Source organism: Pipistrellus kuhlii, unplaced genomic scaffold (assembly GCF_014108245.1).
Source record: "Pipistrellus kuhlii isolate mPipKuh1 unplaced genomic scaffold, mPipKuh1.p scaffold_m20_p_7, whole genome shotgun sequence".
Taxonomy (NCBI): Eukaryota; Metazoa; Chordata; class Mammalia; order Chiroptera; family Vespertilionidae; genus Pipistrellus; species Pipistrellus kuhlii.
In genome coordinates this window covers 46847176-46991354 of record NW_023425573.1, presented here as the reverse complement: position 1 = coordinate 46991354, position 144179 = coordinate 46847176, and the positions used below count along the sequence as shown (strand labels likewise).

General features: G+C 37.7%; 2 protein-coding genes and 2 pseudogenes across 9 annotated transcripts; 2 read left to right on the top strand and 2 right to left on the bottom strand.

The window, feature by feature from the left end:
- Positions 1–50931: 50931 nt before the first annotated feature.
- On the top strand, positions 50932–51745 carry LOC118709301 (annotated as a pseudogene).
- Positions 51746–60224: 8479 nt separating this feature from the next.
- Positions 60225–137833, top strand: TANK (TRAF family member associated NFKB activator). 8 transcript variants are annotated; one of them, XM_036421087.2, is made up of 9 exons: positions 77793–77962; positions 92980–93015; positions 96543–96690; positions 109891–110002; positions 111211–111329; positions 126148–126224; positions 126889–127004; positions 133159–133739; positions 137286–137833. In XM_036421087.2, the coding sequence occupies exons 3-9, from the start codon at positions 96592–96594 to the stop codon at positions 137463–137465; spliced, it is 1284 nt and encodes a 427-aa protein (XP_036276980.1). In that variant the 5' UTR covers positions 77793–77962; positions 92980–93015; positions 96543–96591; the 3' UTR covers positions 137466–137833. The 8 variants fall into 8 exon arrangements, with proteins under 8 accessions (XP_036276981.1, XP_036276980.1, XP_036276979.1 ...); XM_045575771.1 differs by having other exon boundaries at positions 77795–77962; positions 109894–110002; XM_036421088.2 differs by lacking the exons at positions 77793–77962; positions 92980–93015 and adding an exon at positions 60225–60430.
- On the bottom strand, positions 65034–65873 carry LOC118709181 (annotated as a pseudogene).
- Positions 84802–85357, bottom strand: LOC118709183 (ubiquitin-40S ribosomal protein S27a-like). The gene has a single exon (XM_036421097.2). The coding sequence runs from the start codon at positions 85300–85302 to the stop codon at positions 84832–84834; it is 471 nt and encodes a 156-aa protein (XP_036276990.1). The 5' UTR covers positions 85303–85357; the 3' UTR covers positions 84802–84831.
- Positions 137834–144179: the final 6346 nt, after the last annotated feature.

The window sequence follows — 144179 nt, the reverse complement described above, 5'->3', positions numbered from 1 at the left end:
GTAGAACACAAATACTGAAATAATGAAAATTTCATTATTGCTATAATGAAAATTTCACATTATTTGTGTTTTATTGACAGTAATGCCAAATTAGACAATCTGACTTGAGTCATTGTAGTTTGTAAGTAGATTTATGTTAGTTCTAGTTTGGAAAAAAAAATTGCTCTGATGAGACATTAACAACAGGAATTTTCAAATTATTAATGCAATAGATTTGGAAATTAATAAGATATGCATAACTATTCAGAGATTATAATAGAGTCATATGTGATAAATGGTTATTATTATAGAAAATATTACAAAGTGTTTTTAATTTCACCATATGTACAGCCATTGCTTATATTACAAATGTTATCATCTCTTTTTTATCAATATCCTTTATGTGCTTTGTGCATTTTAAGTTTACACCTATGTACAATAAACACTTGGATAATGTAAATTATTTAATACTGCATAATTTCTATAGCCTTGCGCAACTGTTTCAAATATTGCATCAATTTATGAATACTTCTGAAACCATGAACTGGAAGAAGTGAAGCAAGAAAATAGACTCTTGATGCTACTGGGAAACTTCATCATAGAAGAGTCTATTTCATTCATGCTAATTAAGAGGAAGAATTTGACAAGACATTTACATTTTCAACTGATGCAAGCATTCCCACTCCTTACATTACTCCTTGGACTCTGTAGTGTGATCTCCAATATCGATGGTGACTCAACCTACACACCTTCACTTCATTTGAATAGTTGACTTTTCTTTTGAAGACATTAAGCATATTTTAGAGAAGTGCTTCTCTGGGGCCTAAATTGTGTTTATTCGTGAGGATGAGTGTTTAGAATCACCAAGTGGTGGAAGCACCTTTGTTTTTAATGGCCTTACTCTATGTGTAATACACGGTGCCCTCTTTTGTCTGGGCTGAGGGCTATGTTGCTCAGGATCCATTCAGGGATGCCGAGGGACATTTCAAAAGGGATTAAGCCACTTCTGTAAATTCTTCAGGAGAGATTTCACTTTACTTATTCATCATCAATTACTCTTGGTTAGGCTATATAAGAAGAATAAAATAGTAACAGTACTATTTAGCACATGTATTCTTAAGCATCTATACAAGCATTTTACACACATTATCACATTTAATCCGGACAACAACCAAAGTGATAAATAATTTTACTATCCCTCTTCTTACAAATTAGAAAATTGAGACACATAAAGGGTAAGTAACCTGCCTCAGGTGACAGAGCTAGCAAAGCAAAGCTAGTAGTGTTTAAAATAATGAAGCCTGCCTCCACAGCCTTCACTCATAGAACATAAATCAGTCATGACCATTTTGTCCCATGACTTCCTCCTCCTTCTTCAGTTCTTAATTTTAGTTTGCTTTATGATTATTTAAATAATTATCAAAAAAAAGGGCCGAAACCGGTTTGGCTCAATGGATAGAGCATCGGCTTGGGGACTGACAGGACCCAGGTTCGATTCCAGTCAAGGGCGTGTACCTTGGTTGCAGGCACATCCCCAGTAGGGGGTGTGCAAGAGGCAGCTGATCGATGACTCTCTCTCTCATCGATGTTTCTAGCTCTCTATCTCTCTCCCTCTCTGTACAAAATCAATAAAATATATTTTTTAAAAAGGGGGGGGGCATGTAGATAGGCTTGTAGATAGTGTCGATAGTGCTTAGGTTCAAATCCTAGCTCTCTACCATTTACCAACTGCATGAACTTGAAAGTCATACTCTGCAAAGCAGAGATAGTCATAGAATGGACCCTATAGGGTTAGCATAAGGAATAAATAAGTTATTCGGGTAAAGCACTCATAATAGTAGTGCCATGTAAATATTTGCTTTTGTTGGTGTTATATATGGCTTAGGTATTTTCTGAGTTCTCCCAGTAACAATAAAAATAGTACCTTTCAGAGGTTTGTTGACTATTAGATAAGTGGAAATATGGATGGTCCTTAGAACAATACTGTATTTGCTAATTAAATGATGGTCATTATTTATTATTATTATTATATTCGGGGTATTTTCTGAGCCTTCCAACACATGAATTTTTTTTTTCATCTCCTTAACTCTTGAATGAAAATTCAGCTCAATATAACTAATGGGGCCATTGTTTTTTGTGCCCAAAAACATTTTACCAGAATATCGATGGTCCTCATCTCAACCTTTTCTTTTTCGTTCTTCCCCCAGCACTGAGGCATGGGCACACTCCCAGCATTACAGAAACTATTGAGATATTTTGAGACTATTTAAATAGTGAGCAAAAAGAACAAATAAGAGAAAAGAGAGAAGAGAGGGAGAAATAAACATAAGAAAAGAAAGAAGACTAAAAAGAGGGAGGCCTTAGAGAAACTGTAAGGAACGGGATTCCAAACAGTTATTAAGGAATTAACCTGAGGAAGGAAGAGGAGCACATCTACATTTACAACATGAGGCAACAAAAGATTGTAAAAATGCAGAATTTACAGGTTTGTCGATGGACTGGGGAAATTTCTCTATGGCGACCTCAATGTTCCCTACAAAACAGGAAGTGAAATCATCTGCTGGTAATGAGGGTGGAAGTGGGGTTATTTGGGTTTTGAAGAAGAGAATAGAGGAAGTTTTAAACAGTAGTTGTGGAAAAGGGGAGAGATGATGGGCAGTATTGGGGGCCTAAATGATTTTCCTATGGCTCAGCAGATATAGTGTGGCACAACTTGAGCAAAAATTCAGCAGTGTTCAGAAAGATGGCACAGATTTGAATATAGTATTTCAGAAGTTAGAAATTCTGGGATGTGATCATATCGCGGTGCCTCCCGGGAGGAGAGAAGAGGAGAGCGCATTAAAGAGGAACACAAGTAAAGGTCATGGCGTTGAGAACATAAAGAAACAGAGTCCAGGCAGTTGGGTGGGGTACTTGTTTGCTAGGGCTGCTATAACAGAGTGTCACAGGCTGGGTGGCTAAAACAACAGAAATGTATTTCCTCGTTGTTCTGGAGGCTAGAAATCCAAGACCAAGGTGCCAGGAAGATTGATTTCCTTTGAGGCCTCTCCCCTCCACTTGTAGATGGCCATCTTCTCCCTGTGCCTTCACATCATATTTCTTCTGTGCATGTCTGTGTCCTAATCTCCTATTCCTACAAGGACACTGGCCATTGGATTCCCCACCTCAATGATCCCATTTTATTCTTTGCAGACCCTAACTAAGAGTCCTATTCTGAGATACCAGAGGTTAGAACTTCAGTGTATGAATTATGGAAGGACACAGTGCAGCCCATAACAGATAGGTCACCCTGGCCAAGGCTGAAGGCACTCAGAATGAGGGTGAATGAGGGACTAAACGCTTCAGTGATTAAGGCGACTGACTAATCAGCTTTCTGCTGTTTCCTAGAGGCCATGTCTTCTATTTGAGATTCCAGCCTTTTTTTTTTTTTCTTGCAGTATTTTTTCATAGATCCATAATCCATGTTAATGTTTTATTGCAAAAAAAAATGTATTAACTTTTTGTTGCACAGTTAATTTTTGTCTTTTACCAAAAGACAGGCTTTCACAACCCTATCCACTTCAGCATGGATGTGATATTGGCTGTTTAACTGGAGACCAGCTGATGTGAAGGGTTCCTGGCCGTGACCATTATGTGACAATATAAAACTAAAATAGAAGCCTCTTTTAGCCCATGCCTAGATTCTCTGATACACTGAAAATAAAACCCAGCTAATTCACAAACAAACACACACACACACACACACACACACACACACACTGCTAGAACTGTTAGAATTTTCCAATTTTCTTCTCTTCTTAGTCATTATAAAAATAATGCCCATCGTTTATTGAACAGAGCAGTGTACCAGGCCCTCTGCTTTGAGCTCTACATTCATTATCTCATTTAACACTTATAGCAATCCCAGATGATGAAATTGATTAAAAGGTTAAATAACCTACCCAGAATCACCATCTGATAAGTCTGTCTTGTTTTCAAGTACTGTGCTCAACAACAATGCTTTATTTATGGGGACCAAGTCTCCCCAGACACCTGGCTTACCACCATCCCATTTCCTGCCAGGATGTTTATAAATCGATGTAGAAAGTGGGAATAAAGGAAAGAGTATGCTTCACGGAGTATTTAGGCTTTTCCTTTTTCCCCCAATTGTTTTAAACCCTAGATCGATTCACCAGGGGTCAATAGAGAAATACACAGAATTTTTTCTTACCTTCTTTCAGCTTAGCTAGCCTGTTCTATTTCAGGAGGCAAGGATTAGTTAGGTCACAAATTGTTTTCTCAATCTACCTTTATTTGGTTTGTGGTAATGGGTAAATTCTTCACAGGTTTTAGCAATAGATTATCTGTCAGTTTCAGTTTTCAGCATGAGGTAATGTGAGGTTTTGCCTTTTTTGAATGTTTCATAGTGTGAGATGGAGAGAAACTGAATCTAGGGCTAATATTTTCATGCCATTTTATCATAGAATTTTTACCCTTTGCGATTTTGGAGGTTTTTAAAACCTCTTTCTTTATTAAACATTCTACCATCCCAAAAAATCATTGACAATCTGGTACAGTGGTGCCTCGCATAAAGAACGCCTCGCACAGCGAACGCTGCACACAACAAACTTCATTTCATGATTCATACAACGAACTTCGTTTCACACAATGAAGTCGCCCGAGCTTCCACGACCGCTTTGCCCGAGCTTCCACGACTGCTTCGCCCGAGCTTCCACGATCGCTGCCGATGTATTGCATCCTTCCGCGCAGGCACTGCAGACAGTCGTTAGTCACTGCGCTTAACTTAAACACGTATCGCAGCAATCGTTCTTCATTACTAATTAAATCACGCACGTATCACGGCAGTCGTCCTTTTAAGTTAAACTCAATATTTTTTTTATATCGTGGCTTCTAAAAAAAGCAGGAAGGTGATTTCTGTTGAAATGAAACAGGACAATGCTCAAAGGGAAGCGTCATCTGATAACGAGGAACAACAATCAAACAATCAACCAATCCCAACTGCTGACATCAAGAACATCCTGGTCAAATGGAAAGCAGTTCAGGAGTTTACCAATGCCCACTATCCGGATTCAGCTGAAGCAAACAGGATCAACGATCTTTACTCCGATACTCTTGTCCGTTATTTCCGGCAGATGTTGGAGAAAAGAGAAAAACAAATGACTTTGGACAGGTTTTTCATGAAACCATCGGCCAAAAAGCAGAAAATGGATGAAGATGTGCAAGATTCGGTAGACTCTACTTAGTCTGTCTTAAAATTGAAAAAATGTGTGTGTTTTTTTTAAAAAATTATGTTTTTAGATGTATCTAAATAAAAATAATAACAAAAAATTTATCTTTTTTTATGTCATCTTAGCATATTTTAGGCTACAGAACGAATTATTTTTTTTAACATGTATTGTTATGGGAAAACGCGTTTCACATAACGAACTTTTCGCATAACAAACTTGCTCCTGGAACGAATTAAGTTCGTTGTGTGAGGCACCACTGTATTTGAAGATGCTGAGCTAATGCTGGGAGGGATGTTCATGTTAAAACATAAGAATTTACTTATTCACAAATTAAGTAGGTTTTTCCTCTTTGTAGACACTTTAAACTTTGAGAATTGGGGATGGAAGAATTCAGGCAGACTACAGAGGACTATTTCCTGCTATGGAAATTTGCCTTCACAACACCCTATCTGTTTGACTTGGGCTCAAGTTAATAGTCAAAATCATGAAACATAAAAAACTTCACCCATCTCCAAATTTACTTTGTTTTAAGGAAGATCAGAATAACTAACAGCACAGGACACAATGACAGTATGGTAGAGGTCTCATGACTCTCAGGCACAGCTTCCAGTGTCCCAGACCTTGAGATTTGCATGGACATGATGACAAATGTAGTTGAGTGAACACACACACACACACACACACACACACACACACACTGAGCTAGAGGAAGGCACCAGTTCTGAGGCACCTTCAGCTGTTACACCTCATCCAGACCCCTCAGGGGTTCAGGACTCATGCCCGTTCTCTAGTACAGCTGCATCTCATCAATACAGGTTACTTGTTACTTGATAAATAACTCAGGCATTTATCTGAGGTGCTTGGCTGGCATGTTGTCAGATTTTCTTTATTTTGGATCTGGCATAGGGAAACTTCTAATGAATTCCATTGAGTTGTGCTGCAAGAAGGATAGATTGAGGAGGACGAGACTGGGTGGTGAGCTCACAACTTGATATACAGATGATGTATTATAGAATTGTACACCTGGAAATTATGTATGTCACCCCAATGAATTTAATATTTTAGAAGACCAAGAGGCAAAGCCTCAAGTACCCTGATGCTACCAAGACTAGAACCCTATGTGAATCCTTTCTTTGAAACTTCCATGCTAACTATAAAAGCAGGTTTCCTCTCCCCCAAGTTCACTAACTTTACAGGGAGTACTTTTTATTTTTCAAAAGACAGGTGCACCTTTAAAAAAAATAAAAAAAATAAATAAATAAAAACAGGTAAAAGAATAATTTCAATTTCTGAAAGTCCTTTTTCTTTTATAAAATTAATAAACAAATATTGGTTCTCTAACCCAAAACATCTTTCATCCTAATCAGCGTTCTATCAGATAAACATCCAGAAAAGCAGTAATTAAATTAAGGTTTGAGGGAATCCAATTGATCAGAAAACCCTATAAAAAATCAGATACACGCATTCATTTATAACTAATTTCTGCTGTTTCTCTACTCTTACACAAAGAAAGATATTTCCTAGAATGTAGATACTTTTATTTCTATATGTATGTACCATATTTGGTTATGTGCAAGGAACATTATATTGTTTAGTCCATAAAGCATATAATAGCTTTCTTTTATATCTTCTTATCTTCAACCATCTGTTACAGTTATTTATCCTACATATATATAGTAAAAGTTATGCATATATATATTTTAAATGTAATATATATGTATATGTACATATACATATATATTACATTTAAAATAATTATTGGAGAAAACTTTATTATGCCTTTAAAATTTTATTATTTTGACACAATTTATTGCTAAATAAATAAACTTTTAATTTGAGCTAAGAAAACTAATTGGTATCAGATACTAAAAGTTCCTGTAAGTTGTTGAAAGTGTTAGTTCTGGGATGGCATTTTTATATTTTTGTTACTGAATTGCCTTTGAGACAAACTGCACCAGAAAACAGGTGATAAACCTCCAGGAGAAAATGCTGTAGCCACAGACTACTGTTGATAAATAGATTTTGAATTAATTAGTTCTGCATAATTATGTGAGTTATCAAACCTCTTAAACCAAATACAACTAGTCTTATATTGCTTTATATTAAATAAAAGAAAAATTATTGTTTATATTGTACCTCTTTTTAAGTACAGTTTAATTTCTTAAAACAATGGTAGAAATTTTGGCATATTAAATTTTAGTTTTAGATTTATAAAATGGAATAAGAAGGGATTCACTTTTTATAAGTAGTTATCATTAGTGACAGAACTGGGACTCAAAGTGCACTACTATTTCTGCCTCATACTTCATGGAAATCATATTTTGTTACCAGAAAATAAGAAAGTGAACATCTTAAGAAAAATAACCTGACAACTAAAGGACAGTGCTCTCTCTAGATGCTTTTAAGAATCTTGCCCACATTTCTGCAATAGAAACAACAACAACAAAAATTTAGAGGAAAATACTTAAAAGTAATTAAGCAGAAAAAAAAACTATAAATATTTCTGACATAAAAGAAGCCTCAATAAATGGAGATATAATACATGGAAAAAAACATAAAGATGTTCAATGTCATAGAGATATTAATTATTATCAAATTAGTATATGCATTTAATACAATTTAATAAAAAATAGAGTTTTTAGAATTTTGGTCAAGTTTTAAAGAAATTATCTAGGATAAAAACATAAGGATTTGAATGAGGTAATTTGTTCTATTAGAAATTGACATTCTATAAAGTAAAAGCATAACATACAAATCGACCGAATGGCTGAACAGTGGAACGACCATATGGATGACTATCCGGAACCACACTACGACACCCACTGGTGCCAAGCCAGCCAAGGGGGGTGCAGTGCGATTGGTTGGCCCCACCATCCCCATGATCGTCCCACAACCAATGGGCTGCAGTGGGTGAGTGGGTAGGGCCTCCCTCTGCAAGGGAAGCCGGTACCAGCAGCCAGCGGAAGGAAGGCCTACTCTTATATGAATCTTGTGCATTGGACATCTAGTATATTATAAACTATAATACTTTTTTTAAAGTGATACTGACTAATGGTGAGAATAGGCAGAAAAATCAATGAAGCAAATTAGATGGCCCAAAAACAGATTAGCATAAGTTAAAATTTACCCTAAGTACCTAATATAAGCTTTGTATCCCAAAAAATATGTTTTAACATTTCTTTAAATAGCAAAAATCTTAAGAAACCCCTAACATAACCTGCCAAAGAGAGTAATTAAACAATGATGGCACATTTATCTGGGAGATGGAGGATTATATAATCCTTTAAAAGGACAGTTTTGACAAATAAATAATTGCATGGGGAAACATTCATGAAAAATTAAATGAAAAACATGATTCAAGGTTAAGTGTATAGTTATATATTTTATATGACCATATAATAAATATAAATAAATATGTATTCATTTATATTATATATATTTAATTTTTAAAAGATTTAAAGGAAACACATTAATGTATTAAACTTAGCTGTGTATAACAAAATATATGTTATGTTTTACTTTTATTTTTATATTTGTTTGTATTTTTCAAATTTCCTGCAATTGTTGGCATCTAGAAAACTTATTCTACCTCTACCTCAATAAAAAATGAGACACATAAAATATTTGAAAAGCTATTTTATTATATTTTGTTTTCATACTTAGGTTATGGCTTATCCAACTCTGTTGATAATAACTACTGCAACTTAAAGTGCAAAGTCTGGTTTCTCTATTGCCACATAACCCCCCAAAATCAAATGCTATGTTTTCATTTGGATACAACATCAACTACCACACAATCCAACAAGAGCATATAAATAAGATACATGTAACTGTAAGGCAATAATAATTTGCTATTTCAGATCTGACCATTATATAATTATATTAAGTCCAATGTTAAAATTCTCAGTAAAACAAAGCCTACTTCTTTATATCAGTATTATTCTCGGTAGAACAAGAACTATTTATAATTCATCTTTGAGTCATTTCATATGTTTTGGCTGCAATAATAGAGATTCCTAACTCAGATTTATTTGAGCAATGAGAAAATGTATTATCCCACATATGAAGTCTATGGCTCAGTTATGCCAAAAGAAGTCCAAGAGGCAGCCAATTATCCAGAAATTAGAGGATAATTTAAGTTCGTGGTGTAAGCAACCAAATGGTGACTGGTACTTTACACCGAGATGGGGAACTCAGAGGGTAAAAACAAGTAAGAGGGAAGATTGAGTTTAGTTTGAGACATAAGTGCTTATGGGACATCTAAGTGGTAATGTGCAATAGATAATACTGCATGGTTAGGCTTTTTATTATTGTAACCAATATTGTTTAATTACTATTAAATATATCCATGATAATTTCATCAAATAATATTAGTAACTGCCAGATTACCCAGGCTTTTTTCTTTCTTTCTTTCTTTCTTTCTTTCTTTCTTTCTTTCTTTCTTTCTTTCTTTCTTTCTAGCTCTGACATGATTTGAGTGATACGATGAGAAAAAGTCATAGCAAATGTTTTACATGCTGACAATTTAAACTAATAAGTATTTTTAGATGTTGTGTAAGAAAAAAAGAGTTCTGGGCTAAAAATGATGCTGACATTTAAAGACTCTCTGTAAACTTCGGAAATGTGTAGCCTTAGACACCAAGGCTAGTAGCTCAGAAATAATGCTGAGCATCTAAACTGAATGCTTTTCTAACTTTGTTTTCTGTTCTGGGCTCAGATGTCTTCTCTACCCATGCACTTTTAGGATGTTAAAGAGATACACATATTGGGTTCAAACCTGTATTTCTGGCACATCTGTCCTTTACAATAAAATTTTTTGTCACTTATTCAAATCTCTCTGGATGGCAGAAAGCCCATTTTAGGCAAATATTCCTCTGTCTAAAGAACAAAGAACATAGATTTAAATCTTTTTGAAGGTTTGTCTAAACTACACTGAGTGGCCAGATTATTATGATCTCTGAACACATAATAATCTGAACTATGAACATAGCATAGTGATGTCCTCCAAGTAAATTTTTCTCTTTTTGACAACCTAGTATCCTTCTACAAGCAGATTTAGAAGCCCAGACAGAGCTGAACTTGGAAGTAGTGGGATGATCAGCCATATAGGGGATGTGATATGGATAAAGCCACAAATCTCCACTTCACCTCATTTATTTCACCATTAAAGCCTTACTTATTTCATCTTTAATAAAAATAAGCCTAGGAGAAAATTCATAACTATGGCCTTCAAGAGTCTTGGCCTCTATTGGGACTAGGAAACCTGGGTCCATTTAAACTCACCTATAATGGTAGCCAGTGATATAAAAATAACACCAAAATCCCTCAGAAATTATTACATGGCAATGTCTATAAACTTCTAAGAGGATTTGATAGTACACCAAAAATCACTTGATTCCATTTCTTGCTTTTTTTCTACATTATCACCCGTGGGCAACCAAAAGTCTTTTCCAGCCATTATTATTCTTGCCAGATTTTCAAAGCTTTTAGCTCATCCATAGTCAAATCATAAGAGGCAATATATCTGTTGAACAAAATATTTCAGTTATGTTTGGTTGACAGATTTTTTAATAAGTAATTTTTCTAGAAAAAGAAAAGCAGAGCATTAACAACACACACAAAAATAATTCAAATGATTCAATGAACTATCAAGTAATCTTACAGATAATAGAGTGCCATAGCTATCTTTGGTTCCTAAGAATCTCTGCTTTGCCCATCATTTACTTATGGTAAGCAAGGAGATATGCAATCACCAAGTGTCTTGTGACTCCAGTGAGAGAACATAGGATTACAGCAAGAGTTTGAGGTAAAGAGCAGTCAAACATCATCATGGGGAGCCTCACCAGACTGGACCACAGAGAGAACTAGACCCAGAGTTGTTACTAAATCTCAAACATGCATTACTCAACTCTTAAATCTTGGTAATCATTGAACCACCAAATACTAGCCCAAGTTAAAAACAACTTTTATAGGCGATTCTTTCTCTCTCTTTTTAAGTTTTTTTTTTTTTTTTTTTTTTGTGTGTGTGTGTGTGTGTGTGTGTGTGTTTATTATTGATTTCAGAGAGGAAGGGAGAGAGAGATAAAAAACATCAATGATGAGAGAAAATCATTAATGGGCTGCCTCCCGCATGTCCCGCACTGAGGATCAAGTCCATAACCCAGGCATGTGTCCTGACCAGGAATTGAACCATGACTTCCTAGTTCATAGGTCAATACTCAACCACTGAGCCATGCCAGCCTGGCAAAAACCTTTTTTTTTTTTTTTTTTTACCTTCTTGGAGAAGATAATATTCAATGTTTTTACCTACATAGATTCAGTGAAGGTTTTAACAGTAGGTTTCAACTTTAGCTACCCATTAGAATCACCTGGAAAACCTTTATATCTCTCAAACCTGTTCCGCACTCCTAACCAGTTCATCAACATTTCTAACAGTAGGACCCAGGCATCAGTATTTTTAGAGCTCACCAGTTGATTCTAAGATAGTATGTAGCTGAGACCCACTGATAAAAGATTTACCTCAAGTAATTATGCTATGCATTTAAGCTTATTGTATTTTTTTGATTAATATAGATCCAGAAATTATGGGAATAATTAATGCCGTGGCTTCCCACACCCAAACTACTTTTTGTCTCTTACCTTTGTCATCAGCTGTGTTGTTTTTCATATCCCAACCTAAATCCTCAATCTCCTGCTTGGGACTCCTGAGGTTATCCCTGCCTGACACACCTTATAATAATCTCTTTTGTCTTTTCCTCAGCCTACTTCCAAACTACCTAGCTCAGAATTCCTGAGCGGGCCAGAATGACCTCTGCCTTTGAGATGCCTAAGTCAGTTTAGGTGGATGGATATGAAATCTTAAGGGCTATTTAGATCTATGAAGCCTTTGGAAAAGCCTAGAACACGGCAGCTTCTAGGAATGATAGGGGAAAAGGGAGGGGATGAGAAAGAATCTCTAAACTCTCCTTAATTTTCACCCTCTATTCCTTGATCTGGACAGTTTACATTTTCTCTATATCTTATATATCTTAAATAAGGTGTCATAAGAATACAGCTTCAAAGCTCTAGAATGATTCCCTTGGCAAAAGACAAGCACCCACTCAACCTCTCCACTTAGTTACTTATGCTCTCTTCTTGGGTGTACATAGGTGTCACTGTGCCAAAAAAAAATGGTATAATTGAATTATCTTGTTAGAATTTTTCTCGTGACCATATTATAAATATTCACTATGATTGATTTCTGTAAAATTGGCCTTCCAAACTCAAGGCCGGAATTTTTAAATGTTCTGGGTTATTTTTTAACTCAGAATGACTACATTTACACCCACACATTTAGGAAGTAGATAAATGTTGTTTGTGTGCTGCAATTGTGGTAAGCCTATTAAATATAATGATTTTCAAGCAACGTTTTCATGTGCAATTTCAGAAATGAGACCATATACAAACATACCTTTCTTAATGAGTTATGGCAAAGCAGGTCATTTTAAAATTGGGTTTAGCCCTGTCTCTTTATCTAAGAAAATAAGAATCTTCTCAGCAAAAATCTGTTTTGCTTAACAAATAGCTTCAGTTTCCTCGGAAAGTCACTGAACCCAGATTTGTAATTCAAACACGGCAGTTTTCTAATTGTCTGGCCTTTGCTTTTCCTAGCTTTGTTTGCAGGCTGAGGTTGCTGCAATCATGTCACCTCCCTTCATCCTTTAGCTCTATACGTTGAACATACTCTAATTCATCTGACAATAAAAGGCAAGTTACTCCAGTTTCTGACAATTTACCTATTATCTCTCTGTGTTAGATTTCATTATCTCTGGGACTGCATTGTGCTTCTATGATTATGGCTTAATAAAATTGCAGCTCAGTTCAGATCTCAACAATATGGAAATAGGTTTACAGGGTTTGTTTACAAGTAAGGAGGCCATATGCTCCTCTAAGGAAAAAAAATATATATATATGCTAATTACCAAGAAAGAAATGAGATTAAAAAAACATAGAATTGCTGCAGATCTACTAAGTAAACAAGCGAGATACTTTCTGTGCAATGGGAATAAATACGGTGAATCCGCCCTCTTGTGTTTTCTTGTTTTGTTGAATGTTAAAGAGCAAGAAAAGCCTTTTTCTAGTGGTTATGTAGTATTGACATATTTCATATTTGAAGGCCAAATCACCTCACATCCTTGTTTTGATCCTGGTAAAGTTAAACAAAAGTAAGATATTGAATCTAAAAGTCTGTGTAAAGAACAGCTTGAACTGAGTAATTACAAATGGCCAAATCAAAGTATGTTTTTCTCCCCTACTTTGTGCTACTTGAACTTGCTGTTCTTTGAGGTTTTGGTCCACACTAGAACTAGTTGCTGAGGGAAAATGTGAAGTTCAACCAACGACTGGTCTGCAAAATAGCTGCTAGTGTTTGAACTCAGCTCTTTAGGTGTTTTTATTGTTGTTTTGTTTTTTCTTTCCTTCACCTGGTTTGGGATTATAGGCAAGGCTTTGTTTTAGAGGAGAAGGGGGGGGAAAAATAAGCTACACAGCTTTTTTACTCAACAGCACAGTGGCAGAAAATTCTGCACAGAGAGCTATGGCTTCAAGCAGTTTTCCTCCGTGCTTATATGCACTAACCACGTGTCTCTCTTCAAATGCAGTTCTCCACACAAAACTTCCTCCAGAAGAAAACTCAGGCACTTCACTGGCAGTTTATAAGAAGGACCAGCTCTCAGCAATTTTGTAAAGTGGACACATAAGCACGTTGGTTTTGTCCTATTTATGCCCAGAGAGAGGATATAACACACACCACACTTTATATCTCCAACTAGAGGGTGGGTGAGTGATGGCTGGAACAAATATTGTCTTCCTGTTTGCAGATTCAACAACAGCATATGGGGTCTCCTGCATGGAAATTTTCAGTGATAACGTAAAAATAAAATACGAAAGTGGATAACTGGCAGAAGCAAGACTTGGTTTTGTATGGGAACAGAGTGCAGCCTTAAGTGCTGTCACGAGGTTATTTCTCAACGCCATCCTAAATTGGGGCAGAGAATCCGAGGTTCTGGGCTACTTTGTCTTTACTCTGCCCAGACTACTGAGACCACCAAACCATCCGTTTGCTGGTGAGATAATAAGACAAAGCAAACGTGACCTTCAGCAAGTCCATGTCATCATTCTTGATAATGCTCAAGTCTGGCTGGGTTTTGTGAGTGGGAGTCACTCCCCAAGAAATTCTCTGTCCCAGTAGCCAATGAAGTGGCTTTGTGAGTGTCCCTTTTACACATGAAAAATGTGGCAGAAACCTAGATGTTCAAGGGAGATTTGATGCTCACTACTTCTTTAAGGATAAGACCCATGTATTTTAGATGTATACCACAGAGCCTGGACATCATAGGTGTTCAAAGTTTTCAAAGAATGAACTAATTAATGATTGAGTGAACTCACTGTTGTGGCTTTTTCTCTTCTGATCTTGGGTATGATGAGTGCCAGCAGCATTACAAGAGTCTCAAGAGAGGACACTGGGCAGCCCTGGTTCCACTTTTTTTTTTTTTTTTTTTTTTTTTTTTTTTTTTTTCCAATTTGGATGCCTAATGCCTCAAAAAATGATGTGGCGTTTTCTGTAAAGTAAAATGTATACCCATTCCATGGCCCAGCAATTTTACTCCTAAGTATTCATCCAAGATAAATGAAAACATGTATGCACAAAAACACTTGTACTCGAATATTCATAGCAGTTTTGTGCAAAATGTTTATTTAAAACAGCCAAAAACTCGCCGGAAACCGGATTGGCTCAGTAGATAGAACGTCGGCCGGTGGACTGAAAGGTCCCAGGTTCGATTCTGGTCAAGGGCATGCACCTTGGTTGCAGGCACATCCCCAGTGGGGGTGTATGCAAGAGGCAGCTGATCAATGATTCTCTCTCATCGATGTTTCTAACTCTCTATCCCTCTCTCTTCCTCTCTGTAAAAAATTAATAAAAAATATTTAAAAAAATAAAGATAAAACAGCCAAAAACTGGAAATAAGCCAAATGTTCATCAACAGGTAAATGGATATACATATTGTGGTAAGATTATTCAAAGGAATACTACTCAGTAATCAAAAGGAGCATACCTCTGTTATATGCAATACAATTCACTTGGTAGAAATGAAATAATAAAGTGTGCACACTGGTTTCTTTTGCTCTACATAATGATTTTGACATATTTCAAGGGATCACTAGAGTCGGTTTGGAACAGACAGGACAGCTATCTGTGTACATCTCTTCCCAAATCTACACTCAGTATTGTCATATTAGTAGTTCAAAATTGCAATGGGGGCAGAATCTTGTAAAGAAAATTGACAAATGCTATGTAAACCTGGGTTGGTTTTTGTTTTTGTTTTTTAAGAACCAGAAAAAAACTAACTTTTTATTTCAATCTTTTTTAAGTAAAAAAGAAAAATGATTCAGAAGTCCTGAAATCTTCCCACTAGCTCATCCTCTGACCATCTCTGAACATACAGCACCTCACTTGGGAACCAGTGAGAACTAAAGTACTCTTAGGTGCCTTTGCATGTAGACTTACAGTGTATACAAACTCAGCTCAGCCAAGCTGCCCATTGGAATGAGTGCCTGGTCTACAACACCATGCTCCCAAAGACACCGAAAAACCTAGAGACACAGGTGCTTCAGACACTAGTTCCTATTTGTATGAGCCAGTCCCCTCTAGAAGCAGCGTTTGTGTTATGCCATTGGGACTAGCATCTTGGTGGCAAAGGCAATCATCGTCCCGCTGCTTTGCCTTATCAGCTTTCACTTTGACTTCTTCTTACCTTGGTGCTCAAATCCGTGATTCCATAACTTCAACCAGACACACACTCTATGCCCAGACTTGGTGCTTACCCTAGCCATCAGTCCTTTGTTTCTGGAGTTTGGCTCTCAATAGACAGCTGTTACTTATCTCACACCAGGTATCCACCTGTGAAGAGAGCTTTCTTTTTCTCTTGAGATATTCATTCAATAAATCATGTAATGAGGCACAGTACAACTTTCTACACTATTGCTCTAAATAATAACAAAAACTTCCATTTGTATGATTCCTAAGGCATTGTTTTTTATTAATAATCAGTAGTAAAAATGTCACTTCACCGCTTACAGAATGCTTTAATATTTATCTCTTTCAGCCCTCAGAGCAACCCAGAAAAATAAGTTTTATTATTATTAGTATTATTATTAGTATTATTAGTATTATTATCACTTAACAAATGAGAAAACTGAGGCTGGAAAAAACCACACCCTCTCAGAATCATTTAACCAGTAAGAGGTAGTTCTGTGAGCAAGGCACTCAATATACTTTCCTCCTACTTATCATGTATCTGATCTTGAATAATGTATGGTAGCTTTGGCCTTGTGACTTTAAAGTATCCCCTGGGCTTAAAGGCACTGGAATAATTAAGATCACCTGATGACAGGAAACATACATTGCTATGTCTAAACTTTATTGAAATGGAAATGTGGAGAGGTGGTGGACACATTCCTTGTTCCTTTACTCAACATTTTTTATTATAAAAATAATGTATATGTATCATTATAAATTTTATAGAACTTTCTACTTCAGTTCTCTTCTGTGCATTCTTTCAGAAAATGTATTGTCAGATATAAGCGTATATGTAAGAAGGCTGTGTCACTGGCCATCTTCTCAAAAATACATGTACAGGGCTTTTCCTTTCTGACTCCCTATGTCCTTCTGGACATCATTTGCACTACAGCTCTAGGAGGGAGGAAACCACAGGAAGCAATCAGATGGGGCTGGACAAAGTATCAGGTAACAGCTAGGGGCAGGACTGCTGAGCAATTCACAGGCCATGTGCAGGCAGCAACCCATGCAAGACCCTCACCAGAACGATAATACAGAAGCAGCCAAACAAGTCTTCAGCACATGCTATGGGTGATGTTCTCTGGATGGTGACAGATGGTCTACACTGTCTGGCTCCCACAGGAGTCCTTGCTGCCTGTGACTGACAGTACAGAGCTGTCTGACGATGGTGACTGCTATTCTTTATGATTCCCAAAAGTCCGGCTGTCTCACCTTGAGTCCCACCATCTTATATTAAAGTCCTTTCCACCTACTTTTCTCGAATCTCTACCATCCCTGGTAACTTTCCATAGCTCATTTCCATTGCCTACCTTTATTCTGAGCACATTTCTCTTATCGATTTGTAAACATTCTTTGTATATTAAAGAATTAGTTCCTGCTTTGCCACATTTGCTCAAGCTATTTTTCCCCAGGATTTTTCTCTTAACTTTTTTAATAGTGTGGGCTTTTTCTATTCAGAAGTCTTAAATGTTGTTCAGCAAATGTATGCCTTTTCCTCTATGATTTCTAGATTTTTGTGTCATGCTTAGGAAAGCCTTCCCTGCTCCAAGATTTTTTAATTGCCCATGTTTTTGTCCAGTGGCTTTATAATTTCAGTTTTTACATTCAGTATTTTATTTGCCTGCAATTTATTTTAGCTATGAAATAAGTTAGTAATACAAATTTATACTTTTCAGGTAACTAGCCAGAACCCCAACATTTTTTTAAGAATAATGGATATTTGCTCCTCTAATTTGAAATACCGATATACTAAATTCCTTACACACTTGGGCTCATGTCAGGACTTTCTTTTCTATTCCACTCGTCTGTCTAGTTTCAGAGTTTTTAAATTGCTGTAGCCTTACTACATAATTTTGGCGTGGCTGTTCTCCATTCCCGGCCCCACCCTCATTGTTTCACAATTTGCCTGGTTCTTTCCCTACCCCAACCACAAGATGAACTTTAGTATCATTTTGCATGATGTCTGGCCTCAGGAATGCATCAAAAAATGGAAAATGAGAGGCTAATGCTGCTAGTGAGACCAGTAATTTTCAACCTTCTTCATCTCATGGCACACATAAACTAATTACTAAAATTCTGCAGCACACCAAAAAGTATATTTTTTGCCAAAAAAAAAAAAAAAAAAAAATAGATGTAATTTTGATTCCTTCACACTGGACAGCTATTGCTGTGTTTGCTGTTATCACTTTTTTATTTGGCAATCTAGAACAAAAAGAGGTCAGTGGCCCTGACTAAATAGTCAGGTATTGCATGTTTTAAAAATTCTTTTTTTTTTCTTTTTTTTTTAATTCTTGTAGCACACCCTGTCTGCGATGTAGGCCATAGACTTTCACCTCGGATTTTAATTAGTTTCTTTTATTTTTATGGTTTCTGAAGAATAGCAGGACTAGCTATGTGTTTACTCAAAATTGAACCTGACCAGTTATTCACTGGCTGGTCCAAACATATAATGTAATTGCTCTTCCAATTGCTGGCACGCAAGAAGGCTATATTGAAATCAGCTCTTAGCTGGACTACAGGAGGCAGGTAAGTCTGGGTAAATTGCTTGCGCCATTGCAATGCTGGTGGGAAATACAGTGGGCATGAGAAGGGATAGGCAACGAAGAACACATTTGCCATGTAATTACCATAGAGTTAAGGGAAACTTATGTTCTTCTTACCTCCAACATAAAGAACCAAAGTTACTGCCTTGCTTCCCATAGCGAAGAACAATGGATGGGCCATTCTTATGGATGCAGAATGGTATAAATCAAGTCTGAGTTGCAAAAGTTGCGTAAGTCTGGTGTACAAATTCTAGGACTTGCAACCATGCTAGAAAGTCACCTCATTGAGCCGAAACTGGTTTGGCTCAGTGGATAGAGCGTCGGCCTGTGGACTGAAAGGTCCCAGGTTCGATTCCGGTCAAAGGCATATACCTTGGTTGCGGGGGATGTGCAAGAGGCAGCTGATTGATGTTTCTAACTCTCTATCCCTCTCTCTTCCTCTCTGTAAAATATCAATAAAATATGTGTGTGTGTTTTTTTAAAAGAAAGATAGAAAGTCACCTCATTTCCTGCTAGGTAGTACATATTTACAGTAACCAGAGTAATATAATCTTACTACCAAAACTTCTTCTAGAAAAAAAAGAAGAAAGTATCAAAAAAAGTTTACTTGGAAAACCACATTGAATTTAATTCTGCAAATTGTAATCGAAAGTAAAAAAAAAAAAAAAATGGAGTAGGAGCAAATGACACATCTGTGTAGTGGAAGCAACAATACCTTCCGCAGGCTGTAGGTTTCCTCTGTGACACTGAAGCCTCCAGTCACTGCTGCTGTTTTGAGCTACCAGAACTAAGGCTGCTGCCCCGCCCTGAGTTAAGTTTTACTTAGGTTTTTCTCATCATAGTGAAACCGAAGTTTTAAGTCAAAAGCTTCTATTTTTCTTTTATTCCCTCACACATACAACACTAAACAATATTCAAATAATACCTCACAATTTCCAGGCCTAGATGAAGATGGATACTTTGCAGTCTAAGCCCCCCTGCCTTTGGGGACTGCACTTGGCCTTAGGAATGGCTGCCATTCCTAAGCATTTGACCTCAGACTACAGTCAGGCTCCAAAGTGGTGGGTGGGCAATTGCTTCAAATGGTAAAACATTCTGTCCCCTCTTATCATCACCACTGAAACAGAAATTTGGAGATTGCAGGGGTCTTATGTTACTTAAACCAAGATCCAAAGTGATCTCAATCTCCAATTTCTAGATTTATTTAATACACTGAAAGTTCCACCTTATTCTCTAAGGGAAACACTAGCACATAAACAAGCATACTTTTTGATAGTGAGGGACTTCACATGATCTTTGTACAAACATTACGTGATCACTTCCCTTGCTGCCAAATGTATAATTTATATTTTGGGAAGAGACTCACAGATCCATCTCAGGTACCTCACACTTGTGGTCACAGCTTATGAACCCCAAAACATGTCAGGCCTCTTTAAAATGTACATGCCCTTTGACTATTTTATCCAAAGTACAAAACTACTGTCAAAATAAACAAAAACAATTAAATGTATCAAAAATTCTTTCTAACAAAATTGAAAACAAATAATATCCCCAATAGCTATTTATCCATATGATAAAATATTATGTAAGTAATAAAGAGTCCATTTTTAATAGTTAATGATATAGAGATATGTATAGAAATTAATATAGAATATTACAATATGTACAGAGTTTTTTTTAAATGTATAAAATGTGACTCTCAGTTACACTGGAAATGACATAAAATTCTTCAACCTGCCCCTCCACAGCAACCATTTTAAATAACTCTTCTGTTCAATTCTAGAATGGAAATTGCATTCAACTGCTGACGCTCCTTTAGAGCACAGCTCTCTCCCTCCCTACATACCAAAGTTTCACATCTCTGCTCAGGTCTCCTCTTGGAACATTGCTGTTCCTTCAACCCCCATTTAACCCATTACATCCACACAGACTCAGGCCATACCCACCCACTCGCCCTGATCTCCACCTTGGGAACATCAAGCTGTTATCTTCCCTCGTATAATTAAATTTCAGTGGGACATTTTTGAAGACCTGAAGAAAGCATTTCTGAATAGTTACATCATAGAGATGGAAAGAATAAGAAACTAAACTATTTGGAAGGAATAGGATTCTCCCAGTAACTCTTAAAGCCTGCCATAAGTAACACCTCACTAAAGATAGCTCTGTTTAGGAGAATGTGTACAAAGAGAAATCAATTAAAGCAATTTTTTTTTTAAGTAGGCACCAGTACTCTGGAAATATTAAAAAACTGTAAAATATTTTTTTCTATCTTTTCTCCTCCTTGCCTATCTTTTCATCTGTCCTTCTACCCCTAGAATACTCAATATCAGAACATCACATGGAAGGCAAAAATTATTGTAAAACACACACAAACAAGTATTAGACACATTTACCATTTACCAAGCACAAAACCACCACCTTCACTTTTTCAAGGGAGAAACAATATGGTTCATAATGTGAGATTTTATCCTGTAATTTCCACCAAATGACTTAGTTGAACTAGAAATGTGTATTTATTTAAGCATATTTATCAACATCGCTCTGAATAGGGATACTGACATCCTGTATGACTCGTTTACACCTTCATGAGAATCCAGCCCAGACTGAGGTTTCACTGACCTTTAACATGATAATTTGGTGGGCAGGAAGGAAGTGAGGAGAAAGAATGATAGAAAAAAACATGGTTCTATTTCATTTCTCATTTTACATTAAGGTTCCAAAATGTTTTCTTTTTTTTTCTCACCTACCCATTTTCAAGAATGCTTTACAATCAGTAACTCATTTTCTTCTTCAATTGTTCTCCTGATATTACAGTTCTTTAAAACTTCACAATGTTGTATTTCTTAGCCATTTGCCCCGACATAGTTCTTCTTCCCTTCGCTTTTCTTCTTTCTCCCCTAAGAAACACAGGTAACACTGATTCCTGGCAGCTATTCTGCATCTCTCTTTGCAAAGCATGAGACAAAAATTAGTTAGGTCTGATATATTTCTTGGTCAAATTACCTTGAGATTTTTACTTATAACTACTATTTCATTTATAATATACAAAAATAAGTTTTTATTTATGTCCCCATTTCCAACTTCCATTTCCTGACCTAGACTATCATTTATGAAACACAATAGATAACCAAGACATAGGTAGATTGTTTTTGATTTTTTTTAAAGAAAGAGATGAGGAAGAGAAGGAAGAAGAGAAACTTACTTGAAACATCTAGTAACTCAAGACTTTGTAGAATACTCCAAAGGTTATTAATATGTTTGTAGACATAGTTTTTTTTTAATTGTTTTTTTTTTACTTATTTGAGAGAGGAAAGGAAAGGAAAGATAGAAACATCAATGCTGAAAGAGAATCTTTGATCAGCTGCCTCCTGCACGCCCCACATTGAGGATCAAGTCCACAACCCAATCATGTGCCCTGACCTGGAATCAATCTGTATCATCCTGGTTGATAGGTAGGTGCTCAACCACTGAGACACACCAGGCCAGGCTAGCTTTTTATAATCCATGACCCTTTATACATTCCAGGTCTTATACCTTTTTGACTTTCTTGATTAAAAGTTATTACAAGCCAAAACAGGTTTGGCTCAGTGGTAGAGCGTCGGTCTGCGGACTAAAAGGTCCCGGGTTCGATTCTGGTCAAGGGCATGTACCTTGGTTGCGGGCACATCCCCGGTAGGGGGTGTGCAAGAGGCAGCTGGTCGATGTTTCTCTCTCATCGACGTTTCTAGCTCTCTATCTCTCTCCTTTACTCTCTATAAAAAATCAATAAAAATATATTAAAAATAAATAAATACCGTATTTTTCGGACCATAAGCCGCTCCGGATCATAAGACGCACCAGTTTTTAGAGAAGGGAAATGAAGAAAAAAAGATTCTGAAACAAATAGTGTCCTAAAATATTTTATGTGCATTAAAACCCAACATCACAGTCATAAACACATGTAATCAACCCTGTAAAGTAAACAGCAGCATTTAGAACCATTTTAGAGCCGGGCAAGCACACAGAGACCACACAGAGCCGGGCAAGTAAAAAAACTTTTTTTTTAAAGTATATGTGTAGGCTATATTTGGACCATAAGACGCAGGGACTTTTTCCCCCCACTTCTGGGGGGAAAAAAGTGCGTCTTATGGTCTGAAAAATATGGTAAATAAATAAATAAAATAAAGTTATTATAATGTTTGCATCCATACCAATAAATTTCCTTTATATTTTGTTCTAGGTGACTGTGCTAAAATCATCACTGCTTAGAAAATATTTTTAAAAGATCCTTTCTTTGTTGGAGTCTATTTTTAGCATAGCTTGGCATACTAGGTCACCACCAAGATTTTATTGAACTAGAAACCTTTTCTTTAAAGCAAATGGCACATCAGAATGAAGTGGTTGATGCTAACGAAACATTTTTTGCTTTAATAGCGCCCACTTCCATTGTCTCTCCAAAAGGTGAACAGTTCCCACAGGTTTGAGGACAGCAGAACTACAGAGAGCTGAGACGTGAGATAAGGCTGAACCATTGAAGTGGCGGGCTCCTTCCGAAAGCAGAAAGCATGATTGCTATCTGTTTTGTAATGGAGAAGAAAAGCATTCTTGATGTAAATTTTACAAATCTATGAACTGATAATAAATTATTAACCAGGGCTACTAGTAACAGATTTTCTTTAGAGGTTTTTTTGTTTTGGGGGGTTTTGCTGTTGTTTTGTTGTTATTGTTTTGTTGTTGTTGTTGTGTTGTTGTTGTTAAGGTAAGCTCTATGGAACCATGAATACAGAACATATAGAGAAAAGTTACTTGCTACTGCCATCTGGAAGGTAGACTAGGAAGGTCAAAGACATCACAGGCCTGGAGAAACAGAGACGGGCCAATAATATGAAAAGCTGCTCCTTTTGAGAAAGTTGTTCATTTCCTCAACAACTAGCAATTCTAGAGATTTTTATTAGATGCTTTGTTAATTACTGTTTTAGCAGCATGCCATGAAAGAATGTGAAAAATGCAGAGAGGTCTTGAACAGTGAATTGCAGGGGAAAGTGTCAAATTTAAAAAATAAGTCTGACCTAGCTAGTGTGTCTCAGCAGTTGAGCATCTACCCAGAAACCAAGAGGTCACCGGTTTGATTCCCAGTTAGGGCATATGTACTGGTGGTGGACTGGATTCTCAATGCCAGGCATGCAGGAGGCAGCCAATCAATGATGTTTCTTTCATCATGTTTCTTTATAAAAATAAATCTGAATTGGGAACATAAATGGGATAATCCATTTTGCCATCCAAACTAATTTTACATTATAAAACAAAATTTACATTTGACTCATGTAATAAATTAATATTTATTCATAAATAAATGAAAAATCATATTTTTCCCTTCCTCTCTCAAATAAGTAAAAACCTCTAGAATTGCTGCCCAGATTTGCATGGCCTTACCACAATAAGATTAAGAATATTCTATCATTGTTTATCCTTTGTAATCAGTTATTTATCCTGTGTTAAACAAATATTTTGGGGAAAATACATGGTAACAGGCTCCAAAGTATTTTTTGGATGCTCATCAACAGAAACAGAGAGACAACAGAGCTCAGAACTTGGACAGATAAAATCCAACAGGAAAACCAAAAGAAAACTGACTAGAATTTTAAATCTTTAACAATGAATAGAGTAGTGGGATTGCCAGTTTAAATGCAAACATGATGCTGCAGAAAATAACTTTGGTTTTTTATTCCAAAAAATAAATATATCAACTTGCCTTTCCAAGGAGATACATGTTCCAGGGCAATGTATATATATAGAGAGAGAGAGAGAGAGAGAGAGAAAGAGTGTGTGTGTGTGTGTGTGTGTGTGTGTGTGTGTGTGTGCATGTGTGTATGTATGTGCGTGTGTTATATATAGCCTTTTATGAAAAAAGCAAGAGGGGGAAAAAAGCATGAAGAACATATAACATATGGCATTCCCTATCGCCTCAGCTGGTGTTTGCCATTTCCTGCTTGTAACTTTCTTAATTTTACATCTTCTCCTCAATTTCAATATACCAGACATTTTAATCAGATTTGCAATTTGGCCTTCCCGGTTTCCCCATTTGCTGCTCTTGTTCTTATTAATCTTCTCAGTTATATGTCTAAGTCTATTTGATTCGAAGAAAAACTAATAATTACAATGCCTAAGGTGTCTTCATGAATAATCAGTAATATGCTTATTATGATGTGGCTGTCTGGGTAAGCTATGCTTAGATGCAAGAGGCAATAGCATAAAGACATATTCTAATATTTTAATCAAATTTTATAGGATTGACATACATAATGTTAGAGAGAATAAAAATCAGTGAGGGGCATGCAGGCAACTTATGAAACAGAAGTATGTAACTTCTAGTAGCTCAAGCAACGCCCCTCAAAATCAGGCCTTAGTTTTATTAACTTCTAGCCCTGGCCAAAACTAGGCTACATAATAAAATAGTTCTCTTTGAGAAAGACAGGGCTTCAAAATTGGTTATTTACCCTCAAGCAAATGGGTTGAATATCAGCTGACAAGGATGTCAAGCCATTCTGACCCAGTCCATGGCAAAACCTTCCTCCCCAATTCCAAGGTCATAAGTGAAAGCAAACCAAAACAAAACAAAAGGTGAAAGACATTCCACAGATTCTAAAATAAATGCCTAGTTTTTCTCAACTAGAAATCAGTTTCTGGGAAGTGTTAACAACTCAGGCTGATTCCCATTTCCAAGCTTCTTACTGAAACCCTATAATATTACAGTTCTCAGAGTCCTTGTAGTCTGCTTTAGCAATTAACTCTGCATTTCTAGACACCCCAAGGACCATGGCTGGCAAATGCAAAGAGTAGTAACCCTCCCGAAACACATTCTTTCACACTCTGGAAGCAAGTCCTAAGATCAGACAATATCAGTGAAAGGAATTAACGTGACCAGCCAGGGCTCAGTGTTAACATCTTAGGTGCATGGTTTCCCTGAAGGATCCGGAGCTAATTTCCTATAAGCATACTATGTGCATAGGCATGAATTCCATCACATTTTCTCAGCTTCACTAATCAGGTTGGTGAGTGGGGAGGTGGGACTTCACATTATCCTAAATTTCCCAGCACATGTGATTACAAACTCACCCCAGCCCCTTCCTTTTATACCTCCTCACCTGGTTGTCTAATGGTTACCTTGTCACAGGTGCTTCTCCCCAGGAGAATGATCAGGTTTTAATGAAACTCTTAAAGATACTAGTAGAGGAATCTATAAAATGTGGGAAGATAAGAGGAGCGGGAGATAAGAGGAAAAAAATACACTCCCTATGCAACAAGTTTTGATGTGGTACTATCAATAGTCACTTCCCATTTATTATCTAACTCTTTTTTAAAATATATTTTTATTGATTTCGGAGAGGAAGTGAAAGAGAGAGATAGAAACATCAATGATGAGAGAGATTCATTGACCAGTTGCCTCCTGCACGCCCCCTACTGGGGATCAAGCCAACAACCCAGGCACATGCCCTTAACTGGAATCGAACCTGGGACCCTCCAGTCTGCAGGCCGACACTCTATCCACTGAGTCAAACCAGCTAGGTTTATTATCTAACACTTGATATAAAAAGTTCATAAACCAACCTGTAAGTCCACAGAGAACCAGGACGTAAAACAGTATAGACACACTTCCTCAGTTATAGAAAATAAAACTTTTTGATCATAAGTATCCAGTTTCAAATTTTTAAATGTATTCATAAAAATAGCCTTCATTACCTTATATCAATGTAAAATTAATTTTTTCTACCAAACAAAATCAACAAATTCAAAATTAAAACATCACAGAATCTCATATTTACTACCTTATAGTAAAAAAAAATCCAAAGCTGGCCGCTGCAATTAAGATAGAAGTGTCAGAATGAAATTTTAAGGCAAAAGAATTTTCAAATCTGTAAGTAATTATGTCTAAATAATGATAGGTATAAGAATTTGCATTAACAGCTAAAATAGGCTCTGACCAGTGTGGCTCAGTGGATAGAGCATCCATCGGCCTGCAGACTGAAGGGCCCCAGGTTTGATTCCGGTCCAGGGCATGTGCCTTGGTTGCGGGCACATCCCCAGTATGGGGTGTTCAGGAGGTAGCTGATCTATGTTTCTTTCTCATCAATGTTTCTAACCCTCTATCTTTTTCCCTTTCTCTCTGTAAAAAGTCAATGAAAAAATATATTTTTTTTTAAAGTGAAATAGGCACAAGGATAAAAATCACACAGTTGAGGAAGGCCAAAACAGCTGTCCTCACATAAAATTTAACATTTCTATTCTTGCCTGCATGCCCTACTCTAGCCTACAAAATTCATAGGAATCTAAGACCTAAGGCAATTAGGTACAACCATCTGTAAATCATCCAGGAAATGATTGAAAGTATAGTATCAAAAGACTGACAAGAAGGAAACTTTTATGATGAGAATTTACAGCATTTGGGGGGGGGGGGGGGAGAGAAGCAGTGAAGCCAGATGTCAAAATATGTATTTAGTGACTCATAAAATTTCATTGCCCCAAAGTGAGAAGAAAAAAAAAAAAAACCCACTTGGGCAACATTTGTAGCTGATGCCCCTAAAATATTTCTAACTTTAAAACAATTTTTTACACCTTCTTGAAGTGCTTTGTATTCATTGACATTTCTCTTATTTTACTGAGATTTTCTGATTATTGTACTACAGGATTAGGAGTGGATCCAGGAGCAGAAAATAAAGATAAACTAAATGTCAAGTTCCCCATACTCTGCTTATCCACATTTAGCTCAAATGTGTACCAAATATGGAGTCTAGTCGGATGGGAAAAGCTGCCTAAAATGAGAGAAGGAAATGGATTCATTTAAATCATATTCCTCTCTTCCATCTTTGCAAAAGGCAATCTATAAGACATATCTCTCATATTTAATGTCTTAGCATTGTTTTAAAAACTTCAAAAAGAAAATAGTACTGAGTATTTCACACCAGAGAAACTGAAGAAAATTTCAGACATGAGAAGAATTTCCCCAAATCCCTCAACTCCAGAAGACTTTATACTCGGGTAAAATTACAGACCCAAGAGCCAAAAACGTCCATAGATGTGTTTTGCTACTAGAGTGGCCTGAGTGCCTTTCAAAAGAGCTTCACTCTCCAATTTGACACAATCCCCACCACTACCTATTATATTTCACAGAGACACTGCACACAGCCACCTTACCAATTATCCCTGAATACATTTCAGATTTTGACCCCTGCAAATGAAGATTTATCTTCATACACTCATATAAACTCAATATCTATGGGCCCTTAAAGTCCACCTTCTAAAACAGTCTTTCATTATAATTAGATCCTTCAATACATTTTTGCCTAACTTTTTGCACATCAGAAACAGCAGAAAAAAAATGTCTTACAAATATAGATGCCTAAGCCCCATCTCTGAGCTACTGAATTAAAATATCCAAGGGTGGAAGTGGGGTTGGGGGTAGGGAAGTTCTAAACATCTGTGCAGTTGAATCTGATGAGCAGTTAGGGTTACAAGTTTTTTTCTTTTTTGCATCCAGTAAGAACTCACTGCCTCCCAACATGTTTTTGGGGGGTAACAATGTAAGAAAGTTTTTTCCTCAGGCAAATCTTAGTATTCAAACTAGAGACAGAGAAGTGTTACCTGCCTCTCAGCCCTGGGGTGGTTTGACAGTATATCAGAGAGCCTTGTCAAAACTTGCAGAGATTTGTTATAGAAACTAGTCTTCACTTCTTCCACTTCCTGCCATATGTTTCATTCCCTGCTGTCTCCATTCTGAGAAATTTTTCCATCCCGATATCCATGTGAAAGCAAAAGCTACCTATTCAGGTGTTACAGCTGTCACCAACAATATCCTGGTGATGGATGAAATAGATTTTGCTTCAGGAACTATAAAAAAAAAATGCTGTAGAGAAATGACACGTTATGAAATGATGAAATACAACATCTGGCTCAAAAGTGAGTCATACAGGTGTCATTAACTAGACAAACAGGAACTTTCTTTGTTAAATAGCAAAGTTAAATTTCCAGGCTATTTTAGAATTTCTCTTTAATCAATTCAGTCAAAATAACATGACAGTGGATTTGACCAAATGTTTGACTGAATTAGGTAAAATGGCTGGTTATTATAATACTAGAGGCCTAGTGCACAAAATTTGTGCATGGGCAGAGTCCCTAGGCCTGGCCAGTGATCAGGGCCTTCCTTCCCCCTGCTGCCAGCTAGGGTCTTCCTTTGTTCCACACTGCCAGATGGTGGTCAGTGAATGTTGTAGCAAGCAGTCAAACCCCTAGTCGGTCAAACTTTTGGGACAATTTGCATATTAATCTTTTATTATATAGGATAACGAAAAGTCATCCACATAATTGCCAACTGAAATTTATAGCTGTAGGTCAAAAAATACATAATTATAAAACCAAGTTAAAAGTGTACACACTTATACCTTTCAAATCACTTGCTTACAAATTATTTCTTTGAAATTTTTTTAAAAATCCTTTTGTTAGGTGATAAAGATATCATTGTATTAGCTAGTTATTAATAACTAGAGGCCTGGTGCATGAAATTTATGCACTGGAGAAGTGTCCCTCAGCCCAGCCTGTACCCTCTCCAATCTGAGATCCCTTGGGGGCTGTCCCACTGCAGGGATTGGGCCTAAACTGGCAGTCAGACATTCCTCTCACAATCTGGGACAGCTGGCTCCTAACTGCTCCCATGCTGACCTGATTGACACCTAACCACTCTCCTGCCAGCATGATTGACACCTAACTGCTCCCCTGCTGGCCTTATCACCCCCAACTGCCCTCCCCTGCAGGCCTGGTTGCCCTTAACTGCCCTCCCCTGCCAGCCATCTTGTGACAACATGGGGGTGGCCATCTTGTGATGGCCATCTTATAATGACATGGGGGAGACCATCTTGTGATGATGTGGGGGCAGCCATCTTATGGTCACCTTCTTGTGACAACATGGAAAGCCATCTTGTGATGATGTGGAGGTGGCCATCTTGTGATGACATGGGGGTGACCATCTTGTGGACAACATGGGTGTGTCCATTTTGTGAGGAGAGGGTGTGAGGGTGAATTTGCATATTACCTATTTATTATATAGGATAGGAACCAAAGGGAAGATCAGATAATTATAGGCATGGTCATTTGAGCAACTTCACCAGGAAGCTGCAACTTTGCACACCCCAAGGAATCACCTGCCCATTTCTCATAGATTACTGGGCAAAGGGGTCCAACAAAGAGGAGATGGATGCATGTGTAGTGAAATTGGAGTGACTAGGAAAGGTGCTTGTCAGTGACAACTAGGGGCAGAGATGGCAGGCCAGAATGGGTGGGGCGGGGCTGTTGCAAGCCCACAAAAATCTGTGAACACATAATCCACTAAACAAAGAAATTTGCTCTTGGGACTCTTTTGTTTCTGTTTCGTTGCACTTGCCCAGGTTTCCTCCATAACCATGTGGACCCCACATGCATGGACTGTGAACTACAGTGGGAAACACAAACTATGCTAGCCTGATGCTGTACTGGACTCTGCTCCAACATGGGAAGAAAACTCTGGACACTGGCTCTGATTTTAACTCTGCTGATACCCTGGCTGCACTTCTTCTGTGATTGGGCAAAGGGAAATGGGAATTTGGAAACATAGGGGTTTAATTCCACAGAAATAAAACTTTCTATAATATCTCATTCTCCCTTGCAAGTCTCAGAGAATTCTCTTTGTTGGGATATTGCAAGAATTTCACTCCCAGAAGCAACAGATAGGGATAAGGACCTTTCCCCACCAGTAATAATAATAAACTCATATAATAAATAAAGAAATAGAGGCTTCTGTCAAAGGAGTTACCCAAATTTATTTAATTAGGTAAGAGGTTGCATAAATCCTAGATTCTCTGAAGCTAAAACCATACTCAAATTCTGAGGACTTTTAGGTTTTTAGATTGCAAGAAGTTTAAAAATAAATAAGTAAAGATAGATAAATAGCCAACATAAACCTAACCATAATTCTGAAAACAAATAACTAACCAGGAAGAAATGGAATAAAAAAGAGAATGTGTGAGAAACATCTATCCCTGGATGCCAAGGGGATATGTCAGTTTTCAAACTGAGCCCTAAAGGACTGCTGGTGACATAAACATCTGCAATTGATTCCAAGGCTCCCTGGGAACCAGCTGTCAAAGGCACAGAAACAGAGCAGAGAACAGAAGAATGCCACCACCTTACGATTCTGAAAAAAAACACACAAAAAACTGTATATGCTATGCAGAAGAGATGAGACCCATTTCCCTGTCGGGTAAATCCTAGCTGAGGAATATGGGGCACAGGAACTTAGATGGGAAGAACATGTGAAGTGCAACTAAACAAACTTGTTGAACTTCAGTCATGACAATGCTTTCTGATGGTCAACCATGATAAGGGGTGAAACTGAGGTCCAAGACAGTAAACAAATAACTATGAAAATATAGTTTATTATGTGTTGTTTGATTCTGTCATATTTGGTTCAAAGTTGTCATGTGAAAAGTTAAATATTAATATCTTAAAGTCCTAAATAAGGAAGCCCCTGGATCATTAGTTGACAAGAAGTTGACAGTGAAAACAGTAGGGCCCTAGGGCCCTAGGTATTAAAATATATGAGAGAGAAATTAAATGTGGATAATTCTTTGCCATTTTTATGACATTTTATTAGAACACTGCTATGAAATTGTTAGCAGATTGAAAATTTATTATGGATGTGATTTAATTTTTTTTCACTCTCCAAATATTATTTTCAGTGTTGACTTTAAAGATAGAGGAACTAACTCAAAATGCTATGTAACCCTACACTAATTTTTTTTAAATCTTTATTGTTGAAAGTATTACATATGTCCCTCTTTTTCTCCCCATTGACTCCTTCTAGCCTGCCCCTGCCCCCACCCTAGGCCTTCACCACTCTAATTTCTGCGTCCATGGGTTATGCATATCTATATATATAAAAGCCTAAACAACCATTATAACAAGTCAACTGGTCACTACGATGCACATTAATCCACAATTAACTTCCTGCAGCTGGCCAACTTTCCACAGTCCCTTGCCCTGGCAGGCCAGCCTCCTGTGGTCCTTTCCCCCAGCTGGCCATCCCTGATTAGGACTTGGCAAGGTGATGCCAATTGGCCCCAATTGCTGGCCAGGCCAAGGGATTCCACCTATGCACAAATTCGTGCACCGGGCCTCTAGTATGTATATATGCATACAAGTTCTTTGGTTGATCTCTTCCCACCCACCCATTCACCCCCACCTTCCCTCTGAGATTCCACAGTCTGTTCTGTGCTTCTATGTCTCTGGATTTATTTTTCTCCTCAGTTTATTTTGTTTATTTATTTTTGTTCCTCAGTTTATTTTGTTCATTAGATTCCACATATGAGTGAGATCATATACTTTTCTCTAACTGGCTTATTTCACTTAGCATAATACTCTCCAGGCCTATACTAATTTTTGTTAATGGGATACATATCTGTTCTAGGAAAAGCCAATTTAATTATATACACATATATTTCAACTTAAGAAAAAGCCAATGTAACAAAATTAAAAATACTAAAATAGGAGGGATTATTTGCTTTCATTATATTTATTAGGTACTTATCTTATTTCAGGCCCTATGTTAGATAAGGATGCAAAGATGAGTAATATGAGTAAGACAGGACCCTGCCTTCAAGTGTTTTACTAAAGGCAAAACAATTCAATATTTAAAGAAAGGAAAAACAAAAGTTATTCAGAATATGGTAGAGACACAAACCAATAATCAAAACTCAGATGTTAAGCAACTTTATATTCTACTCTAAGAAATCTAGACTTGTTATTGTAGGCAAGGAGAGCCACTGAAAAGTTTAAACAGTAATTGTCAAAATCATGTTTTTTAAACAGCAACACTCCATAAATGGGACACAGGATAGTTTGAAAGGATCAAGACCAAAAATGGTAAAACTAAATAGAAGACTGTGCAAGGGTTCACATTAAAAAAAATAATGTTATGGGTTTCAACTAGAATCATAGCAGGGACAATGGAAGTTAAGCAGGGTGGGGGTGAGGGGTGGTATATTTTTAAACTGTATAGTTCAAAAATAGTGAAATAGTTAAGATAGATAAAAGAAGAAAGAGGAGGAGGAAGAGGAGGAGAAGAAAGAAGAGGAGTAGGAGAAGGAGGAGGAGGAGGAGGAGAAGAAAGAGGAGGAGGAGGAGGAAATGAGTGCCATAAGGTACCCTATTGAATATCCTTTTCCAAGAACTAGAGAGCAGGGGAGATAAAACCATTAGCAATAGGAGCTTCCTGGCCCAGGAAAGGGGGACTTCTTCCACAGGGTGCGAGGAGATAGATGCCAGCAAAAAAGGGGGAAAAGGGAAATGGGCAAAGGACTGGAATAAATAGACATTTTTCCCAAAAAGTTATGCAAATTACCAACATGCAAATGAAAAGATGTGCAATAGCACTAATCATCAGAGAAATGCAAATCAAGGCCACAATGAGATATCACTTCACAACCATTAGGATGACTACTTTAAAAAAAAGAAAGAACAGAAAAGAATAAGTGTTGGCAAGAATGTGGAGAAATTGGAACTTTTGTGCATTATTGGTCTGATTATAAAATGGTGCAAACCATTATGGAAAACAATCCAGAAGTTCCTCAAAAAATTAAAAATAGAACTACCTATGATCCAGCAACCTTCTTCTGGGTATATATCCAAAAGAATCAAAAGCGGTTTCAAAGAGCCATTTTTACATCCGTGTTCTTAGCAGCACTACCCACAATAGCTAAGACATGGAATCAACCCAAATGTCCAACGCAGATGAATGGATAAACAAAATGTGGATTGTCACACAGTAGCAGATTATCCAGCTGTAAGAAGGAAGGAAATCCTGTCACATACTATGACGAGGATGAACCTTGAGGACATTATGCTAAGTAAAAGAAGCCAGTCACAGAAAGATACTTCCCTTTATGAGAGGTAACTGTAGTTGTCAAATTTATAGAGGCAGAAAGTAGAATGGTGGCTGCTAGATGGTTGGAGACAGGAAAAGGGAGTTGTGGTTTTGTGAGTACATAGTTGCCAATTTGCAAGATGAAAAACATCTGTAGCTCTATTAACACTACTGAACTGTATAGCTCAAAAATAGTGAAATAGTTAAGATAGGTAAAAGAAAGAGGAGGAGGAAGAAGAGGGAAAGGAGGAGGAAGAGGAGGAGGAGGAGGAGGTAAAGAAAAAGAAAGAGGAGGAGGAGAAGGAGGAAGAGGAGGAGAAGGAGGAGGAAGAAGAAGAAGACAGCTTCCACTTCCCCCTTACCTACTCTGGGTTAAGCTTTAATGTGACCTGTGTAGTAGAAATACTCATTGGTTGAGGAGAGCAGTTTCCCAGAGCAGAAATATTTCTCCTGGGCAGGCTATAAACCTCTCAGAGTAGCCCCACTATCACATAGGGCCTTGCAAACCAACAGGGCACCTGAGCAACAGAGGAGAAGCAACTGGGCAAGGTGCCTGACCAGATGGCCTAGATCTGTGGTCGGCAAACTGCGGCTCAAGAGCCACATGCAGCTCTTTGGCCCCTTGAATGTGGCTCTTCCACAAAATACCAGGGCCTGGGCAAGTCTGTTTTGAAGAAGTCTAAGTTTTAAAAATTTGGCTCTCAAAAGAAATTTCAATTGTTGTACTGTTGATATTTGGCTCTGCTGACTAATGAGTTTGCCAACTACTGGCCTAGGAGAATTCCTTTGCCCCAGACCCTGCATGTGTCTGGGGTGGTCACAGAAACTGTTCAGGCTGTCAAGCTTCTAAGATGTTCACCAAGATCATGGGTGAGGAGACTGTAGTGGATCACAGTCAGAACCCAGGTTTTTTCTCACAGAAACTAAGATGAGGGTCAAGTCAACAAAGAAAGGCATTACACCATAATTACATGGGCCAAGGGCATGTCAGCAGCTCGTTCAGTAAGAATCCAGAGTGCGGCATAAGGGCAGACATTCCTCTCCATTGCCAGCATTTCCTCTCACCTACATATTATCTTGAGAAGAAGAAAGGGAAAGAGTAGACACTTGAGAAGGGGAAGAGAAGGGCAAATCCAGATTTTGCAGTGCCCAAAGCTTATACAATTTAAGGACTCATCTTCAGGGGGAAAAATTTTTTTAAAATAGAAAATTGCTAGGGTACCTTCCAGGAACTTTTAAGAGTCACAGGCAAGTTAGGAGCCCTGAAGCAAAAGCTTCCTTCAATTCACCTCTGGGAGGAGGCCCTGGAAACCTGAGTAATTGCCCAAACAGACTGTTTTGAACCTGCAGAAATGAAGGTATATGTGACTGGCATGGCCCGTGTGCTTCACTCTCATTTGGAAATGGGGTCTCCAGAGTACCGTGAAATCAGTTGTAGAAAATAAAGTGAAAATATGAGTCTTGTTGTGTAAATTTCTACCACATGCCACATTTTCTATGTTCAGAGATTCAAAATTCATTTTTTATATTACTCAAAAAGAAATAAGCTGCTGGAAGTCAGATTTGAGTTTTATTGCTATTTAACCCCATGCTTGCCCATAACAATGAGGGATGCAATCCCCTTGCAACTAATAACTGAGGATGATAAGCTCACCAGATATCTATATACCAGGAATAGTTTTTCACTTTTCCTAGCATTATAGTGTAGACAAACTGAGATAAAAGCTACTCTATGTCAGAGGGCTCTCAGAGGATACATGAATTCCTCCCTTTTCCAACTACCAAGCTATGTTTGGCTGGATTTTTTTTAAATATACACTTCAAGCAAAATAACATTTCACAACAGATTGAATGCAGGAGCAGACATGTGAATCCAGCTGTCTTCTATTCAGCCAAAAAAAAAGATGGAGATTTGCAAATATGTAAAACAATGCCACTTTCTTCATTAATTTTTTTGTTTGAAAAATAATTTTTAAATATATATGTGAATGTATATTATAGAATATAAATCATGTTACCTATGTTAACAATAATAAACTCATCACATGTTATTTTTAAATTCATACATTTATTAAGTTAATAAATGTTTAAACTTTGCTAATTACTAATATTAACATAATATTAATATGATCCACATAACCCAAACCTCTTTGGAATCCTCAACAATTGTTAAGAGTGTAAAGGGAGGCTGAGAACCACTGGTCTGTGAAAACCAAAATGTGGATTGTATAGCAAGCTTTATTCCAAAAAAATCCAGAATGAAATATTGTTCTACTTTTATAGCACAGGGGAACCAGTACAGATTAGGGAACACATAACTAACATGTATTATATTAACAGTGTCTTTAGATCTCAGTTTCAATGCCACTTCACTCTCTTAGAAAAGTCTTTTCTGAGCACCTTGTCCAAAGGGACCTCTCCCACTTTCTGTGTGTGTGTGTGCCCATTATATACTATTTCTTTCAGAACACATTATAAAAGTCTCATTATCTTCTTCTTTTTTTTTTTTTTTTTTTTTTTTTTTTTTTGCTTTCTATGTGTTTATTTTCCTGAGTCTCCCACTCTTTTCTTGCGTATTATCTGTCTCTCCCCTGGATTATCAGTTTCTTGAAGGCCTTGGATGTCTTATTCAATGCTCTGTCCCCGACACCTGCATAAAGATCTGACACACAGAACAAGTTTAACTAATATTTGTTGACTGACAGAACAAACTAAAGGCTAACCCCTATTTTGTAAAACTACTGTTTGAAATGCTCTGCTACTTTTTAGATAGCCCCCTATTTTGAAAAAACAACTTTGCTTTCTAGCCTGCTTGAATAATAAGGAAGATAAACTTAGCTGTCTGACCTTGTAGGCCAGAGACTAGATACGCCCATACTCTCATGCCATGCCAGATGTATTTTTTCAATTGGATAGAACTGTGTTGTTTTCAAGGCCACAAGTTCCCATCAAAATAATCACTAAGCACACATAGAGCTGGCTCTTTAATAAAAATAAAATTTCTGCTTGTGGCTCTGCTTAGAATTTGAATTCATTTTTCTCTAAGCCCACTAGTAAATATTAAAATGTGATTCCAAACTCTTTAAGCATTGCTTGATTTTTTCCAGTTTTCTGCAACACTGACATCTATTAAATATTTGCTTCTAGAGTTATACAATAAAAAGAACTGAGAAGTCTGGAGAGCATTTTTTTAAAGAGCATTTTAAAATATGATCCTAGCTCTTCTTTTCTGAAATAGTACATTTTTATTAACTATTAAAGGAACTTCTGTTCTCCTTATACTAGTAGTTTTTTATGTGAAGCAAGGCTTTGTCAACAGCCCAGTCTACGGGAACTTCCAACTAGGAATGTTTCCACTAGTGCAAACCCAGAGGAAACCTGCTGGAGTGCATCTAAGATTGACAGAACTTTGGTGCAGGTTTATCTCTAATCAGACTTACTGCTGCTTTTTGTCTAAATTTGTCCAAATAACAGTAGCCAAGGTTGGACCAACATATCAAAAAGTCCCACACCTAAACACACACACACACACACACACACACACACACACACACACACACATCTGAACTCAGGCTATCATAAACATACTAGAGGACCCGGTGCATGAAAATTCATGCACTGGAGTAGGGGCCCCTCAGCCCAGCCTGCCTCCTCTCACAGTCCAGGAGTCCTCAGGGGCAGGAGGTAACCCAGTGATCAGAGGAAGATGACACCCCCATCACACCTCTGCTGCTGCCACTGCTGGCAGCTCAAGCCTCGGACTGGCCCTGGTTACCTGTGCCTCAGGCCGGCCTTGGGTGGCTGGGCAGCTGCCATCCGAGGCTTAACTACTCCTCAAGCTTGCCCTGGGCGGCTGGGGAGCTAAGGGGACTGAGGGACTCCAGAGGCAGGTGCACAGAGTAGCCAGACCTGCCTGGGGGTGAGCCCAGCCATGCTGCAGGCCTGCCGCCCCCAGCAGGGCTGAGGAGTGTGGGTGCCACCATCTCTGAGGGTGTGGCAGTCAATTAGCATATTCCCTCCTTATTGGCTTGTGGGCACCACCATCTTTGTGAGGGCATGATGGTTAATTAACATATTCCCTCTTTATTAGATAGGATATTTCTATCAAAAGAATAACTTTCTGCTAGAGAAAAGCCTTTAAGTGTTTTCACTTGGGCTAAGGACACCTATTATATTGCAGAGACACATCACTACGAATTTCCTAAGCAGAGGCTCTGATCTTTGCCTGCAGTTGCCTTACAGATAATGCTGGTCAAGTCATTACATTCCATCCTGGTCTGGGTCTGCATGGATCTGAATAGTGTAGCTGCTACAAAGCTATCCCATAGTTAAAACATGTCCTATACCTGCTCTGGCTAACAGCGAGACCTTGCTCAAATCACTAAACCCTGTTCCTATTTGTAAAACACAGATAATAATACCTGTCTGAGACACTCATCCTATCAGGGTGTGTAAAGATAGTGAGATTAGTGATGGTAAGGCTCTTTGTTTGAAAGGTACTATTTAAATCGCAAGGACTATTATTAGGGCTCTCTGCAATTTCTCAGCTAATGGACTGTGCAACAGATGGGGCCCAGAAGATGTTTGATATTATTAATATCTCCCTTGATTTTTTCCCCTCTTTTCACCCTCTTATTTATTGTTTATTAAAATTCTAGCTCTGAACTACATAATAAGAGAGAGAGAAAACACAGAAAGCTTCTGTGTTTGGGATGAATTTGTGAAGATCACCTTATCCAGAAAGTTTAAAATGTATTACTCCTGTCATTTGTAACCGTGTGGAGGCCTCACCAGCAGGAACAACTGACACAGTTGGATTAAGCAGATATAAATGTGTCAGGATTCAATGCAGGCAAGAGAGTGGATGGATTGTGAGTTCTTTTTCCTTCTTTGATAACATTCTTTTTTCAAGTTTGATGTTTGGGAAATAAAAAATTATGGGAAGGAGGAATTTAAAGCCCTACCCATACTAAAAATGTTTGCCTGGGAGGTCTAACATGGACACTTTACTAGGAAACTAAACTAATAGGATGGCATTAACCACTGACCAGAGACACAGCAGTCATTTACAATTCCACAAACGAGGGCCATCAGGAAGACTCAATAATGGGGGCACTGGCCACTCAGAGCCAGGAGAGGAGGGGAGGGGAGAGGGTTAGATCTGGCAGGTGGAGGTGAGACAGTTAGGAATATAAAAGGTTTCATAGACCTGTCATAATCACCATCTCATGCCCAGCAGCCTCCACCGCCAGCCTGCTTCCCTCTTATAATCACCTCTGGCCAAACCAATTCCATTTTTAGTGTGTGTGTTTTAGTCTGCCTTTTCATACAAATTATTTCAACAATTAACTCACGGTCAAGATGCAACTGTAAGCTGAAACATACATCTAAGATTTGAGAGGGAGATGCCTAGTAAGACACTGTATTTGACCCAACGTGGTTTAACCCAGCCACCTAGGCCGCTGCTGCTGCTAACGTATGTCTCCAGTGAGCAGGCCGTGCCAGCAGCAGCTGCTGGGCAGAATAAGAGAGAAAGGAACAGGTTGTGCCTGTTTATTGCTGCTTTGTGTTGTTCCCAAATAAATGGATGCTAATTGAGAGGGAGTGTGGCTTCAGATTCTATGACACCCTGGGTATGTATTAGGAAGTCCTAGGAGAGCTGCTTTAAATTAAAGCTAATGTTAAACTGCTTCATTAGCATTGCTATGGCGAATTTCACTTTTCCCTGTTAGAAGAAGAATGTGCTATGTTACAGTTTTCCTATTGCAAAATACTAAACTATGCGATGGAGGTAAAGAAGTGATTTTGGAACTGAATGACTGGCTGGCAAGAGAGAGCCAGACAGGATGGCATTCTACTAATTAAGATGAGTGGTGTGCTATTCCGATGGGAGGAATACAGAGTGGGACAATGGAATTAAATGCTCAGGATGACACCATTATTTTGGAAACTATTATATATCAGATGGGGCAATTCCCAGTAAAAAATGAGCTAGATACTCTTGAACAGTCTTTGGTAAAAAGCATTAAAGATGCTGAGGACTAAAAATCCTGAATTCCATGTAAATCATTCGTACTTGGTGAGAGAATAATAGAAACAGCAGAGGTGGGAATAGTCTCCACTTTTGCCAAATATCACTGCCAATCAGCACACGGCCGGCTCTGTCTTGGACTTTTTCTAATCTCATCTCTGACACTGGCTTTAGCCTTGTTCCCATTGACACATAAGCTGTGCAGCCTTTGTGCATTCGTTCCAGTTCCTTCCTGGAGTGCCACAGCAAGACCCCCAACCCCTGGGTGGTTTCAGCAGCAGCAGCTGTGGAAGATGGAAGTATCAGATGTGTTGTCTGTGGGCTGGCCATTGCGTAAGGTCCAACCACACCAAAGGGGCCTTCCCAGGTTGATAGAGCAAGAAGCTCCCCAGATAAAAGTAACCCAAACCTTAAAAATGGTTTCCTAAGTGAACTGTCCTGCCCACTGTCTCAGGAGAAACTTTCTGAGCATGCTCACCATTCAGTTTGCCAAAAGGACTATTGTCATCCGAGAATAAAGAGATGATTGTTTGGCTCTCTGATGCAAGTCAAAACACATCTCCTGTTCACAAGAAGCCAGCATGACATGGGTACTGAGCTGGGAGAACAGGTGTGTTTGCACTTGTAGGAAGCAGTAGGGATATGAAAATGACTTAGCAGCTGGTGAAAAAGAAGACTGAAGTTGTGCCAAGAGAAAAGGGTGTCTTTCCCCTAATTATGCAAAAGCCTTAATTTTATTGATCATGGTGTTCTCTTCTTTCTCCATCGAAATAATATGAAGTCTGTGCAACAGCTCATTTGGAAAGTCAAAAACATGGCAAGGGATGCTTATTAAGGGAATGAGGGTCAAAAAAAACCCAACACTCTTTAGTAGATAACCTTGCTATTTTCACAGGGTTTGTGAACCATAGAAGCTTAATTAGAAAAAAAATAAAAATGTAATATCGATAAAATGAGATGCAGTCATTAGAGCTGACAAAAATGGCTTGAAGAGAATGACCTCAGAAAACAAAACCGAGGAAACCTGAAAGTCATTTTTTATTATTATTTGCACTGTTTCTGAATTGTTGGTGTTTATCGCTTCACTCATTTGACAAAATTTTATGAGACATGTATTTAGTGCCAGGCACTGAGCTACACTTTTAGAATACAAAGATGAAAAATGTGTTTTCTGCCTTCTGCAATGGTTCACAATGCGGGGGGGGGGGGGGGGGGGGGGGGGGTGAAAAAATATTTCACCCTAATTCCATCAAGGTGGTTGTTGGGTCAGCTACTTAGCCAGAACTTTATTTCAATTAAGAAGATTAGTGTGACCTTTCACGTCAGGTGCAGATTCCATTTTTAAAAGTTGAATCTTAGTTGAATTCTTCAGATGATTTGTGAGTAACTTAGCAAAAGGTTTTCACTGAGGGCAAGAACCTCACTCACTCATATATGACCATGTGACTCAGAAGGCCCATGTCTCCCCCTTGACTTGCTCTGTGATGCTATAAGTGATCCCACATGAGCATGTAACCCAAATACAGCCACATTTTCTAAATCCAAATAAAGTAAAAGACTACAAACAGCAGAAAATTTTTAAAAATCACCCCCAACATTCACCAAAAAGGAACAACTCTTTGAAAACGTGTTAACAACATCACTGCCCTTTGCTTCTAATCTCTCCAGCTCAAGGAAGCAATGTGTGCCAAGTGACCAAGGAGCTGAGGCAACCTTCCGACACTGCAGCTTGTGGTTGTGAACCAGCATTGCACATCTCTCCACCCTGTCAGAAACGGTATCAGCAGTCCTCAGAGCTGGAAACAGCAGTCACAGTGTGGGGTTCCGTGTCTCACTTTTTCACTGACACAGTGTCAATCATTGTGTGGTCTCGGATATGTTGACTTGCTCACTGTTTGGTAACATGGCAATGACAATGTGTTTTAAATATATGCTGGGAGGACAATTTAAACACTTGACAGAAGTGAGAGTCAAGACAGACCATATTTTCCTTTCTGAATCTAGTATGCAAGAGAATCTGCACATACTGCCAGTGTTTTATTGTCGTTTACATAGTCTTCAAATGTAAAAGTGTTGGCTAAGCAGGCATTTGCTGGATGGTTTTACCTTGAGAGCTCAGTAGAAGGGGAAAACGTTGCCAGTTAAAGAGAACAGAGAGGTCAGGGGCCTAAGGCGCCAACCTCCATGTTTCCTGTTCATTCTGTGGCTCTCCAGATGCGGCACCTTTTTCCTTAAACTCACACTTATCCCCAGGCTACTATCCTGGAACTTACACCCTTACAATGGCCAGTGCAACGCTCTAAAAATGGTCATCCACTTTTATTAGGGGAAAGAATCTAAGGAGAATGTAAGAGAGAAAAGATATAGAACAGTGTGGCAGGATGATTCACTGAGATGTTAAATCATGCTTTATTCTTAAACTAGAGGCCTGATGCATGAAAATTTGTGCACTCGGGGAGGTTCCTCAGCCCAGCCTGTGCCCTCTCACAGTCTGGGACCCCTCAGGGGATGTCCACCTGCCAGTTTAGGCCCACTTCCCAGGAGACCAGGCATAATCTGGCAGTCAGACCTCCCTAAGGCAGCCTGGGAGCCCTTGGGAAAGTGTCAACTGATGGCTTAGGCCCACTTTCTGCAGGGAGCAGGCCTAAGCCATCAGTCAGGCATCCTTAGCACTGCTGAGGAGGCAGGAGAGGCTCCTGCCACCACTGCTGCACTTGCACCGGTCAGCCCAGCTTGTGGCTGAGCAGGGCTCCCCTGGTGGGAGTACACTGACCACCAGGGGGAAGCTCCTGCATTGAGCATCTGCCCCCTGGTGGTCAGTGCACATCATAGCAACCAGTTGTTCCAGTTAGGGCCAATTTGCATTTTACCCTTTTATTATATAGGATTACTTTTCCCTCTTCAGTTCCTTTCCAGGAAAAAGAACCATGCCCTTTTGACTCTGCTGCCCCAGGGGTCCAAATATATTTCTCCTGCCTTTGTTTTCCAAACATTGTGATCATTGAAGATATTATGTTATGAGGATGATGAGAAAAATGTTGGCCTGACAGAGAGAAAGTACGCCTTGTCTGTAAACAGAGTGAGGAGCCTGCAACCTGAACCTTCCTCCCCAGGTTGGGCTTCAGCAGAGATGCCTATGGCTGTGGGGGAGCACAGGAGACTCGGCTGGAAAGTTGGTAAGGAGGAAATTCCGACCTAGGGGAGTTGGCTGAAGGCAACAACCCCTAATTGTTCCTTGACCTTTCCCAACAAGTCTGTGTAGGTGGGGACCCTCCAGTGTTCACCAGAGTCTTTAGGCTTAATCTTTAGACATCCATGCTTAAAGGACACTGCAGACACATGTGTCCTCCCAAGAATGCTTACGCCATTGATTGTCTCTAAAAGTAAACTTTATCTCAAATTGCTGTTACAATAAAAGCCTGAAGAGGCAGGCAAATGAGTTTTCTAGTTCCTATAGCCAAGAAGTCCCTTAGTCCTCTCTGTCACAGCAATCACGTGTGAGAGTAATCATTCATCCATCACTCAGAGTCTGCTGGTAAGCGTTGGCATATGGTCAGGTCACCACAGAAGGAGCGGGGTAGCTGCTTCGAGGGGACTGTGTTTGCTTAGACAAAGAGCCTATCAGTGGTAACCATAATGGACCACCCTGGCTCTTTCCCATGTTCTGGGCAAAATTTAATCCCCTGGAAGGAAGGAACGGCAAGATTTGGGTTTCCTACCACTTTAGTAACTTACAGAAAATAAAGTAATATGATATTTCATATATATATATATATATATATATATATATATATTATTGATTTTTTTAAAGAGAAGAAGGGAGAAGGATAGGGAGTTAGAAACATCGATGAGAGACAAACATCAATCAGCTGCCTCCTGCACACCCCCAAATGGTCAAGTGCCCGCAACCAAGGTGCATGCCCTTGACTGGAATCGAATGTGGGACCCTTCAGTCCGCAGACCAATGCTCTATCCACTGAGCCAGACCAGCCAGGGCATAATATGATATTTCTTGATCACACAAATATATGACTCCAAATTCAACAATTTCGAATACAAGCAAAGTAGATTAATCACATTTGCTCACAGTTCATTCTGCTAGGTTTCTTTTTCTCCCAGTGAACGTGTGGCTGCTGTTATTTCTTCTTTGGCTACCCTTTGCAGAAAAGTGCTGACTTCTCCAAGAGCCATAAATTATGGTCAGAAGCCCTAGAATCTGTTATTTGGCTTTTTATTCTACTCCATCATTTTTAACTGAATACCATTTTGTAGTTGTCAAGAACTGTTCATTTTATTATATTGACTACGTAGCAAGTTAGCCTGCCACAGTTTCATGGATGTTGGCTGATAACTCTTGGGTTAAAGACAGAGGACTTTATTACTCATGGCACAGCAAGTAGCATATTGTAGTCTGTTCTTCCTTGTCTTCAAGTCCTACACAAATGGACCCATATGGATCCCTGCACATCCAATGGTTTGCATTTCAGGAAAAGTATTTTGAACTTAGGGAACATGAATCTTGTAAACTGGGTAGCATGCCTACCTTTTGCTCTGGAGAGAAATACTATCTCAAAATGGTTTGCTATACTAATCTCCTTAAAAAGACAATCCTGGGCAAAGGACAGTCCATGTGTCTGCTCCCAAGAGAGGCAGAAATGTGAGAAATACATGAAAAATTATCTGTGAGCAGTGCTAAGCCTTCCATAGCACTTATAAAGGCTAAAGAACCATGGCCTCAACCCCCAAAGATCCAATGAAAAAGATCTTTCACCTTTAGCAGGTGTGGGACTGTAAGCAGAGAAATCCACTCTCCAGTGCTTCACTTTCTGTGATTATAAAATAGGAATGAAATCTTCCCACTCACTGCTTATTTTGGGAAATAAAGGGAAAAGAACAGTCTGACAAATGCTTGAGCTCCATGATGGACACTCTAAAATAAAAGACATCATATAAAAAACATACTGGGTTCTAATCACACTTTTATTCTCTGATGTCTTTGGAGGAAGTGTGATAAACAGGGATATTTATTCTGATAGAGATACTGATTTCTTTAAATGACAAATATAAATTTAATTCCTTAGTTTCATCAAACTATAAAGCTGACTAAATATACTTAAATACTCTGTTCTTACTAAAATCACTATTTAGGTTTCTTAAGAATTAAATAAGTTTGCTGTCTTTTGATCATATCACTTTCTAGCTAGAAAAAAAGTATTGATATGTGATTCCACAGTCCTCCTTAGAATGTCTTCCCCTTAACTCTCATCATCATCACACACACACACACACACACACACACACACACACACACACACACAGTTGGCAGGCCTTGCCTCCCTATCTATTGTATCTCCCTGCTAAGGGGTAGCTGATCTCCTCTTCATTCTCCCTGTCTTCACTCCCTCTCTGCTGCCTAGTGAGTTCTGAAATAAAGCCAAAACTAGACTTTATAGTTACAGATACAAGAATCATTAGACTATGCAGGTTGAACTTAAAAGTTAACCTATGCCTTGCTGGCATGTTCAGTGGTTGAGCATCAGCCTATGAACTAGGAGATCAGGGTTCAATTCCTTGTCAGGGCAAATGCCCAGGTTGCAAGCTTGATCCCCAGTGTGGGGTATGCAGGAGGCAACAGATCAATAATTCTCTCTCATCATTCATATTTCTCTCTCCCTCTCTCTGATATCAATAAATATATTGGGGGAGGGGGTAAAAGTTTACTTAAATTCAAATATAAAACCTCCAGCATTTTATGGTTAATTCTACAACAATTGTGCTAAAATATGTCCTAGCCCTAGGCTGGATGGCTCAGTATGTTGGACATATAACTCTTCTCCCTCCCATAATGGCTTAAGAGGCCTGCATCTGCTCACTGTCTTGAGGGATAGTACAAAAATCCTCCCTCCAGAAAGCACCTTCATTTCCCCTTTAGAAACCCATGGGTCATCTGGGCAAACCTAGAATTCATAATAAATTGTGCTTTGCAGTACAAAAGCCACTGATTGACCTGTTAAAACTGGACACATTTGGGGTTTTTTTTTTATTGCAGTTGTTTTTCTTAGAGTTTCAATTCAGGAAGAGAGAATATTTTTCCCTCTGCTTACAAGTTGAAAATGATATCGAGAATCTCAAGATGAAATACTCTTTGAAGAGTGGAAGCAATAAAACAATACAAATAAAAAATCTTATGTCAGGGATGTCATGAAAGGTGTTTTGGGATGGGCCACTGCACAGGGCTCAGGCAAGAGGATGAGTGGCAGCCAATATTCAGCTGGAACTTGGCTCACCAGCTCTGTTCTTTTGTTGATGCAACCCCTAGAAGAGAGTGTCCATTTTTTCATGGGAGAAGAAATCGGTTATATGTTTATTTTTAAAGCTGTTTGATTCCATGATTTTCACCCCATCAAATATTCCTGCCCAGGAAAATATATGAGATGACCTGTGAACACAGAATTGTTCCCTGTATTAGTGCTTATATTTTTCTTACTCTTTTAACTATACTGAGACACAAAGGATCTGGATCAGATGCTTCCAAGTTTACTCCTAATGCTCATTTTTTTTCTGGGCACACAGACTCCTGAACAGAGTTTGACTTGTGCATAAGAGGGAAATCCTCAACTCAAATCCCCATTCAAATAAATTACAGAGAAGCTCAATGATAATGATGCTGGTGTCCCTGAAAATGGCCTAGCTCCTTTAGGATGTGGAGTAAGAGATATAAACCGGTATTCTGTGCCTACCCTAAGTCCCGCCTGTTTATGAGCTTTTAACTTCACATCTAATGTATACAAGTGCCTAAAACAATACCTAGGATAGTAATACCTAATGAATCACAATATTATTAACATGATTATTGGTTTTCTCATCTAAACTCTGAGTGGAGGGGAAATCAGTCAAACATTAAATCGGAGGTGGGGAGATCCCACAGTCATGCCCTGGGTAAGTTTCAGAGCAGTTATACAACTGCATTTTCCGCTTAGCTAACGAACCGTTACCCAGCCTAGCGAATGCTCACATCATGCTTCGAAGTGAAACTGTAACTGTGACAGTCATGTGCCCATACAGCTGCCCTCATCCACCACAAGTCTGTTTTAATCACAAAACCCATCTTACAACTATTGTTAATTTTTAGTCTCTGTTATTAATTTTTAGTCACTGGTGGGTTTTTTGGGGTGTGTGTGTGTGTGTGTGTGTTGTTTTGTGTGTGTGTGTGTGTTGTGGTTTTTTTTGTTTGTTTGTTTTTTTTACAGAATTGCTCATTTTTAACACTTTCTAATCCAACAATTTCAAATCCAACAATTTCGAATCCAACAAAAAATACAGCTTTCTGAGGGGGTTGGGGGAATAATGGGGGGATGAGGACACATATGTAATACCTTAATCAATAAAGAAATTTTAAAAATATAGTTTTCATTTTCATGATTCAACATTGTGTCCATTTGTAGAGTTATTATCAAAAAAGTTTCCCCATGAGCCCAGCCTTCGTGATTCAGTCTTAAATGCACCAAATTATAGAGAAGAGGCAGCCTCAGAATTAACCTTTGAAAACAGCCTGTTTTATTCAGTCACATCAATAATTCAGAAATTCACGGGGGCTCAGAAACCCATAATGTTAACTACTGAGTGGTAAGCCTGAACTACTCTCTAAATTAAGAGTGTTTGAGGCCACAAGTCTTCCCCAGTTCCCCCTGGCTCTACCTCAAATCAAGGCTCAAACATCATGCTTGGACCAATCTGATCCTCCACCTAAATTTACAGACTACCAGGCCACAAACAGCAGCTATAGAATTTAGAGAGAAGCTGGGAATTCGGCTGACATTTGGCTGTGTAGATCCTCAGGGAAAGAAAAAACATATCATAGGATGGGGATAGTCAAAAATTCATCAAAAAAGAGAATGAAGGGAGGTGATGAAAAGTGAAGGGAGCCAGGCCACAGCCCATTCACACCATGTAAAACAGAGCTGTACGCATCTACCTAGCATGTTTCACAGGCAAAACAATTGCTGAATCTTAAAGAAATGATTGTCAGCCATCTTGCATGTGTAGAAATATCTTTATGGCTATAAAGAAACATGATCTAACAGGCCCTCTGCCCTCTGGAGAACACAGCATATGTGTCATACAAAGACCCTAGACCCTGGACACAGACATTCCTGAGATCAAATCCTGATCTGTCATTTATTAAGGTACACATTTAGTCTCTCTGAGCTTGTTTTATCCCCCAAAAAAGATATAATTTACAAGGTAATTGTCAAATTGAAAGGAGAAAACCTAGCTCGGCACAGAATAGGCACGCAGTGAGAGTTAGCTTCTTGCTCCTTATCGTCATAAGAATTTTGCAAACTAGGTGTTAAGGTAATAAAAAGAATCTCCTTGTTTCCAAGATTAGCCTTTTGTGGAGCTGCTCCACTTCCAGACAGTCTAATTAACACCCAGTCTTCACCTTCACCCACACATTCATCAGTTTCAAGAACAGTTAATGGCTAGCAAGAAGTCACAGAACAGATCCAGTCTCCCAGTTCTTAATCCCAGTGGATACTTCTGAGAATCTGTTTGTGACAAAAATATTAAATAAAATTAAAACAAAATATTTTATTTGAAGTTTAAAATATATACAGATCTTCAAATTCATCCTCACTATCATCCTTCAAGGTTCTGACACAATAAAAAGATATTTCTAATTAAATGTTTACTTTAGTTTTTATATTAATTTGTATAGCAGATATTTATGTTGTAGTATAGCTGTTTTGTTTTTAAAATACACACATACACACACACACACACACACACACACACACACACACTATATGTCTTTTTATTTCAGAGAGGAAGGGAGAGAGAAATAGAAACACCAATGATGAGAGAGAATCATTGATTGGCTGCCTCCTGCATGCCTTCACGTTGGGGATGGAGCCTACAACCCCAGCATGTGCCCTGACTGGGAATCGAACTGTGACCTTCTGGTTCATAGGTTGATGTTCAACCACTGAGCCATTCTGGCTGTGCTACAGCTGCTTTTTTATGGAGTGTAAATACTTTTTTTTTTCTCTGCAGATCTTTATTTTAAAGTTCTATAAAGAGATAAAATATTACAGATTTTGCAATGCTGTTTGCACATAACTAGAGAAATTTTTTTAAGTACTGAATCCTCGGACAAACCTCAGACCAATTAAATCAGAATCTCTAGGGTGGTTCCAGGCACTGGAGGGTGTCCAAGACTCCCCAGATGATTTTAATGAGCAGCCTGAGGGAAGTGGGATGGAGTAGACATGACTATTTCTCTCCCCCTTTGTTTATTACACCTCAGAGCCCTGCTCCCCACTGATTAATCTCTAAGTGCCAACTCTTGCCAAGACACTGGTTGGGATTTTGGAAGAGCCACATCATCTCTCCCAGGAAGAAGCCCTGTGAGCTGGCAGTGCCTTTCCAGGCCCAGCCTGGAAGCATTTCTTATGATGCAGCTGTTCCTTGCAACCCTCCAAATGAGTTGGCCTGGCCCAGTGTCGCCCCTGCACTGAGCTTATGCCCCCATCTCATGGTTGTAATAGACTTTGTTCTGTCTGCTAGTCCTCCTGGAGTGGTTTCCTGGAGAGAACTAGAAGCATCTAGGGAACTTACTAAAATGCAGATTCATCAGATTCAGATTGAGAAATGCAAAGGCAGGGCCCTGGTATTCTGCACTTCTAATAATCTAATGCTTTAATCTAATGCACTTCTAATAATCAAATCTGATGCTGCTGATCTGCCAACCACATTTAGGTAGCAAAGTCATAGGTGGTCTTTTTCATCTCTAAGTTCTGAAGCAAGTACAATCCTTTTGTTTCCAGCCTTTTATTTTCTTCTGTGAGACATTCTTTGTTTGGAATATTTGATGCTGGAAATACATCGCACAATGAAAACTTTCCTCATTTGGAAAAGCACAGTCCATTTGATGAAAACTCAGTTTTACATTCAGCTCACAGGAAGCTCCATGGTGAAGAGTGAGAATTCCATATATAAGTAAAATGATAAGTAGCTATACATCTGAAGCAATATGTGTTGAGTATCAAATGAAGGCACAGATCTAAAATGGCAAATACACAACAATCACAAGTATGTCCCATTGTCTTCCCTCTGAAGTCTTTGGCAGATATCAATGACCATTCATAACATTCTTTTATTCCTTTGAGATCATAGTTTGCCTTAGAATCCTTCCCAACACAGAGACCTACCCAATAGCCAATATGGGCATCCCTGATATATTGATATGATGAGAGCTCAGAGAAAGAAACAATTGACTTCAAGTAGGAGCACTTCCCTAAGGGAATTGATTTTGATTTAGCCTGGCGAGACAATGTTCTTTCTTTGTGATGCCAACCTGTCAGTGAAAATAAACTAGAATGTTTTAGTGTTCATACACTTAAAATAACATTAAATATTCATCTTATTTGTAACTATGTAATTATAATGCGTGCTTTACTGATACTTCTCACAAAATCCTTGATTTTCATCTTCCTGACATACGGTATTATTAATACTACAAAACAACAACAATTTCAAATGGTTCCCAGAAGTAGCACTGATATAAAATCCATAGGCAACACTTAAGTTGGGCTCAGCTCCTGCTGCTGGCTTGGAGAACTGCATCTGAAATTTGCTGCCACTTTTGCTCCACAACCTGTTTGCCACCATCCAAAGAACATGCTCCCTTTCTGATTAGGCTATCTGTGTCTTTGTCATTTGGTATATCACTGTATAATGAGTGACTTACATCAGAAATTCAAAAATATTTGCTGAGGAAGTGAACTGGCTCTTCTGAAACCAGGTTGAAAACTAGTATCTGCTAAATCATCCTGCCACATAACCTGTTTTTTGTGTCCTGTGCTGTAGACACCCAGCTGTCCCTGAAAGGCCAGTTTCCATTTCCGTGTGTTACACTTCAGCTTCCCTCTTCTACCTGCTGTTCCCTATTGGCTTATCTAAGCCAACCAGTGCTAATCCAATCTCCTATCTATTGAGGAAATGCTAGGCACTAGTCAAAAAAATTTTCCTTTTTTTCAGTTATTGTAGAACATGAGTCACTGATTTCCCCCTAGTTGCCATACACTGTTTTACACTGTATGAGCTACATTAATGAATCCATTTATGAGCAGCCCATACAGTGTAATTACGTAGAAAAGGAACAAGTTTCTGAGTATGTCAGAATTTAATTCTGCCACCATTTTTAGGAAGTTGTGGTAGCTTTGAAAAGAAGGCAACGCTATGTTTCCTCCATGTTTCAAAAGTGACTTCAACAAAGGTAAAGATTAAAATAAGAAAAGACTTTGTAGTTAAAGATGCATTAACTTTTGAAATCTTCATCAATCATAGAGAATTGGAAGCAGTCGCAGAATCCTTCCTTCTGAGTCATGACAATGGGACAAATCTTAGCAAATTCAAGGCCACAGACACCAGAACTCAACAAGGGAGAATCAGAAATCCAGACAGATGGCAAATTCAGGGTTGGAAGTATGAGCATTGAAATCGAGAGTAAAACTGCCATGCTTCTTTCTACAACAGGTATGGGTCACGCTCTCACTGTCTCTCTTTCTGCCATCATCTAGGTTCTGCATCTCCCCCACAAAGAACCCAGGGAAACCACAGATATCATCCCTGTTACAGAGCAGGAGCTGCCATAGCCCCAGGCTGAGACAGAGTCTGGAACAGAATCGGACCATGATGAATCAGTACCAGAACTCAAGGAACATCACACGGGCAACCACACAAGTCCAGCTGGCAGCAGCTGCTGAAATTGATGAACAACAAGTCAGTAAAGCAAAGAGAGCCAGAGTGGAAAGAAGGCAACATAAACTGGGTCCTAACAGGTTTCAGAGGTTACTAGGGTCACTATCTAGAAATCTAATATCCTCTTTAAAATCACAAAACCAGATGTCTACACATGCCCTGTTTCAGAGACCTACATAATTTGAGGGGGAAGCCAAAATGTAAGATTCATCTCAGCAAACTCAGCTAACAGCTGCTGAGAAATTCAAAGTTCAAGGTGAAGCTGTCACAACACTCAAGAAAACACACAGACTCCAACTATACAGGAGGAAGGGGTTGATTAAACAGATGTGGAAGTTAAAGACATAGAGTTGGTCAATGTCACAAGCAAATGTGTTGAAAGCAAAGGCAGTCCAAGCCCTGAGGAACAACAATGACATTGTAAATATAACCATCTAAAAATGAGGAGTGTGTGTGTGTGTGTGTGTGTGTGTGTGTGTAAAGTAGGGGTGTCGAACTCAATCAGAAGGGGCCAAAATCTAAAATCCAGCCTAAATCGCTGGCCGAATGGTTTACTGAACAGTCATAAACTGTCATTGTGATGGAAACGCAGCGGAGTGCAGTGATGACAGCGCGGTGAGGGCCACATTGCAAGGCCTGGCGGGACGGATTTGGCCCGAGGGCCTTGTGTTTGACACACGTGGTGTAAAGAGTAACTGCAGCCCGTCAGCCCATCTGTGGTAGCTCAATGGTTGAGTGTTGAATCGGGAAGTCATGGTTGAATTCCTGTTTGGGGCACATGACCTATTTGCAGGCTCAATCCTCAGTGCAGGGTGTGCAGGAGGCAGCTGATCCATGATTCTCTTTCATCATTGATGTTTCTATCTCTCTCTCCCTCTCCCTTCCTCTCTGAAATCAATAAAAATATTTTTTTAAAAGAGTAACTGCAGCTTGGTTTGAAATTTGTACTCTAACATTAATACACGTATGGCTTCTTGTGGGATGAAGAAAAAAAAAAGAAATCAAGAACAAAGCAGAAATAGCACAGAAACACAGGCTGTTGGAGTTTGGTGATCATGCCAAAATTAGCACTACAGTAAATCAGAACTAAGTCTTTATTTGAGGAGCATGGACACAAAAGACTCAAGATAAGTGATTGCTAAATGAAGTGCTTTAATTCAGAGTTTCTGGGAAAGAAGGCTAAAGAGAACTTAAATCTATTTCTCGGAAATCTCTTCCTTTGTCATCTCCAGCCTACAAAATAACTCCCATTTGCTCTGTCTATCATTTGCCTGTCTAAAGAAACCACCTGGAAAGAATGATTAAAGTCTCTGAGACTAATTCTACACACCAAACTGGTCCAACCATATTGACTGAAGCAATACCTTGAGAAAACAAGTCCATAAATTAAGTCGTATAATTCTGTCTATAGATAAAGCCTGGATCTAAATGTGCTTAAATTGTCTCAAAGGTGAAATTACTGATATATATATATAACATTATAAATAGACTTGTTCCGGTTGCCTCTGATTTTCATCTGAAGACTCAGAGTAAGGAACAGTTAAGAGCTTAAATTATCCATAAATTTGCTCTCAAGAGTGACCCAAAAAAGTAATCCAGAAACTCAATCCGGAGAGAGTAATCAAAGCAGATGGCATTTTTCTCTATCCATTTCATTGTAGAATTTGGGAGAATATTTGCAAGCATATAATGCATCCAGCCAGGTGAGAGGGAGAGGGAGCCTGGATGTGTCCACTGACATTGGTTGGGTAGAAACTCAAGCAATAGGCTGGCCAGGACCTGCCTTTGAAGACAGAACAAGGAAACGGGTTTGTTGCAGAAGTAGCCCACACTTCTACAACTGAGCAGAGAGATGTCACAGGTTTCCTGGTGGACACGAGAGGAGAGAATCAGGTCTAAGTCAAGGTCCCAAAACAAAGAGTCTGTGTAGGATATACTGTTGAAGCGGAGGCTGATGGGCAATAGTAAGAAATCAGAGATTACATTGTTCATGCCAGGGACAAGTCAAATGACTCACAAACAATTGGGATTAGGGCTACACCGAGGACTTCTAAGTCAGATTAACACTCCAGCAATAGATCTTCTGTCCCATACCTCTCCTTCATTCTCACAATCTCGCACCCATGTCTGGAAGACACAGAGTTTCTCTCTGCTGGTCCTGAAGGTCCTGGTTTTCTGGAAAGAGCAATAGTCATCTGGGCATCTTGTTAAAATGCAGATTCATCAGATTCAGGTTGAGAAATGCAGAGGCAGGGCCTGATAATCTGCATTTCTGATTGTGCTGACCTGCCAACCACACTGAGGCAGCAAAGTCATAGTTGGTATCACAGTGAGACAGAAATTGAGGACTATCAGAGTAAATCAGAAGAGTGAAGAGGCCTACCATTCCTTCTTAATGCCCCTTCCCTCACTGTAGATTCTGAGTCCAAGTCAGGCCCAAGTCGGGGGGAAAAAATTAGTACTTATTTAGATGGAACAAGGCTTTTTAAATTGGCAATAAAAGGAATTAAGTTGCTTTCTGTTTGTCCCATGCCAAGTTCAGTTTGTATAATGTTGTGGGCTAAATTGTGTTCCACTAAAAATCTTCTTTTTCCTGTCTAGGCAGCTTTCTAACTAGTCGCCACTCCACTCTAGTTAATTTCATTCAAAGTTACAAACTCAGGCTCCATGAAAAATTTTCCCACTTTTAGAGGAAACTCAGGTCATGGGCCTAAACTAAAAAGTGATTTTTCCACTCATCCTGATTATTATAATTTCTCTTCTTAAGGAAGACTGTGTCATGTGGTAGAAAAGGCATGGGCTTCAGAGTTAGATAGGCCACAATTCAAATCCTGGTTCCGCATCAGAAGCGGTGTGATCCTTCTCTCCTGTTTTCTCGCCTATAGAATGAGAATTCAACCTACTTCCTGGAGTGGTTGAGATGATTCAGTAAGGTGATGTTTTTATATGCAACATCTAGCATGGTGCCTGACATGATAAAGTTCCTTGATAAATATGTCTCTTTATCTTCTTTATTCGTTTAATTTCTCCTTCTAGTTTTCCAGCAATAGTTGTATAAATTCACATTATGATTTCACAGAGATAGTGAATAAAAATATACCAGAGAGTAAAAAACAATAACAAAAAATTTACATAGCCTCACCATGTGCTCAGCGTTTTATGTTTTACATACAGTAATTCATTCATTCTATGCTCAAACTACCATAAGAGGTAGGCAAAGAACTATTCAAGAATGGAGTCAGGATTTGGAATGTAGGCAAAATGGCTCCACCATATGTGTGTCTAACCTTCTGATAGAGTGCCTCTTACCACAGAGGTGATGTTAATTCCTGCGATGTGCTACAAAGTGCTTGGCTCTATGGCACCCTCTACCCAGAGGTGATTAACCTAGAACAACTGATAAATAAATGGATGACATAGGAAATACTAGTGGATGTCCCTAGAAAGGTTATTTTCCATTCAAATAGTATTTTAAAATATGAAACCCAGTGAAAAGGAATGAGACGGCATTTCCCCAGGAATCAGAAAAAGTTCTCCAATCACACCCCACTCAGCTTCCAAACCTTAACAGCATCCTCAAATTGTAAAGCCAGAGCTGATTGAGTATTATGGAGGTAGGCTCTCTAATGCCAGTGGAAATTTCTCAACACCATTAATCAGCTACTTGATATTGAGAAAATCTCTTTGATTCCTGCACTTCTAACACTGCTTCAATTTCCCCCCTCAAACAATCGCTTGTGATTTTACTTGAAACCCATGTTTATTGAATCTCTCATCATGTCTCTGGCGTTCCCCAAATATTATAAAATTAAAAGGAAACTTAACTGGGAAGCCAAAGAATTAAGAACAGAAGGAATCTTGAAATTTCTCTGTGAGCTTCAGCTACTCAGTCTTCCCAACCTCCCCCTGTAGTCAAGCTAATCGGTTTTCAAAGGTCAAGTCTTTTTGGAAGTCTGACTTATTAAAGCCACAGGTAAACTCAGACTTTATGGATTATCTTTCCTGTCTCTCCCTCTTTTTTCTTCTCTCTAATTCCTCTCTCGCTATTATTGCTATCCATAAGCTCTCGTGTTTTGGTTTTTTTTTTATCTCCTCAGTTACAGAGAATTAAAAGTATGAGCTATTAATCCTATTAACATTAGAAACTGAATCAGAACTAAATTACTGTATTGTGTGTTCTCACATAGAAAATTATTGATTACCTTAAGCATCTCACAGCCATTGCAATTTCATGAATTTGTAAATCCAAAAGAAATATGTTTTAAGTAATGCAAATTTGTCTTCCAACCATTTGTAAATTCTGGATCTCTATGAAGGAGCCAAGTAATTTCTATTTTCTTTATTCTAATATCTGAACCACTTTTCTGGGTTTCTCAATATAGAAAGAAAATGTCTGTGAGACTCCTTCTTTTGGATGGTGGTCCTCATTAACCTTAGATAGGAGGAACCTCAGCACATAGATCAAAATAAAAGGGCCATTTGGCAATAAACTAAATGCATTGCTACGCTGACCACTAAAACAGAAAGAGGAATGTGAAGTACCTTAAGCAGACCTTTCTAAGGAGAGGTGCCGTCACTCCCTGATGAAATTCTGTCAACTCATAGTAAAGTTTTATGGAGCCTTAGATAGCTCACCTGGTACCCTGAAGAAAGTATCATGGATTTTTTTTTTATGAGACTTACTAAGCTATACATAACAGATTGGAAAGGAAAAGTTGAAGGATAAGTAAATCTGCAGAAACAAATTGTGCGCTGTCATCATCCTTAACTAATGGCATTGACTCTGCTCCAAGGCTGCCCGGTTTTCCTAAATTGGCATTTGAGAAACAAAAGCAAGTCTAGTTCCCTTTTCCATTTCTCAACAAAGGTTCCACTTCTGTAGCACTCGCCTTTTCTCTTCCCATCCTCTTGCTGTCTCCAATTATGTTATCTTTACATGCCCATCCTAATACCAAACGGGTGGATATTGAACAGGCATGAGAGATGGCACACTCTCAGTTCATTAACTTCTTGTTAGGTTGGAAGCTTTCAAAATTGGGCATAAGAAGGAATAAAAAGTGGTCAGGTAAACATTTGAGTTTCTTTTCACCTCTTCTAAAATTCCATGCTACCAGTGAATAAGGGACTCTATGTTTGATAAAGCGCACTATAGTGAACATCCCAGCTGCACTACAGTAAAGTTGTCGAGAGTATAGATTCTGGAGACAAATAGCTGGGCTCCACTTACTAGCTACATGTACTTGGTTAATTAACTTCTTTATACCTCCGTTTTATTTCTATAAAAGAGCACCTTCCTTATAGGGTACTTTTAAGGACTAAATGAAGAAGTACATGGGAAGTACTTAGAATCATGCCAGGACCAGAGTAAATGCCATATTAGTCATTATGATCTCGAGTGAGATGTTAATGCCCTTTCAACATTCCCAAGAAGTGGTCCTTTATCTTATGTTTGATTTTCCCCAAGAACAGAGAACTCATTATCTCCCAGAGTGACTTGCTATTATTTTTACTGTTGGAATGTTGATCTCTCTGTAATGAGAGATCAAGATTTTCCTTTTAGCTCCTACTTACTAGTCTGAGGACCGTGTGGGAGTGATATAAAAAAAGATAACTGATATTTGAATTGATCTTTTTTCTCATTTTCTCTAAGTTAAACATCCTTCATTCCTACAATCACACACATATATTATAGATAAGTATTTAATAACTAGTTTGTCCATGGTTTTCTTAAAGAGGAGTACCCAGAAAGAGGGTCTGAAAGCACAGTTTCCCTCATCCTAGAAGAACTTCTAAGACTGGAGTGTCTTAGTTAATTGTGGAATTTTTTTAACATCCTCATAACATTACCTCATGTAAAACTCTTAAGTCATTTTTGTATGACTGCTACTGAATTGCATTTCATCATCACCTTTCTGGGCTAGTGCAATTTTTTCCTGTATTTTTGTAGGATGGTGGATGTTGTGGCATGGTTGTAGAATGATGTAGGGCAAGCCTGTCAAACTCAAAGGCTTACACAAGCCAAATAAATAAGGCATGTCTCTGTAACTATTTTTTTCATCAGTTTATTTTGTTCATTAGATTCCACATTTGAGTACTCACAGATTTGTTTACCTCTAAAGGTTAAAAAGCAAACTAGCCAAAACCGGTTTGGCTCAATGGATAGAGCGTCGGCCTGCGGACTGAAAGGTCCCGGGTTTGATTCCGGTCAAGGGCATGTACCTTGGTTGCGGGTACATCCCCAGTAGGGGGTGTGCAAGAGGCAGCTGATCAGTGCTTCTCTCTCATCGATGTTTCTAACTCTCTGTCCCTCTCTCTTCCTCTCTATAAAAAATCAATAAAATTTTTTTTAAAATTTTTTAAAAAGCAAACTAAGGTTTTTAGAAAAACTTTACTTATAAAGTTATAGAAAAGAGTAAATGCCCCAAGGTTAGCCTAAAAAAAAATCATAGTGAACTTACTGAGACTATGGGGAAAAGAATCAAACTTTAACCCTAAATCCTTTTTGCTTGTTCAGTTCCTGGATGTCCGTGCTTCTCTAGCTGAGAACTGCCTCTCCCCACACACGGCACCTTGCACATATCTCTGGCTCTGAATCCCTGCCAGCAGTTAAGAGCCCTGGGTGTCTTGCCCTCCACTGTCCCTAGGTAACACTTTGCTTTCCAGGAATTCTTAGGGAGGCCTTTCTCCCAGACCTCCCTGAGAATCCTGTGGCTCACGGTAGTGATCTCTTCATCTTTTGATTAGCAACCCCTTGGCCATTCACCTCAGCTCAAATGGGGACCTGACTTTTTCCTTCCTTCCTCTCATTTGGGCTTCAAGTCCCCTCTTACTCTAGTCATTTGTACCCTAACCCTTGCCGATTGTGGCTTCGTGCCAGTTTGCTCCTTTCTCCCCTACAGGAATCTGCATTTCTATCTGCCCAGGTGACTCTGAGAGGGGAAAAAGGAGGGGGAGGGAATAGAAAAAGGAAACACAAGAAACAAAAAAGATAAAAAGTTCCATCTGCCTCCCATGTTTTGCCAAGAGCAGAATTCCATTCACTCAGACAGAATTTCCTCAAAAAGATCTCTAACTATAGCTTCTCTGTCTTGGCCTCAGGACCCTCTTTCAAGCAGTGCCCCTCCAGGCTGAGGCCAAATCGTCAGGACTGGCACTTCCGCTGAAGCTTGGGCATCAGCCAAGCTAACAGGCCAAAGCGAATAGAAGAGGAAAGGGGCACAGATGGAGAAATCAAAGGGGCATTTCCCAGTTAAGACGTCACCACAGTTGTTGTTTTTTTTGTTTGTTTTTTGGGGGTTTTTTTTAAAGTCTTGTTTTTAAGATCCTGTTCATGCTGGGACCGGTTTGGCTCAGTGGATAGAGCGTCGGCCTGGGGACTGAAAGGTCCTGGGTTCGATTCCGGTCAAGGGCATGTACCTTGGTTGTGGGCACATCCCCAGTAGGGGGTGTGCAAGAGGCAGCTGATCGATGATTCTCTCTCATCGATGTTTCTAACTCTCTATCCCTCTCTGTTCCTCTCTGTGAAAAATCAATAAAATATATTTAAAATAAATAAATAAATAAATAAATAAGATCCTGTTCATTCAAAATGTAAATTCTTGAGAAGCATACTTTCCTTCCACTAGTGGCTTACTTTTTTCTTTTTCTACATTTGCAGTATTAGTTGGGTTTTATTTTTCCATTGCATACAAGAAAGCTTAACGTTTGATATCAGTAAGGTAGTTATTATTACACTAGGCACTGAAGGAAAATAATTGTTCATTCTATCTCAGATGAGTAAATGGAACTTGTTAAATCATAAGCCTATTCATCATTTTAGATACTTTCAAAATTATTTCCTTTTTATAGAATAATTTCATCATGAGTAGAAATATCTCAGGCATATTTAACATCTATTTTAACAGAGGGCGGTGTTTTCAAATGGACAGGTCACTAGACTGAGAATCAGAAGTTCTAAATTCTAACTCTTTTACTGATGGAGGAACTTTGGGTAAGGTCTCAGACTCCTTATCTGAAAAATATGGGAACTGAACCAGGAGACTTAGTCTTTTTGTGGTTACAGTCTTTTTCCTACTAATAACTTGAGATGCTGACAGTATAGGACTGTAAAAAGAAAAAACACACACTCGGATTCAAAAGATTCAGATTTTCATCTGAGTTTTGCCTCTGACTTTCTTTGTGACTTTGAGGATTTATCCTTTCCTGTTTCCTCATCTGAATGAAAAGGAAATAGAACAGATGGTGTCTAAGAATGTTTCCAGCTCTAAAATTTTACAACAAAGAAAAACGTCAATGCTGCCTTCCATGTGCATATTTTACTCCAAATAGCCCGAGAAGCTGGAGCATACACCCATGCTCCTTAGTTCCCAAGGAAAAAAGCTGTCATAAGAGCCTCTTTACTTCCCTTTTCTTCTAAGTACCTGAGGTCAGGCTCTGGAATCCAGCGTAAACATTATTATTACTAGGCTTCATCCAACTGAATGACCTGTTGACCATAAAGCAAAGATAACTAGTCTTTGCCTTCTGCTTATAAATATACTACTTAGGAGGGAGAGTGACTTCTTAAAAGCTAAAAATAAAACAACAAAAAACAAAACAACAAAAAACACTGTCAAATAAACTTATTTTTTTTAATTTTCTTACATGAAAATTTGCTTAAACCTAAAATATTTGTGTTTATAATTTCTGGATTTTTCTTAAAATGCACTAACTATTCAAGTAAAGTGTCTGCTTCAAAAGGAAGTCAGAGCTACAGTCACGGGTGGTTTACAGAACAATTTCTGGTAGTCTTTGCTTCATTTCAATATGTTGCCATGATTGGCCGTTGATAGCTACAAATAAGGAAGTTTTCAAGTCAGGGGATTTCTCAGTGGAAGTTCCCAGTTCAACACAAGGGAGAGCTCAGGGAGGTTTGGGCAGCATTCTAGAGCCTGTGTGCAAAGCTTTCAGACTCTGTAACTGCCCACATCTTAAAAGAGGAGTAGTCTGTGAAGGAAGACTTGTAATCTGAAGAAGAGGTGAGCAAAAATTTCTGTAGTTCCTATTGATTCGCAACCTAAGCAAGGTGGCCAGGATGTCTTAAACTGAAGTGTGGCTGACTTATTCCCCTCTTGCTTCTGCTAAGTGAGTAAATTATGACATGATTCAATAATGCCTTTGTATTTATTGTCATCCTTAGAAATTTGGTGTTTACAAAATAGGGTCCTTAGTTAAAACTAGAGGAAAAATTAAAATACTGTGATTTTTTTTTTTTTTTACATTTTCCCCAACTATTAAAATAGAATTTGTATCTATTTGAAATGATTTTTTTTTTTCGTTTATATCTGGAACATACATCCTCTCTGAGTGGTTTTATAACAATGTAAGACTTAAGAGATATGTAATTAACATAAATTAAGTTGCAAATATCTTAGTAGGTCGAAAAGTACACTAATATTGTTTATAGTCATGCTTCCTTTGGGTTAAAATTTTAAAGATCAATTCGGTCTCATCCAGTGGATTTATTCAAACATTAACTAAAGTTTATATTTCTCCATTTTCTAAGAAATATATTTAATGAATATATCTTTACAATAAAATATTAACCTCATGGAAAATTTTCCATTTCCTTTCTTAAAACATTTAAACTTACATAATTAGAGTAATCCAGTCTTCTTCTATTACTAATTGATCTTTATGTTCATAAACAAAGATGAATACTAAAGATTGTATAGCATTTTTAATGATAACCCTAGGAAATGTTGGTAGTTCAAAAAGATTAAACATCAAGAATCATTATCACTATTGTTATATTAATAGCTGCCATTTATTGTCTCCTGGAGGAAAACAATCACAAGATCTTCCAGCTCAGGGCAGAACAAGGGCTTAAACATGATCTCATATCACTTTTTCCATGGCTCTCTGTTTCCACTGCCCTGCCTTCTTACTACATTAAAACAATATTGTGAGATGTCTTATCTGAACCGCAAAATGATGGGCGAGAAAAGAAGACGACCTAGCCAAGGGGCCAGAGCAGCCAAGTCATTCACTGGAGCTCAGGAGTTATTTCCAGGTCTTCCTTCTCTTCACTCGTTCACTCCATTGCCTCACTCCCTCCAGGGTGGACTATTTATTACCTGTTCACAGGCCCACACAGGTGTCTGTCTCCATGCAGGAGGGATGTGGGCTGTACATCAAGTCCATCCTGACTGAGGTTCCTGCTTAGCAATTGACCAGGCCCTAAAGGAATGTTCAGTTACTTCTTTTAAGCACTTGTGACAATAAAAGAGATGGCCAACTGGAAGATTTAAAACAAATCTGTTAAATTCCTCCCAAAGAGTTCTGGTTGGAATTTCATAAAACATACACTTATTCAATGGAAAGAATCATCCTTGCAGTGGAAAACTTGCCTGTCTGCAAACACTCTTTCTCTCCGTGTACTTAAGGCCTCTGGAAACACATAGGGTTTTTGTTTATAGTAAACTGCATTTCAGCATGTTTTATTTTCTCAGAGTGGGATGGTGATTTTAAAAAGTTCTTGATTTCGTAATTTTATCTTGCATTTAGCCATTATATTGATCCTTTATTCTAAATTATTTTAGGTAATTTACATGTGATGTCTAGGTAAAAAATATATAATTTTGTATCCTTTTTTTCTTCTTCTCACCACATTGTCCAGAATTTCTAGAACAGTGTTTAATAACAGAAGAGATAGCAGCCACCCTTGTCTCGTTCTGATCTCAGTGGGAATTTCCCTAGTGGTTAACATTAAGAATGACGTTGGCTATTGGTTTGAAGTAAATAAGCTTGTTATAAAAACCAAATAACTACCAAATACACTTCTAACCCAAGTTTGCTAAAGGTGTATTAAGACTTCATGTAAAACCATATTCAACATCTTTTTTATATCATTAGAGACAACTATATAGTTTTCTATATAGTTTTAAACTATGTAGTACTATGCTGTTACACTATACAATAATTTCATTTTTTTTAAATTCTGTGATATCAAAAATCATGGCCCCAGTATAAAGGTAGATTTATCGTTATAAAGTATATATATATGTTTGCTCTGGTTAAAATAATAAATTGATCAAAACAAATCAAACCTACACATTTCCTCATTTTCTCTTCAATCCACATGGCTTAGACTCTCTCCCCTATTATTTTGGCTTCACAATTTAGTTCACAACTCAAATTAACAGAAAAGAATGGAAGCAATGTGGCACAGCCGAAGAGCCCTCTCCCAGCAGAGCAACCAGATACTCAAACAAAGCAGCTGTCCCTGCGTTTTGTGCAAAAAGCTTTCTCCCTGTTATGACAGCGCTAGTAGCAGACCACAATTCAGTTACAACCGACAGTGGTATGCAAAAAGTGTCCAAATTCACTGATCTTACACCAATAAGAAATGTCTGTAATTTACTGAGAAATTTTACTTTCATATTCTTAAATGAAATCAGACTGTATTTTTTATTTTCTGATAAAAATAAAAAAAATACCAGTTTACCATGCTCTCAAAAAGTTTAATGGGCTTTATTTGCTTTTTGAAATGTTTAAAGAGCAAACCTAAACACTTTTTATCCTTGGCACCCACTTTTGGTTGTTTTGTTCATGTGATTTTTTTTTAATCAAATTTTTCAAATGTATTAGCATACATGATATTCTCCTGTACTTTTAAAAAATCATCTCTATAACTATGTGGATAACCCTTTTTCATTACTTATTTTAACGATTTATGCTTTTTTTCTCACTCTCTCTCTCTCTTTTTTTTTTCTTCCTGATTGGACATGTCAAAGAATTAATCTCCTGGATGTATCACTTTTATGGTTTTCATTTTTTTAATAATTAGTTTTTTTATATTTATTAATATTTTGTAATGGTTTATTTTAGAATATTTTACTTTTCTGTTCTTGAGTTCAATGATTAGATTTTTTCTTCTTTCTTGTTTTGTAATGAAAATATTTAAGGCTAGGAATTTTCTTAAAGTACCATTTTAACTACAACTCACTTTTATGTCACTTTCACATGGCCATTATTTTATGTTTTTTCACTGCAGTTTTATTTCCTTCTTGATCCAAAATTTACTTAGGATAATAAAGGGTTGGTTTTTTTTTTGTTTTTTTTACTTAACAAGCTTGTTAGAATAAATTTAGATTCAGAGAAAAATTGAGCAAACATTACAGAGTTTCCATATACCCCATTGCACACAGTTTTCTCTGTTATTTACATCTTACATTAGTATGGTACATTTGTTACACTTAAGGAACCAATATTGATACATTTTTACTAACTCAATCCATAGTTCATTTAGACTTCCTTAATTTTTCCTTTTTTCCCCTTTTAAAAAAATTGAGGTAAAATTCACATTACATAAAATTATTTTGAATACTATTGTAAATAGAATTATTTCCTTAATTTCATTTTTGGATTGCTCATTGGTGATGCATAAAAACACAACTGAGTTTTGAGTGTTGATCTTATATTCAGCAACTATGATAAAGTCATTTGTCCATTCTTATGAATTCTTTGGGATTTTATATATATATATATATATATATATATATATATATATATATATATATATATATATATATATTTAAGACTAGATGGCTGGTGCACAAAATTCATGCATGGGTAGGATCTCTAGGTCTGGTGGGTGATCAGAGCCAATCAGAGCCTTTCAGCTGCCAGCTTGGGCCTTCATTTGCTCTGTGCCACCTCCTGGTGGTCAATGCATGTCATACCAAGCGATAGAACTCCTGGTTTCCTGGTTGAACTCCTGAGGGGACACTTTGCATATTATCCTTTTATACATATGTATAGATAATATCTGCAAACAGATATTTTCATTTATTCCTTTCTAATTTGGTTGTTTTTTATTTCTTAATCTTGTTTAAATGCTTTGTCTAGAACTTCAGGACAATGTTGAACTGCAGTGGCCTTGTTCCTGGTTTTAAGGGGAAACCCTTCAGTTTTTCACAATTGAGTAATATGTTAGCTATGGAATTCTCATAAATTCTCTTTATCATATTGAGGAAGTTCTCTTCCATTTCTAGTTGTCTGCATCTTTTTATTTAAATCATGAAAGGGTATTGAATTTTGTCAAATGTCTTTTCTGCATCAATAGAGATAATCATGTGTGGTGTTTTATTTTCTTTATTCTATAATGTGGTATGCCACATTAAATGATTTTCTTTTGTTTAACCACCCTTGCATTCCAGGGATAAATCACATTTGGTCATAATGTATGCTATTAGTTTAGTTTACTAGTTTTAGTGGAGAATTTTTGCATCTTTATTTATAAGTGATTTTGATTGTTGTTGGTTTTATCAGCTTGTTAATAGTTATATATTACAGAAGTGAAAAGGCTTAATAATTCATTTACAATTGCAGTCTGTTATACCATTAAATGATACTTGACCTGTTGTATGAAGTAAATGATGCATGATAATTAGTCCTGAAACTGTTCGCAGAAGTTCTATTTCCAAACCAGTGGATTAAAAACACAACTGTGAGTGATACAAAGACATAAAAACTCATATTATGATAAAAATCAATTGCAAAAATAGAGAATTCTCATACCCAGATAATATAAGAACTCAGCAGTTTTCCTCAACTTACACATGATCTCCACACAGAAAATATTAAAGATGTCTTTCAACTTGATGCAACCGTATAAAGCTAAAATAAGATCATTAGATGATCAATGTATCAAAAGTCAACAGAATTTAGAAAGTACATCTAATTCTAAAGTAAGCATAAGTAAAAAAGTCACTTTACAAAGAATTATAACTGCTCTCCATCATCAGAGTCCAAATCGTATTTCTTTCCACGATAGTTTCCTTTTCCAGCTTTGGGAAGTTTGTTCCAAATTTCTTTTGGCTCTGAAATGGTGGCTCCATTAAATTCCCATTGTAATTAAGAATATTATTAATAGGATAACCAAGCCTCCATTCTAAAGTTTCTGTGGTGAAGTCATCTGTATTTTCTAGGCCAGTAAGTCAAACAACATAATCTTGTATTTTTTCATCTTTTACCAATGCCAGTGTGGGAATGATTTTGATCCTCAGTTTCTCAAAAAAGGAAAGGTGCTTTTTTACATACAGCTTCAAAAAACATGGTCTCCAGATGTTTCTTCGACAATATTACCAAGTGAATGTCTAGCATATTACACCTGAATGTGGAGTCTATGTAGAAATGGCAAAGCACTTTTTTACTCTCTCTGACTTCTTGAAAAAAGTATCTCTCACTGGTGATTTCTCTGTATTCCCCAGGTCCTTTTTGAAAGTCATCCTTGTTTCTGCTGTTGAGCTTTTCTTAGTGCCTCAACTCTCTTTTCTTTGAGGTATCCAATTCATCCTCATCCATCTGATCCAGTTTCTGAATTTCAGCATCCAAATGTTCTTTCATTAGTTTGGTAGTCTGAAGTAACTGATTCTCCAGGACTTTTGAAAACATCTCAACAGATGCATTCGCTTCCATTCTTCATAGTTCAGCCTTGCTGGGCTCTCGGCGATACCTGAGAAATGACGGGCTGGTGGCTCCAGAAGAACAGTCCACTCTAGCTTCAGCCTCACAACAAGTGCTAGTGACTATGAACCAGCTGTAGCTTTTACCTCCAGATTGGCTGGGGTCCTTCTATATCATACAGCCTGTGACACTGAAGAAATGAGAAGGGAGAGGAATGTTGGTTTTCAGTTTTCTTTTATTTCAGTGTTTCGTCTGGCTTTGGTATCACAGTAATCCTGGCTTTATAGGATGAGTTAGAAAGTATTTCCTTCTCCTCTATGTTTTTTAAAGAGTTTGAGGACTGGTGTTAATTCTTCTTTACACATTTGATAGAACTTACCAGTTAAAATAACTGGTCCTGGACCTTCTTTCCTTGAAAGTTTTTGATTACTGATTAGATCTCTTTGTTATAAGTATGTTTATATTTTAAAATATATTTTATTGATTTTTCACAGAGAGGAAGGGAGGAGGATAGAGAATTAGAAACATCAATCAGCTGCCACACTGGAGATGTGCCCGCAACCAAGGTACATGCTTTTGAAGGGAATCAAACCTGAGACCTTTCAGTCCATAGGCCAACACTCTATCCACTGAGCCAAACTGGTTTCGGCTATGTTTATATTTCTAGATTCAGTTTTGGTAATTTGTGTGTTTCTGGGAATTTGTACATTACTATTAGGTAATCTAATTTGTTGGCATATAATTACTCATAGTATTCTCTTATTGTCCTTGTTATTTCTGTTTAGTTGGTGGTAATGTCCACACTTTCATTTCTGATTATAATTATTTGTTGTTCTCTCTCCTTTTCTTATAAGACTAGCTAAATATTTTTTGTCAAGTTTTTAAAAACTGATTTTGACTTCATTGACTCTATTGTTTTTTCATTCTCTGTTTCATTTATCTCTGCTCTGATCTCTATTGTTTTTCTTCTGCTAGCCTTGTTTCTTTTTCTAGTTCTTTGGCATGTCAAATGAGATTATTGATTTAAGACTTTTCTCTTTTTAAAAAATGTAGATATTTACAGCTATTAATTTACCTCAGATCACTTCTTTTATTGCCTCCCGTGAGTTTTGGCATGGTGCAATCTATTTCTAAGTAAATCTACTTTTCCTTGTGATATCCTATTGATCCATTGGTTAAGAATGTGTTGTTTAATTTGCACATATCTATGAATTTTCCAGTTTTCCTTATTTTATTGACTTCTAGCTTCATTTCATTTTGATTGGAGAAGATATTTTATATGATTTCAATATTTTTTAATATATTGAGAGTTTTTGTGGCCTAACATTTAATCTATCATGGAGTAGTTTTTATATCCGCTTGAGAAGAATGTTCTACTGTTGTTGAGTAGATTGTTATATATATATATCTATATAATCTGTTACATCCAGTTGTTTATACTATTCTTCAAATCCTCTATTTCCTTTTGAACTTTGTTTTTTCTATCATTTATTAAAAGTGGTATCTCCTTGCCCTAGCCTAGCCGGTTTGGCTCAGTTGATAGAGCATCGACCTGCTGACTGAAGAGTCCCAGGTTTGATTCCCTCCAAGGGCACATGCCTGGGTTGTGGGCTCGATCTGTAGGGGGCGTGCAGGGGGCAGCCAATCAATGATTCTCTCTCATCATTGATGTTTCTCTCTCTCTCTCTCTTCCTCTCTCTTCCTCTCTGAAATCAATAAAGAAGTATATTTAAAAACAATAATAATAAAAGTGATATCTCCAACTATTACTCTCTATTGTCTATTTCTCCCTTCAGTTCTATCAATATTTGCTTCATGTATGTGCAGGGACAGGAGGCGTTTGTTTGATGTGTATATCTGTATAATTGTTTTATCTACTTGATACATGACTTTTATCACTATATAATGCCCTTCTTCATTCTTACCACAGTTTTTTACATAAAAGCTATTTTATCTGATATTAGTATAGCTGCTCCATCTCTCTTTTTGTGACTATTTGCATTGTGAATTTTTTCATGCTTTTACTTTTAACTTATTTATGTCTTGTTATCTAAAGTAAGTCTATAATAGCCGAAACCGGTTTGGCTCAGTGGATAGAGCATCAGCCTACGGACTGAAAGGTCCCAGGTTCGATTCCAGTCAGGGGCATGTACATTGGTTGCAGGCACATCCCCGGTAGGGGGTGTGCAAGAGGCAGCTAGTCGATGTTTCTCTTTCATCGACGTTTCTAGCTCTCTAGCTCTCTCCCTTCCTTTCTGTAAAAAAATCAATAAAATATATTAAAAAAAAAAAAAAAAAAAAAAAAAAGAGCATGCACCTTGGTTGGGGGCACATCCCCAGTGGGGGGTGTGCAAGAGGCAGCTGATCAGTGATTCTCTCTCATGGATGTTTCTTAACTCTCCTGTCCCTCTCTCTTCCTCTCCATAAAAAAAATAAATATTGTAAAATATATTTTTAAAAATAAAGTAAGTCTATTATAAACAACATATAGTTTGATCGTGTTTCATTATCCATGCTGCCAAGCTCTGCCTTTTGGTTTGGGGGGTTAATCTATTTGTATTTAAAGTAATTACTGATAAGGGAGACTTACTTCTGCAATTTTGCTATTTGATTTCTGTATGCCTTACACCATTTTCCTGTTCCTCACTTACTTCCCCTATTACTGCCTTCTTTTGTATTTCTCTTATATATATTTTTATATACCATTTTATTTCATCCTCATTTGTTTTTATATGTTTTAAAGATACTGTCTTAGTGGTTACTATGAGGATTAAAATTAGCAACTTAAATTTATAGCAATCTAATTTTAATACTAACTGAACTTCAATAATATACAAACATTCTACTCATATATGGCTTGATTCCCTCTCTTATGTTATTATAATCACAAATTTTATCTTTATACATTATGTGTTCATTAACACATAATTATTTTTAAGCATTTGTCTTTTAAATTACGTTGGAAATAAAATTGAGTTCAAACAAAAAATACAGTCATGCTGGATTTTATATTTATCTATGTAGTTGTGTGGATTTAAATTATTGTCTAGTAGACTTTTATTTGAGCCTACTTATCATTTCTCATAGGGTAAGTCTACTAACAACTCATTTACCATTATTTTTATCTCAGACTATTTCAATTTCTCCTTACTTTTGAAGAACAGTATTGCCAGAGATAGAATTCATGGTTGAGACTTCTTTTTTCCAGCACTTTAAATATGTCATTCTATTGCTTTCTTTCCCTCATAATTTCAAAGTGAAATTGTTTGTATTCTTACTGAGGATTCTTTGTTCATAATGAGTCATTTCTTTCTTACTACTTTCAAGATTCTTTCATCTTGGGCTCTCAACAGTTTGATTATAAAATACCTAAGTATGAATCTCTTTGTGCTTATCCTACTGTCATTTATTGAGCTTCTTGAATGTGCAGATTCAGTCTTTCATCAAATTGGGAAATTTGGGGCCATTATATCCTCAAAATATTTTTTTCTGTTCCTTTTCTCTCACTACTCCTTCAGAACTTCCATAATGCATGTGTTGGTCCACTGGATGTTGTCTCACATGTCTTTAGGCTCTTTTTTCTTTATTCTTTTTTATAATGCTCCTCCAACTAGATAATTTCCATTGTATCATCATCATATTCGATGGCTCTTCTGCCCTCAAATCGGCAACCAAGCTCTAAGTAAATATTTTATTTCACTTACAGTATTGTTCAGCTCCAAATTTCCATTTTGTTCCTTTTAATAGTTTCTATCTCTTAATATTCTTGTTTTTTCTATTTATCATTTTCCCGATTTTCTTCAGTTCTTTATCCATGGTTTTCTCTAGCTCTTTTGGGCATATTTAAGATAGTTGATTTAAAGAATTTTTTCTTGTAAGTCCAATGTCTAGGTTTTCTCAGGAAGAGCTTTTAAAGACATTTTAAATTATAATTACAACCACTTATTTAAATCAAAAGTAACTACATGTAGAACCACACACTTAAATTACAGAAATTATTTTTATTTAATATTATTGAGTTTCTTCTGTATACCAGGTCCTGTGTATATGTTATCTCATTGTACATACACAGAAACTTTGAGGCAAGTACTACTGTAATCTGCATTTGGCAGATGAAGAAATTGAGACATAAGGCTAATATAGTCATATTGTAAATAAATGGCAAAGCCAACATATGAATGAAACAATTTTAACTCAGAATTCTTACTTATTACCAATATGACTTACCTATCTTAGCTTGAGTTTGGTTTTGCAGGCGAGGGAGAACAATGACCATCTAGGCTTCAGACTGGTGTTTGCACTTATCCTTAATATCATTATAATAACCATCCTAACTTCAACAACATCTAGATGTGCATATTGGAATTTTAAGTGTGGAGCATGTCATAGAGTGGAAAGGACAGTGAAATAGGGATCTACAGCTGAGCCCATAGTTCTAACCTGGAAGGGGAGTCAAGTGAGGTCCTGCTTAGAATCAGTCCAGTTAGCTGAGGCCTAACAGACCAGTAAAACATGAGGAAACATGTTCTGGAATGAGAACAACACATTAGCAAACACTGAAAAAGACAGAGCAGGGAGCTTTTGAAGTATTGAAAAAAGCCCCAAATCAGCAAGAGGAAGAGAGAAGATATGAATCTACAGAAGTAAGAAGAAGCTTCAAGCTTAAAGCCTGGGTTTTATACTAAGGGTGATATGAAATCAGTGAATGGTTTTAGATGATACAGGAACATAACATTTAAAAACTGACAAGAGTAAAAGTGAGGAAAGCTGGGAGAAGGCTGATATGGTAGATGTGAATTGATAGTGGCTTGAACAGGGGTGACAATAGACATAGTGACAATAGGGACACAGAGTGTATGCAGCAAGAAATGTTGCAGAGGAGTTCTGACATGAGTTACCTTATTGGGTGATTGATTAAATGCTGGGAAGTGAGAGTTTTATGTAATGTGAGCAATGTTTTATTTTCTTTCTTCTATTTACATGATAAAAAATGAACATACAATTTTTAATCTACTTGTACTTATTTATCTTTACATTTAAAAAAGCTAAAATAATAGATTCAATTATAGTTAGAGACCCTATCTATCATTTTCTTATTTTCACATGTAAAATATAAAAAGTGAGTCAATAGAAATTTTTATTTCCTGCCAGCTTTTTTTCACCACTTGAGTTTTTGTTGCTATAATTAGGAAGTTTAGAATATGTTATTAAGTTATTATTTATACTTATAGCTTATGTCTTAAAATTATTTTTAATATTCTCATTATATTTGCAACAAGTTTTTACTTAATCCGGTATTTAAGTTATTTCAAATATTTATAAACATTTATTTTATATCAAAATTTCATCTTTGTTTTTTTTAATTTTGATTCCCTTCTTGACCAACTGAGGTATATCTTCAGTTATTTCAGGAAATGAGTGGTATATTTCTGATCCCTGAGGTATCTAAGAATGTCTTTGTTTTCCTTTCCTATATGAATGATAACTTGGGTGGCTATATAGCCTTTGTATAGCTCCCAAGCAACTATAAGTGTTATTCTATTCAGCTTCTGAAGTTTAATAATGAAGATAAAATGACTTTTCTATCTTTTTCTTCCTTTGCAAGTAATTTCCTTTCTGCTTAAATTCTTGTTGATTATTTTTCCGTACTTTAGATGTAGGCAGTCTTCCCTCCCCCCTCTCAAGCCTGGACTAAAGCCTTTCCAATGCGTTTTTGGAGTATCCCACACTTCCCTCTGTTGTAATATTGTAATACCACATCATGTAGCAATTGCCTGCTTCTTTTATGTAGCTCAATCACAAGACACTCCAAATTATTTAGGTAGGAATGTGTCTTGGTCTTCTTTGTATCCCTAACAATTAATGTATGTCAGGTACTCACAAAAAATTTTCTGAATAAATGGATAAATCATTAATATCACATTTTTACCAGGAAAGGTCAAAGTTTGGTCTCCTTTAATATTTTTCAAAGCTTGTTGAGTCTTTTTCCTCTCTGCTTTGGACTAAATTATTACTTCAGATACCTTCTGATATATCTTTGGTTGCTAATTTGTTCCATTTACTCTGATCTCTTCTGAAGAAGTTGGAGCACTGACTTTCCACTATTTCATGCAATGGTTTACAACTATTTGTCCTTTACATTCACATTTTTATGGAGTTTTTTAAGTTTTTACTCTAAATGTTCATTTAATACTCTGCAACACTGATTTCTTCCTGGGTTACATCTAAATAATATTTGAATTTTGCCATTGCATATTCTGTGTCCTTATAGCCTTAACTTATTTGATTTTTTATTTCTCCCTGCCACTTAACTAGATCTCTCCTAATCTTAATCTAATATCTTGTGTTTCATCTCCTGTTTCATAGAAAATGCAAAGCTGAGTCTTTCCGTTTACTTTTTTTTTTTTCTTACAGTGCTCAGCACCTAACTACCTAACAGTTCATTTGCTTATGCTTCTGGTATCATTTTCCAAAGTATTCACTTTCTCAGCATTTTGAGGATTCTCTCCTACTTCATTCCTGCAGCATAATCTTTTAAAAAGGAATACTTTCTCTTGAATTTACTCATTCTAAGCCTCGTGTATCCTTTACTAACACAATGTATGGATTTTCCTTGATTCTCCTTATTATCTGCCTGAAATCTATTAGTTTCTCTGCACAGATCTTGGACTTAGAGACAGTATACATGTACAATTCACAGCTAACTTTTTGGCCTGAAACTGACATTTATTAATTTTGTCACCACAGGTATTGGCTTGTGGCGAGACTCCTCATTCTAATAGCCTATTTTACTATGAAGAGACTAATTCCTAGTTAATCAGAAACAATCACTGGTCTTTTCCTTGGTTGGAACCATATATGGAAAATTTAAACTCCCAGTGAGAGTCAAACACACCGTTCTGTCTGCCCAGCTCCTTTGATATTTTGCTTCACATATCCTTAAATACAGAGCATCATATCTCTCTACTCCCATTGGAACCATGTTGGTATAATCCAAACCATAGCTCCAAAAATGGATAATAGAGAGAAGTGCTAATGAGGGATATTGGGGCAAAGAGCTGTAAAATACCACTTGTCGGTTACACATAGTAGTGGGATTACTGTCAATTCATCCATATGTGCCATGAAGGCAGATAGGTTTGCTGTTGTTTTAAAATATGTTTGTTTGTTTTTTATTGACCTTAGAAAGAGAAGTGAGGAGAAGGGAAGAGAGATAGAAACATTTATTTTCCTTCAGGCCAGCAGATTTGGTTACCTTCAAATAACAAAGTTCATATCCATTTCAACCGCCACAGTTCTTGCAAATTTGGTGGAAAATCCTGTCAAATTTTGTCACCAGGGTCACAGCCACTCTTTTGATGCTTTTTGTGGCTTAGAAAAAAGCACCCCTCTGGGGATGATTCAAGCCCAGGCGGCAAGTGAGCACCTCTGTCAGCTCGGTACCCTGAATAGGGCACAGATTGCTCAGCTATACACCTGGTTGTCAATCCTGCCTCTCATTACTATTATGAGTTCTCATATTTTCCTGATTTTTTCATTTAGTTTAGAGAATCTGAGACACAAACAGCTAGTCCAGATGTCATCTTAAATCAGAAGTCAACCAGATTCTATTAATAGTGATGTTTCACATCTAAGATTTGAGTGAGATCATTGATGCTTACCTGACATTCCAAGTTGTAGTATTTATGCTGGCAGCTTTTCTTGTCCCTGGATTTATATTTAGAACTCACAATAAAATATTAAGTAGTTTTAAAAATAGCTTCTAAAATATTTTTCATAAGCCTGTAATTATCATTTTTATCCCAACCTACCACACAGTACTGCTTGCTAACCTAAGGTATCTATAATACTGTGTTTCCCCGAAAATAAGACATCCCTTGAAAATAAGACCTAGTGCAACTTTGGAAGAAAAAAATTAATATAATACACTGTCTTATTTTCGGGAAAACGGTAATAAAAGTGTAATATGATAATTAGACTGGACAGCTGTATTACCTTCTGGATGTCATTCTGGATGAAGCTGCAGGGTCAGGGGCCGAGGCAGAGACAGTTAGGGACAGTCAGGCAGACAGGTGAGCCATTAGGAGCCAGCAGACCCAGATTGTGAGAGGGATGTCTGAGGGGTCCAAGATTGCCAGAAGGTGCAGGCGGGGCTGAGGGACCTCCTTCTCCCCATGCATGAATTTCGTGCACAGGGCCTCTAGTCTATAATAAAAGCATAATATGCTAATTAGACCTGACAGCCAAATGACCTTCCAGACATCCTTCCACATGACACCAGGGCTGTGAGGGCCGAAGCAAGCCACCACAGCTGCAAGGGTTGAGCCCCTTGCATCAGGCCTCTAATGAAATAATATGAGTAAAGAAAAATTGGAGTAAAATTGTCATTTATTTAAGAGATAATTCTCAAATAAATGTCTCAACTAAACTCCTAATCTTAATAAAATATACTGAAGGCCAATTCTAAATAATTCATCATAATTATAGAAAAAGGAAAATGTTTTACACTGTTGTAGGACAGAACTCATGCATCTAACCCAGCATTCATGTTTCACACACTGGAAAAGTATGCGTCCACTTCTCTTCATAACTACAACATCATAGGAGTAGAAAGAGAGAAAAATACACATTTTAAAAATGTGTATGTTTAAATCTTCTTTCTTTTTCAAAGTTTTCAGCACTTCCATCTTTCAAAATGCTTATGCATTCAGTTTTAGATTCTAAGTATTATTAAACTTGTAGGGAAAGGGCATGCAGGAGGCAGATAAATGATGTTTCTGTCTCACATTGATATTTCTCTCTCTCCCCCTCTCCCTTCCTCTCTCTGAAAATAAAAAAAAGAAAATCAACAAACTATCGTTTAAAATAAAATTTCAATTTTCTGCTCTGCATAAGACACTGTTAAGAGAACAAAAAGACAAACCACAGAATGGGAGAGAATATTTGCAAAAGGTACATCTGATTATCAGATTCACAAAGAACTCTTAAAATTCAACAATAAGAAAACACCAGCAACTCAATTTGAAAATGGGCCAAAAACCTTGATATTCATCTCACTAAAGAAGATATACAGATGGAAAACAACCACATGAAAAGATGTTCTATGTCATATGTCATCAGAGAAATGAAAATAAAAACCACAACAAGATACCACTACATACCTACTAGAATGGCCAAAATCTAGAAAACTGACCACACCAAATTATGAAAAGGATGTGGACCATCAGAAACTCTCATTCATTACCTGTGGGAATGCTTAATTGTATTACCACTTTGGAAGACAGTGTGGCAGTTTCTTACAAAACTAAACATATCCTTACCATACAATATAACAATCATGCTCCTTGGAATTTACCTAAAGCAGTTGAAAACTTATGTTCACACAATAACCTGCACAATAACATTTATACAAGTTTTATTCATAATTGCCAAATCTAAGAAGCAACCAAAATGTCCTTGAGTAGGTGAGTGGATAAACAAACTGTGGTACATCCAGAAAATGAAACATTATTTAGTGCTGATAAAAAATGAGCTATCTAGCCATGAATAAAACATGGAAGGACTCAAGTGCATATTACTCAGTGAAAGAAACTAATCTGAAAGGTTACACTTTGTAGGATTCCAACTATGTGACATTCTGGAAAAAGCAAAACTATGGAGATAGTAAAAAGATCAGTGTTGGGCTGACAATTCTAGGGGGAAAAGGGGAGTGGTGGATGCGGGAAGAGACTGAACATAGACTGTGCACCTATGGATGAGGACAATGGGGGGTGGGGAAAGGGCAGAGGGTGGGATGGGAACCTGGTGGAGGGGGGAAGAAATTAGGAACCTTTGTAATAATATGAACAATAAAGATTGATTTTAAAAAAAAAAAAAAGATCAGTGTTGCCACGGACTGAGGGAGGAATGAATAGGTGGAGCACAGAGGATTTTTAGGGCAGGAAAGCTAATATGATACCATAGTGTTGGGTATGTGCTACTATATAGCTGTCCAAACCTATAAAATGAATATTTGTACATAAAACACTGAGCCTGAATCATATCCACATGAGGATCTGTCAAAAATATAATGTGAACTATGGACTTTGAATGATAACGATATGTCAATGTAGGTTCCTCTATTGTGACAAATGCACTACTCTGCCGGGAGAGGTTGATAATGGAGGAGGCTTGTGCATGTGTCAATGTAGGGAGTGTACGGGAAGTCTCTGTACCTTCTTCTCAATTTTGCCGTGAACTTAAGACTTCTCTAAAAAAAATTCTTTTAAAAAAGTTTTGTATTGTCATGTTTAACTCAATAACTTATTATAAGAAAACTGCTCAACTGGTCACAATTTATATACAAGAAGTTTGTGTTTGTTTAAAAAAGTTTTTAAAACTATATTTTGGTTTTGACTTTTAAAAGGAAGCCCAATATTTTAAAATGCACTGTCACGTTTTTAAATCCTCGGACTTACTAGCTTAAGGAAAGAAGTCCAAACATCCGTGGTTCAAGAGTGTAGGGAGAAGCTGGGGAAGCTAAGTCCTGATCCTCCTGCTCTAACAGAGAGAAAAAAATCTACCACAGGAGGAGCAAGAAGTTGGACTTCCCTGGGGAGATAGCAGCTTCTAAGTTATATGGACCATATGACCAATTTAAAAAAAAAGAAGTTTGAGAACTACAGAGCTAGGCTTAACATTTTCAGGATAAAGAAAAAAATATGAACTGAAGACCCGTTCAGGCATGGCTTGGCCAAGGTCAGCAGGACTGGAGAGTTTCTGACTTAAAACATCTTGTCACGCCTATGGATATAAAGTTATGTTCTAGAGCAGGCTCTGCCTGACAAAAATAGATATTATTCACTGTCATTTTTTTCTTGGCTACTAGAGAGCTACTTCAACATGCTTAGTATGCTTGTGTTTGGTGATGAGGTCTTTTTCAAACACCATTAACCCATGTCAAATATATGCAAAAGCAGTGAGAGTTTTAAAAAATATATATTTTAAATAAATAAATAAATAAATAAATAGGTCATGATCATGGAAGCTTCTGAGAATGCTACCTGCTTTCAGCCAGATGCAATCATACTGCAGTCAACATGGAGAGTCCCAGCCTGAGGTGTTCTCAGGAAGCTACCACATGTGCTGTGGATCTGACTACTTTCATTTCCTGAAAGGAATCCCAGTGAAAACCTTGGTGACGGGAAGGAGCCAGCATGATACGAGTGACTTAACGACACCACCTTTCATTTATTTGTAGATTCCACTCTTTACCACGAGTTTTTGCTTACATTATCGGATTTATCTTCTCAACCAACCATCCAGTAAAGAAAGTTATTATTGTCCTCATTTATCAGATTAAAAAAAAAAAAATTAAGGTTCATTAGGTTAAGCAACTTGCCTTAGCCTGTAGGTGCCAAAGCTAAAACTGGGAGTACAAACACTTTTCTTGAGTTATTATTTAAAATTTTTCATCTTGGACAATATTCAAGCATGGCTCAGAAGTGGCAACATCGTGGGAAATTTGCATTTACCAAGCATTCAAATTTTAGCAAGTACAGTGAATGAAAGGCGTTACTTGTTGGGGGGGAAACACAATGTGTGTGTATATATGTGTGTGTGTGTGTGTGTGTGTGTGTGTGTGTGTGTGTAGGTGTAGCGTAGACCTTAATCATATCCACACGAGGATCTGTCAAAAATATAGGTTCCTTGGCTTCACCCAGTTCCTCTGAATTCTAGGCATCTCTATGGGTGAGTTGTTAGAACCTTAATAAGACTCTTGGGTGATTCTGGGTTCGTTAGCTCACCTGCAGGGTGATTTTAGACCTGGTTGTTTATTTATTGTTGGGCAAAAATCTAATCAAGACCTTCAGGTCACCTTTATACTTGACATTGGTCCTCTTTTAGTGGCAATTTTACGGGCGGGGCAGGGAGGGGCGGGGCTGCGCTGGGCGGGGCTTGTGTGGGTGGAACTGCGCTGAGCAGGGCGGGGCTTGTGTGGGCGGGGCGGGGCTGCGCTCGGCAGCACTCGTGTGGGCGGGGAGGGGCGGGGCGGGGGAGGCCCCGCGTGGCCCGGCGGTGCAGGGTGAGGATCAATGGCTCCCGCGCGCAGGCGCTGTCCTCTGAACTGGAAGGAAAGCAACTTCCGGTCGGAGTCACTTGGCCGGCGCCGCCGACCCGGAGCGTGAAGGCCCGCTCGGAACCCGACCCTCGCGGAGCCCCTGAACTGTGAGTAAGAAACTTCGTGAACGAGTAGGTGTGTCCGAGCGCGTCAAGCACGGCGACGGAGAACGTGTGTGTGTGTGTGTGTGTGTGTGAGCGTGTGTGTATGTGTGATTGTGTGTGTGTGATTATGTGTGTGAGCGTGTGTGTGATTGTGTGTATGTGTGATTGTGTGTGTGTGATTGTGTGTGTGATTTGTGTGATTGTGTGTGTGAGTGTGTGAGTGTGTGTATGTGTGTGTGATTTGTGTGTGTGTGTGATTGTGTGATTGTGTGTGTGTATGTGTGAGTGTGTATGTGTGTGAGTGTGTGTGTGAGTGTGTGTGTGTGAGTGTGTGTGATTGTGTGTGTGTGATTGTATGAGTGTGTATGAGTGTGTGTTTGTGTGTTTGAGTGTGTGAGTGTGTGTGTGATTGTGTGTGTGAGTGTGTGTGATTGTGTGTGTGAGTGTGTGTGTGATTGTGTGAGTGTGTGTGTGATTGTGTGTGTGAGTGTGTGTGATTGTGTGTGTGAGTATGTGTGTGTGTGTGTGATTGTGTGTGAGTGTGTGTATGAGTGTGTGTGTGTGTGTTTGAGTGTGTGAGTGAGTGTGAGTGTGTGTGTGAGTGTGTGAGTGTGTGTGATTGTGTGTGTGTGTGTGTGTATGATTGTGTGTGTGTTTGAGTGTGTGAGTGAGTGTGAGTGTGTGTGAGTGTGTGTGTGATTGTGTGTGTGAGTGTGTGTGTGATTGTGTGTGAGTGTGTGTGTATGGTTGTGTGTGTGAGTGTGTGTGTGTGTGTGTGTGTGTTTGAGTGTGTGAGTGAGTGTGTGTGTGTGTGTGTGATTGTGTGTGAGTGTGTGTATGAGTGTGTGTGTGTGTGTGTTTGAGTGTGTGAGTGTGAGTGAGTGTGTGTGTGTGTGAGTGTGTGTGATTGTGTGTGTGTGTGTATGATTGTGTGTGTGTTTGAGTGTGTGAGTGTGTGTGAGTGTGTGTGAGTGTGTGTGTGTGTGTGTGTGTGTGTCAGTGAGTGAGAGGCACAGCTGGCAGTGTGTTGCCGCCGCCGGGAGGGAGGGAAAGCGGGGAGCTGAGGGGACATCCCGTTCTCGGACCGGGAGGGAGGGACTCGGTGCGGAAGGAGCCGCGGGCCCTGCGCTCCGGGATGACCCGGAGGGGCTTTCCGGGCCCCGATGTCCCCGCTCCGGGCACCCCTTCTCCGGTGGGAGCCGGGAGCCGGGAGCAGGGCCGTCCGCAGGGCCGTCCGCAGCGGAGCTGCCTTCTTCCAGAGGCTCGTGCTGTCACGGTGACGCTTCCGAAAACTTTTCCCCAACTTGTTGCACATTGTGTCCTCGGCCTTCCCGTGGGCGCGCGCAGCCCTGTCGTGGGCGGTGGGCAGCCTCCCCGGGGTCCCGGGGGACGGCGGCGGGGCGCGGAGCGGAGGCACCGCTGGGAAAGCCGGGCTGGCGGGCGGGGAGGAGGAAGGGCTTGGGGATACTCAGGGGAAAAGGAGTTGTCTGTCCTCTGATGTTGTAACTAGCTCAGCTAGAGCAGCCTTGCTATGTCAAAAGTCACCGCAGATGCGTTTGGCAAAGTTTTCCTAAGGGAGAATTGGTAAGGAAGGAAGTGAAGGGACAGGAAAATAAAATGATCTTTTTCTCTGCCACGATCGGAATATACATTTCAAACGAGTGGCAGCAGACAAGCATGCGCTCTATTCTGTTGGGAAATTGTTGTGTCCCTTATCTTTTGGGACGGGAGGAAACCCTAACATGATGCAACCAGGTACAAAGCAGAAAAGGAAACGCTTTCTCAGCCCTGCCCCCAACCAAGTTCACCATGGCCTTTGACATCTCTCTCTTATAGATACATGCACATGTCTTTTCACTTTCTTATGAAAAAAAAAAAAGATGATATATGCATACTACTCAGTTATCTGCCTTCTCAGATAATATATATATATATATATATATATATATATATATATATATATGGTAGAAGTCATGCCTTACACAACACCCCCTTATCTTAACGGCAGCGTGGTATTCCTCTGCCTGGGTGTACCATAACCTAGTTAACTATTTCTTAAAACAGCCTTTGCCCTTTATTCTTCAAATTATATTTTGTTAAATTCAGATATATTAATCCTTTGTGAAATATATTTTCAAGAACTATCAGTCTTTCAGTTTAAAATGCCTAGGTTTTATATTGCTTGAAGTGATCCCCACTTAAAAATTATTAAAATATGTCTTAATTTTTAAAATAATTTTTATGCTTTACTTATTGAAACATCTGAGTTATTTCTGTACATGATTCAAGATAGATATTTAGCCATTTTTCCTGAAATCAATTCTTTTCCCCAACCGACTAGAAATAATACAACCTTAAAATAGTAAAAATGGGTTTGTTTGTTTTTCTTCTTCTTATTCTTCTTATTGTTCTATTTGTCTCTTCCTATACAAATATTAATCTCTTTGATTAGTGGCTTTTTTAGTAATTCATAAAGCAAGCCCCTCTTCATTTTTCAAAATTTTCTAGAATATTGCACACTTTCAGTAAAATATAAACTGCTCATATTTCATTAAAATAATCCTGTTATTTCCAATAAATTCTCTTTACCAAGGATGTGTCTTTACTGTTTCTAGCTTAATAGGATTTTTGCTGAGATTAGATTTTGGATTGTGTGCAAAGTCTATTTTGTCTGCGCATTGGCTAGCACTTTGAGAGGACTTTTAAGCAACAGATGTTGGTTGTTCATTTTGTCTGTTTCTTCTTAATATGCTGTCTTTTCATTACTACTTCACTAGATATTTTTATCAGGACTGGAAATTGAATTCTATTCTGTGGCTTTTGGCATCTGTCATAACTTATCATGTGTTTTAATTCTTTGACTTACTTTAGGATGGTAAATTATTTTAGTAGATTTTCAGTTTGTGATCCAAACTTACACCTGGTTGTGGAGTAATATTTAAGCATATAGGTTCCTTTTGGTATCTGTTTTATTTAAAATCAATAATTGAGTTTCATCTGTAGTGTTCTTTTTCTGTGTTGTTTTTGCCAAAGCAATATCAAGGTTATGCAGGTTTCCTGGAAAGAGCTGTGAAGAGTTCCTTCTTTCTCTGCTCTAAAGTAGTGTACGTAAATAGTATAATATAAGAGCTCTGTCCTTTGAAAGTCTGAAAGAATTCACCCTCGTGACACCATCTTGTTTTGAAAGTACATTGTTCTTAAAACAGCAACAATATTTTGCAAACAGATCCAGAACTTTAAAAAGCAAATAAAAACTTCTCAAATGAAAGGGTCTGAAACACCAATAATGTTGAGAACAAAGAACTGCTGTATTGATCCTGGTTGTTTTTATCCCTCTCCTTCCCGCCGCCCCCTCTTTTTGTGGTCCGGTGAAATGCTATAGGTACACTGAGGCTGGTAATAAAATTCTTTCTCACCTCTATTCCAGTTATAGTACAAAAGAAAAGGTGTTGCTTCTACATGGGTAAGGTATTATAATATATGCCCTGAAAGAAACCAACAATGAAACTCAATTGAAAGAGCAGCGGTTTCAGTTTGTTGTCATAGGCTTCCTATTCTTGCTGGGAAATTTCTTCCTTTACAGGTACTAACCAAGCTGACATTCTACTGCAGGTAAATCCCAAAGGTGGTTTCAAAATGAGTGAGTGAAAAAAATACACAAGCTAAACATGCTTGTCCTTACTTAAATATCAGTCTCACAGTCCAGGTATGTGTGTGGTGTGGCACACATAGAACAGGGCTGGCTTCTAAGGAATACAAACTATCTAACCAAAGACTACCTTTCACGTGACTAATAGTTGACTGTTAATATGTGGATAATAGTATATTTTGTAACCTTTTGTAGAGTTATTAACTTTTATAAATGATTAAATACTTTTTGTTTACTTTCAAGAATATTACCTTAGGCAGGTAATATAATTTAGCAGTGTGCAAATGTATACTGTGAAATATACTTCTGAAGACTCATACATTTATATAGGGATGCAAGCATTATGTAAATGATTGGATATTTGAGTATTTTAATTGACCATCTATTAATCTAGAAAAAATAACTATTGACATGATTTGAGGGCATGTTTTATAACAAAAATTGCATGTTTTTTAAACCATACCCATTATCCAAAAGTAAATGGTAGATGAAAATAGATAGCCAAATGATGTAAAACTCTGCTATGGCCTATGCTTGCTGCAATGGTGTTCAATCATGGAGAAAAGGGAGGATATTATCTGGAATGAGATATGGAGAATTGTTCCCATGAGCGGCAGAACAAACAACAGGGAATTTTGCTATGAAGAAAAAAAAGACAGAAATCAGGAACTCAGATCATTTCAAGATAATATATTATTTAAAATTAATTGAAAAAAATTAACTGTTTTTGTGGGATATTTAAATGATTTTACTATTCATAGCCATGTATTATGTGGCATTTTATAACATCATATATATGCTACCCCTAAACTAGAAATGCCTTTTCTTTGATATTGATGTTTCTCAACCTTTTTGAGTCCATATTTCCTTTATTATAAACATTGAAATCTCACATATATTAGGAGATTGTAATATGTCCCCCTGCTTCCAACACAGTCCTCTTATGCCTCCTCATGCAGAATATAAGCTTTCTCTTATAGTTTTGCCATTCAAGAATATTCTAAGGAGTCCTACTTTATGTAATTTATAAAAACAGATTTTTAATATTCAATAGCCACTACCCCATCTCCAGATTCTAACATGGCACCTACTCAGAGGAAGGGATACCCCTTATAAAACGGAGCAAGTTAACTGAGTAGTACCAATGTTTATGTTCACCTCAAAGGGGTACAACACATGCCAGTTTCCCTTTTGGTGTGGTATTGTTTAGTTGTGTACTTCAATTCATCACGTTTGATAAATTGAAAGAAGTTTTGTACAACTCGAGAAGAAAACGGAGTGAGGCAAAGCTAAGACTCATGGGTGTGGTCTCTGACTTTGAAATCTTCTTTTAATTCTCAGAAGATAGCACAAAAAGAAGCTCTAACATCCAGCAAAATGGAGAATCTGATCCGGGGAGCTTTCAGTTTGATCAGTGAAGTTGTCTTACCTTGTTTATCCTTATGCATTTAGCCAACCTTGTTTATCCTTATGCAATTATATTTATGGAAAAAATACAAAATCCAGATTCTGACGATGCTGGCTCTGTAAGTTGCCATTATTTCAGCTGTCTGATTGAGACACAGGAACAATACTAGTATAGTGCAGTATACTATGGGTATATCTATAACCAAAGTTTACAACCTGGAAAGTGAGACTAGAAATGCAAGCTGTCATGTGGGGAATTGGCTGCTTTTGCCATGGAGCGCTCTTAAAAGTGGAAAACGATGTTAAGTAAATGCTACAAGTGACAGTTTTCATTCATTTCCTTTCTTCAAATAAGGAAAACACACATACTTCTTTAAAGGGTTACCTTAACTGTCTAAGCAGAGGTATTCTTTTATTTATGCCTGTGTACTACATGATGGACTTACTTTCTGCTGTTTGCTTCTGATGTTTTTTGTGGTTGAAGAGGCCAATAGAACTCAGATACAGAAAAGATAGGATGTGTCTCTCACTTATTCAACTCTTTGTTTGCTAAGGTGGCAACTTCCCTTAAGTAGAATTTGAACTCTTACTATTCATTTCCCCAGGGACTGGGAAAAGCAGGTGACTTTCTTTTCTAGGGCATAGTGAAAGAGGTAGTAGGTACTTCAGGTAATTTCTTTCCTCCATCCTGAAACTGCTTTAGATTTAAACTGGCCTCTCACAAGTGTGAACATTGGCAGAATACTTAGAATAGTGTTAGCAGTGAGGGAAACCCAGCAGAGGGGTCTTTCCGACCTCCCAAATCACTCATGCTATCACCCCATAAAAAGTAGATCTTATTAAAGAATTATAAATCATTCTGGGGTGAAGGTCATAGGAATCTACCTTTAAGCCTGTGTCTCTTTAATCTTGAAGATCTTATTAAAGAATTATAAATCATTCTGGGATGAAGGTTGTAGGAATCTACCTTTAAGCCTTTGTCTCTTTTTAATCTTGAAATGCGTGTGTACGTGTGTGTATAAATAATCAGAATTGAGCTGCTCTGATTAAATTGGGCAATGGTGGTGGAACATTGTTTGGCTTACACAGTCCTAGTCTCAGTGGAGCTCCATAAGCACCATTACTTTACTAGAGGCCTGTTGCATGAAAATTCATGCACTGGAGGTGGGGGCCCTCAGCCCAGCCTGCCCTCTCTCACAGTCCTGGAGCCCTCAGAGGCAGGAGGCAACCTGGCGATCAAAGGAAGGTGATGCCCCATCATACCTCTGCTGCTGCCACTGCTGACAGCACAAGCCTAGGCCCACCCTGGTTACCTGAGCCTTGGGCAGCCACCATCTAAGACTTGCCTGCTCCTCAGGCTGGCCCTGGGGGGCTGAGATGACTGGTTGGCTCCCGGGGCAGGTGTGCAGAATGGCCGGGTCTGCCTTGGGGCAGGCCCAGCCTTGCCATGTGCCTGCCACCCCGGCAGGGCTGAGGGGACTGAGCGCTGCCATCTTGTGGCTGTGGGCACCGCCATCTTTGAGGGCATGGCAATCAATTAGCATATTCCTTCTTTATTAACTGTGGGCTCCACCATTTATTCCCTCTTTATTAGATAGGATTTATTCAGGATTGGTTACCTATTACTTGGCAGAATAATACTAATTGCCATAGACAATAGGCTTAAGATATTTTATCTATAAAATAGGAAAAGAAGAAAAGAAGTTCATTTAAAATTGAAAAGGAGACTGGGAGGAATTAGAGTACCACTTTATTTTTTTATTTTATTTTATTTTTATTTTTTTTCAGTTCATGTCTTTTATTAACCCAAATACAATTACTTGTCTTCTGGTTTGTTGAAGCAATAAGTCAGACAGCATTTGCCACAATAAGGTCTGTCAAAGTGGCTGGCCATGAAAACTCCAGCACCACATTCATCGGAAGGGCACTCTCGGCGAAGGCGACTGATTTTGCCATTCTCATCCACTTTGTAGTATTTCAGGACAGCCAGCTTAACCTTCTTTCTCTTATGCTTGTTCTTCTTGGGAGTGGTGTAAGACTTCTTCTTCCTCTTCTTGGCACCACCACGGAGTCTCAGCACAAGATGAAGCGCGGACTCCTTTTGAATGTTGTAGTCAGACAAAGTACGCCCGTCTTCCAGTTGCTTGCCAGCAAAGATCAGTCTTTGCTGATCAGGAGGAATTCCTTCCTTATCCTGGATCTTGGCCTTTACATTTTCTATCGTATCCGAGGGTTCAGCCTCGAGAGTGATGGTCTTCCCCGTGAGGGTTTTCACGAAGATCTGCATCTTGGCGGCGACTCCACCGCAGACGGCGGATCGGAAAGTAGAGTACCACTTTAGAATTTCAACATCTGTATAGTTGGAGTCCCAGAAAGGGACACAGAAGAAATGAAACTGCCCAAAAAATAATTCCAGAAGATTTCACAAACTGAAGGATGAACTTCCAAATAGGTTAAGTACAAAATCAGGAATCAAAATGTCTCTGGATTTCAACAAAAACAAATGTAAGTTAGAAGAGAGCATAGCAAGGTTTTCCAAATTCTAAGGAATAATTACTTCTAACCTAAACTCTTAACCTGGAAACTATCAGTTAAATCTGAGGCTGGAGCAAAGCTATTTTCAGTTATGCAAGGTCTCAAAAAATGAATTTCACAAACACTTTCTCAAAAGTAGCTATTGTGGGGTTAACTTTACCAAATGGACAAGTAAACAAGAAGGATAAAGATTTGGGATACTGAAAATGAGGGATTCAACTAGAGAAAGATAGTTGAGATAGAACATAGATCCCAAAGGGAATTCCCAAATTCAAGGTGAAAGAAGGTCTCCTTTTTCGCATGGAGGGCAACAAGTCTAGACTGGAGCAAGTCAGAAAGCTCAAGGAGAGTTTCTTCTAAAAAGATGAAATTGATAAAATAACAAGTGTTTGAATGGATTGAGGAGTTGTATTAGTGATAATAATAAACTGCCCTAACCGGTTTGGTTCAGTGGATAGAGTGTCAGCCCTCAAGCCGAAGGGTTGAGGGTTTGATTCTGGTCAAGGTCATATACATCAGTTACTGGCTTGATCCCTGCCAGATCAGGGCACAATGCAGGAGGCAACCAATCATTTCTTACGTTGATGTTTCTCTCTCTCCCCTTTCCTTCCACTCTTTCTAAAAATCAATGGGAAAATATATCCTTGGGTAAGGATTAACACACAAAAAGAATAGAAATAAATAAGAAGTTTTTTCAGGGAAAAGGTTTTTTAGAAAAGGAAAAAGCCATATATATGGGATGGGCAAAAGTAGGTTTACAGTTATAATATAAATAAATAGTATAATAGTAAGTAATAATATAAGAATAAGCTCTTGTGTTTTGAGTATTCACAACTGTAAATCTACTTTTGCCTATTTTATCATTTAGCATTGAATAACATTACATAGTCTTAAGAAAGTAAAAACTGAATCCTACTCTAACCAAAAAATAGGAGATCAGGATAGGACATTAAGTAGAGAAGGGGGTTGTTAAAGAGAACTTAATCCTTATTTTACATAGTGCAAAGATGGTAAAACTGAAAAATTAATAGTGTCAGTGTAGTATGTTAGATACAGAAAGAAATAAACCAAAAGAGCTGAAAATTGTTGCCAAGTGAAACAGGAATGAGGAGAGGAAAGCAAGGGACTGTTGTTTTCCTTAAGCCCTGTGAAGCTATTTGACTGATTAAAAAAAAATTACAAAATAAAAACTTAATTAGGGTGAAAAGAACTAGAGATTAGATTTTAATGTCACAGAGACCTGGATTTTCTAGGTCTTCCATTTTCTAATTCTGTGACCTTAGTCAATGTATTTTAACTTTTGACGACTTGTTTCCTTATTTAGAAAAAAAGAAAATATATGCTTCTGTAGATGGAAGATTAAAATAGGTAATTTATGTAAAACATCTAGCAAGTAATATTACTTCAATAAATGTCGATCACTACCTCTTGCCCTAATGTTTCCCATGAGAAAATAGAGAACCCACCTCCTTCATTGTTGGGATGCTTGACATTCAAACAAGACTGAGATTGTCCTTCTGTCCCAAGGCTATGTGCTTCTCCGGTACTGAACAAATGTTATTGGGAGCTACGCCCTATCTCAACTATCTGTAGATAGTTTGAGAATTTAAATAAAATTGAGATGATTAGAATGTTGATAAGAGGAGCATCGTGTTAAAAGGATCACTATTGCTTGGTAGAAGAGCTGTGGTCACACTCAGATACATGAACTTCAGTACAAATGCCATTAATGGTATGTCTCTTCCATTCATAGGTAAAACACTTTTATAGACAGACTAGAGGCCTGTTGCACGAATTTGTGCATCGGTGGGGTCCCTCACCCTGGCCTGTGTCCTCTCACAATCCAGGACTCTTCAGGGGAGGTACTAATGCATGAAGCAGCAGGCAGCCAGGGAGGAGCCTGAGCCTGAGCCAGGCCCTGCACCATTCCTGCTCATCCCAGCCCTGCTGCGCCTGCCGCCACCACCACTTAGTAATGCTGCCATAGAGACAGGAGAGGCTCATGCCACAGCAGCTGTGCTTGCCCATCAAGAGCCTGGCATCTGGTGTCCATTGGTCAGCTGAGCGATGCTCCTACTATGGGAGTGCACTGACCACCACGGGGCAGCTCCTATAGGGAGTATCTGGCCCCTGGTCAGTGTGCATCATACCTACCAGTTGACTGGTCGTTGGTCATTTGGTTGTTTGGTTGCTTAGGCTTTTAAATCTATTGATGAGTTGTGGAAATTTTATGGAACCAATAAAATTTTATTTTTGGAGTGCTATTGCTCTGGGCCAGTGGTCGGCAAACTCATTAGTGAACAGAGCTGCAAATTTTGACTTGAGAGCCACAGTTTGCCGACCACTGCTCTGGGCCATCTGCCAACATATCAAAATACCTTAAAAATAAAAATCTCTACCTTAGCAACTGCTATTTTTGTTTTCAAATTCTTCTAGAACAATTAAAAACGCAGATTACTGTGAAACAAAAGGACACCATGAAAGCCTGTTTCCCTACCTTGATGCGTATTTGTGTAGTGTTTTATGGAGTACAATGTTTTCCCAGTTATAACTAGACAATCCTATGGCAGTGATTCTAAATCTGTGACACATCTGCTTCCCCCTACCCTCACCCCACTTGGACACTGTTTGCTGATGGTTGTTTTTTGTGTTTGTTTGTTTTTTAGACTACCCTTGATGATTCTAATGTATTGACAGGTTGGAAACCTATATCCTGCAGCATGCTCTACCCCTACATACTAAACTGGGGCATATGAGGGAACTGAGGTCCTCAGAAAGGTTAAATGACTTGCTCATTCTCACCTCAACAAGCATGTCCAGACTTGACATGTATTCTCTATGCCAACTCTGACTTTATCTTTAGTTAACTAGGCTTTTTAAATTTAATTATAATCTATAAATTATCTTAATAGAGAAATTATTACACAAGATGTGGTCTCATCTAAAAATTATTTGGAATCTTTATTTTATAGTATTTCTTGTATTTTTTCCAGATACAAAAGGAAGTAAACAGCAAATCAAAAATCTTATTAAATTTCCCTACTACAGTGTTAGGATTTACTAAGTCTGAATATTCATATTTGAGAAAAAAATGGTGTGGCCTTGAAAAGAGTGGAAACTTGGGTGATTTCGGCAAAAATACAGGTTTGAAAGGTTGGTTTGTAAGACCACACAGAGATTTTTGGGTCCTGTCTCAGGAGCATTCAGCAGTTTGAGTGTATTGCATGGTGTAAAAATAGTATGTGTGGTTTTAAACTTTTTATCATATTAATACATTTAAAGTCACACCCTAAACATCTTGGGGATGACTGAAAATGTAGATCTGGAGATCTCTGTAATCTTATTTATTTTCTTACTGGAGTTCTCACAATTACTTCTAATAAAACAAGTTGTGACTTGCAAGCATTTGCCCAACAGTCTGTAGGTGTCCTCGGGGAAATTAAAAGAAGGAATATGAAGAGCTGTAGAGTCCTGTGCCAGTGGATAAGAGCACAGAATACAGCTTTATGATTATGTGGGCTTTTGCCTGTTCCCATTTATCATCGGAAATATTCTCAAGGCTAAATGACTGCTTAGCAATTTAAACTGTGATTTAAGAGAAAACAGGCCTTTTTGTGAAAAGGTCCTCTGTCTCCTGAAATTTAACTCCTTTTAAAAAAGAGTTCTCTTCTTGCATAATGGTTTTGTTCTTTTATAGTAAATATCTATATCAGGAGATGCTGGAGAGCCCTAATCTGTTGATTCATGAGATTAACTGCTTCTTTTTCTTTATGAATCTGGGGTATCCTGTGACATCTTTTACGTTATTGTCTTCTGTTTGAGGGATCTTTTTCAGATAACTTGAAGGTTTGTTTTTTCCCAAAAACTTTTTTGGTTAAGACCAGAGCATAGGTACAATGTTGTCCTACTCTTGTTAACATCATTAGTAATGCTATTTTATTGTCGTGAATTTGGTAGAATGGAAAACAAAGAAAAATCATAAGCTCAAACTTGCTACAAGAGGTTTTTTTTGTGTGTTATTTAGTAGTATGTAAAAGTTAATAGAACAAAGCATTAGCTAACACTCCTACCTTTTTGGTTAATAGTCTCTTTACATAAAACCACAGACTTCTACTAAAATGCCTTTCTATTTTAGGGATTACCTAGTTTTCCGTCTGACATATAGCTAATAAGTGAGCCTATTCTTTTTTGGTTTATACTTGGGAGAAAAAAAAGTGTACATCTTATGACATACAGTGGTACAATAATGCATATTGTTTCTTTCTCTCTCCATTATTTTTAACAATTTAAGGGTGTGGTTTTTTTGCCCGACCGGTGTGCCTCAATGGACCCATCTATCTTTACCCATGTACCAGAAGGTCACCAGTTTAATTCCTGGTCAGGGCACATGCCCAGGTTTCGGGCCCAATCCCCAGTAGGGGTGTGCAGGAGGCAGCTGATTGATATTTCTCATCTATGTTTCTTTCCCTCTTCCTTCTTCTCTCTGAAATCAACAAAAACAAATATTTTTTAATTAGTATTTTTTCTTGCAATGGAAAAAATATTTTGGTCTGGTTATCTGTATCAAATAACACTGGACATTCAGATCAGTACTTCAAGAATGTAAGCAAGAGGGAAGGCATAGTATTTATTTCTTCCTCTAGATTTTTTATATCACTTAGAAGCTACATTTTCCCCTGCCTATTGTTAATAATGTCTCTTCAAGAACTTTTGTTCAAAATTGAATACCTTTCCCCTGAAAATTTTTCTTCCTGTTTCTGTTTCTGGCTATCAGCACTGTTTGCCAAGTATTTTGAAAATCATGGCTGGTGTCGAAACCGGTTTGGCTGAATGGATAGAGCGTCGGACTGCGGACTGAAAGGTCCCAGGTTCGATTCCTGTCAAGGGCATGTACCTTGGTTGCGGGCATATCCCCAGTAGGGGGTGTGCAAGAGGTAGCTGATCGATGATTCTCTCTCATCGATGTTTCTAACTCTCTATCCATCTCTCTTCCTCTCTGTAAAAAATCAATAAAATATATTTTAAAAAAAGAAAAGAAAGAAAATTATGGCTGATGAACCATCTTCAACAGAATCGCCTGGCTTACTGTGCTTATCGAATGTAGATTTCAGGGCTCCCTCCCAGGTAACTGATTCTGAATGCAGGGACCTGGATGCTGCCTTCTTGCCTAGATCCAACCGGCCAACTAATCCTGTCGATTTTACCTTTGAAATAAATATCTCTTGAATCCATCCACCTTTCATTCTCCCTGCTCTATTCAAGCCCTCATCTTCCACCCAAAATAGAGCAACTTTCCTACAAATATTCCCGTTTCATCTCCCTCAGTTTATATTCCATGCTGGTGTCCAGTTTACCTTTCTAAAACATGTCCATCTCCTACTTGTAAATCCTCATTTCTCCTTAATGTCAGCAGGTTAAAGTCTAAATTTCTTAAAGTCTAAATTTCAAGGTCTACTATAATCTGGCCATAACTGAGTTTGCTGCATATAGTTTATGCAGTTAGTACACTCTGCATCTCTAGGGGATGCTATTCCAGCATGAATGCTGCCCCTAGGGTTTTTGCAGTGCAGCACAAACTTAGATGGTGGCCCTGATTATCTGAACTTCCTCTCATCCCACTCATCTGCTAGACTTCCATAAGTAGAATACCTCCAGTCCCTAAATGCACTACAGTAGATACTACTCAGTACCTCTGCCCTTTCAAAGTGCATGTTCTTCCCTCTCATTCTCTACTTGTTGAAATCCTTCTCATATTCAGGGCGCAGTCTTGTTACAGAAAACCAGACAAAAACCAAGCAGTGTTTTTAGAGAGATGGAGTTACATTTATTATGTGCAAATCCAGAGGAAAATGTCTCCCAAATATGGTGTGTTTCTAGCCCCCTTTGCAAGTTCTTAAAGAGCCCCTATGTGCTGGGGCCTTGAGACCTCAACCAAAGACCTGGCCTGGTGCCAGCACTGATAATTTTGGGGAAGGTATAATGGCCCCTCTGAAGTGGGAGTAGTCTTATTTTCCTTATTATTTAAGCAAGCAAGCATTTACAGAAGCCAAATAGCAGGGTTAAAATTTCAAACAGCAGTTTTTATATAAGATAGATGCTTTAGTTTAATTGTTAGATCCTCTGTGAAGCCCAACAGTTCTCTTTTTCTTTTTGTTCTTTTGAGGTAAATTTTACATACAATTAAATGCACATATCTTGAGTGAACTATTAGGTGAGTTCCTACATACACTTCTACTTGTGCCTCCCAGAACCCTATTAAGCTATGCTCATATCTTTTTATACGTTTGTAATTGACTACTGATATGGTTAATCATTTTCATGTGTGTCTGCCTTATGAAATTATGAGCTCCAATTAGAAGAGGGAAAAGGCAAGGATTACCTACTGTTTGTTCAGCAATGAACCAGTCTTGAATATTGTACCAATTAGGGTACATCTCAGCTCCTCTCTTAAGAGACCCCCAAACACAGTGGCTTAAGACAGAAATTTTATTTCATTTGTATATTCCAATTGAAAGTAGAAGACACTCAGAGCTGATCTGGCAGTCCCACAGTGTCAAAAACCTAAGCATCTTCATTCTTGTTCCACCATCTGTTTTGTTTAACCATCCCTGAAGTGTTGCCCTCACCACAGGATCTTGTTGACTCACCTCAATATTTCATCCAGCTAGAATATATATATGTTTTAAGTTGCAGCTAGAGGTGCCTTCACGAGAATAGGTTTCATGTTTGTTTTGTTCTCACTGGATCAGTGGTGTCCAACAAAGCTCTGATCATAGTTGGTACTCAGTAATTGTTGTATTGAATGAACATCCACCGTAGCACTTCACGAGTGGTGTCCAACAAAGCTCTGATCATAGTTGGTACTCAGTAAATGTTGTATTGAATGAACATCCACCGTAGCACTCTCGGAGAATGCTTTGCAACAGGTTTGAATGAAAGTCTTTTAACTAAAGATTTGTAACTGTAGGCAAGTACTTCAATTGCACCGAGCCTTATCAGTGGAAATATGAATAATAGGAAATGATGACTTGGTGAAAAAACCTTGTGAAAGGAACCCAACTCTTAAGGTAGTGCCCCTTCTGAAGCCCCTTGCTGCACCTGACACAGTGCTTTACATGTTGTAAGCAAGCAAATAGTTTAGTTTTTGTAATTGAATTCAGTAATAATGGATGTATTTTATTAAAATAAAAATTTGTCCCAGCAGTTGGCAAACTTTTGTTGGAGTTGGGCAACTTTACCAAGGGAAGATTATCTCCCTTGTACAGGCTGCCTCTCCTAGCCTAGGACAGTTTCGTTATTGAACCAAGAATCAGTGAAGGAGGAAGCAACTTGCTGCCCAGGGATCATCTTGGTACTTCCTCCTGGGTGGCATGTGCTGAACCTGGGAAGCAGAACAAGAACTGACTGCCCCCCATTTTCCTTCTGGCAGGAACCACCCAGAGGAAAGAAGGAATTCCTGATGGAGGTGAGTGGGTTGAAACTACCTGGCCTCTGGAGAAGTAGGAAAGAGGGAGCACTTTTCCTAGTGTGTGATGGAAAGAAACCAGCAAACCAAGCCCAGAAATAAAGAAATTACTATGGAAGGCTTTCTTAAAAATATATTTAAACCATAAGTAGCAGAGTGTTTCCAAGACAGAGATTACTCTAGCTTGGACTTCCTGGGTTTGGGCTGTAAGAATGGCCATAGGATTTGGGTTTGAGCATGTTTACTATAAATAAAGCCATTTCCCAAGAGTCTGTGCAGGAGACACACCAAAATGTAATTGAAATGTGACTGCTTCTTAAATTATGAAATAAAATTTACATTTAACAAATGCTTTCAAAAATAGAGGAACAAGTGGCTTTAAAGTTCAAAGTGTTACTATTTGAAATCTGTCCAGTTTAATTATCTGGGTCCCAGTGACTGATTCCTTTTTCTCTGGTCAGTGTCACTGATCTAACACCCAATTCTCTTCTTGGTTGTGAGATAGGAATTCAATGTATCATTTATTTAGTTGTATTGACCTGAATCATATCTACCCAGCATACATTCTTATTTCAAGAAATAGAATACATCCATGTGGAATTTACTCAGTAACTCATTGACATTTTTATGATCTAATTCAAGGACCTGAATTGAAGGCTCCACATGATTTACTTACATATGATGCAACTATTTTTAATTCTGCATTTACATTTTTAAAAACAAGAATGCACCTTCTTGATGGAACAGACATGCTTTTTAGACTTGCAGATTCAAGAACTGTAGAACAAAGTAGTTTCTTAGAAATCGATTCCAAATATCTTTTTTATATTAGAGAGGAAAAAACTTGGGTACAAAAAGATTTAATGGCCCTAAACTAAGGTCAGAGGTCAGATAGTGATAGAACAAAACAAGACTAGATGAGTTACCAATTCAGGGCTCTTGTTTGTCCCAGATTTTAAAATATGGGAGAAGCTTTGGCCAGTGTGGCTCAGTTGGTTGAGCATCATCCCATGTTCCAAAAAGGTCTCTGGTCCGATTCCCGGTCAGGGCACATAATCAGGTTGTGGGTTCAATCCTCGGTCTAGATGCATCCTGCATACAGAGGCAACCAATGGAGGTTTCTCTCTCTCTCCAGAGTCAATCTAAAAAACATTTAAATCTATATGGATGAGATTTACATTGACAATTTGTACTGATATGTGTGGCTTCTTAAGACAGTGATACAATAACTTAAAACCTCTATTTTCTATATTAGCGTATTGCAGTATATTATACTCCCTGTAGCTACCTAACCCATATATTTCTTTTCCTGATTATATGCTTATTTGTAATCTCCTGTGTAAGCTGCCTTAAATCCTCATTTGATTGATTTAGTAGATAAATGAAGTATTCAAACTGTATTAATTGTATTAATACTATTGATAATTACTTATGTTTCCATCATGACTATGGCATGTCAGAAATCCTGGCAATGTTGATTATTCTAACAGTATTTCATCTTTTCCATCTATCAGAAGTAGCAATAGAAACAAAATTTTCAAGGTTTATCCATGCTTTAACAATAAAAAATATATATTGATACCTTAATCAATAAAGAAATTATATATATATATATATATATATATATATACACACACACACACACACACACACACACACACACTGGTGTGTTTTATATTATATGAATTATACCTTAATGTAAAATAGTAAATTAAAAGAATTATACCCAAAGATAAAATGAAAGACATTATGAAAGATTAGAAACTGATATTGTGAAGAATTTTTAATATTAAAGAAGCTAAAAATTAGCAAAGGACCTAAATAGACACTTTTCAAAAGTGGACATACAGAAGGCCAAGAGATGTATGAAAACATGCTCAAAGTCACTAATCATTCAAGAGATGCAAATCAAAACAACAGTGAGGTACCGCTCACAGCTGTCAGAATGGCTGTCATCAACAAATCAACAAATGACAAGTGCTGTCAAGGATGTGGAGAAAAGGAAACCCTCGTGCACTGCTGGTGGGAATGCAGACTGGTGCAGCCACTGTGAAAAACAGTGGAGTATGAAGTTTCCTCAAAAAATTAAAAATGAAACTCCCATTTGACCCGGTAATCCCACTTCTAGGAATATATCTCAAGAAATCAGAAACACCAATCAGAAAGAATATATGCACCCTATGTTGTGCATTTCTGTAAAGTATTAATAGATAATTAACAATAGCTAAGATTTGAAAACAGCCTAAGTGTCCATCCACAGGTGAGTGGATTAAAAAACAGTGGTACATCTACACAAAGGAATACTACACTGCTGTTAAAAAGAAAGAACTCTTACTATTTGCAACAGCATGGATGAACCAGGAGAGCATTATGCTAAGCAAAATAAGCCAGTCGGAGAAAAATAAACATCTCTCACTCAACATAAATTGATGAACAAAAATAGAAATGGAAGCATTGAACAGACCATCAAACCTCAGAGGGAAGGCCTGGCGGGGTGGGGGTAAGAGATCAACCGAAAAACTTCTATATAACCAATGGACACACACAGTAGGGGGTGAGGGCATGTGCTGAGTGGTGGGAGTGGCTGGGAAGAGGTCAATGGGGGTGGAAAGGAGACATGTAATACTTTAAAAAAATAAAGAGTTTAAATTTTAAATAGAAGCTAAATAATTTGGTACTCCCAATACCTCCTATAACTGATAGAGAATGTTGTCTACTCTGTGGCTTTCACCGGGTTAAAAGAAAGGTCCTGTGGTATGGTTTTTACAGCTGGACAGGAGGAATCAGTTATTGGATGACTCTCTGCTCAGAGCTAAGGAATGTGGTTAGAGATGTTATATAAATTGAGATGATAAAACCAAATTACTGTACTTCCACTGAGAAAGTTACCTGTAGTTCAGGAACAGCAGGGAGGTTGGAAAACAAATATGGAGTGGGGGCAATACTTGAAGGAATGTGATTTTTCTTTTTAAATATACAATCCAACAGCAGCTCTCCCTAGATTTTTGTGCTAAAATAAAAGCATTTTCACACATCTTAATTGCTCTGTGATAACAACAGTGTGAACTTCAACCACAAACATTTATTGTGTATTTAATTTTGCTCTTATTTCAGTGTAGCAAGAAATCACCTTGTAAGTGGGAGTAACTGTCCATTTAGAAAAAAGAAATCTTTTCCCATGTTGTTAATTCGTTTGTGCATTTCTATAAAGTATTAATAACACAATGGCCTTTTATATTTCTCCATTTTTAGGTTGCACTTCACTATTTTCAAAGTAGTATCTTTATCAACTGGAACCACGTTTGCTTCTTAAACATTAGTAAAGAATATTTTTTAAAATGTAGAAGTTAAGGTTTCACAGTATTTCTTATTAGAATTTAAGATGAGATTTTTATGCCTTTATAAACCTTTAAAGTACTTGATGCTATTATGTTCATAATAAATTATATAGAACTGTCTTTAAAAATGCATTTTTAAAATGAGATTTATCTAACTTAATAGCAATAATTGTTCTGGTTATTTTCCAGACCTGTCATTTACTCCATCCTCTATAGGGATGCTACAGGACAGAGAGGAATGGATAAAAACATTGGTGAGCAACTCAATAAAGCTTATGAAGCCTTCCGACAGGCATGTATGGATAGAGATTCTGCAATTAAAGAACTACAGCAAAAGGTATATGGTTTTGGTTTTCAAAGTTATTTATCCTGGTAAATGGAATTTGAGAGTCTTTTGCTACAGAAAAAATATTATATTGTTAGAAACTATCCTGAAGAACTATAATTACTGAAACATGGGCCTATATTAATGGATATAATCTGAGATTTTTATGTGACCTGTGGGAAGAGTTCATTTAAAGGTGATTGTATAAAGAAAATATTACAAATGGTCTTTCATAAAATTTTTTTCAATTACTGTTAACATTCAATATTTTATATTAGTTTCATAGTTTTTCCATAAAATGACAAATTGAAAGAAGTATCACTGTCTTAGTTTTGTGTTTTGATTTTATACATTGTTTGTTTTATATATTTTTGTTTATTTCAGAGAGCAAAGGAAAGGCAGAGAGAGAAACGTCAGTGATGACAGAGAATCATTGATTGGCTGCCTCCTGTATCCCCCACACTGGGGATTGAGCCCTCAGCCCAAGCATGTGCCCTGACCAGGAATGGAACCATGACCTCACTGGGTCAGTGCTCAACCACTGAGCCATCCTGGCTGGGCATGTTTTGTTTTGTTTTTACATTGTTATTTGGCAAGTAGGAAGACAGTACAAATTTTTAAGTATCCTAGATCTAATTTGTTACTAATTTATAATAGTCTTCCATCGTTAACTCTTAACAGAAAAATAGACTATCTCAGTGAAATATTTAAGGTCTTACCAGAAGTTTCAGCTTTGTAAAATTACCTCTATACATAGTGTGATCTTATGATTCCTAAAAGAAGCTGTGAAGGTATAATAGGGCCCAGTCATATTAATATATGTCTAAGTAGTTTGTACTTTATTCTTATTCAGTCAGAATTTACTAAGGACTAATATATGCTTTAGAAAAGTCTAGTATATAGTTATATAAAAGATAGGATAGAAAACAATATGGAATTCAATCAATGCTAAGCAATGTTCTAAGAGCCAGGAATTTAAAAGTAAATGGCAACCATCAAGTTGAACTTTATGAACTTTTAATATATAATTACATTATACTTCTGTTTTTAAAAGAAAAAAATGAGTGACATCCATTTCAAGCAATCAAAATAAGTAATTAAATTAAGTATTAGGAAATCTAAGAGATCTAAGATTTATGTAGGAGATAGAATGGAAAGCAGGTGGCACCTGAATGCAGGCTCATTCTAAGGGTGACAGCCTGGATTCTAGAATGATAACCAAATATCTGGAGTAGAAACTGGGTTAATGATGGTGCTGATAACTGAAACCAAGAATGAGACAAGGTGCAAATTTGGAGATAGAGAAATAAGATGTGTAATTCGATTTTAGTCATTAGGTTTAGTTACCTATGGGGCATGCAGGTGGAGTGTTTAGTGGATGTTTACAAATCCGGATCTAGAGCCTGTGTAGAGTTCTGAATTGAAGATTGCAAATGCAGATTACAGAATAACAGGTTTGCCCTAGCCGGCTTGGCTCAGTGGATAGAGTGTCAACCTGCGGACTGAAGGGCCTCCGGGTTTAGTACTGATCAAGGGCATATGCTGGGTTGCAGGCTCGATCCCCAGTAGGGGGCTTGCAGGAGGCAGCCAATCAATGATTCTTTGTCATCACTGAAGATTCTACCTCTCTCCCTTTCTCCCTTCCTCTCTGAAATCAATAAAAATATAAAAAATAAATAAAAATAAAATAAAATAACAGGCTTTATTATAGCCTTGAATGTGGATAACATTTCTTAGAGTGTTTAGGGTGAGGAAATAGTTGAAGGATCAAAAGGTAAGAGGAAGGAAATGAGGCCAACCTATTGGTCAGTAATAGGTCGCAGGGGTCTTCAAACTACGGCCCGCGGGCCACATGCAGCCCGCAGAGGAGTCTGATCCGGCCCGCCAGGTTTTTTGGGCAGTGAGCGCAGCCGAGGTGTTACAGTAGGAATTAGTAGTTCATATAGTCCGGCCCTCCAGCTCTCTGAGGGACCGTGATCTGGCCCCCACTTTAAAAAGTTTGAGGACGCCTGGTTAAGGAATTTACTGTGAACAAGAGAAACATCTATTCCTCTGAGAACTAGAGGGAACAAAAGGGAAAGAAATAGCTGTAAATGAAAATAAACTGATGAACCAAAAGATAGATATAGAGACAGTAAAGCAACAAGCAGACTGTCAAATAACAGTGGAGAGGGGAGGAAGCTCTGGGGGAGATAATACAATAGATCAACCAAAGGACTTGTATACATGCATATAAGTACAACCAATGGACATAAAACTCTGGGGAGGAAGGGTACGTGTGAGGGAGGGAGGGGGGCAAAAAAAGATCAATAAAATATATTAAAAAAGAGAAAAGAAAAGAAAAGAAGTTTGCAGATAAGAGGGAGTAGTGGCCAGAAATTAGAAGGGTTATCATGTACCACTTATATGTAAAATCTGAAAAAGTCATACTTATAAAAAAAAAACACACAACAGTTATATGGTGGTAACCAGGGGATGGCGGGGGGGGGGGGGGGGGAGGGGGGGGCGGGGGGGCGAAGATTGATGGTGTTTAAGGTTAAATGGTAAATAAGGGTACAAACAAGTAATAAATAAGACAGAGATCTAATGAACAATAAAATGAATATAGACAATAACATTTTGCTATAATTATGTAATGTGATAACACTACAATGTTTATTATAATATATACATGTATCAAAATAACATGCTATTCACCTTAAACTTGCACAGAGTAACACATCAGATTTATCACTAAATTCATCTGAGCCTTCAGTAAGTCATAATCTTTTCGCTGGTAGAGGATCTTGGCTCAATGCTGATGAAAAGGAAATATCTATGAATCACAATAACTTTGATCAAATTGCTAAAAACACTCAAGCTGCCAAGACTAAATCATGAAAAATAAAAAAACTAAGAGATTGAAACAGTAATCAAAAAGTTCCCAACAAAGAAAGTCCAGGACCTAGATGTTTCTCTGATGAATTCTACTAAACCTTTAAATAAGAATTAATACCAATCCTTTTCAAATTCTCCAAAAAAAATTGATTAGGATAGAACACTTCCTAACTCATTCTTTGAGCCAGCATTACCCTGATACCAAAGCCAAATAAAACCAGTACAAGAAAAGAGAACTAAACTAATATCCTTTACAGGTGTTGATGTAAAAATCCTCAACAAAATACTAGCAAACCTAATTCAGCAGCATATATTACAAACATTACATATCTTGACCAAATCAGATTTATTCCTGTAATGCAAGGATGGTTAACATACAAAATCAGTCAAGGTAATACCATCTTAACAGAATTTTTGGATGAACAAAATGCTATATATACATATAATACAATCAAATATTATTCAGCCTTTAAAAGGAAGTAAGTCTGACACATGGTACAAAATATGTACCTTTCAGATATTATGTTAAGTGAAATAAGACTCACAACAAAAGATGATTCTACTTTTCTGAGATACTGAGAGTAATCTAATCCATAGAGACAGAAAATATGGTAGTCTCTAGAGTAGGGGTGTCGAACTCAATCAGAGAAGGGGCCAAAATCTAAAATCCAGCCTAACTTGCAGGCCGAATGATTTACTGAACAGTCATAAACTGTCATTGTGATGGAAACGCAGCGGAGTGCAGTGATGACAGCGCGGTGCGGGCCACATTGCAAGGCCTGGCGGGACGGATTTGGCCCGCGGGCCTTGTGTTTGACACATGTGCTCTAGAGGCTAGGGGAAGAGAATGGAGAGTTAGTGTTTAACAGGTACAGAGGGCTCTGAGCTCTAGACTCAACTATCTCATTTCCATTTGGAAGGCACATTAAATTGATGTCAGACCTGAACTTACATACCCATTCTTTTTTCTCATTTGTACCATTTCAAAGGAGTGAAGAGTTTTATAAGTTGCCTTTCTATGTATCCTAAATTACCTCACTTAAGTTTTAAAGGATGATCTCTCACACTACTATTGATCATCAAGTATATTTATGACTCCTAAATACTGTTTTTCTCTTTTCTATACCATTAGGCATTAAAAAAAAAAATAGTACCTATAAAAAGGCATTTTATGCTTTCATGCAATCATTTTAAAACATGTTTTACAAACTTTTAGAGGTTTATGTTATTTTTTAATCCCTTTTACTTAAGATGTAAATTATCTCATTGTTTACCACCCTTTTTTCCTTTCTGTGTTCCCAAAAAACATATTTCTCTGTGTAAAGTATTGGTGGGAACAGAACAGTTCACTCTGTTTTTTCTCCTGAAATTACTGATATTAGAATAAGCGTGCTTCTGGCTGTTTCTAATCAATGCCTTACTTCTTCTATTGCACTGTTAGTGCTTTGCCATAGACTCATTTGCACCTATCAGAATTTAAAATGTATCTTTTGTTCCAGGTTTTCATTTCCAGAAATATGCCCTGTCAAAACTTTTAGACAGTTATGCTAGGTTCAAGAAAATCCATTAATAATTAGAAAAATTAAAATTCTGATATTTATTCAAAACTATTTTGAGCACTTTACTCAATATAACAGGAACTGCTCTAAGTATTGGGTCTGCAATGAGAAGCAGACATGTTCCCTACATTGTGGAATGTTGGCACAGTCTAGCAAAGCAGAGACTAGTTCAGTGTTTTTCAACCTTTTTTGGGCAAAGGCACACTTGTTTCATGAAAAAAATCACGAGGCACACCACCATTAGAAAATGTTAAAAAATTTAACTCTGTGCCTATATTGACTATATATAAAGTAATTCTCTTGAATAGGAATCAAATAAACACAAAGAAAGTATTTTATAATTACTTTATTATGAAATATTAAGTAAACAAAATAGTGAAAAATTATAAAATTCTTGTCTTGTCTGCACCTACGGCACACCAGGCAACATTGTGCTGCGGAACAGCGGTTGAAAAACGCTGGACTAGTCAAACAATCTCAGAAATGTAAAGATTCAACGTCTGATAAGTATCAGGAAGAAAGGTAAACTGCTATTAGAATGTCTACTTCACCTAATCTAAGAGATCAGAGAAGATAATCTTTATGAAGTGATTTTTGAAAGGGCTCGGTTCAGGATGGTGGTGCTTTTTAGGTATAAGGACCTGTGTTATAAAGACCCTTTGGCCTGAAAGAACTGAAAATATATGGGAAATAGTGCAGTGAGAAGAGCCAGCGGCAAAACTATGTAGTTTTAGAGGCTATATTGAGAACTTTTGGCTCTTTATTCTAAGAGCAATAAGAAACCATTTAAGATTTAGGGGTGGAAGGCGGAGGTTGGGTATTGTGGTTAGATTTGCATTTTTCAAAGAACACAGTAACTAGTGTGAAGAGAATGTATTGACTGATATATTTAATAAACTTGTAATGGCTACATTGAAGTTGAAAAAAGGGATAGACTGGATAAATATTTAAAATTAAAATTGACAATAATGGATTGGCTATAGAACAAGTATAGATGTCAAGTATAGTTATACTCTCTGTATAGACAGTGGTGCCAGATACTGAAAGAAGGAATACTAGCAAAGGACCTAATTTTGCAGGCAGCAGGGCGTGGTCGGGGCACAGTAAGGTGGTTGGAGGGAGGGCAATCATTAATTTTGAATAAGTAACATTTGAAATGCTTTTCCAGTAGCACCTGGCCACATAGATCTGGAGGTCAGAGGAAAAGTCTGGACTAGAAGGAGTAATTTGAGTCTTGCATATAACCGGCCACTGGGAATGAGATTGTCTAAGGGGAAAGTATAATATATAGTAAACAGAGGACCTCAATAGAGCTAGATACTGGTATACTCACATGATATGCCATAATGGTTATTTAGGGGCTTGGATTTTGTGGTCAGGCAAACCTAGATTCAAATCCCATCTCTACTACCTACTTAGAAACTTTGGGCATGTTATTTTATACCTCTTTGCCTCAGTTTTCGTATCTGTAACCTCCTCAGAAGGTTAGTATAAGGAATAAATGAGATATAAAGAATATGTAACTCTCTGATTTTGGTGTATAGTAAATATTCAGCGAAATGATCATATGAGGATAATGTGTTGTTGAAAAATTTAATTACAGAACAATTTGTATTTTTTAAAAAGTGAAATATGTGTACATGTACACAGGAGTTCTGTAAGGGTACATACCAAAGTGTCAGCAGAATTACCTCTGAGGAGGAATGGAAAGCAAATAAAAGGAAAAGGCTACCACCGAAACCGGTTTGGCTCAGTGGATAGAGCGTCGGCCTACGGACTGTAAAGTCCCAGGTTCAATTCTGGTCAAGGGCATGTACCTTGGTTGTGGGAACATCCCTGGTGGGGGGGGGGGGTGCAAGAGGCAGCTGATCGATGATTCTTTCTCATCGGTGTTTCTAACTCTATCCCTCTCTCTTTCTCTCTGTAAAAAATCAATAATTTTTTTTTTTTTAAAGGAAAAGGCTGCCACTCTTTACTTTATACATATTTGGCTTTTTGTTGTGGTGGTGATGATGGACATTTTGTTGTTTGCATTTTTTCCCCAATAAACATGCTGTTTTTATATTATTAACAGCCATTAATTATTCCTTATCATCTTAGTGCGGGGGGCCTGCCTGGCAAGTTGAACTTGGCTGAGGTAGGGAGGTGGGAATTGAGAAAAGAAAGAGAGACAAAAGAGTGGAGTCAGGAGGACTACAAGTCATCGAAGAACTGTAGCAAGTTTATTTACTGCGTAATGCTTTTTAGACACAAGGCACTAATTAGGAGGTCTGTCCAGAGGAATGTATTCTTTGTTCCTCTTAAATCTCTAAAGGAGAGATAGAACTGAAGGACAAATTCTTAGTACAGTAAATCTCAGTAAATAGTTACAGACTTCTTGGCAAGCCATTAAAGTTTGCTCTCATTCTACTGATAATCGCCATCCAAACAAGTCTGGGAAAACTGTTTGGGTAGGGGGCCAGCCCTGCTAGCCCCCTCAGATGCAAGGACCTTGTCAGCTTACATCCTGTCACCAACATCTTAGCCTATTTTTATAGGCTTTATGAGCTTTCTTTGGAAGCTTTGAACAACCAGAGTTTTTGTTGTTTTTACTTGATAGAATGTTTTTTATTCAATGGAGATACCACTCTGATTTCTAAAAAAAAAACAAAACAAAAAACAACTTCTGAAGTATAGGTTACAATGATCTAGAACCGTGGTTGGCAAACTGTGGCTCTTTGGCCCCTTGAGTGTGGCTCTTCCACAAAATACCATGGCATGGACGAGTCTATTTTGAAGAAGTGGCGTTAGAAGAAATTTTAAAAATTTGGCTTTCAAAAGAAACTTAAGTAGTTGTACTGTTGATATTTGGCTCTGTTGACTAATGAGTTTGCCGACCACTGATCTAGAAGAAAGACTGGAAAAAAAATGGCTTAGAGCATGGGGTTAGTCTGGTTAAAATTGCCAGTGTTCACTGGCAATCAGAGCTTTAGTTAATAGATGTGTGCATTATAGGCTATGGTAATAGATGTTATGTAGATACCTTACTCATTATTAAAGGAAAGGAATTAATGTTTACAAGGAGCTTATTATGTGCCTGATATCTTATACATGCACTCTCCTTCAGTGCTTCAGATAAACATTATTTTCATTTCCAAAGAGAAAAAAAACAAGGCTCAAAGAGAATAAGTAAATTAATCAGGACCAAAACACAGAATTATAAAATAAAAATAGTTTGTCTTACTTTATCATTTGACATGCTGTGAAACTGATGGCAACACCATCACCTAATAATCTGATTTGTTAAATTGTAGCTCCAGCCTAGATAAATCTTGATATTGGTGAGGACAGGACTTCTGCCTAGTTATAAGAGAATATAGCAGAGAGTGAGTGAAGAGTGAGCTGTGTAAACCAGGATCCTGAGTTATTTATCCTATACAATCTCTTTTTTTTTTCTTTTTACTTAAAATTGAAGTTGATGTTTAGTTTACCAAAGTGTGAAGATACGACAATTAGTTTGTGTCTAATTGGGATAATATTCAATTATCTTCCTTCATGAACTCTGCAGCTCCCTATTGAAAGCATTTGTGGTAGACAGTCAAATCTTTCAATAAAGCTTTTGTTCTCTTTGTTAATTTTGGTACAGTTAAAAGGTTTTTAAATTAAGACTATTTTTTAAATTCATTCAGCATTTGTTAAATTTCTTTTTTTTTAATACTTAGAGGAAAACAGTGGTATTTTTCAGAATGTTGAGATTCTTGAGGATGAGAAGAGATTATGTTCAAGGAGAGATAACTTATGTTTGATCTATTTACAGTATTATAAATAACTTAAGGACACTAGATTTTTTTTTCTTCATCTAGGAATAAATGCTTTGGGAAATATGAAAAATGAGAATTTTCAGTGTCTAATAGAAAAAATTTAATTTATAAAACTCTATTTCAATATTTATGAAACTCATACAAACTTATGTAGCTATATGTCCAAAATTATGGAAAATACGCTGCCATAGTTTTGAAGATATATTCAAATTTTGCCTAGATAAAGGGACATTTCTTAAGGTAAGCTTTTGATTTGATAGTTGAGAGTTTGTTTGGCCAGCCATTTTTAATAAATTTAAGATATATACTATGTGTGATCACCATTGTTTTAACTTTTTGAACACTAAGAAAGAATACAAAGTGCATTATAATACAAGTACCTAAGAACCTGTTTTGCCTCTTTAGATGCTGGTAGACCACTTGTTTTGCTAGTCTTTAGAATTGGAAGGAGTGTCAAATACACAGAAGCCAGAGTCATCTTGGCCAGATGGTATTTGATACAGATGGATGGTTAGTTGTCATGCAGATCTCTTAGTTGGTAACTTGTTGCTGCCATCTGACTCAAAGAATCATTCACACACACTGGCTGTCAAAAGCATCTTCTCTTCTGTCTGTTTTAGCTGTCATGTCTGTGCTCTGTACAGAAGTGTTGACAAGACATTGCTGTTGTACATTTTCAATGCGGTTGTTAGTGATTTTTCTGTTTTATGGGGTCTTTGGTAGTGCTGGAATGCACTTGCTTTGTAATTGGTTTTCTTTTTAAATACTGTGACAGTGCAATAATTATCTAACCTTTTAAAAGGACTTTTCAGGTTATAATTTCATTCAGATCTGTTCATTAAACAAAAGCATTTAATTTAAAAAAACACCCTTTTTTTTTTCCCCCCTGTTTCCAAGCATTGCAAATAAACTGGATTCTATTATTATTTTGCAACTTGACATAATATTCTCTGGAGTTTCCCTCTCACAGCCTTGTGGCCAGTTTGTGTGTGTGTCTGTGTTTTACTATTTCCTGAATATTGTGTATTTTCTCTTCTCAAATTAGTAGGGTTTTTTCCTGATGGTTTAAGCTTCCCCTTTTTTAAAAAAGAAAAATCTTCAGACATTGCCTATCATTTGCATCCATTTTCTCAAACTTAACTTCCTTTTGTCTTATTCACCTGCTGACCTTGTCTCCATTGTTCCTGTTTCCCTTACAGAAATATAAGCAATGCTTGTTGTCCTTTCTTTGAGGTCACTTGTGAAAGCATATCTATTTCTCTGATACTTCTTTAACTGCTTAAGTTGTTTATTTGTTCAAGTAATGTTTACTGAGCATCTCTGTATGTGCCAGACACTCTGCTATACTGTGGAGATATCAGGACTAAATAGTCTTTGCCCTTGAGGAGTCATAGTTTAAAGGGAAATTGGGTATATGGACAATTAGACTAGAATACTATAATTTCTATAATGTAAGTATGTGGAAAGAGCAGTGAGCCATTGCTATTCTGTATCCCTGCTATACTAGAAAGTTTTAGTTTTTAAATTATTACACGATTTGCTTGCATTTATAAAGTACTTTATTAAGTAGCTTAAGAAATAATTCAAAACTTCATTTTGAAGTAGTTGTTGATCTGTTAATTTACCTAAGCTAATGAATCCATTTTCAACATTATTTATTTATTATAATAAGTTATGTTCAGATGTACTAAAGTAGGTTTTTAAGCCAGAGTCTAGAAGATGAAAATTACCTGGCAGAGGCTTTCTGAGTTGGTTCCAAAGAAAAATACAGGTCAATTGGTTTTTCATTAAGATGAAGAATATAATAGAGAATGGGTTGGGCCTGTCTCTAATTTGCTAAGTTTTTGTACTGGTTATTTAATATCTGGATAGAATGTACATACCTATCAAAATAAAATAAAAGAATGGGTAAATATTGGTCAATGTTTATGATGAGCTTTGAGTTCTTTGGAGAAAGTTCTAAATACACAGAAATAAATAAAGAAAACTAACATCAACTTGTTCTCCAATTCCTCAGCCTTGGTGGCTGTGTGTAGCCCAGGTAAATTTAAGTTATTACAGAATTAGCATATTAGGCATTTATTATATATAAATGCCTAATATGCTAACTGTCCAACCAGTCACTAGTTGACCAGTCTCTATGATTCGCACTGATCACTGGGGGCAGACACTCCGACTGGTAGGTTAGCTTGCTGCTGGGGTCCTGCTGATCAGGACTGGGCGAGATGGGCTGGACATGCCCTGGAGCCCACCTGCGGTTTCCCCCTGGCCAGCCAACCTCCTGCAGTTCCTCCCCAGCTGGCCCTGATCAGGACTGAGCAAGATGGGCCTGACACACCCTGGAGCCCTCCTACAGTCCCAGTGGTGCACCTGTGTGGTCCCTCGGTCTGGTCTGCAATCCAGAACCCCTTAGGGGATATTGGAGAGCCGGTTTCTGCTCAATCCCCGCAGGTCAGGCTGCCAGGCCAAGGGACCCCACCGGTGCATGAATCAGTGCACTGGACCTCTAGTGTAGGAATAAGATACCTTGTCCTAGGAAGCCTGGCCTTAGACTGAATTTTGGTATCTGTGGTTCAGTACAGATCCTCATAGGATATATGGTCCACGTGGACTCACAAGACTGGTTCTTCTATTTATAATGAAATTTACTTGGATTTTTTAAACTTGGATTATTTCCTTAATTTTTTTTTCAATAAGTATGTACTGAATTCGTCCTATGTATACGTTACCTTGCAGAGCTCTATGGAAGTATCAGTTTATATAAGACTACTCTCAGGCAGCATGCACATCACTTGGTTTATTTGTCAGCTCTGTCAGTTATGTTTAAAGTGAATTATAGAATTTTCCCTTGGAAAATTTTGGTTTTATTTTTGCTTTAATTTCTTAAGCTAACTTATTTTGGGAATTTAGGAATAACTGTATAATTTATAAGGAACTTTAGGCTTATTAGTGTCTGAAAACAATAGAGCTTTACTGATTTTGAACTTTGGTTAAGAATCAGCTCAAAATCAAATATTTAAGGGACAAATGTTGAAGGGACATTATGAGATTATTAGGACCCCATCTCACATTTCAAGGAATTTATAATTTAGTCATTTATTGGTTCCTCTGGTGATAGAAATTGGTAAAAAAAAAAAAAAAAAAAAAAAAAAAAAAAAAAATTCTCTATTACTCCCCTCCTTATCCTTCCCTTCTGCACCTCTCCTCTTTCCTCCCATCCCCACTTCATGTTGTTCTTTCCCCTCCCCCTAAAAAAAAAAAAAACTTTAAAAAAAATTTTCTCTATTACTTTTATGTGATATATTTTTAAGACTTTGTACTAATTTGGCAATGGATATGCAACATCTTTAAATTTGCTTGAAGGTTTACAGTATCTGAATCTGCAGATTGTTTCTTCTTTCATTGCTTAATTCTCAGAGCATTATAATATGACTAGAGGCCCAGTGCATAAAATTTGTGCATGGGGGGTGGGGTATTGTCCCTCAGCCCAAACTGCACCCTCTCCAATCTTGGACATCCCTCTCACAATCTAGGACTGCTGGCTCCCAACTGCTCTGCTGCCTGTCTTCCTGATTGCTCCTAACCACTTCTGCCTGCCAGCCTAATTGATGTCTAACTGCTCCCCTGCCAGCCTGTTTGCCCCCAACTTCTCTCCTCTGCTGGCCTCGTCACCCCTAACTGCCCTCCCCTGTAGAGTTGACCACCCCCAACTGCCCTCCCTTACAGGCCTGGTGCCTCCCAACTGCCCTCCCTTGCTTGCCTGATCACCCACAACTGCCCTCCCTTGCCAGCCTGGTCCCTCCCAACTTCCCTCCCCTGCTGGCCATCTTGTGGTGGCCATCTTATGTCCACATGAGGGCAGGATCTTTGACCACATGGGCGCAGCTATCTTGATCTTGTGTGTTGGAGTGATGGTCAATCTGCATATTACTCTTTTATTATCCTTACTTAGATAGGATAGAGGCCTGGTGCACCGGTGAGAGGCTGGCTGGTTTGCCCTGAAGGGTGTCCCGAATAAGGGTGAGGGTTCCCTTGGGGCGTGGGGTGGCCTGGGTGTGGGGCTGTGGTGGTTTGCAGGCTGGCCACACCCCCTGGGGACCCAAGCAGAGGCCCTGGTATCTGGAATTTATTTACCTTCTACAGTTGAAACTTTGTAACCTTGAGTGGAGGCTTAGGCTGGCTAGGGCAGGCAGAAAGCTTGGCTTCTTTCATTGCCTGGGAAACCCAAGCCTCCCTCCTGTTCTCTGCGGCCATGGCCATCTTGGTTGGGGTTAATTTGCATACTCGCTCTGATTGGCTGGCGGGCGTGTCTTGTGGTATATTGTAGGAATGGTTAATTTGCATATTACTGTTTTATTAGATAAGATAGCAAAGAGATGGATTAAAAATACAAGGGAAATTGAGGTATTTAAGATATCCACTAAAAATTAGCTGTGTTCTTGAGTTCTTAAAACTTTTAAAAAGGAAGTTTGTGATCAATGGGATTTTGTAATTTTTATGTGTCCCTTCAGTTTTCAAAATGTTTTAGTTATACTCACTTTCTTTTTATTTTGTCCCTAAGAATAAGTTCAAAAGTGTGATTACTAAAAAGACATAAAATCTTACCTTTTTTAAGTTAGTGGGTATTTTGTAGAAAACTTTAATATAACATCATTTTATTTATGCCTTTCTTTGTTATCATTAGGATAAAATTGTAAATTATAATTTTATCCTAACTGAAAGGCTAGAAACCATCTGTTGAACTCTTAATTGAAATTTCCTTTTAAGATTATTTTAAATTGTAAAGTGTTTCAAATCACAGATGTTTGTAATGATTACAAGTACATTGCTGGAGCCAATTTTTAGCTCATAAATAAATTCACAATACCTGGGAAATAGCAATATAGGCAACTCTTATCTATATATAATTATTAATAGACAGTAAATATATGTATATATCTGTCAGTAAATATCAAGCTAACTGGTTTTTATGTCAGCAGACTGAAAACTATGAGCAGAGAATACGTGAGCAACAGGAACAGCTGTCCCGTCAGCAAACTATTATTGACAAGCTAAAATCACAGTTACTTCTTGTGAATTCCAGTGAAGGTATGCTCATGCTAATTTTTTTTGTGTTTCTTGAACCACTTTTAGAAAAAGGTGGAAGTCGCGTTTTTCTATTTTGTTTCTCTGATTTACATATGTTTATTTAAGAAGTGAACACTTTCAATCAATGGGAAAATGGGTATTCTTGTGTCCTATATGGTGGAACTCTTAAGTTGATAAAACTTCCAAGAGGACAATTTGCCAATTAGTAGCAAAAGCTTTTTAAGGTCTAAGAATATATTATAAGATAATACTTGTTCAAGTTCTTAAAAATCTGTATATAAGGATGCTCATGATAGCATTTCTAATAATGAAAAACTAGAAATAAAGAAATGTCCAACAGTTAAATTACAATCATCCATATAAGGAACAGCTATGTAGTCAAGAAAAGTGATGATAATAGATCAACTTATTAACATGACATGTACTTAAGATATATAGCAAAATGAGCTAAACAAGATAAAAAAATAAATATTTTATTTATGCCACAAAAAAATTCTCACATGAATTTATATACATATATATGAAAATCTTCTAAAATATAAACCAGGAATAATTCTCAGATAATAAAAATTATCAGCAGCTGCTGAAACCAGTTTGGCTCAGTGGATAGAGCGTCAGCCTGCAGACTGAAAGGTCCCAGGTTTCATTACGGTCAAGGGCATGTATCTTGGTTGCGGGCACATCCCCAGTAGGGGCTGTGCAAGAGGCAGCTGATTGATGATTCTCTCTCATCAATGTTTCTAACTCTTTATCCCTCTCTCTTCCTATCTGTAAAAACTCAATAAAATATATTTAAAATATATATTTAAAAAAATTATCGGCAGCTTTTATTTTTTTTTTTTTGGCATGTCCGTATTTTGTAATTTTCCTATAATAAGCATGGAATAATTATACAAATGAGTATCTTAAACAAGAAATGCATACCTGAAAATACAACTTATATAAATTCTACATATTTTTCACACTATTGATTAAGTAGAATAAGGATTTTGTATGTTTAGTGGAAATGAGGAAGAAAAAAATATATAGATAGATAGATAGATAGATAGATAGAAAGAAAATATGCCAAAATCAAAATCAGCAAATCTGAATTGTCAAAGTCTTTACTCTTTAAAATTAGCGGTTTGGATTTGTATTCTGTTTACATTTTCGGGTACTATCAAAAACAAGAGTTTCCTACTTATGTCCAAGAGGGTTTTGTTTTACAGATAACAGTTATTGCTGTATGCCCCTGCTTGAAGACAGTGAAGCAAGGAAGAATAATTTGACCCTTAAACAGCCACTTGATAAAGTAAAATCAGGAATACCAAAAGAAAAAGAATCAAAGGTAATTGCACTGCTGGCTTATTCCTTAAAGAAATGAGAAATCCGGTTGCACGGTTTTTCTAAATTAGTCAGTATTCTATCATAACTTGGGTAGTCAGGAACAGGGGAGAATATTGGCAAGATTCTTTTCAACCATAACATTGCTTCTGCAAAAAACAGCATTCAAATGCTGATACATACATATCTTGCATTTTATTTTCCTAAGGTAGATTCATCACTAAATTCTAAACAGAACCTCTATATATACAAATAAATGACTTACATGATCCTCAATAGAAGTACCATTTCCAAGTAAAAAAAGGCTTAGGTTTCATATTTTCTGGTATTCTCTTTTCAGGCATTTAACAAAGAAATAAAAAATTATGCAAAGGTAGATAGTAAGACACTATGATTCCGAATTAATGAATAGCATTCTGGGTTTGTTTTTTATCAATTGCCTGTGCTTCAGTTAAAAATAAGGGGAGGGGGGGGAGGAGCCACATCATCAGCTTAAACAAACATCTTCATTGAAGCAGGATAGGAAAGACTATTTCATATCTGCAAGGAGACAGGTACAAGTATGTGCATGCTGTGTTGGTTAGAAACAATTTAATCATCCATCAATAGCAGAATGGTATATCTTTACAATAAAACACTTTAGAAAATGTATAATAAACTTAATTTATATATTAATATGCCTAGATTTCAAAAGAAATGTTGAATAAAAATGGAAACTACAAAATGACAAAGCATGAATAATTTATGTAAATTTTTTAACATATAAAACGTTATGATAATTATTTCTAAAAACACAAATAGGTAGTAAAAGTATAAGAAGGGTGCACATCTTTTTTTAAAAAAATGACCACTTCTATAGTCCATGAGAAAAGAGAGTGTGACTTTGGGAAGACAATAAGGAAGCTTCAGTTGTATGTATAACTTTTCTTTAAAAAAAAAAAAAAGATATCACCCAGCTGGCGTGGCTCAGTGGTTGAACATCGACCTATGAACCAGGAGGTCACAAGATAGCCGATCAATGATTCTCTCTCATCATTGATGTTTCTATCTCTCTCTCCCTCTCCCTTTCTGTCTGAAATCAATAAAAAATATATTAACAAAAAAAAAAGAAAAGATCTGAAACAAACATGACAAAATGTTAACACTTGTTAAGTCAAGGTAGTGGATATATAGTTATATATTATTATCCATGTATTTCCTGAATCATTGAAATTTTATGTTTAAAAAATGAATTTTTTAAATGAAGTGAGTTGGGTTTTGGTGGGATGAGACAGCTTTTGAATAAAATGGGATCTTCTAACATATGAGGACATGTAATATTCACAATATCAATTAAGTAAAGAGCACTATCTTTCTTTCCTTTTAATTATGTAGATTTTAGCTTTGTGTGTCAGGGTTATTCTTTTACTTATCCCATAACTGAAACTATCTTGTTTTTATTTAACACCAAATCTGAGAAATCTGATTTTAATAATTTTCTATAAATAAAAATTTTAGAATGAGAAATTCCCTATAGTATCTCCCAGTTCATATTTTTTTTTTAAGTTCAGAATCATTTTTTTATTTGAATCACTTTACCTTCACTTCAGTTTCCATTTATCTAAAGATGCTGAAAAACATGAGAAACAATGGCACTAGCATTTGTTTAGGTTTCTTTTGTAAGAGACAAAATTTAGAAACAATGATTCTGACTTTTAAGATACAATTTTATGATTTGGTTTATTATAGTACATTATAAGTCAATGAATTATAAATGCTGACATAAATTTAGTGCTTAAGTTAATAATATTTACAATCCTTTTCCTATTTCAAAGACTTCTAAATTTCATTACTTACCATTATTTTTTAATCAAAATTATTATTTTTATTTCGGTTATTACATTTCTTTGAAGATGGTAAAATATCTCTAGTTCAAACTATGTAAAAGATATTATTTATTTATTTATTTATTTTTTAAATATATTTTATTGATTTTTTACAGAGAGGAAGAGAGAGGGATAGAGAGTTAGAAACATCGATGAGAGAGAAACATCGATCAGCTGCCTCTTGCACACCTCCTACTGGGGATGTGCCCTCAACCCAGGTACATGCCCTTGACCAGAATCGAACCCAGGACCCTTCAGTCCCCAAGCTGACACTCTATCCATTGAGCCAAACTGGCCTTGGCCTGTAAAAGATATTTTTAAGTAGTAGTCTTGGTTAAAACATAAGAGATGATGTGAAAGACTCTAAAATATGTTAATAATCTAGTTTATTTTAAATTGGTCATTATTTATGAAAGTTTTAGATTTAGTTTTCAGTCAATAGTGTTCAAAGGGAACCTTCTTCAGAATTTTTTAAATATATATATATTTAACACCAAATCTGAGAAATCTGATTTTAATAATTTTCTATAAATAAAAATTTTAGAATGAGAAATTCTCTATAGTATCTCCCAGTTCATATATATATATGTTTATGTTTATGTTTATGTTTATATTTATATTTATATATATACACACACACACACACACACACACACACACACACCCCTATGCTGGAATTAACCATAAGTAACAAATCATGTCAGAGGTAACTTATTTTCAAAGAATTACTGATAGTGCATCAGTTGTAACTATTTGTGGACAGACAATAAGAGGAAATAACATAAAGCTTCATGTAAGAAATAATCTAAATTTAGTGAGTTCTCTTAATTATCATTACTAAAAGGGGAAAGATTTATGTGACACCACATATTTAATACCTTTAATATCTCATCTATTTAATCTTATATTGTAACCATTTAGTAAAAATAAAAAGCAACTAATATTTTAGCTTTCTCATCTTTCTTTATATATCTAGAACCAAAATACTAATGCACACTAGATATATAAGGGATTAAAAGAGAAGAGGAAATACATAAAAGAATGAATAAGTTAGATTTATTAAATGTTGAGAGCTGGCTATATCATCACTGAGCTAGTAACAGAAGGAAGCTCCTACTAACCACCCACAGTCCTTTCCTCTGCCTGTTTGGTGGGTGGCTTGAGGATTTGTTTTCTTCAGATTATTTTGTTTAGGATTTGGTTAGAATATTTGAGAGGGGGGAAGACCCATGGACATTATGGCAAATGGCAATTATTGTCTCTTTGGAAAATGAAACTAGAGGAAAGAGGGATAAGTTGAAGGGGAAAGAGGCCCTTTAAAATAAAATTTTATTTGAAAGCACAAAATTTATAGTTTACTTTCTGTTCATATGAATCCTATACAAATAGCATGTAATAATTCTTTAACTCCTAAGAAGGTATAAAATCAAGACAACAGAGCCTGTATCATTGGGTGCTTGCAGTTTAAAAACTTTAGAGAAGTATTCAGTTTAATGGAAAACCTTTCAACTCTTGTATACCATGGCAGGTTGCACAGTCTTTCTTGATAAGATCTGATTTTGGAAAGGGGACATTGTATTATATATCATATCATATGTTAGAGTAAGTATCCCAGATTTAACCCAAAACTTAACAGCTTAAAACAACAAATACTTGTTATCTCAGTTTCTATGCGTCAGAAATTTGGAGACTTAGCCTGGTGGTCCTGATTCCAGATCTCATATGATCGAAGTCAGGATGTGGGCAAAGGCTTAGTTATCTGAAGGCTTGACTATGGTTGGAGGATCTACTTCCAGGCGGCTCACTCACGTGACTGTTATTAGGAGACCTGGAATGTGAATCTCTATTTACAACCTGGTAGCTAACTTCCTTTAAGTATTGTAAAAAAGTAAGATATCCAAGAGAAAGAGAACAAGGAAAAGACCACAGTGTTTTCTGTGGTCTGGTCTTTAAAATCACATAACCTTCCCTTCCACTTTATTCTGTTCATTAGAAATAAGTCACTAAGTGCTCCAGAGGCAAGGAAATAAGTTCTACCCCTTGAAAGGAAGATAGATATATTTTTAAAGCATCATTGGGATTGTAGATTGTGGTAGTATAGAAGAGAGTACCAAAGATCAAAGGTATGTTGGGGGACTAGTATTTTTTTTAATCCTCACCCAAGGATATGTTTTTATTGATTTTGAGAGAGAGAGAGAGAGAAACTAATGGGAGAGAGAAACATCAATTGGTTGCTTCCTGTATGTGCCCAGACCAGGGATCAAACGCATAACTTTTTGGTGTGTGGTACAATGCTCCAATGAACTGAGTCACCAGGCCACAGTGGAGTGGAGGGAGACTAGTACTTAATTTACCATATGATAAATATTAATGAAAGGAAAAGGAAGTTGGCAGAATTTAGTAATGAATTCAACTTCCTGAATCTATCATTATTAATCTCAAGAAAGAAATATCATGGTTTATCATCTTAACAATTTCAAAAATTCTAATATGAAATAACCTTACCAGAGGAGATTAGCTGAACAGTGCTTTAGAGAAGAAACTGTTAATGTTATTATTAATTATATTTATAACCAATTTTAAAAATTAAAAATATTTATATAGATAAAATCAAATAATACTAAAATACATATACTTATTCTGGCAAAAACTATTTTTTTCTGCCAAAAACTATTGTCTCTTATTTGTAGAACACCATTGTCAGAGATAGTAACATGCGTCATGATAGCAGTTATTTAAATAACATTTTGTATTTAATGTAAATACACATTGGCATTGTTTAATTTGCTTTTTTAAAATTAGAATTGTACCATACTGGGTCATTTGTATGATCTTAGAAATAAGTTATTTTTACACAGCCAGCATGGCTCAGTGGATTGAGCATCATCCCATGCACCAAAAGGTTGGTTGCTAGTTCAATTCCTGAACTAGCAACCAATATGCTTGATCCCCAGTAGGGGTTGTTCAGGAGGCATCCCATCAATGTTTCTATCTTCTCTCCCTCTCCTTTCCCCTCTCTCTCTAAAAAATCAATTGAAATATTTTTTAAAAAATAAAGTGTTTTTATAATATCTCTTCTGGGAATCACTTAATTTGTCAAACTAAATACTATACTTGATGCCCTAAGGCTTGACAAAACTGTCCGCCCTCATCTTTTGGCCACATTTTTTTATTTTTGTGGCAATTATACAAAAGTCTAATGTGTTTGAATACAATAAAATATGTAGAGAGTAATAATATAGAATACATTTTAAAAAATGGTGATCTGGTCAATTTTCTTTACTCATTTATTCAGTAATTCTCAACTGCTGTGTCCCTGACACTGTCAGCCACTAGAAGAAAAAAGAGATATTGTCCCTGCCCTCTGACTTAAAATCTTGTTTTAATAACTCAAATAGATATTATAAAACATTGTAAAGATTTTTTCAGCTTCTAGGACCCAAGACACAAAGTAAATATAGAATGAGTGTATTTGAACTTTTTCTGTTAAATAGAGATTATGTGTTCATGTGTCCAAAGAGCTGATACTCAGTTTCATTTCTGGTTTTTCTATATGTATTTCTAATTTATTCTTCATATATGTCCTTCTCTATCTGAGTTGTATGCTTTATGCAAAACTTTTAAAATATGAAGAATGTAATTGTTACTTTAAGTTACCAGTTAGAAAGTAGGCAAATTTCTAATGTGCTCTCAGCAAGTATGTGGTAGCTTTGAGGAAAGATTTTGTGGGTTTAGATTACTACAACAGTGAAGGTAGCTGTAGAGTTGCCTTCAACGCTGACTAACATAAGGAAATGTGCTATACCTGGCAATTGCAAATAATATAGACACTTTAACGTTTGAAGAAAACTAATGTATAAAAATTCACCTGCCAAAAAATAAAAGATCATAGTAATGCAAAAAAAAAAAAATGTACCTGCCAGTCACTTATACAAGAAGTATTTATTGAACCCTTCCTATTTGCCTACTCTTGCTAGTCAATGACAGGAATACAAAAATAAAAAGAAGTAAGAGATGATGCATCCCCTTTAAGGAGCTACAAATTGATTGGAGAAACAGATTTCAGACCTAAACCAATTAACAAGCATTTTATACAATGTGAAGTCCTAATTGTATGACAAAATTAAAACGTTCAGTGAGCTGAAGGTAGGCTTGAGCAGGGGTCAACATTTAGTTCAAGTAGGGAAAATAAAATAAATTATTACTTGGTCATGTGTGCATATATATGTAAATTTAAATTGTCTGCAAAATTTTAATGGAAAAAAAAGTGATTTCCAGACAAGAACCAAAATTATTCCAGGCTACTTTAAATATGATTAGAGAGCATCATCTTTACTGAAAGCCAAAACAGAGGATTTTGAAAGAGCAATTTCATTTACTTTTTAAGTGACATAATCAGGGCTTCAGAGGAGACGGTGCTCCCAACTTTTTTGTGTTAGACAGTTCTTCAGTGAGAGACATTTGTCTGTGATGTGTTATGTTTAACAGTTCAGCAACAGTGTATGAACTCGAACTCTGTTCTGCTTTCTGGCCTCTGTGGCTTATAAAATACTGGCCTCACAAGTCTAGGTTTTAGATGGCATCCCCATCCTTGAACTGTTGGTATTTCATAGACTCTAGACTTAGTAGCAGCTCTCATTTAGTGATCTCCGTCTGAATTTTAGGGCCCCAAGGCTTTTCTCAACACTCTTTTCTCTATTGCAAGTCTCTCAAATTATATTTATTTGTTAAGTTGCTATATAAGATACGTGGTTTTATATACATTGTAAAGGTTTTAAAATAAAATACCGTATATAGGTTTATGAAAATTTTGTTTTTCATCATTTGAACAAAGGTTGGAAATCAGACCATTAGTCAAGATATATAATTACTAAGTGGTTTCTGTGAGAAACTCAGGTCTGGTTTACATCATTTAAACACAGTGCATTTTATAAGAAAGGAACTTGAAATAAATTTGATGACTTAAGTTCATTACTCAACTTTGTAAATAAAAAAAAAGTTCCTATAGTTCTTTAATATTTGATTCTTTCTATTCATCATTTTTTTATTCAGTAAAAATGGTGCTGTGCCCACTCTGCATTGGCAATGTTAATCTAGGCTGGGGCTTGCAGAAAGTTGGAGAAAACCTGTGTGTCTCTGTGTGTGTGTGTGTGTGTGTGTGTGTGTGTGTGTGTATGTGTATGTGTGTGGGGGGTAAAAGGGGCACTTTGCCATCTCAGTCAGAGCAAATATCCCGTTCCCTCTATCAGATTTCTAGATACTGTATCAAATATAACCATCTTTTTGTATATAACACTTCTATAGTACTCCTCTTTGGAAACTAGTCTTTTGTTTATAGACTCTCTGGTAGAATAATTAGAAGGAAAAATAATTACCTTCAAGCAGTTCATTGCTTAAAGTTCAAAGTTTTTTTCCAAAGTGTCATAATAAATATGTCACAATAAGAAAAAAAATACTGCCGAAACCGGTTGTGCTCAGTGGATAGAGCGTCGGTCTGTGGACTGAAGGGTCCCAGGTTCGATTCCGGTCAAGGGCATGTACATTGGTTGTGGGCACATCCCCAGTGAGGGGTGTGCAGGAGGCAGCTGGTCGATGTTTCTCTTTCATCGATGTTTCTAGCTCTCTATCCCTCTCTCTTCCTCTCTGTAAAAAATCAATTAAAAAAAATTTAAATACTGAGATCCAAAGCATTTTAATACTTTCTTCTGCAGAAATTTTGTTTCCAAATATTAATTATTAATTCATTCTAACCCATTCGTGTTCTGGATCTCTGTTTTTGGTTTTTGGTTTTTGGTGTTTTTTAATTCAATACATCATTTCAGGTTTTTTGAGGGGAGAAGACAATGAGAAGTGGTATATTAGTTTTTAAATCTCTTCCTGGGTTTCTAAGCAAATTTGAGTATCTTTAGTATGTATGGCTTTTCTCCCCTTAGTTCCCCCAATTATTCCCTTTTCACATATCCCAATTTTCTTTTTCTTTTTTTCTACTCTGTTCCAGAGCCTACAAAAAAGATCTTGTATATTTTATTCAGCCCAGATTTCTCTCGACCAAGGCATAAAAGGCTGTTCTCAGCCTCAGTAGGTTAGGACTAGCCCTCAAAACAACCTGGTTTCTCTTATTAATATGCCATAATCTTTCATCCTAAAAATCATCAAAATTTAAAATATTTGGTTTTCATTGTTACGAAATGCTTCAGCATTGATCTGTTGTAATATTTTGTATTTTTAGGAAGGGGAGGGGATTGGTGTGTCTGTTTTGTTGTTGTTGTTGTTAAATTATATGAAGAAATTTTGGCCTCACACAGATATATAGTTGGGAAAGGGAAGAGTATTTTAATAACCCTTGTAGAATTGTTAGATATTCTTCTTTGATACAGTTTCAAAACTTGATGAATAGTAGTTTCTTAAATGTTAACAGTAGTATAACAATGGAAACTAATGGACTTTATGGCTATATTAAAAACCATTGGTTTATCTTGTACTTTGAATGTATCTTTTACCTATACATGATTTTGTAGCATCATGAATTTAGTCATTTGGAAAATACTGGTTCACTGAACTATGTAAATCTTCCAAATATTGATTTATTGTAGGATATATTTAAAAATCACATTTAACATAATCACTGATCTTTTCAGAAAAGTCTTTTAAATATTAGGCAGTTGTCAAGTTTATTGTAATGGATACACGTTATCCATAATTTTAATTTTCACATGAAAACTTAAATTTTCTTATGGACAGCAAATCTTTTCAGTTGTGTTTGGGTTTTTTTTTAAGTCAGAGTCTAAATTCATTTGCCTTTTAGAAAATACCTGCCTAACCATAGCTTGCCTATTTTTTCAAGTAAAAATGGCATTCCATTAAAAAAAAAAAAAAAAGTGACTCATTCCTTTTGTAATGCAAAATTACACTAGTGCTTTCCCCAAGACAACCCTTGTGCTTCACTGTGAAACAAAGGCACTTGTGTATATTTCCTATTTTGTCATACAATATTAATAAGAGGTTAACTGGGGAATAAAATTCAAGACATTTTTATAGGCTCATCAAGGACATTATTAGGTGAAATTGCCTTTTTTTCTTTTTTAACTGAGAGTATGAATGCCAACACAGTAAAAAAAAAGGGGGGGGGGGAGGAGGAGCCCAAGTAACATTTAATGGTATTATGACAGTAGTTTCAGGGTCTAGATTTGGTTTTACTAAATGACAAGCTAATAAGTGAGTTACTGCTCAATGGATGCTAGAAGACGACACAAGACTCCTAGATCAGAGGGAAATGTCTTTATTTTTCATAGCATAGCAACCTGCAAGAGCATTTTATATTTTCACTAGAGGCCCAATGCATGAAATTTGTGCACGGGCTGGGGGGGGGAGGGGGCAGGGAGCCTCAGTCCAGCCTGCACTCTCATCAATCTGGGACTCTTTGGGAGATGTCTGACTGCCGGTTTAGGCCCAAATCCCTCTCACAATCCAGAATCACTGGCTCCTAACTGCTCACCTGCCTGCCAGCCTGATTGCCCCTAACTGCCCCTCCTGCCAGCCTGATCTCTCCTAACTTCCTCTGCCTGCTGGCCTGATTGCCTCTAACTACCCCCCCTGCTGGCCTGGTTACCCCACATAGCCTGCCATTGAGTCGTTTGGTCATCCCTCACTAACCCCCCTGCTGACCTGGTTACTCAGGCAGCCTGCTGGTCATTACTGTTACTGTGATGACATCCTGGACAATTTGCCTATGCTTTTCTCTTGCTGCTTTTAAGATTCTCTCTTTGTCTTTTGCCCTTGGCATTTTAATTATGATGTGTCTTAGTGTGGTCCTCTTTGGATTCTTCTTGATTGGGGTTCTCTGAGCTTCCTGGACTTGTAAGTCTATTTCTTTCACCAGGTGGGGGAAGTTTTCTGTCATTATTTCTTCAAATAGGTTTTCAATATCTTGCCCTCTGTCTCTTCTTCTGGCACCCCCATAATTTGTATGTTGGTACACTTGAAGTTGTCCCAGAGGCTCCTTATACTTAATATTTTTGGATTCTTATTTCTTTTTGCTTTTCCAGTTGGGTCTTTTTTGCTTCCTCAAATTTCAAATCTCTGACTTGATCCTTGGGATCCTCTAGTCTGTGGAATCTCTGTATATTATTCTTTATTTCAGTCATTGTGTGCTTAATTTCTGATTGGTCCTTTTCCTTTTTTTTTTTTTTTTTTTTTTTTTTTTTTTTTTTTTTTTTTTTTTTTTGCATTCTCACTAAGATCCTTGAAGATTTCAGGGAGTTCCTCGGAGGTTTCTAGAAGACTCTTGAGTAACCATATAACCATGGTTTTGAACTCTATATCCAGTATTTTGCTTTCTTCCATTTGTTTTATTTGTGACATGTTTCTTTGTCTCTGCATTTTGGCTGCTTTCATGTGTTTGTTTCTATGTATTGGTTAGCTGCTAAGTCTCCTTGAGTTTATAGAGTGGCCTTATGTAATAGGTGTCCTATAGGGCCCAGTGGCTCAGCTTCCCCAATCACCTGAGGTGGGCACTGTTGGTGCATCCCTTTGTGGGCTGTTTGCACAGTCTTGTTGTAGTTAAGCCTTGATTGCTATTGGTATTACTGGGAGAAATTGACCTCCAGCCAATTGGCTGTGAGAACCAGTTGTGTCTACAATGGAAGAGCTGCTGTGCAGGAGACCTCCTTGTGGAGCAGAACTTGCTTCAGAGGGGCTTTGGTACTCACTGAGTCTACCCCTTGACTGTGTCACTTATGGATGTAGAGTTGTAATCCAGTATGTTCTCACTGTGACCACTGGGTATATCAGCTCATGGATCTCCAAGGAAGTGCAAAGTCAGCCACTGCCTGGGACCACCCAGCAGGAGCTACAGAGAGATCTGCAGATTCCTCCTCTTTGTATGGGGTTTGGAACTGCCCAGACGAGGCCCAGCTATGAAGCAAGGCAGGCTGGTGCTGGTTCAGCATTGGGCCTTCTTTTGATATCTTTAGAGCTCCCTGATCCAGCTGGTACTTGTTTTAGGTTCAGAAAAGACAGGCCATTCATATGCAAAAGCTACTGTACACAGCTTGGGTGGGGTTTTAAATTGGGTATAGAGAGGTGTCCAGGAATCTCCAGGGTGGAGCAAACAGCAATGGCTGCCAGTCAGCCCTGCACCGGGGAGGTTCCAGCACAGGAACAATGATCGTTTCAAGCACCTTCATCTGAAAGAAAGCGACCCTCACATCCCTGCCACAATGCTAGACAGTCCATTTTCTCCCATATGTGGCTGGGTCACCCAGAGTCTCGCCCAGAACTGGAGTTCAGAGCAAGCAGGAGCTTGTATCTCTCTCCCGATTAAAAGAGCAGTGCACCTGAGTGCCAGCCCATTCCACACCTCTCACCTCCTACCAGACTCAATGAGCTTTCTTCTTTACCTCTCTGGTTTAGTACTTCCACTCAGCCAGCTTTCCTGTGGTTCTGGATGATAGTTGTTCTTTTAGTTGTAATTTTGATGTGGTTGCAAGACACAGCAACTACGGGTGTTTACCTATGCTGCCATTTTGGTTCTTTCCCTTTCTTTCTTTCTTTCTTTCTTTCTTTTTTTAATATATATATGTAAAAAAAAATTTTTTTTTCAGAGAGGAAGGGAGAAGGATAGTTAGAAAGATCAATGAACTGCCTCCTGCTCACCGCCCCCCCCTCCACTGGGGATGTGACTAAAACCAAGGTACATGCCCTTGACCGGAATCGAACCTGGGACCCTTCAGTTCAAAGGCCAGTGCTCTATCCACTGAGTCACACTGGTTAGGGCTCTCCTTTGCTTTCTTATTTGAAGTTGTAATGACTTCAACTTTCTGCAATGCAGAATCCATTTATATAATATTGAAAGTAGAAAGGAAAATACAAGTTATCTCTTCTAATGTGTACTTCCTCTCTAGGATGCTCAACAAACTGAGACATCTTCATTAAGATAATTTAGCATTGAAAAGAAATTCTAAGTTTCTGAAAAAGTGTTAGAGTTGCCATTTACTATACTAATCCTAAATCCTTTAAAAAAAAATATGATCATTTAGAGAAAATTGTGTCAATGGAAAATACTACATTCTAGATTAACCCTACTTGTCTTTTCTTTCTCCCTTTCTCTCTCTCCCTCTCTCTCTCTCTCTCTCTCTCTCTCTCTCTCTCTCTCTCTCGGAATTAACATGTCAAAAGGTGCCTTTTAAAAATATTTTTCTTGGGGTATTGGGGACTTAAAATTTTTACTTGAAATAAATCAACAGATTTATTTGGTGTTAATTATAAAAGGAGCAATACATTGTTTAGAACAATCAGTAATACTTTTCGTCCAAAATAATAGTAAGCAGAGCTGTATTTCTAACCCCAAAGAACAGTAAAAATTCCTCAGAGTGGAAGAAACAAAGATGGAGGCAAAGGTAGACACCTAACTGCAGCCTCACACAACAATTTCAAAAAATACAGCTAAAATACAAAATGGACATTATCCAAAACTACAGGAAAGTTGACTGACTGGAAATTCTACAACTAGAAGGAAAGAGAAAACCAAAAAGAAAATCAAAGGAGCTGTAAAAGCCTAAGGTACGGAGACATGGTGTGCGAGTGGGGAGAGGATGGAGCCAGAGAGGAGGGGAGGCTGAGTGCCTGGCTGGCGTTCCCTAGCAGAAAGGAGATAAAAGCTCCGGACTGTTGAACCCCAGTTACAACAGCACTGAACCCCAGTTCTGGGCAAGACCCTGGGGACCCAGGCTCATACAGAGGGAATCTAGGCTGTAAGGCAGAGCAGCAAGAGGTAGTCCCGGAGGCACGCATATTGTAAGGCGGAGCAGCAAGAGGTAATCCGGGAGGCGCGCATATTGTGTGCAGAGGATGGGCTGATGACTCTGCTGCTGGATTGCCCTAGCAGGAAGGAGACAAAAGCTCCAGACTGTGCTGAGCCCTAGATCCAACTGCACTGAACCCCAGTTCTAGGCCAGACCCTGGGGACCCAGGCTCATACAGAGAGAATCTGGGCTGTAAGGCGGAAACTCGGGAGCAGCGAAAGGCAGTCCCGGAGGTGCGCACATTGCGCGCAGAGGATGGACTGTTGACTGTGCCACTGGATTGCCCTACCAGGAAGGAGACAAAAGCTCCACACTGCACTGAACCCCACTTCCAACTGCACTGAACCCCAGTTCCAGGCTCATTGGGGGAGAGCCTAGACTGTTTGGTAGCGGGCGAAACTCGAGGGCACCTTTCTCTCAGAGGTGCTTGCAGCGAGTACCAAAGGACACAGGAACACTGACACTCAGGAACCTCATAGAGCTGGGCTGATGGGAAGCTAAGGCTGTAGGCTCCACCCTGAAACTCCGCCCCATCCAAGCTGAACTCAGAGACTTTTAAGGCTACCAACTCAGGAAAGCTGCGAAAATGCCAAGACAAGGAAATAGATCACAAGCGAAGCAAAAGTAGCCACTAGCAGGCTCAGGGTGAGGCCGAGTCTCTGCACCTGTCAAGCACCTGAGACAATCCAGACTCTGGCCTGATCCCACCAGCTGATGCAGGTCCCCTAAGGTGTGTTCTAGAAAGAGCATGGGGAACTGGCATAGGCAGATGGCAAGAGGGGACGTGACTGTGGACCCCCCAGGGAGGCTGTCCTGATGGCTGAGGAGCCTGGATCACGGCTATTCTGAACATCCCCTAATGTGTCACCGACCTGGCTTCACACATCAAGGACATTCACAGAGTGGCTTTGGGGTGCAAAGCTCTCTGCCAGGTTCCTCCAGGACACAGAACACACCTTTACCCAAGACATTACCCCTAAATATCAGCTCAGACTAATTTCCTCATTCAACAGCCATCCAGAGGGCGGGTCCACAGCCACTCAGCTGACTGGGATGAGCAGCGCTCCTGCAGCTGGCCGATCCTTGCAGGCCACAACCCCATCAGTGCACAAATCCATGCACTGGGTCTCTAGTATATTATGAAAAGCAGGAAAAGTGGAGCAATACACTGAAATAAATTGGAGAAGATATTAATTTTAAGAAAAAAAACAGGAATCAAGTCTTAAAGAACAAATGAGATTCCTATGAAATTGAAAGAACTTTTTGAAAAGCAGGATTAAAGGGAGATATACTCAGATGGTAAGAAACAGTGATGTAAAATCACATAAAAGCTATGATGACCTTAACTTAATAAAATCTTAAAAGTCACTAAAAATAAATGTCCACTAGTTTGAACTTAAATTTAAGTCCTTAACCATTTTGTCTGAATTATAATTTATGATTGTATATTAGTACTTCACATCTTGGAATTTGTCAGTTTATAGCTTTATAAGGCACAACGTTTTTTAGGTATGATTGCAAATATTTTTTAAATCTAAACCATACAATACATGATTATATCACATTTTTCAATGTTGACTTTTAAATGTCAGAATAAATGTAATACCAATGTAAACCACAGGGTGGGAGTGAAAGGCAAGAACTTGTGTTAAACTTAAATACATAAAATTGCTCTATCTTTAAAATGCTTGTTAAATGCTAAGGAGCTGATGCTTCGTTTCTTCCTCTAATACAGCTGCATTCCCCAGCAAAGAATATATAATAAATACAGACATTGATTTAAGTGGAAAAGAAGTACACACACACACACACACACACATTTTTTTCTGCCTAAACTTTCTGGTCCTTTCAGGTGCTACTAGTGATCAGAGTAGCAATTTTGATCAATAGCTAGATCTGAGAAAATTTCTTGAATTACCAGTATTGGAAATAATTGAGCAGAAATACTTTGTCTTCATCCTATTTTTTTTTACCTTTGTTTTCCTTTTCCCCTTATTTTCATTTAAAGGAGAAGGGGCGAATCTATTATATATCTATAAGCTACCTAAACTTACTTTTCAATGAGGAATTTAAATTTTTCATTGTGTTTTTTGTTAACCCATTCTTATTTGAGTTTAGAAGCAATTTAAAGTGTTAATTATTTTGTATCTCTAAGGAAAGAAGACAAGAGGTTTCTTCTACTAGAAAAGAAACTTCACCAAGGAATTTTGACAATCCTTTATTCCATGAAAGGTAGTGCTATATCTTTTTTTTTTTTTTTGCCAACTCTAAAAATTATAAATATTGAAATATATTTTTACTTACATATTTTGTAAATATTAGCAGTTGTAAGAAAATAGCAGTCTCTTAGTATAGAAGTACAAGAGACTAATCTAGGTCTCCTGAATGTGAAAATAACCTAAATAAGTTAGATAAGTTATAGTAGAGGTGAATCTAAATTTGATTTTTCTAAAGCAATATTTTATTTTAAGAATTTCTAGACCAACTATATGGCCACATTGTTTTATTCAATGGCCATTAATATGAACTTTATCAAAGTAAGGATTATTTAATTTGCTTCTACTTAAGAAGCTTACAGAGAACAAAAGTCAATGCATTAATATTTCTAATGTGTGAATAAGACAGCCAGCATAAGTGTGATTTATGAATAAGTACATTTGTTAGTCTGCCCTATCTTTATGTATTAGAACTTGTCATTTTTCACTTACTTTGTGCCTGGCTCTCCAAACATTAGAATTGTTTTGGGGATATTTTCTAGGAATTGAAAACATTTTTTTAACTTTAACTTTTCAGTAATTATTTTATGATACATAAATATGTGCTATATAACTTTAATTATGATTAAAGAATATTTGAAGAAATATCCTTAAATTTTTAAATATTGATTTATTTTTAGGAGTTATATAGAGAAGACTTTCTGGGATCTGAAAGAAGAATTTCATAGAATATGCATGCTAGCAAAAGCTCAAAAAGACCACTTAAGCAAACTTAATGTCCCAGCCACTGCAGCTGGTAAGGTTTGACTTAATATAATATTAATATTATTGATAATATTAATTTTATTGGTTGAAATTTCTTTTTTGTTATGAAAATATTTTAAGTGCTCTTTATGTTTTATAATGTATAATTTTATGTAATTTCTTGACTTTTTCCCTCTATTTTGTGATACATATAGTAGATTACATTGAATGACACAATTACTAATCATCTTTTTTTTTTTTAATATATTTTATTGATTTTCCACAGAGAGGAAAGGAAAGGGATAGATAGCTAGAAACATCGATGAGAGAGAATCATCGATCAGCTGCCTCCTGCACATCCCCCACTGGGGATGTGCCCGCAACCAATATACATGCCCTTGACCAGAATCGAACCCAGGACCTTTCAGTCCGCAGACCGACACTCTACCACTGAGCCAAACTGGTTTCGGCTACTAATCATCTTAATGAGAAGTTTCACCTTGGAAAAAGTACAAAATAAATATATGAGCTGAGTTACATTATAACATCAGCTTTGTTGTTAACTTCTGTCTGAAAGTTAATTGAACACTATAGTTAGATGCTTGTAATTTGGTTTGAGAAGTAAACATTACACATTTTATGAGGCCAGTTTCGTTGGAGGCACAAAGTACAAACTTAGTATTAAAAATAACTTAAAAGGAACATCTGTTTTTCACATGTTGCAGTGTGTGTTTTTTTAAGCTCCACCCTTTCCTAAAACCTCAGATTGGCTTCCTGGTGTTTGCATCAGTAGTTCGTATGAATAGCAAAATTCTGGGGATTGAACCTGGCTACCAAGCACTTATGTAAACAAAAGGAAGGTAAACTGATCAGTTGTGATAAATTCTTCTTTACCCTTGTGATTTGAGACATTCTGTATGCAATTCCGAAGAGATGTGATTTACAGTTTTCACTCTGAAAGATGTTGCAGCAGTGCTAATACCCCTTTAATTAAAGATCACTTTCCATTTCTTTTAGCTCTTATATCTGTGCTATTTAAAAGTCATTCTGTAGTGTAAATTCATTTTTTGCTTACGGTACTACTGCCATTTTGTTTTCAAAAAAAGGACACCATGTTGTGTAGGAAAAACAAAACAGTCTTTGTAGATAGACATAATATATTGCTTCTCCTCCTTTTTCTTACCTTCCGAAGTAATTTTTCCATCTTAATTTTTGTCATGTTTGTTAGAGATTGATTAATCTGTGCCAACTAAAAACACTACTTATGAAGTGAAATGATTATTTTTACTTAAAATATACTAGCTATAGCCCTAACCGAATTGGTTCAGTGGATAGAACGTCAGCCTGCAGACTGAAGGGTCATCCCAGGTTCAATTCTGGTCAAGGGCATGTACCTTGGTTGTGGGCTCATCCCCAGTAGGAGGTGTGCAGGAAGCAGCTGATCGATGTTTCTCTCTCATCAATATCCCTCTTCCTTCATCTCTGTAAAAAATTCAATAAAAATATTTTATATTATTTTTTAATTTTATTGATTAAGGTATTATATATATATATATGTGTCCTTATTCCCCTCATTACCCGTCACCTCCCATTCATGCCCCTACCCCCTTGTTGTCTGTATCCATTGATTAAGCTTATATGCATGCATATAAGTCCTTTGGTTGGTCTCTCCCCCTTACCCTCACCTTCCCTGAGGTTTGACGTTCTGATTGTCAAAAAATATATAAAATATATTTTATAGAGAAATAGTACCTGGAATTCATAAACATGCTTTTTTGAACATTAACATCTTATCAAAACATTGAAATGGTGATATATTCATTGGCCTTACCACATTATCAATGGCTTAATGTTTTGACCATTTTTAAATTGCACAGGTCTAAATCTAGTATGTATCTGTCAACTAGAACACTGAGTGTTTAACTTCAATTTCTTCCCCATTAAAGCTGCTTCCTAACATTACTCTTATGCTTTATATTAACTATCACAAATAATAAACATAACATTATTCTTGAAATGTTTTAAACACGTTGTGCCACAGATTCCACTGAAGTTTTGCTGGGTCCAAACAGAAACCAAAATATCAAATATTAGGCTGTTGACATTATTAGATCAAAAGGGGAAAGAAAAAAAAGAAATGTTTTGGGAAAAGATGTCTAGGCATGTTTTTCAAGGATAAAACACTAATTTGAAAAAACATAAAAGAAGTATTTCAAATGTGATTTGCATAATAGATCTGAAAAAAGTACATTTAATGTTATTGTTTCTGTGTTTCTTTTGTTAACATTTGATTTTTACTTTTAAATAAACATATAATTCGTGAAAATTGCTGTTAGTAGACTTGTTTGTTTCCTTTTCATTACTTTCGTTTTCCTTTTGACTCACATATGGCAATAGCCTTGAGAAGGAATAAAATAAAATGTACATTTAAGCAAATGTAGCTTCAAAAAAAAACACTATTTGATGGAAAGGAGGGTTCTATTTCAGTGGGGATTGGAGCAAAAGAATAATTGGATTAGAGGGTCACAACCATTGGATTTTTTATTTTGGCGATATACAAGTCAAACTATAAAATAGTCTCAGTGGACAGCCTATACTTTTAAATTTTAAAAATGTAAAAATATTTCTTATTTTTATTTTTTTCCCCTTGCAATAATAAGTTTTCTTGAACTAAACAAAATAGAAAAGCAATTTGCTCACCTGATCATGTTTCTCAGTACACTGTTAGTGCTTTAGTGTACCTTATTTGAGTTTTAAGTTTTCTAAACTTGGATTTCTAGCAGCCTTAAAAGTCTTATATTTTTTTAATTGATTTCAGAGAGAAAAAAAAGAGGGAGGAAGAGTTAGGGACATCAGTGATGAGAGAGAATCAATTTTATTGTTTGCCCGTTTAATGATCAGCTGCCTCCTGCACACCTACACTGGGGATCGAGCCCAAAACCTGAGCATGTGCCCTGGCCAAGAATGGAACTGTGACCTCCTCATTCATAGGTTAACACTCAACCACTGAAGCCATGCAAGCTAGGCTAATTTTTTTTTTTTTTTTTTTTTTTAGAAAGTAACTTTCATTGCTTGAACAGATTAATTCAGAAGATATTTTTTTAATGTGACTGATCTATGCCAGGTAGCTATGCTGAAAGAAATACTGCTTTAATACAGCTGTTTGGGTTTTTCATGTTTTGTTCACAGGGAGGGTAGGAAAAGAAATTCACAGCACATTTCTGTCATTTTGTTGACTCCTCTGTGTATAGAAACTGGCGTGTTCAACTTAGCATAATGGTCCAGAGCACAGGCTGTAGAATTAGGTTGCCTGGGTCCCGGTGCCACATCTAGCACTCATCCGTTAGCCAAGTACCTTGGAATTACCTCTCCATGCATGACTCCTTTCCTCGTTGGTAAAGTGGGGATAAAATAGTATCTACTACATGATTATTTTTAATATTAAATGAATTTGTGTACTATATACAATTATTATAATAAGGCATAGCACATAGAAACACTATTAATATTGGCATTATCAGCAACAGCAAACACTTCTTGTTATAGTCATTTTGATAAGTGTTCCTTCCTTCTAAGGTGATACAGAATTTGGGTAACTCAACTGTTGGTTTTCCTTATTATTTGCAATTAGCAAGTATAATCTGCAAATGAAGTACTGTTTCCTAGAATTTTTTGCCATTCTTAAACGTACTACTTGGAAAATGACAACTTGAGAGTTAATGGACTTTAAGAACCTCAGCAGACAAAGAAATCTTGCTAAACATTTAAGCTTGATCTCAATTTACCACTGCTAGTTCAGATTTTCTAGTAAATGTAGATTCTTATACCTAGTTCAGTGGGGAAGAGAATACAGATTCATTCAGAATGCATTTATTGACAGCATACTATGCGCCAGACACTGGGCAAGGTACTGGGGATAGTAGAAAACAAAACATAGTTTAAAATCTTAAGAAACCTACAGAGTGTTTACTCCGTAGAGCACCTGAGTCATGCCTAAACCAGTCTTGGGAAGCCAGAAGAGCCACCAAGATAAATTAATATTTAAGCCAAGGAATGAAGAGCAAATAAGAGTTAGACAAAGAGTAGTGGTATGGGACACCAGATATTCTGCACAACATGTGCAAAATCCACAAAAGAAGAAAGCATATCTATTTTGGAGCACTCTATCAAAGTTCATCATAGCCAGAGTAAGATGTGAGACAGGTATAGTGAATATGAGAGAATGGAGAGGTGACTAGGGGCTGTGGGTCATGGAAAGCCATGGAAAGGTTTTATTGGGAAGGTAACAGGACCAGATGTGCACTTTAGAAACATTAAGGCGGTAGGGAGTGGGGGTATGTAGAGAATGAATTAAATATGAGGTAAATTTAGAGGCAAGGAAGCAGTTCAAAGACTACTATAATCTAACAAGAGAAGGTGATTTGTATTTTTTTTAAATGTAGAAGGTATATAACAGAGGGACCAACAGTTGGATGATTGGAATGTCATTTGGTATGAGACAGCAAAGACCCAAGAGGAAGGGAAGGAACTGACATTTGTTAAGTATCTATGAACCTGGACAGATACTGTGCAAGGTTCTTTGTACAGCTGTCTGTTTAAATTGGCATCCAAAATCGGTCAATTTTCCATTTGTGAATGTACAACTTCATTGATATTTACCTTGTTAAAGTGATAATGGTTTTTAATTTTTATTGTTTGCTCCGTTTAATGAAAATACTAGTATGTTATCAACTTCCAGCCTCACTGCCTCTTGAAGTAACATTGTAGAGCATAATGGAGCCTTTTCTAATGTCTCCGCGTCACCAACATGCAGAGCGCTTGATCACTGTTTTATTGTTTTGGGTTGTTTGTTTTTTCATTGAAAAATGTAGCCCCTGCTGGCCCTAAACAAGACTAGTGTTTTCTGAGTTCTTATATCTGCTTTTTAGTTTTTCTTGTCTCCTCTCCTGCCTTCAGCTCTTGTTGACAAGTATATCTGCCTTCAGCAACTCATGTGCATACCTTTTAATATGCTGCTTCTAACAAGCTATGAGTCAGGGCAGTGGTCAGCAAACTGCAGCTCTCAAGCCACATGCAACTCTTTGGCCCTTTGAGTTTTTAGCAAAGGCCAGTTTAGTAGGAGTACCCTAATTAAGTTAATAACAATGCATCTACCTATATAGTTTAAGTTTTAAAAATTTGGCTCTCAAAAGAAATTTCAATTGTTATACTATTGATATTTGGCTCTGTTGACTAATGAGTTTGCTGACCACTGAGCTAGGGAAATATCATCAAGCTTGTTAGAATAAATCTAATATGAGAATAAGAGCAAAATTCATATATCTATAGCACTTGAAGCTCTAATTCTGACTCCTGAGAAGCTCCATTTACTTACTTTTTAGCTTTGCCTAAGCCCTAGAGAGCTGAAATTGTTGGACAAGTGACTTCTGGGTAAAATGAGCTACAGAGGACCTGGTATCTATCTACCTGTTATCTACCGAGGCCTTTGTTTTAAATTTATAAGATGAAATTTTATATATTCATATATAATTTTCTGCACATGCATTCCAAAATTTCAGCCTTCTGTTACCTCTACTCTCTTCTTTCTCCCAATCCCTACCTTCTCCACCACTCTCTCACATGGATTATTGAAAGTAGACAGTGGCTAAATAGATTGGTGAGATACTGTCACACAGTGATATTAGGGGAAAATGACCTAATTCATATAAATTTTTAATCTGTAATAAATGTGTGTGTGTGTGTGTGTGTGTGTGTGTGTGTGTTGTGTGTGTTGTGTGTAATCTTGTAAGGATTTTCCCTTTTAACAAGGTATTTGTCTAATAAGCAAGCTCGCAGTTGCAGCTTCTCTTCCTGACAAAATGTTTAAATGTATACATTACAAGAAACGTTTTTTGGTTGGTGTGTGCTTTTTTTTTAAGTGTAGAAGAGTAGAACTGTGAACAAGATGCAAAGCTTATAGCAAAAGACCTGGGGGGAAAAAACAAAGCAGTTAAACTGCAGCTAATAAGCACGTTCCAGTTCACCCACCAGAGAATGCTAATATTTCTGTGTAAAACGGTAGCAAATGTAAAAAATTACAGTTGTCTTCAGTTCCTATAAAAACCAATAGAAAAAAATAATGCTTATCTGTCCAAGGTTAATTGAATTCAGATTTTTAAGAATGATTGGAATATGACTGTTTTCCTTATGTGTTCTTTTCTCTGCAGAAACACAGTGCTCGGTGCCTATACAGTGTACGGATAAAGCAGATAAACAAGAAGCGCTGTTTGAGCCTCAGGCTAACGATGATATAAATAGAAGTGCATCCTGCATCACATCTGTCACACCAAGAGGACTGGCCCAAGATGAAGAAGACACCTCCTTTGAATCACTTTCTAAATTCAATGTCAAATTTCCACCTATGGACAGTGACTCTGCTTTCTTGCATAGCACTCCAGAAAGACCCAACATCCTTGGTCCTGCCGCGTCTGAGGTTGTGTGCCAGGATAAATTCAATATCGATATCAGAGACAACCCAGGAAACTTTGCTAAAACAGAAGAAACTTTATTTGAAATTCAGAGAGTTGACCCCATAGCTTCAGCTATACAAAACCTTAAAACAACTGACAATACAGAATCCTCAAATCTTGTAAACACTTGTATCAGGACCACTCTGGATAGAGCTCCGTGTTTGCCACCTGGAGACCATAATACATTGTATGTAAATACATTACCACTTGAGGACCTGTCTCATACATCTTTTCCTTCACTTGATTCCCCGGGAAAAGCTATCCGAGGACCACAGCAGGTAACTGTTTTGCATTAACAAGTATATTATGTGTGGACACACATTTTGCCAAACAGGCACAGATATGCATCTCTTTCAGATTATCGGACATCCTTTTAAACTAATGACTAACCAATCTAAGCTCCCAATAAAATTCAAGCTCTATAATAAATGGCATGAAATTATAAAAGATGAATATGGGAAAGCTCTATTTTAAAGTACCTTAAAACTTAAGGTACATTTTAAAATATACGTAAGCCTTATCCATATCAAGCATGTGTCACTTTCTGAGTCCTTTACAGAGCTCCGTCACTCAGCATCAGTGTTATAATAGGATTCTTTTCTAAATTTCATACTGTGAAACAAATGGCATTTCTCTATGGAACAGTTTGTGTAGATCATAGTCATCTTTACAAGGATCTGTAATGTTTCATAAGTAAATAATTGCATTCTATATTCCCATTTAGCAAAATAAGTAATCTGTCTTTTAACTAATGATCCTATTATATTCTCATTTATGCAATGCATAGATTTATATAGTTCAGTTTTGGTTTTGGTTTCTAATCTGGCACTGAACATGCAGCCTAACATATTTTTAATAGTTTCTGTATATATATTATTTTAATTAAATACTTTAATGTTCCTAATATTTGAGGACTTCTTAATGTCCCCCCCCAATCCATTCCTACCATCTTTTTTATTCAGTAATAATTTAATTTAGGGATAACTTTTTAGTTTAAAAAAAAAGTTATTAATGCCTGAAGGCTAGTGAAAATATATAATTGTTAAAATAAACAGACACTCATGAAAATACAGATTGGTGTAAATGTCTATATAACTTACAGACATTTGTTTGATTTCTCTTTCTCTTAAACAACTTGATGAATACCCTTTGGCTTTGTAAGTATTCTGATAGATTATAGACTTTTAAATCAGCATACAAAGGATGCCGTAGCCAAGCTGTGGTATATTTCAGTAGTGAGGAAAACTAGGCATCTATGACAATAAACTTTAATTATAAACTCACTCATGTTCTACTTTGTACCTTATTTCATATCATAGTCTTAGTGATAAGTTACTTCTAAATGAAGCAAATTAAGCAATTTCATTTATTGCAAGTAGAATTCCTGTGGAGCTGTGAAATGCATCAGTTCTAATGCTTGTTACTTTTTTCTCCATTATATTTCTTGCTTGTTCTTTTACTAGTTAGCCTGTGCATTCATGTTTCAGTAGATGGCACCCTGCATTGTGCATTTGCTTTCTATGATAGAGCAGGGAAACAGCTGGTATGTGATTACAACTTGATGGAAAAGGATTCAGCTTTAAAAATGCAGGAGAATTGGTGTTGAGCTGTCACAAGACACAGTGCATAAGGTTAGATAATTGATATTTTGGCAGGAAAGGCAAAATTAGTTTGTTTTAAAGGTCATGGTACAGTTTAGGATTGAAAAACTATTTCTTAAGGTGGATTTCTAAAAATATTTTTCTATTTTTTTGTATTAATAAAGCTAGTATCATAAATACAAAATTCTTGAGTTGAAATAACAGAGGAGCAAAATTGTGGTTACATCTTTCAAATTTTTACTTTTTATCAATCATTATAACACTTTTTTTAATACGTTCAGCTGTCATTACAAAATCTAAAATATATCTTGCTTATTTTTGCTCTGTGTGACTTTCTTTTCTTCCGACTTTTGCTGAGTCAGTCATTGGGACCCCATCGGAATTTTATGAGATCAAACCTTAATTAATAGCTGCTAACAAAGAAAGATAAATACGGACTTTGAAGATAAATTGCAGTAGAAGATTGGCTCACCAAATTGAGAAGCTAAATTGCTTCTGACTCTGTTTTTTAGTATTTTATAGATCTTAGTAATTATTATTTTAGCATGCCTTTTATTATTTATATCTAAATCAATTTCCCATTAGGGTGGTAGGTAGTAATCAATTGTACTTTTTGTTTAAACTGCAAGCAGTAAAATTTAAATCTAGCTAACTAGACATTTGCTTATATACTCAAAATTATTACTGCTTCTTTATCATGAAAAAGGGTTTTTTTAATTATTTCAAAATGTATGTTTCAGATATTACTGTTTTATGTAATAAAATTACCACTTCTCACAAAAGGAATTGAGTCAGTGTTATTATTAGCCCTCCATGTTATCTAAATGTTTCAACTAGTGATACATATACCGTTTTTGTAAATGATTGGCTAACTAGAATGAAAGAGATTGAGGGAATGAAAACTAACACTGTATTAGATGTTGAACTAGGCTATTACTTTAAAAACATATTCTTAATAGGAGCACAAAGGTGTCTCTTTAAATTGACTTTTTGAGGTGATTTTCCTCAAACTATCAGAATTTAGGTATGTCAAGGTAATTCATCTATGCAAGGTAAGAAAGCAAGTTTAAAAAATAATTTGGCTTACAACACTTTAGGAAAATAAGATAGTTCAATCAACAAGTATTTATTGCGTACCTCTTATGGAGCTAAAAGGCTTTTCCTTGCCCTTCTGGGATTTTTTTTTTTACAAATAAATTCAGTTATATAAGGGTGTTTATGTGCTGCTTATAATTTTATTGAATTATAATTTTCTATAAGTCTTTAATTAGGTAACTATTAACAGGTTTTTACTTTATTCAGCCACTAAAAGTAATAAAGAAGGCCAGACTATGCACTACATAACAGGAGCAAAATAAGAAAGAATAAATCAGGTGTTAGATTTTGTTGAATGATTAAATGTTTGTGTGTGTTTTCTTTTTTTTTTTTTTTTACTTTATTTTTTTCCCTAGAGAAGAAGGGAATGGGAGAGAAACACCAGTGATGAGAAACATTGATTGGCTGCCTCCTGCATGCTTCCCCACCAGGGATCCACCCCCCCACAACCCAGTTATGTGCCTTTGACTGGAATCGAACCTGGGACCCTTCAGTCAGCAGGCTGACGCTCTATCCACTGAGCCAAACCAGCTAGGGCTAAATGTTTGTGATTTTAAAAAAACAAATAATCAATGGAATTTGTTTAGTAGTTTCAAAGAAAAAAACTTCAAAAATGAAAAAAAATTGCATATAAGTTATTCATTATGTATTTGTTTATAGGTGGTGAAATTTGAATCTTTCTTCATCACAATGCATGTATATATACATATTATGTCTAGTGGACCATGTATTATTATTAATTAATTAGGCCCTATAATTTAAGGTTTCTATTGTAAAATAGAAAAGGTAGAATTTAATTTTTAAAGTCTCAGTTGTTAACTGTTGTTCTATAACTACTGCCTTTGTGGTACTGGTATTAAAATATGTTGGTCTTAAAGTTGGAAGATTTTAAAATACATGAAAATAAAGTACATGAAAGTGTATTTTAAGTGATTTTTTAATCACAGTTTAGTTGTACCCCTTTAAATTGAGTCATGTCTCATGCTAACTCCATGGAAAGGTAATTTGCTTTCATATTAGGGAATTCATATATATGCACATACCCATTCCAACTATTTGAATTTGAAACTCAATGAAAATTGATTTTAAATACAAATAACAGGAAATGTCTTTCTTTGTTTCCTGCAGCCTGTTTGGAAACCCTTTCCTAAACAAGACAGTGATTTCTCATCGGTACTAAGTCGCACAGGCTCAGAACTGCATATACCTCCAGTATGTGAATTCTGTCACGAAGTTCTCCCGCCATCCATTACTTCCATGGGGGATTTCCTCCGGCATCTTAATTCACACTTTAAGGAGGAGACTTAAGACGCCTTTGAAAACAGACTTATCACTGTTCTATGTGATGATTCGGGGTTTGTAATACTGTAGATACTTGATTGCAAAGTTAGTTCAAGATCATTTATTGAAAAATCACAGATATTTGAATTTTTTCTAAACTTATATTGTAACCCTCCTTTATTGTCTTTTAAAAGATCAAATTGCAGTTGATTGTGTTCATGTTTACAGTGTTTGTTACCATAATTCAAAATTATGTATGTGACTTTCAGAATTGTATGACCATAATTTATGTATGCTTCAACTATCTAAGCTTATTGCTTGGAATCCTAGTTATATCTATTGAATTTGGTGATGTCAAATGTTTCATTTGTTTTCATTAAAAATTTTAAATTATTTATGCTCTATGTGATGTTCTTTTTTAATAAACCTATAATAGAGAATAGCAGACAACATGAGCATCTAAATACAAAATCTAAGACATTTATTGCCCAGTGATAAAATCACTAGTAAAACTATTTAAACACTTTAGATTTCTTAAAATAACATATTTGGTTTTAATTTTTTCTGTGTAGCTACATGATGAAATGAATTTATTTAAAGAGTTACTTATATAGTGATCATTAATGTGTTCTTTGTTCCTGAGTGACAAAATGTAAAGGATAAAACACATTTTTGGGAAGTTTATAAAATGCATGTTTTATTCCCAGTAACTTGTTAGAAGAGTGATACCAGATCAGGTAATATTTTATTATAACCAGTAGCTCACTTTGAATTTTTAAATTACTTTTCAAACTAACTAAAGGAACCTGTATTTAATGGGAGCAAATCTAAAACTATCCATATTTACTTATATTAGTAATATTCACATTCTTGTTGATAGATTTGTTACTCATTGTTAGCAGCCTGGTTGATGGCCACCGGAAGACATTTGAGAAGATACCAGTTCAGAAGGCTGCAGAATGTTTAAAATGATGCTCCCCCTTCTTTTCCTTCCCTGTAATTCTTTTAGGTTTCTCTTCCCTCCCTCCCCACCCCCAATATTTTAAAATGGTTGAGGCACGACTTACATTTTATGAAGTAAACATTGATTTGCAACTCTCAAAACAGAAAGTTAAGCCTTCTTCGGAACATGTGTTTGGAAAAGCTGGAGGGCTTAGGGTGAGGGAATTGGAGCAGGCCCCTGTGCCACAGTGAAGAGCCTTCACTTGAGGAAGGAGGAGAGCAGTGCCTCAACTGCTCAGGGTGCCAAGCACATCACACTGACATCTTCCTCACCAAGGTGGCACGGTGGTTATTAGGTATTCACTGTGAAGGTGTCTGAGGCATGTACATCTTTCTTTCATTGCCACTGGGTCTGAATGGAAATGCCTAGACAATTATCCCAGCCTCCCCCTCTCCCCCAACCTCCACCCCCACCCCAGCCTCCCCTCTCACTTCTCCCACCCCCCCCACACACACACACCATTAAAAATAAAAACACTCCAGTGAGTACCAGCCAGAATATACCACTGTACCTATCGCGAAAGGGGATTCTTTTTCTCTCTGCTTTTCCAGGAGAGGAAAAGCCCCTCTCGCACAGTTGACACCTAGACGACTGACAACGCCAAGAAAGTACAGCCCGGAAAGTGACTCCCATGACAGTGTACTGTTGACCCCTCTTCACTCCTTTCCCACACGCACCGCGTGTGCAGTAAGAGCTGTGGGGGAACCTTTGTTTTCTTTTGAGTCCCGGGACTACCAACTTCCCAGGGACAAAGCCCCCTTGGGCCCCGCGGGGGGCAGCCCGGGCCCTCCCCGCGCTGCAGGGGCGGCGCTGGCCGCCGCGCCCGGCGGAGAGTGGGCCCCGCCGGCCTCTCCCTCTGTCTCTGACTGCTGCTGAGTCGTGCAGGGGCTGCGTCCTGACATCTGCTCGGCGTGGCCGGGTAGGAACAGCTCCCAGGTAAAAAAGCTGCACCCGCGAAACGCTGAGTCTGAAAAGAACACCCCCGCCGAGGCGGCAGTTGTGAGCGGGACGCCTGAGCAGTGGGAGGTGATGTCCCCGGGAGGCCCCCGGCGCCGCTTCCCGGGAGGCTGCGGCGGCTGCCAGCGGGGACATCTGCTTTCTCACACCCGCCCGGCTCCCGCCCCGCCGCCCGGTGCGTGGTTATTTCACCGACACGGGGCGGGGGGAGGGGGGAGGAGGGAAGGGAGAGAAGCACGAGGAGGTAGAAAGGGGATGGGTAGGTGGCCGGGAGCTCAGGAGATGTTCTTCCCACTCCCCACGTCCCCTCCTTTTTCCTTTCACATCTTTTAACCTTCAAGGTAAAGCCTTTATAAATGGGAACCCGGAGCGTGTCCGCCGGCTCCGAGGCCCGCCTTCTGCCCGCGGGGCTCGCGGGTGCGGGGCCTGGCCCTTCTCTCCCTCCCTCTCTGCACCCTCCCGGGGGTCGGGCCGGCCCGGAGCGCCCAGCCCGCGGCGCCCGCCCTCCCTCCCTCCCTCCCTCCCGGCTGCTGGCGCGACAGCTGCCCGCGGCCGCGGTAATGAGCCTGTCAGTGCTCGTTAGAGGGAGCGGGGAGCGCGCTCCTGACAGCAGATTCCGAGGCTCCCGGCCTGCTCCTCTCTCCCAGATCTTTAAGGCTTTCCTGGAGGTCTCCCCGGCTCCCCGCTCCCGTCCCTCCCTTCCCGGAGACAGCTCAAGGGGAAGACAGAATGCTCTGCGCGTGGAGCCGGCGTCTCCCGCAAAACCGCAGGCCCGCCTCCCACTCCCGCACGTGCCTCCGATTGCATGTGTCTCCACGCGGGCGGGGGACTCGGCGGGGGCCTGGTCCAAATAGGAGCCAGATTGCATTTAAAATGAATAATAATAATAATAATAATAATAATAACAACAACAACAACAATAATAATAAATACACGGAGCAGGAACGGGGCGGGGGGATGGAGGGAAGCAGAAGTCGGGGAAGAAAAGGGAAAAGCAGCAGGCTGATTACGAGGTGTCAAAACTGCCAGGAGCAAGAAGGTGATAGCAATCAGGGGTGAGAAGAGTGCGGCATTCGTGCGGGGCAACTAATTATCCGTCTCATTTGAGAAGAGCAGCATTTGAGGCGGCAGCGTTCGCCTGCTGAACGGTGACAGATTGGCGCGGAGGAGAGGGGAGGTGTTAAAACAATGGAGCCGGGCGCGCGAGCGCTGCTGCATGCTAATCAGCCCTCCCTCCGCCCGCCCGCCCGCCCGCCTGCCGCGCGCCCTCCTCCCGCTCCCTCCTCCCTCCTCCGCCCCCTCCTCCCGCCGCGGCTCCCTCCTCCCCGCGGCCCGCGCCGCCGCCGCCCGCTCCCCGCTCCCCGCTTTCCCGCGCGCCCTGCCCGCCGCTGGCGAGGGGGACCCGCCGCGGCCCCCGCGGCCCTCGAGGCCCAGCGCCCCGTGCGCCCCCTTCCCGCCCCCGGGGGCGCCGATCGCAGGCCCGGGCCGAGGAGGCCACCCGTGCCCGGGCGCCTGGGACCGGGGGCGGGGGCCGTGGTGCCACGTCTCGGAGAAGAGCACGGGAACCCACTCGCTTTCTGCCGGTGGATTGCACGCGCTGAGCAGCGAACAGGAACCTAAGCGAATGCAGGAAGGGCCAGGGGCCCAGGGGCCCAGGGGCGGGCAGGGCGGGAGAGTAGGGGCCAGAACAACAAAGAAGGCCCCTGGACAGAAGGCAGATCCCGAATCTGGCCCCAGAGCGGTGGCCGCTGCATAAGCCTCCTGCCCGCCCGGGAGCAGCGGCCAGCAGAGTCGCCCTTGTTCCCAGATCTCCCGCAGACCCCAAAACCTCCCACCACCCCCTCCGCTTTCCCCGCGCAGGTCAGAACTATACTAACATAGGATGTAGTGGGCCCAGAAGGAAGACAGATAGGCCTGTGCTCCCAAGGCTGAGCCTCCTGGCCCAAGACTAGGCTAAGGAGCTTCTAGACCTCTCGGTGAAGCACCATTAAACTGCCCTGGTTGAGCTAAAGCCCTTAAGAAGCCGGCCACCCGCCCTCTAACTCCGTGTCTTGGAGGCCTGAGGGGGTCAGGATTGCTGACTCTGGGCTCTGGCCTGAGAGAAATTGGGTCAAAACATCAAGGATTGTGGCTGCCCCTGGACCGAGAATCCCTCAGAACCTGAGGCCCAGGACCTGTGGTTTTGGATAAAATTTCCTCCTGCTTTTTGAGTTTAAAAGCTTCTACTTAAAAATACACTTTTATTCTTACCTTCTTACTATTACAGACCTAACATAAACTACCCTTAAAGATTTAAAAACATTGAAACATTGCCATTCTGATGGTCTAAGTAGGTTAAAGGAAACACAGCTGCAGAGAACTGGTAGGACTTAGACTAAATGAGAATGCAATTCCTTCTAATGGGTTCCCTGTTATTTAGCTAAGCAGGTGCCTAAATTAACATAAACTTCCATCCCCCAAGCCATAGATGGAAAAGGAAAGCAGCTGGAAAATAATCCATGCTGTACAATTTTTTTTCCTGTAGACCTTTACCATTGCACAACTTCACACACACGATTGTTCCTCTAAATCAATTTAAAATGTGAAGATTTGATAAAACTGTCATGCATATTGATACTATTCTCCCTACCCTTCAGTTTGTAATGTTTCACAATAAAAGTACAACACAAAAAAGTAAAATATCACTTGAAAAGATTTGTGGGTTTTTTTATATCACCATGATTGACCTAGTTATATGAATGCTACACAAGCACACAGCAAGTATTTCTCCTTTTAGAATATGCCTCAGCACACCAATACAATAGCTGAATGTAAAATTATTAGGATCAACTAAAATAATACAGAATGTTTAACAGTTTTTAAATTCTTAAAGACTTAAAAGACTTAAATTAAGCATTGTGTGTAAATAAATGTTAATTCTTTGTGGTTTCCATTCTGGAAAACCACCCAGCAGGCCTCTCTGTCCTTAGTGACTCACCGTTTTCTCAGCGCTGGAGTAGGGTCTGGCATTTGAAAAACTCCCTGGCATCTGAAATCTGTTAATATAGCAACCTATATAACAGAGGGAAAAATTACCTTTACATATTTATTAATGTAAACTTGGAGACTCAGATGCACCATCAGCATCAAAATTAAGCAATGTGTTTACTATTCTAATCAGCCTTTCTTTCACTAACCAATTCTGTACAAGCAAAGTATCTCTCTGAAGCAATGAACCTATTGAGCTCAAATAAATGTAAGTCAATGCCATGCTACATGACGTATTTCTAATCGCTAATCAAATTTGTTACCTTCCAACAATTTGGTTGGTATGGGTTTAGTGTAATTTCTCCTCAGTCTTTAGACTTCACAAATTTGCAAGATTGTTTTAATGGTGCATTTACAGTTAAGTTCTTATTTGCACGTAAGGACAAAAAGGTGAAGTGAAATTTGGTCCCGGTGGAAACCTGTTAGGTTCCCTGAACATATGGCTCATTGGGCTGTTACTTCCTTTTTGAGATCATTTTCCAAGATTTTTTAATATATACATCAATTTGACAGCAGTTATAAAGAAAATATATTGGCTTTGAAGCTGCCTCCACCTGGGGCATATCTCTCAATAACAAACCATGTAGTCAGGTGTCCCCCTGAATGTACAGGTTTCCAGTCTCCAAGAACAAGGCATAATCTGAAACCAGTCAGAACTGACAGTTGATTTTCTATATCTTTGAAATTAGGTGGTTCTTTGGATCCTTAGACTGCCACAATGATTTGATTAATACAGTTTAGGGCTGATTGCTTAAATCTCTTTTCGGAAAGCTATGCATTTGAAATCCACAGTATTACAATGATTTCTCTCAGTAGATACAAGTGGTATAAGTCTCATTTCTTGAACTGAGTGTGTGGTGCCAGCTTAAGACTTAAGGGGGAAATCACAGCACATTGAAAAAGATGTAAATGTTCAATTGGCTAAAAAAAAGGGGGGGGGAGGGGACCGTGATAAAACATGTGCCTATTTCCATTAAGATTAATTTACTATTCAAAACAAGTTTTTCCTAATAAGCTCTATTGTTTCTTTCTGTTTTGTAAAATTTAATATGTGTGAGACAAAAACCAGATTCAGAATGTGAATGAAGTCTGTTTAGCGAAAGCTTGTTGGAGCTTACAGATCAAGGAGGACCTGTGGAAATTAAAAGACACTTCACCTTATAACACGGATAGGAAATCAGGAAGCAAATTTTCCTATGTCAGTTCTAGAAGCAGTTCAAACTAGATTACTAACCTCCTCCAGCCTCAGAGGTCCTCATGGATGAATGTGTAGACTTAACATACAGAAAACACTAGAATATTCAAAACTGGTATATTTACTAAAAAACTTCAGCTTTTGCTCTATTTCAGTCCTCTTCTTTCTGAGCTCTCAATCCCCAAATAGGACTGAAGTATAAATGCTCAAACATGTACCTCCAAAGCATGGAATCAAGCCTCATCATAACGTCCAAACCACAATGTTCACTTTGTAATAGTCCAAATTCTAAACCAAAGGTTATATAAAGGAAGAAGGGGGGAAAAATAAGCCAGTATGAACTGGAAGTGAGCCTATGCATTTTCCAAACTATTAAACAGGAACTAAACCATTTTCTACACCAAATAGTTCACTGGGGTCAAGACTTGGGCCTTTGTCCTGTCTGGACAGGGTTGTTTGTCTTGAGGTCACTTTTCCAGAGTATTTGCACCTGATTGTTCAACCTTATATGTTGAACTGGTCTCCCTCATTTGAATATCCCCTTGGAATCTGGAATTCC

What these genes read in the sequence shown, in the direction of transcription:
- TANK (XM_036421088.2), top strand. Translation starts at nt 96,592, where the DNA reads ATGGATAAAAACATTGGTGAGCAACTCAATAAAGCTTATGAAGCCTTC. An exon ending in TTAAAGAACTACAGCAAAAG is followed by an intron (nt 96,691 to 109,890) that starts GTATATGGTTTT and finishes TTTTTATGTCAG; the next exon opens with CAGACTGAAAACTATGAGCA. An exon ending in CAAAAGAAAAAGAATCAAAG is followed by an intron (nt 111,330 to 126,147) that starts GTAATTGCACTG and finishes TGTATCTCTAAG; the next exon opens with GAAAGAAGACAAGAGGTTTC.
- LOC118709183 (XM_036421097.2), bottom strand. Translation starts at nt 85,302, where the DNA reads ATGCAGATCTTCGTGAAAACCCTCACGGGGAAGACCATCACTCTCGAG.